This window comes from Mercenaria mercenaria, chromosome 7 (assembly GCF_021730395.1).
Source record: "Mercenaria mercenaria strain notata chromosome 7, MADL_Memer_1, whole genome shotgun sequence".
Classification (NCBI taxonomy): domain Eukaryota; kingdom Metazoa; phylum Mollusca; class Bivalvia; order Venerida; family Veneridae; genus Mercenaria; species Mercenaria mercenaria.
Genome location: NC_069367.1, coordinates 13,364,670 through 13,491,646, shown reverse-complemented (window position 1 = coordinate 13,491,646; position 126,977 = coordinate 13,364,670). Strand labels below are relative to the sequence as shown.

General features: G+C 36.1%; 6 protein-coding genes across 11 annotated transcripts; 2 read left to right on the top strand and 4 right to left on the bottom strand.

Annotated features, from left to right (window-relative positions):
- The first annotated feature begins 29,511 nt into the window (after positions 1-29,511).
- Positions 29,512-34,065, top strand: LOC128558436 (uncharacterized). Its single transcript, XM_053547597.1, has 2 exons — positions 29,512-29,565; positions 29,863-34,065. Exon 2 carries the CDS (start codon positions 29,945-29,947, stop codon positions 30,671-30,673), a length of 729 nt encoding a protein of 242 aa, XP_053403572.1. The 5' UTR covers positions 29,512-29,565; positions 29,863-29,944; the 3' UTR covers positions 30,674-34,065.
- Positions 34,066-34,187: 122 nt separating this feature from the next.
- Positions 34,188-43,557, bottom strand: LOC123555613 (uncharacterized). The gene is made up of 5 exons (XM_053547596.1): positions 43,260-43,557; positions 42,298-42,666; positions 40,613-40,732; positions 39,463-39,584; positions 34,188-34,912 (listed from the first exon to the last, which is right to left on the bottom strand). Exons 1-5 carry the CDS (start codon positions 43,303-43,305, stop codon positions 34,613-34,615), a joined length of 957 nt encoding a protein of 318 aa, XP_053403571.1. The 5' UTR covers positions 43,306-43,557; the 3' UTR covers positions 34,188-34,612.
- A 12,881-nt stretch (positions 43,558-56,438) lies between these two features.
- Positions 56,439-65,832, bottom strand: LOC123554884 (eukaryotic translation initiation factor 4E type 2-like). Its single transcript, XM_045345289.2, has 6 exons — positions 65,686-65,832; positions 62,277-62,361; positions 61,508-61,735; positions 60,084-60,236; positions 59,299-59,435; positions 56,439-57,533 (listed from the first exon to the last, which is right to left on the bottom strand). The coding sequence occupies exons 1-6, from the start codon at positions 65,703-65,705 to the stop codon at positions 57,491-57,493; spliced, it is 666 nt and encodes a 221-aa protein (XP_045201224.1). The 5' UTR covers positions 65,706-65,832; the 3' UTR covers positions 56,439-57,490.
- Positions 65,833-65,841: 9 nt separating this feature from the next.
- On the top strand, positions 65,842-78,182 carry LOC123554883 (mediator of RNA polymerase II transcription subunit 4-like). The gene is made up of 6 exons (XM_045345287.2): positions 65,842-65,976; positions 72,516-72,637; positions 73,404-73,519; positions 73,982-74,126; positions 75,344-75,493; positions 76,045-78,182. Exons 1-6 carry the CDS (start codon positions 65,903-65,905, stop codon positions 76,227-76,229), a joined length of 792 nt encoding a protein of 263 aa, XP_045201222.1. The 5' UTR covers positions 65,842-65,902; the 3' UTR covers positions 76,230-78,182.
- Positions 78,183-84,619: 6,437 nt separating this feature from the next.
- On the bottom strand, positions 84,620-95,653 carry LOC123554885 (divergent protein kinase domain 2A-like). 5 transcript variants are annotated; one of them, XM_045345293.2, is made up of 6 exons: positions 95,541-95,653; positions 93,316-93,382; positions 90,412-91,294; positions 89,767-89,889; positions 89,211-89,388; positions 84,620-88,640 (listed from the first exon to the last, which is right to left on the bottom strand). In XM_045345293.2, the coding sequence occupies exons 3-6, from the start codon at positions 91,039-91,041 to the stop codon at positions 88,294-88,296; spliced, it is 1,278 nt and encodes a 425-aa protein (XP_045201228.2). In that variant the 5' UTR covers positions 91,042-91,294; positions 93,316-93,382; positions 95,541-95,653; the 3' UTR covers positions 84,620-88,293. The 5 variants fall into 5 exon arrangements, with proteins under 5 accessions (XP_045201228.2, XP_053403570.1, XP_045201226.2 ...); XM_053547595.1 differs by having other exon boundaries at positions 93,316-93,365; positions 95,541-95,617; XM_045345291.2 differs by lacking the exon at positions 95,541-95,653 and adding an exon at positions 95,395-95,534.
- A 3,109-nt stretch (positions 95,654-98,762) lies between these two features.
- On the bottom strand, positions 98,763-120,178 carry LOC123554887 (patched domain-containing protein 3-like). 2 transcript variants are annotated; one of them, XM_045345300.2, is made up of 9 exons: positions 120,070-120,178; positions 105,717-105,907; positions 105,143-105,369; positions 104,535-104,694; positions 103,751-103,872; positions 102,671-102,849; positions 101,918-102,066; positions 100,967-101,167; positions 98,763-100,608 (listed from the first exon to the last, which is right to left on the bottom strand). In XM_045345300.2, the coding sequence occupies exons 2-9, from the start codon at positions 105,904-105,906 to the stop codon at positions 99,176-99,178; spliced, it is 2,661 nt and encodes an 886-aa protein (XP_045201235.2). In that variant the 5' UTR covers position 105,907; positions 120,070-120,178; the 3' UTR covers positions 98,763-99,175. The 2 variants fall into 2 exon arrangements, with proteins under 2 accessions (XP_045201235.2, XP_053403568.1); XM_053547593.1 differs by lacking the exon at positions 120,070-120,178 and adding an exon at positions 108,877-109,013.
- Between the last annotated feature and the right edge of the window lie 6,799 nt (positions 120,179-126,977).

Here is a 126,977-nt window from a genome sequence, read left to right as displayed (position 1 = left end):
AGTTCAGCAAGAGTAGCCAGAGTTCATCCAGTATCCAGAACCAGAGTAGGCAGAGTTCTAGATTTTTAACATGTTCTGGCTACTCTGGTCAGCCAAAGTAGCCACAGTAGCCCGAGTCACAAGGATATCATTTGCTCTGGTTACTCTGGCAGTAGTATAGGGGTCGGTTTGGCATCAAGACTGCGCATGCGTGAATGTTTTTAGATTTTTCCATTACGGATGTAAAATACTTTGGAAATAACAAAATTTATACGGGATAACTTATTTTGGATACAATATGAATATGCGATAAATACCTTTTTGCTCCTTGGCGTTCAGTGAATAAATGACTCCAATGAAAGTATACTAGTTCTAAATGCGCATGCGTCAATCTATTTTAGACTGAGATCATTGTCTATTTTTAGTTACAATAAAATGCGCACCCGTCAATCTATGTTTTAGAATACAATCATCTTTGTTTTTAGTTACAACGATAATTTATCTAGTTACAGTATTCTATTTTTCATATTAGTACATCTAAATGAAAAGAGTTATATACTTACAAAATATAGATTATTAAAAACGAGTCTTCTTTAAATAAAATGCAGGAATAAAATAAACTAGGAACTTGCTTTTCATATATGTTCACTCCTCAAACTGCCGTAACTAAATGACTCTAGTGGTAAATATATCAGTTCAAAATGCGCATGCTCAACTCTATAAACATCACGCGTGCGTCACTCATGATCATCTATTCTTTAATTCCATCTTCGCCTGCACCATTAATATCCATCAAAAAGTCTTTGTCCCATTCAAACTGAATATTCCCTTAACCCTAGATGAAAAGATTCTTTGTCTATTCAAAACTATTGACAATAAAGTACAAGCGCCGCTCTGTCTAGGTAAACAATACCTAGCGGAACTATTTTCAACAAAAGTCCTTTGTGCTCGTTACTAAATATAGTTTTAATAATTGATGCTCATTACTCCAAGTCACGCACAGCTGTGGTTTACAAAAGATGAAAAGAATTCTTTTTCTCATTGAAATTTAATTACCCTTTTGTGCCGTGACCGAGAACTGAACTTTTTCTGACAAAAGATGAAAAGAATCCTTTGTCCATTGAAAGTTAATGACCCTTTTGTGCCGTGACCGAGAGATGAACTTTGTAGGACAAAAGATGAAAAGATACCTTTGTCCCATTGAAATTTAATGACCCTTTTGTGCTGTGACCGAGAGATGAACTTTTTTCCGACAACAGATGAAAAGAATCTTTTGTCCCATTGAAATTGAAAGGCCTTTTGTATTGTGACCGGGAGCTGAACTTTATCGGACAAAAGATGAAAAGACGTTTTTTTGTACCATTGAAATTCAATGGTCTGTTTTTAACGGGTTTAAGAGATATTTGTGAATCGAGTTAATGTTTCTATATATTTTTGTCATTGTTTTTCACTGTTGTGTTTAATGCTTGAAATCTAGCTTATTTTGGTCTTTTATACATATAATTAAAAGAGAAATAAGACACTTTTTAGATATACAAGTTGTAACAGCTTATGTCATATAAAATTAACCTTTCATTAAATAATGTGAAATATGTTTCCTAATATTAGTAATTTGTTTCTTTAATAGCAGAACATCCCATTTAATTTAAATTAATGAGACATATATTACTTTATCCATTTTAGAATTTTGCTAACTTTAGATGTGTGCTTTTGATATAAAATTAGTCCATAAAAGTTCAACATTTGATTAAATAAATGTGAAATATGTTTCCTAATATAAGTAATTTGTCTCTTTAATAGCAGAACAACCCATTTAATTTAAATTAATGAGACATATATTACTTTATCCATTTTAGAATTTTGCTTACTTCAGATGTGTGTTTTTGATATAAAATTAATCCATAAAAAATTCCTCATTTCATTAAATGAGTTACAAATATGTTTCCTAAAATGAGTAATTTGTCTCTTTAATAGCAGAACAACCCATTTTATTTAAATTAATTAGACATATATTACTTTATCCATTTTAGAATTTTGCTTACTTTAGATGTGTGTTTTTGATATAAAATTAGTCCATAAAAGTTCAGCATTTCATTAAATAAATGTGAAATATGTTTCCTAATATTAGTAATTTGTCCCTTTAATAGCAGAACAATCCATTTTATTCAGATTGGTGAGAAATGTATTACTTTACTCTTTTTAGAATTTCGCCTACTTTAGAGTTGATTTTATATATCTCAATCCGTAAAAGTTTGCATTTCATTAAATAAATAAGAAATATGCTTCCTTATTTTTGTAGTTTGTCTCTTAAATATCAGAACAACTCCTTTTGTTAGAATAATTTATATGCCGTTTTTTGAAATAAAAACAAAAGTCATTTAGCGTATGTTAGCTTAAGAGCGGATGCGTAAACAATAGCCTATTCAACTGTCAAAGTTAATCCCCCTTTAAAGTCGCCCTAATGTCTGCCTTATGCTACTTTGAAGCCGGACGTAGTATAATGGATATTGATTTTATCAATAAAGGTATTAACATAAAGATTTAATTCTTTAACAAAGGTACCTTTTCAACTTGTCTTTGCTTTGACGATTCAGGTTTTACTAGTTTAAACCAGTATTGGTATTTTTAATTGACCAATCAGAATTGAGATAAATGACGTTCTTACTAAAAATACAAGCCTCTTTTTAAAATCGAGGCTTTGTTGAGAGTATATAAGAACGCGCTCAAGTCAGTTAAATCATTATAACTTTAGAATTCATACCAGCAACATGGAAAACTTTGATTCTATCGTTAATACTTCCACCAACGCAGATGAATTGATGAATTATGCGGCTACATGGGGGATACAGGATTCCCCTTGGGTGCGGTTCCGTTTGTTTCAATTAAGGAACCCACAATACGGTAATGACTTTGTTGACGAAGAGTTGAATAACATACTTCAACATTTTGGATAGCCAACTGACCAGAACACAAACGATTTGGAGTTGGCCCTGGAATACGTAAGAGAACAAGAAGAGATAGAGCAGTGTGTGAAAGTTTTACTTTTTGACGAAGAAATGAACGAGATAGCCAACACGTGTATGAACGATGGAGAGTGGAACCCTACATCACCAGGGGTACAGATAGGGGGTGGAGAGCCCAAGCCGGGTCCATCACATCAGCCTGATGCGCCACGGGGGCTCCAGTATACCATACGAAAGAAAAAGGAGAGAAAGTATGTGAAAAGTGCTGCAGTCGATCGTACGTATCAAGTCAAAGTCAATGAACATTATAGAGGAGAAAGACTAGAAGATGTGAGGCAAGGTCTCCATCAAATGTTTGACGACGTGTTAGAGGAAGCCCGGGGCGATTTGGCGGGGAACGATTTAGGGCGTGTTGTTATTTATCATCAAGGATTACACGATTCGATTGTCGTTCCCCTACAGCCGTGGGACGAACTGAATGCTGATAAAGTGATGGGGACTATCGAGAAAGTACTCAACAGTAATAAAGACCTCTGTATTGATGAAAGTTTTGACATTTCAGTAGGATCTATTGATTTACCTAAAGGAAGTGGTGGACCGAGACGAAGAATCACTAAACTCAAAGGGAAAAACAATTCGCTACAGATGAAAAAATCTATAGTTACCATAGAAAATGACGACCAGATGTGTATGGCCAGAGCGATTGGAGCCAGCTGGGCCAAATTAAAAAGATGTACGCAAGATGAAGAAAGAAATATCCAAAAACAGACAAAAGAAGAGTAATTTACAACTCTTACTAGAAAATCAGAAAGTACCAGAACGTTATTATAAACAATTAAGGGCAAAGAAAAGAGACGAACAACGACAGTTGGCGGCTGCGATCAGTCAGTTAGCCCAAGTACCCATGGATAGACCAGCGAGTTTAGAAGATATCACGGCGTTTGAAGAAGTCCTGGGAGTATGCGTAATAATAGTAAGTGCAAAACTGGGCAACAAATTCATTACAACCCCCAGTTCCGACGAGCGTCCATGCATCTACATTTACTTAGTGGACGACAATCACTTCCATGCCATCACCAGTATAACGGGCTTCTTCAGCGCCATGTATTTTTGCGAAAAATGTCTTAAACATTACAACAACAAAGAAAGACACCAGTGCGAAACACACTGTATCATCTGTAAAAGAGACCAATGCCCTAAAACTGAAAATGAAGTAACTTGCGGAGAGTGTAATATGGACTTTAGATCAGAAGAGTGCTATCAAAAACATAAACAAATACCAGTACATAAGAAAGGAAAAAATAAAGGAAAACCCAGGGGAACCTCACAGTGCGACAAATGGTGGAAGTGCCCCTTATGCTATAAAATTTTAAGATTAGATCAACGCAAGAAAGAAGAACACCAGTGCGGAGAGTATATGTGTAGTTCATGTAATGAATATGTATTGGAGGGACATCTGTGTTATTTAAGAGCCACCCCGGCGAAAGAAGATCACATTCCAAAGTTTATATTTTTTGATTTCGAGTGTAGTCAGGATGAAACATCAGTGTGTGCAAATGGATATGTACCTAATAGGAAAAAAGATTGTAAAGACTGCCAATCGCAACAGGTATGTAAATCTTGCTCCAAATGTCAAAATTGTAAAACGTCAGGGTGCGGTAAAATCACGCATCGTCCCAAATTTGTAGTGGCCCATACGGTGTGTCCAGAATGCATTAATAAAGAATTAACGCCCGAGTCTATATGTAAAAAATGCGGTACCCGTTGTGACGAATGTGACAACTCTGAGTTGCCTGCTAACAAAGATGAAGGGCCATGCCCCGGAACTTGTGGGTTTAGAGAAGTCACGTTTGAAGGAATGGATACCGCGGAAAAATTTGGCGAATGGTTGTTTTCTGATCAACATAAATACTTTAAAGTTGTTGCCCACAATATGAAAGGCTACGACGGTTATTTCCTTTTAGAATACCTTAAAGACCAATCCCTTAGACCCGACAAAATCATTTATAGCGGATCCAAAATTATGTATATGACGTTGGAGCAAGATTTGCATATTAAAGTGATTGATAGTCTCAATTTTTTACCTATGAAATTATCTACGTTTCCGAAAGCCTTTGGATTAGATGAATTGAAAAAGGGATGGTTCCCTCATTATTTTAATACAAAAGAAAACTGAAATTATAAAGGACCCTATCCTGAGGCTAAATTTTACGAACATGATTTTATGAGTAAGAAAGAGAGATCTGATTTGTTAGCATGGTTGAGTGAGAAAAAGAATGATGTGTTTGATTTTAGAAAAGAAATGTTAGAATATTGTAGAAGTGATGTTGATATTTTGAGACAAGCGTGTTTAAAATTTAGAGAATTATTGATGAATGCTACGGGTGAAAGAGAGTTTGAAATAGATGAGAAAGGGCAGGAAGAAGAAAAGTTAGTACGGGCCGTAGATCCATTCGATTCCGTGACTATAGCTTCTGTCTGCATGAATGTTTTTAGGACCAAATTTTTAGAAGAAGAATGGAAGGTAAAATTAGAGAGTGAAAATGATTGGGTACCCGCAAAATTAGTAGATGGAAAGCTGTATGTATTACACGAAAATGAATGGATCCACGAAACCGAACTGACCGGAAAGGAAGTGAGAGAGAAAAAATTTGTACGTACAATGATAGAAAAAAATCCTCCTGGTGGTTACAATGATCAATATAGTAAGGTCTCTATAGAATGGTTAGAATGGTTGGCACATACTAAAAATATCAAAATTCAACACGCATTAAATACTGGCGAAAAATCTTTACCAGGTACGCGATATAAATTAGATGGGTATTGTGAAGAAACAAACACAGCGTATGAGTATATGGGGTGCATCTTCCATGGATGCCGAGATTGTTTCACTGATAATCGCGAAAATACGTGTCATCCACTCACCAATCAATCTTTAGACGAACTATTTGCGTTAACATTAAAAAAGAAAGCTTACATAAAACAATTAGGAATGAAATACGTTTGTATTTGGGATCACGAATTCAGAAAACAAAAGAATCAAAATTCTGAGATGAAGCGTTTCATTGACAATTTATATTTAACAGACAGATTAGATCCTAGGGAAAGTTTCTTCGGGGGACGCACCAATGCCAGTACACTCTACTACAAAGTTGATGAAAGTGAGCAAATCAAATATGTTGATTTCACTAGTTTGTATCCTTGGGTTAACAAGTATTGCCAGTATCCTGTAGGTCACCCCGTCATAATAACGAAAGATTTCAGTGACATAAAGGAGTACTTTGGCATTACCAAAGTAAAAATAGTACCACCAAGAGGTCTATATCATCCTGTCCTTCCTTATAGGTCAAATGGCAAGCTAAAATTCCCTTTATGTAGGACCTGCGCAGATACTGAAAACCAAAACCCTTGTGATTGCCCGGATGATGATAGAGCGTTAACTGGCACATGGTGTACTCCAGAGATTCAGACCGCTTTAAGATTAGACTATACCATTAAGAAAATATACGAAGTATACCACTGGAAGGAAACTACTCAATATGATCCTAAAACCAGTGAAGGGGGACTGTTTGCCAATTACATAAACACACTTTTAAAGTTTAAGCAAGAGGCAAGCGGCTCCCCTGACTGGATACAAAATGAACAAGACATGAAGAATTACATAACTCAATATATGGAGAAAGAGGGTGTTTCATTGGATCGGTAAAATATTAGGAAGAATCCGGGTTTGAGAGCGCTGGCTAAACTATGTCTCAATAGCTTTTGGGGTAAGTTTGGTCAACGTCTCAATATGCGTCAGACAGAGTTCTTTCACGAAACACAGGCAAACCTTTTCTTCCAACTGTTCCGACCCTACGAAACAACCACTCAATTTTCATATCCTTTCCAATGACATGCTACAAGTAGAATGGCAATTTAAACAAGAGCCATGTTAGACATGGCCAATCCCCCCCGCCGGGCATATTATAATTGAAGGCTAAAGTTCCTGGCAAGTTAGTGTCTGAAAGTATTCATTTTGGGAGAAGCTTTGAAAAACCGTTTAGTTGTGGTCCACATCCGGGGTTTTAAAGATACGGAAGAAAGAATTATTCAGTGGTGAGGTGGTTTACTGCTAAATTTTATTAATTTTCATGAACAGTATAGCTATGATGTTTTTCTATTTGGCTACTGTAAAAAGAAGGAATGGAAGCTAACAGGGAACAAGAGTGCCAGAATGTCACAATATATGCCTGTCACAGCAAATTTCTTTACTCTAGCAGCTGTATTTGCTTTTTAATTTTGTGGTTGTTTAGTAATCATTGTAAGTCTTTTGTTTTTCTAAGTCCACAAAAAACTCCTTACCAGGTAGAGATGTCTTAAAATACACCTAAAATTGGAAAGTAATATCCAGGTTGTACCACAGAAAAGTGGTCGTTTTTTCCCTGTGGTCAATTATAAAAATGTTACAACATAAGTTATTTATAGTAACAACTAATGGAAGTTAATCTTTAAAAAAAGAAAGAAAAAAAATTGTAAGACCACACAAAAATCTTTACTAGGTAGAGATTGGTCAAAATACACCTCAAAATTGGATGCAGCATGCATGTTGTTCTACTGAAAAGTGGTCTCTTGCACAGGACACTCCAACTTGTGGTGGTGAACATTTTTGCCAAGATATATCAAAACCCTCCATGCATGAAAAAGATATGCTGCGGACAAATTTTTTTAAGAAAATATGATAAAGGGGAATAACTCAAAAAGTAGGTAAGGTAGAGTTATTGTTCTTGCACACTGCACTTTCTCCCAATGTGTTCTATCAGTGTATGAAGTTTGAAGAAAATCCCTCCAATACTTTTGGAGTTATGCTCCGGACAAATTTTTAAAGAAAATATGATAAAGGGGAATAACTCAAAAAATAGGCTGGGTAGAGTTATTGCTCTTGCACAATGCACTTCCTCCCAATGTGTCCTATCAGTATATGAAGTTCGAAGAAAATCCCTCCAGTACTTTTGGAGTTATGCTCCGGACAAATTTTTTTAAGAAAATATGATAAAGGGGAATAACTCAAAAAATAGGCAAGGTAGAGTTATTGTTCTTGCACACTGCACTTCCTCCCAATGTGTTCTATCAGTGTATGAAGTTCGAAGAAAATCCCTCCAGTACTTTTCGAGTTATGCTCCGGACAAAGATCGTTGCGGATGCACGGACGGACGGACGGACGCACGCACGAACGGACGGAGAGCATTTCTAATATCCCCTTCGCCTTTGGCGGGGGATAAACAAGACTGTCAACCTGGAGATAATAAAATAAATATCTATTTAGCTACTTTTACAACTTGCTGGGCCAGACTTAAACTTTACAGTGTGCTCGATAAGCTCAATAAGAGGGTGCTGTATTATGATACAGACAGTGTGATATATGTAACTCGCCCGGGACAGTATGCTCCTCCATTAGGTGATTACTTGGGGAAACTTGCAGATGAGCTTGACGGTGGGGAGTACATTGTAGAGTTTGTGTCTGGTGGCCCTAAAAATTACGCTTACAAAACCAGTAAAAACAAAGAGACGTGTAAGGTAAGGGGTTTTACTTTGAATTATAGAAATAGTCAGTTGATCAATTTTGAAAGTGTAAAACATATTGTTACTGATCCAAAAGGTTGTCCAAGCACTACAGTAACTAATCCGCATAAAATTTGTAGAAATAAGAGAAAAAGAAAAATAGTCAATCGAGAAGAAAACAAAAAATATCAAGAGGTATATACAAAACGTAGAAAAATTTCAGATTTTGACACTGAACCATACGGATATTAAGATAGATACAATGTATTGATGTTAATATGTTTAAAAGTTAAATTTCTGTCATCTGCGTTACAGTTTCTGTCATCTGCGTAACAGTTTCTGTCATCTGCATTTCAGTTTCTGTTCTCTGCGTTTCAATTTTTGCACTTTGACATGTAATTTGCCATGGTGTCTGTTTCAGTTTTTGTCTTCTGCGTTACAAATTTTGTAATCTGCGGTAGAGTTTCTGTCATCTGTGTTACAGTTTTCGTCATCTGTGCTTTAAGATTTGTCTACAATGTTTCAATTTTTGTCTATGATGATTCAAAGAATTGTATAACTTTGTTATTTCATGAATAAGAAAAACTTGTAAGAACAAGCTGTCTTCTCGATTGTATTATTCCCGTAAGAATATGAATGCTCCCGAGTCTCACGAGCCTGAAAGGGAAACCTTTATACGTTTCCCTGATTCCAATGAAGAGGAAAACAGGTCCGATGGTGATCGTTGGCATTTATTAGGAACTCGTGTTCCACAAGCAGAAATCGTCTACTTTTGCCAAATGATCATTGTGTATGTAATAATCATCACCTCAATTGTCAACCTATCCCTTCAAAACGGCACTAGCGAATTGTGGATAAGTTTACTCAGCAGTTGTATCGGGTACGCATTGCCAAGTCCTAAACTAAAGAAATAATGAAATCGTCTCTACATTTCGAACCTTGTTCAAGTATATGTATAAGTGGTCAAACTGGAAGTGGTAAAAGGCAATGGGTGTATAACTTTTTAAAACATTTAAAAGACATGTATTCGAGAGATCCACCTTCGCACGTATTATACTGTTACGTTATACATCAAGACTTGTTTGACGACATGGAAAGGTCTATTCCAAACTTTTATAGTAAACAAGGGCTGCCAACAGGTGAAGAAGTGGATGACTTTACCCGTGACAAGAGGCACAAGTTGATTATTATTGATGATCTCATGCACGAAGTAATGCAAAACAAAGACATGGAGTTGCTTTTCACGCAAGGTTGTCACCATAGGAGAGTATCTGTCATACTGATTACCCAGAACCTATACCCCGGAGGTAAACACGCCAGAACGATTGCTTTGAATACATGGTATATGCTGCTTATGAAAAATTTGAGAGATATATCACAGGTGGGCATTCTAGGACGTCAACTCTACCCTGGTAAAACAAAGGGATTCATGAAAGCCTATCAAGATGCGTTAACCACAAAACACGGTTATTTTTTGGTGGACATGAGCCCCCATGCCGAGGATAAATATTGTCTGAGAACCCATATTTTTCCGGGAGAAGACCCTATCGTTTAAAAATTAACGTAAGAAGGAAGACGAAATCAGCGTAAGAGTAACCATGGTTGAACTAATCAAACAGCAACTTCATTTCTTAAACTTACTTGTGTACACTACAGCGTCACAAAGGAAAGCACTGTTGAGTACAATTACTAGAAACCAACTGAAAGCACTCACTCAGATTGCCTACAATATTCTCAGGTTTAAAATACGTCTGACATCTTCTGAAAAAGCTCGTCTTAAACGTCAAAGACGGTTCATTCATCTTTTGGGAAACAGAAAAATTAGATTCAGACAAAAGAAAGAAGCCATTCAACATAAGGTACGAACGGTCAATATTTTGGTGAAAATTGCTTTTGTCTGTTTGGAACCTGCGCTACAATAATGGAGAAGTTTATTTTGGTTCCTTATGAAAAATATCAGCGTATGCAGCAGTTCAAGTATACATGATCTGGAGAAACAAAGGATGATGAGCCCATATCTCCTAAAGTGACCAGAACCTCATTAACTTCACCAGGGGAACGTGTAATCAAGAAAAAGAAACAAGAGAGCCATGATGGCCCTATATCGCTCACCTGAGTAGAGTTGCTTACTTGAACAAGATCTAGGCCTTCTGGTTTATTTTTAGCAAATTTATGAAGATTTCCCTATATACAATCAAGTAACCCTGGGGCTGGGTCAATTTGACCCCGGGGGGGGGGGGGTCAAGATATGAACAATTTTTGTAGAGGTTCACTAGGCAATGCTACATGTTAAAAATATCTAAGCTCTAGGCCTTCTGTATTTTTTTAGAAAATTTTAAAGATTTTTCTATGTACAATCAAGTAACCCCATGGGGCGGAGCCAATTTAACCCCAGGGGTCATGATTAGAAAATTTTTGTAGAAGTCTACTAGGCAATGCTACATGTCAAATATCTAAGATCTAGGCCTTCTGGTTTATTTTTAGAAAATTTTTGAAGACTTTCATATGTAAAATCAAGTGACCCCTGGGGCGGGGTCAATTTTGACCAAGGGGGTCATTATTTGAACAAATGTTGTAGAGGTCCACTAGGCCATGCTACATGTGAAATATCTAGGCTCTAGGCCATCTGGTTTTTTTTTAGAAATTCTTTGAAGATTTTCATATGTAAAATCAAGTGACCCCTAGGGCGGGGTCAATTTTGACCCCGGGGTCATGATTTGAACAAATTTAGTAGAGGTCCACTAGGCAATGCTACGCGTCAAATATCTAAGCTCTATGCATTCTGGTTTATTTTTAGTATTTTTTTGAAGATTTTCCTATGTAAAATCAAGTGACCCTTGGGGCGGGGTCAATTTTGACCCCCGGGTCATGATTTGAACAACTTGAGTAGAGGTCCACTAGGCAATGCCACATGTCAAATATCAAAGCTCCAGGGCTTATGCTTTTTTAGAAGAAGATTTTTTAAGATTTTCCTATGTACAATCAAGTAACCCCTGGGGCGGGGTCAATTTTGACCCCGGGGTCATTTTTGGACAAACTTGGTAGAAGTCCATTAGGCAATACTTCATACCATATATCTAAGCTCTAGGGCTTTTGGTTTTTGAGAAGAAAATTATTTAAGATTTTCCTATGTAAAATCAAGTGACCCCTGGGGCGGGGTCAATTTTGACCCTTGGGGTCATGATTTAAACAAATTTTGTAGAGGTCCACTAGGCAATGCTACATGTCAAATATCTAAGCTCTAGGCCTTCTAGTTTATTTTTAGAATTTTTTTGAAGATTTTCATATGTAAAATCAAGTGACCCCTGGGGCGGGGTCAATTTTGAACCGGAGGTCATGATTTGAATAACTTTAGTAGAGGTCCACTAGGCAATGCTACATGTCAAATATCTAAGCTCTAGGGCTTCTGGTTTTTGAGAAGAAGATTTTTTAAGATTTTCCTATGTAAAATCAAGTGACCCCTGGGGTGGGGTCAATTTTGAACCCGGGGTTCATGATTTGAACAAACTTGGTAGAGGTCCATTAGGCAATGCTTCACATCAAATGTCTAAGCTCTAGGGCTTCTGGTTTTTGAGAAGAAGATTTTTAAAAAATTTCCTTTCGGTTGCCATGGCAACCAGAGTTCAGTATGGAATTCAATTCTCTGAACACTTTTAAAGGGGACTATCCAAGGAACATCCCTGTGAAGTTTCATTAAAATTGACCAGGTGGTTTAGGTTGAGATGTTGTTTAAAGGAAAGTGTGGACGGACGCCGGACGGACGGACGGACGCCGGACGGTGAGCGATCACAATAGCTCACCCTGAGCACTTTGTGCTCAGGTGAGCTAAAAAACTAGCAAGACTCATAAAACAAATATAGACTGGATCTCGTTTTAAAACAAAGACAATATTTTGTTTTTGATTTCTATTTTATTGCTATATTCATACAAAATAAACGAATATAAATAGTTTCTATAGTTTGTTTTTGTTTATAATTCTGTCAATGTAGATATCATTCCATTTTCTATCATACACATTAAAAGGTTTGACAATGTCTTTTAAAGTCATTCCTGTACATCTAGTCATGACGTAATACACGCAATAAAGTCCACAGGTGTCCGATTTAGAGTCTTGAATAGGATCACGAATCATCCAGTACTCGTTTATTAATATGGTTTCAAAGCCGGCATCGTAGTCGTTTGGCATTTTTCCTAGAGAATCAAAGAATTCATAAGGTCCTTGTATCGGAAAATAAAAAGTGACCCAGTGCTTTCCATGTCCATCACTCGTATCCGTGTTAGAAATAACAAACTGTTCTTTCTGAACTTAAATTTGATCAGAGGCGCATACAGTACTGGATATCCTATGAGTAAACGTTCAAGTTCTATATTATTCATTTGAAATAGACTTTCCTGGCACTGTTGATATGGAGTACTTCCGGGAACGTGGCGTACATAATCAGTGTGGCACTCTCTGGTAATGCCTCAGCAAATTTGATTTCTAGTCGACAATGCCCCTTCCTTTTAGTTCTAAATGAGCAGTAAGGATCTACATCAATAGCGTACAGACAATATCCCTTCTTATAATCTCGGCTGAAATGTCGTTCCTAAACAGAGCCAATGTTCTGTAACACTCCATGTATTGACCCGCCCAATAATTTGGTTGCATCGGCTGTGAAGGCACGGATTGTCCATCGACGTATAGGCCGATGGAACTACAGTTATAATGCTTGAAGTTGAATGGGTTGTGTGCATAATCGCCATTAAATGCCGCACTAGGATCGAGGCCTGCTATCAATTTACATGGTACAAGTCCTTGAAATATATCGTGTGCGCTGAAACTAAATTGATCCGAAGCAATGGACGTTGTCTTGATCTCTGTACGTAAGTAAGGGTAAATGGCTGACATGTCCTGAATGAGATTGTCGTGCTTTACTAATACGTCACTTTTCAGCCGCTGAATACAGAGTTTGAAATAAGCGTCCGCTTTTTTCACGCATTAGTCAGGAGAAGGGCTGTCAGTGATTAATGTGAAGGCGTCACGGTTAAGATGTAGTTTAATGCCTACAGCGACTCCATTGATGAGTAACTTGGGTTGTTGAAACAAATCAATATGTAATGGTCCTTCCATTTCCACAATTTTACTACCTTTAAATAGCGCACATCTGTAAGCCAAACCGTAATTATTTCCTGTTTTACCATCATTGGTGCCAACGTTTCCGGTATCTTTTTGATAAAGTTGACTTGTTAACAGATTTTCCTGTATGTCTCGGTTTGACTTTAAAATCGTGTCTATGTAAGCTTTGTAGGGATAATTGATTCCTGTATGCGACAAAGGGGTCTGCTGTAAAGATACATCAACCTGACTGAAAACGGTGTGAAATGGTAGATTGATTGGACCAACTATTTCGTCGGCGCTAACAGTGGCGCCATCGCCTTTCACAATTTGCAGTTTAAGGTTCCACACGCTTCTTTTCAGATCCAAATACGCTGAAGACTGACCGGGTATGTTAAATTCGAGTGCCGATAAGGTGGTGACTTGATTTACTGGACGGTAAGTGATCCACTCTCTCGATTGTACTGACGTGGCTGCTGGGGGCGAAATGAACAAAGACAACTCTTCTTTATGAAAATCTTCCATGTTTCTTTAGAGCTGAAAGTCAGGATTGATAAAGTTTGGTCTCTTTGGTTTAGTATACGCTATTGGCGACGTATTCTTACGTTTTTTCGTGTTCCTACTACCCTTCTTACGTGTTTCACCCTCTTCTTCCTTCTTACGTTTTACTTCTGACTTTGCGATTTCAGTCGCTTGTGCTACGGGAGATAGCAGTTTTACTGTTGGCTGCTGTTTCATTTCGGCCATTTTCCTAAGATGAGCACCGCTACCCACGATGTAACGGCCCATATGGTCAGGCCGTACGTATCCGTCCCTGAGGTCTTTGAAATGTTGTATCCATTTTTCCGGGTCCGGTTTATCTGGTACCAATTTTTCTTGTTTATAATCGTACACTTCTATGGAGCCCATACCTTCTTAAAATGCAATACGCAGTGAAGATCGTTTGCTTTAAATTCCACAGGTTGTAAGTCTTCGTCTTTCAAATACAATCTCACCGAATTAAAGTAATTCACAGTCACAGGCAGGTGCACAGGACGACTATATTCTATAGATTTAAGCTTCTTGTATCTGGTTTCTATCTCTCTATGTTTCTTAGTACGGGCAATAAAGTGTCTCTAACGTAAGACTCTTGTACAATATCGCAGCATAAATACAGTCTTTTACTTCTCGGTGTAAAATCGCAGGTAAGTGAAATTTCAGTCACAGCGCATGTCCAACGATCCTCTAAAGTGTATGACTTGGGAAACTGAATGTAAAAATCTGAGGGTTGGTTGTTCTTACGTATGTTCTGAGAGTCCCTACTGCTAAGATAAAGGTAAAAGTTGGTCATGTTTTCATTTGTATTCGTTTGATATTTGGCTTCTTACGCTTCTCTGTTCGTCCTGACTTCGTCCAGAATAGTGTCAAAAAGATGGGGAGCTCTCAACAATACGGGTATAAGTGAGTGATGGCGTCTTAACAATGTTTTCTTTCTAGTTAATGATACGTTTCCAGAAGCCAGAGACCGTAGCAAAAGTCTTTTCCTTTCAAGTAACTGTACATATCTTCTTGCTGGATTAATCGTTCCATTGATCACTCTTTTGGCCACTTGAGCTATAGCCTGCATTTGACTCGTCGTCATATTGATGATCATGTTTTTTCTAACTGTTACAGTAGCATCTTTCAGTTGGAGAAGATAGTTGAGTTTAAGGTACACTTGAGACTGATTCATGTTTGTTTATTGGTTTTGTTACTCTCATTCCTTCTTACGAGTGTCGAGTTCCAGTTCAGTTAAGACTGGGTAGACCACATCATCTAGTTGAGTGTGATCTTTGATTCAAGTAATGACCACTTTACCACTGTGAAAACAACAAAAATTGACTCCATCATTTTTTAAATTCACCGCTGAAAATAGTTCAGGTTCATACACGGTCTGTCTTTCTTTTACCAACTGATTTAAGTCTAGGGCGGTACTTAAGGTGTGACTGGCTGACACTGTTAGACATTTGATTTCTTTTAGACACACTGTGTACCCTAATCACCGTATACGTCTGGCATAACGTCGTAGTCTTTGACGCCCCTCCTGAATACTGGTCGCTTTTCCATTACAGTTGATAACGCCGTTGGAGAAGACTAAGCAATTTCCTCCAATGGTCTTGTGTTGCAAGATCAGTCCTGGAAATGTTCTAGGATCGTTTGATATACGATAACACAAGCGCCTCAAGTCAATAGCACAGTCCAAATGGGCACTGAACACAACGTTGGTGATAATCATAGTGTTGACTTTCCAATAGCTCGGCTATAAATGAAGATAAATGAAACTTATCTGTCATATAAATACAAGTCAGATCACGTGGTCTAGGAGTACTGCGTCACGTCTTTTTCGGGAATCCAACTATCGTATTTCGTTGGCCAGTGTAACCACCTTACAAGGACTTGTCTTTGTTTGTTTCGAACTCTTTTCTTTAGTATTTTTTCAACATGGTACTCTGTGGTTTCGTCAACGTTGACTGCTTGTATTTCCTGTTCATAAAATGTCCCGTCTACCTGATCGTCATTATCCCAGTCAGCCAGAGTATACACAGGTATGCCTTCTCTTTTGAAACGCGTTTTAATCTTAAATATTTCACCCGTCCACTTTTGTGAGTATTCCCTTATCGAACACACTTTTCACGTGAGATACGCGCACCATTTGACCTATTTTGAACTTGTACTTTTTTTTGATTAGTTTTGTTTTACTCCCTTTGGTCCTAATTAAATATTGCTGAAGTCTACTTTCTCCTTCGATCTCCTTAGTTATATCTACGGGTCTCTTTCCGAGGCTCCTGTGAATTGTGCGGTTATATCCTTTTAATGTTTTTGGAGGACATTAATATAGCGCTGTGTTCTGTTATGTAACATGTACCTGAATAGCCTGTGCTTTAGATTTTTGATTAATATTTCCGCGTAGTTAGCCTTTGTCTCAGTGTTTAGGGCGTAGAAATGATGAATTCCTTCATGTTGAAGATACTTATTAACCTCCTTGCTTCTAAATTCCATACCCCTGTCGGTTCTTACCGTATTAGGTTTTCTTGGACCTGATAGTATTCGCTCTAGCGCGTTCACTATTTCCGTACCTTTTTTACTTTTGATGGGTTGACAAAATGCGAAACGAGAGAAAATATCTATAGCCACCAATACGTATTTGTAGCCTTCATTTTTTTGGCTAAGTCAACCATGTCCATTAGATCCATATCACATTGGCTGTCTATCCCTTGGACAATTACACGTGATCGAGGAAATTTACGTCTGGCTCCTCGGGTCAAAGAAAAAGACTGTTGACTTTGAAGCCATTTCCTTATTCTATGTCTTCCGATTTTATATTTACCCTCAGATTTGATATCTTGGTAGACTTTTTCAACACCTGAAAAACTAGCGGAGTGTTTGGGGTCAAAATACAGAGAAGATAAATACTGCTTCCAGTTAGACATCTTTTATTATTGATAACATATAACAAGTTTATTCATACAAAGTTACAACAAATGTATAGCATATTCTTACAAAGTTGTTATTAATATATTATAATACAGTAGAATACAGAGTAGGTGTTGTTCTAGAGTTTTCTAAATACTGTTCCAAAATATCGAGTAAATGTTCTGTAACTTCGCGATATTCTTGTCTAAAATGATACTGCCTAATCCAGTCATTTATCATTGTCACAGTCATATATACAAATGCAAACATATCTGCTTTTATAAGTTTGTTGCGTTATTTGTACTGCATCTATTATTGACAAATAAATTTGCCCCTGTAGTAGTTGAACTGAATGCTCCAAACCCAACAGATGGTCTCGTTGCTGTTATTGTTCCAAAGCCATTATACTGTATTTGTTGAGGGGTTCCCACTATTCTTATATATTCGCAGTTTGGAGACCATTTAAAGTGTTCCCTCAATGCACAGTCCGCTCTTTCCCAAGCGCTCAACTTCACGTGACATCGAAAACATTCACACATGTCCGATTTCCCGCTGTAAAACAGTCCGGCACTTGCCAGTTCATACTTATTTGGAAGCATTTGTTTCGGGTATGTTTCGAACGTCTTCAGTCTGTTTTCATAATATTCCATATTTTTGTTGAGGCGTGTGCAGTCGATGGCGTTCATTTTGTTAATGATACAAGGTTGTAATACATACGTTTATATACATACAAACCGATTTCTGATTGGTATTTATTTTTAGAACTTTTGTCCCATTGGTTGCTATTTTTAGGTATCATACATCATTGTTATTTTAGAATATGTCCTCAGTAGTTCCCACAATCATTTGGATTACATTCTGTGCACTGAAGCGCCCCCAACTGATTCATGTGATCACTTTGTAAGTAACAGGGTACCATTGCGTTTAATTTAGGGAGCGTCCTTCCTATCTGTGACACAACTTCTTTCAAACAGACATACTCTTTTGGTCGTAAACATATACCTTTCTTTGTCGGTACCACTTCATTTTCGGGCTTCCAATACTGCCTTATGTCCACGCATTCACTGTTTTCTGTAATGTTACAATAAACATTAGGTGACTCCAATAGGACCGCTTATCTTGTAACGCCTTATCCGCATAGGTTAGTTGATCTACAAAATTCTTCAATCGCATTAACGTTAAACTGATACCTTTCTTCGTTGGTTTGTCACCTTGCCACTCCCTAATGTCAACTCTCATTTCTCCTTTCCACTCATTTACCTGCACATAACGATCATTTCCCAAAGCTAAATAACATCTGGAAGTTGCCATGTTTCTTGGCTGAATATCAAAACTTATAGCTAGAACGGTTGTTACCCGTTCTTATATACATCCAAGTCCGTTCTGATTGGTCCATAAATACGAATATCGGATTGGTTGTCTTTATATTATTTTCGATTTTGGACTGTCTGCTATTTTTAGGATAACTGTCATAAACTATTTATAAAATGACAAGTTCAAACATGTCCTGGCAATAAAATCAGGCAATGGGGTAGGCCGTAATGACAAGAAGTACCTTCTTTGTTTTAGTGTACACAATTTTTATCTTGTGACTTGGCTCATCCGTGTATCCTTGAATTCTAATATCATAATTAAATCGTTTTGTTAGTTCAAAACGATTACCACACTGTGTCACTTCATCAGGTTTATCCAAACATTTCTGAATGGCGTTTAACATAATGCGCTTGTTAAAAAAGATAGACGCACTAAGATTATACATGTACAGGTGTTTTTCTTCTACGTGGGAAGAAAGCACAGTTTTCATCTTGAAGAGCAAAACAAAACTGTGTGATGCTCCACATACCCATAGTGATATTTAAGTAGGTTGATTAACCAACCAGAACTTTACATTCATGTTAAAATTTTATAAACCAATCAGAAGGATTGTCAGATATTAGGTGGCATTGACAGGTGCATTGGTCATATGCGTTACAAATGGACCATTGACTTTCAATGGGTTTATCTTTTGTCCGAAAAAGTTCAGCTCTCGGTCAAAATACAAAAGGCCATTCAATTTCAATGGGACAAAGAAGTCTTTTCATCTTTTGTTCAAAAAGGTTCATCTCTCGGTCACAGCACAAAAGGGTCATTAAATTTCAATGGGACAAAGGTATTTTTTCATCTTTTGTCCTACAAAGTTCATCTCTCGGTCACGGCAAAAAAGGTTCCTTAACTTTCAATGGACAATGGATTCTTTTCATCTTTTGTCAGAAAAAGTTCAGTTCTCGGTCACGGCACAAAAGGGTCATTAAATTTCAATGGGAAAAAAAATTCTTTTCATCTTTTGTAAACCACAGCTGTGCGTGACTTTGTGTAATGAGCATCAATAAATAAAACTATACTTAGTAACGAGCACAAAGGACTTTTGTTGAAAATAGTTCCGCTAGGTATTGTTTACCTAGACAGAGCGGCGCTTGTACTTTATTGTCAATAGTTTTGAATAGACAAAGAATCTTTTCATCTAGGGTTAAGGGAATATTCAGTTTGAATGGGACAAAGACTTTTTGATGGATATTAATGGTGCAGGTGAATAGTGGAATTAAAGAATAGATGATCATGAGTGACGCACGCGTGATGTTTATAGAGTTGAGCATGCGCATTTTGAACTAATATATTTACCACTAGAGTCATTTAGTTACGGCAGTTTGAGGAGTGAACATATATGAAATGCAAGTTCCTAGTTTATTTTATTCCTGCATTTTATTTAAAGAAGACTCGTTTTTATTAATCTATATTTTGTAAGTATATAACTCTTTTCATTTAGATGTACTAATATAAAGAAATAGAATACTGTAACTAGATAAATTATCGTTGTAACTAAAAACAGAAAAAAAGATGATTGTATTCTAAAACATAGATTGACGGGTGCGCATTTTATTGTTACTAAAAATAGACAATGATCTCAGTCTAAAATAGATTGACGCATTTAGAACTAGTATACTTTCATTGGAGTCATTTATTCACTGAACGCCAAGGAGCAAACAGGTATTTATCGCTTATTCATATTGTATCCAAAATAAGTTATCCCGTATAAATTTTGTTATTTCCAAAGTATTTTATATCCGTAATGGAACAATCTATGTAATCTTTTATTAATAATATAGCATTTAATCTGATTCTACTGTATATTTTTCTTTCACTTCACGTTATCTCCCCGTCTAGGGCTGAGTAACTGACCCTCAATGTGCGCGATCACGCCCTAGATAGGTATATAAGTCAGCTCTATATACTTCTGGGAGATATAAACAGCAGAGTGAGGTCATTCTTAAAATAGGAAGATGATGTCATTCTAAAAATAAAATTCAAAATGGCCGCTGCGCATGACGTCATTCACGCATGCGCAGTCTTGATGCCAAACAGCCCCGTATACTACTTATGGCTGTTTCTAACAGAGTAGCCAGAGTTCAGCCAGTTTCTAGGATTTTAACATGTTCTGGCTACTCTGGTCAGCCAGAGTAGCCAGAGTAGCCAGAGTAACCAGGTCCCGTGTTCGCAAAAATATGTTCAAACTTAGCTGAGTTTGCTTATGAAACTTAATATGTCATTTCTATGTAAATAGCATATTTAAAACTGCATTTCAAGTTAATAACTATTTTCAAGCGGTTAATTAAAGTAGCTCTGGTTACTCTGGCTGGCCAGAATAGCCAGAGTTTCTAGGGTTTTAACATGTTCTGGCTACTCTGGTCAGCCAGCCAGAGTAACTAGGTCCCGTGTTCGCAAAACATTTTCAGTCTTAGCTGAATTCGATCTTGAAACTTAATATGTTATTTCCTTCTAAATAGCATGTTTAAAACTTAATTTCAAGTTAATAACTATTTTCAATTGGCTAATTATAGTAGCCATGGTAGCCAGAACTCTTGTTACTCTGGCTGGCCAGAGTAGGCAGAGTTCAGCCAGAGTAGCAAGAACTCTGGTTACTCAGGCTGGCCAGAGTAGGCAGAGTTCAGTCAGAGTAACAAGACTTTATTAGGAGTTTAACATGTTCTGGCTACTCATACCAAAGCAGCGTAACATCAATGCTTGAAACTTAAATGGCAGACACAAGAACAAAGAAGAATACATGCATCCCGATTAATGTTGTACAAATAACCATTAATCAAATAATTCAGTTTCAGTTTTAATATTGCATATGCCATGTTTTTGTGATTTTCCTACATATCTGCGATATGTCACATGTTTAATTGTTAAGCGTCCTTGTATTGAACGTATATTTTATATTAAATGGGCGCTCAACAAATCTGGATTAATAATAACAATAATAATAATAATAATAATAATAATAATAATAATATTCTAATTATAGGCGAACGTAAGTTTTTAGGCAGTTTCTTTAATATTATTGTTATTACATTGTACATATATTTTTTATAAATCTGAGTGTGTTACTAGCTTTTGAAGATGTTATTTCAATATGTGTTTCCAAGTTAAGACATCACTAATGGTAATCCCAAGATATTTAGCATTTCCTATAGTTTTTAGTTCTTGATTAAGTAATTTATATGGTAAGATGATATTTGTTTCTTTTTTTTTTTTTGAGATTCCTATTACTCCACATTTATCAGGATTGAATTCCATAGACCAGTTACGTTCCCATTCTTCTAATTTTGTCAAATCATCTTGAACTTTGTAAGAGTCTATTAACGAGTCTATGTTGAGGTATATGATAGTGTCATCAGCAGATAAGCGTATTCTACCTTTAACAGAGTCAGGAAGGTAACTGATAAAACAAAGGAAGAGACAAGGACCCAACACTGAACCTTGAGGACCCCCCTGATAGAACTGGTAAAGAGTGTGAGCCTTCAGCTACTACAGATTGAGAACGGTTACTAAGGAAAGATTGAATCCAGGATAGAGAGCTTCTGTAGACAGAAAGTTTCACGATTTTATAGAGAAGGAGTTGATGATCGATCTTGTCGAAAGCTTTCGAGAAATCCATTAAAATGAGACCTGTTTGTTTCCAGATTGGAGATTGTCAAAAGTTTCTTGTGTAAAGGAAAATAGTTGTGCCTCACAGCTATGTTTAAAACGGAAGCTATATTGGAAAGATGTGAAAAGATTGTTGACTATTTTGGTTCTCTCAAGGTTGATTTTTTTGTGTTTTATGTATCAAGTGATTCATAAAACGGACTTCTGCCAGAGTAGACAGAGTTTCTAGGGCTTTAACATGTTGCGAAAGGACCCTTTTTTGTACCCTCATGTTTTTTTTAAGTGTTTCATGTATCAAGTGATTTATCAAACGGACTTCAAAAAAATTGTCTTATTTATCAGTTAGCAGTCCTATAACTGCTAAATCCAAACACAGTCAATATCGTTTCATACACGTACACAAGTAATACCGAGTTAATACAACATAGAATGTTGATTGTCTGATGGCATAAGGTGACCACAATCAATTGTTGAATGGCAGTTTGCGTTTTGATTGGCATGTCACAGGTACCTACCTTTTTCCAAGGGTTTAGATGAAATACCGTTATTAAGCCGCTTTAAGTGTATGTGTTCACATGTCAACATTTCGTCAACTTCCACAACTTAAAATGCAAGTTTCAGGAATTGGTTGCTGGTAACAAGTATGAAAAATTTATTCTCCAACTGCTTTATATTATGTCTTCAAGTTAATTTATTTGGTACAAATTCAAGGCAAACACTGAAGTTAAATAAACACAAAACCAGAAGCCTTCAAATAAATATTCTTTATTTTTACACTCAAAGTTATATGGAATTCACTGCAATTGTTTATGATATCAGTATAAACAAGAGGACCCATATGATCCTGAATAAGGTCCTGAATCGCTTACCTGGACCTTGTGGGTTATGACAGTCATAGTAAAAATTCACAATTTGTAATTGTTAACTCTAAATTCTGGGCATTCTGGAAATTTTAAACTTATATTGAATAAAGTTAGAAGTATATTGATAATCCACACAGAGAGAGACTAATATTGTCCTGGGGGTGGTGATTCAATCAAGTTTGAAAGAACTCCATTATAAATTTTGCTAATTTACATGCAAAATATTTCAGCTTTTACCCTTGTGGCTCTGAAAAAGATTTTTGCTATGTAAGTATATCATGTTTTTTTTTCTGTATAAAACTTAAGAAGGAACCATTTTGACTCTTGGGTATTGATTTGAACATGTAAAATATCTTAACTCTTGTCATTGCAATTGTTTTGAGAAGATTTTAAAAGATTTTCCTGTAAGACTTTGCAAGCTCATTAGCACTAGCGGGGGCAATTTTGACATCAGGGGACATGCGTTGCTCAATTTTAAGAGAGACATTGACTAGGCCATGCTACATACAAAATATATATTATATAGTCTGGGCCTAAAGGAAAATAAGAATATTTGTATAGGATTTAATATATTACTCAATGTGAAACTTAAAGCCCCAAGGCAGATCCAATATGACCCCGGAGTCCATGAAAGAGATGTACTTGCCAATGCTTCTTGCTAAATATCTAAGCTCTGGGTCTTGTGATACTTGAGAAGATTTTTAAGGTTTTACAATTTAAAATGGAATAAATACTGAGTTCAGTCAAAGATCCTGACTCAATCTGATAGACAAGACAAACGTTGATCACTAAACCTCACCTTGTCACACAGTGACACGACCTAAATATATTTAAGTATAGTGTATGAGGGTCATTCAATATATAATGGTAACTATTAAATGTCATTTAATCTGACTTAGTCTTACCTATCAGTCGAATTCTTCATGTGAGGAAGCCATCCAGCTGGCTTACGGAAGGTCGGTGGTTCTACCCAGGTGCCCGCTCGTGATGAAATAATGCACGGAGGGGCACCTGGGGTCTTCCTCCACCATCAAAGCTGGAATGTCGCCATATGACCTAAATTGTGTCGGTGCGACATTAAACCCAACAAAATAAATAAATAAATAAATCTTACCTATCAATTTTGTTCAGTAATGTAAATTGACTTTTCACCATTTTCACACTGTTATGTACGGCGTTCCGTTTGGACAATCGGGACTTTTTATTTAATACTAAACCGCGATGCACGATGGTACGATGATACACTTGATACATATAAACCACTAAAAAATCAAACCTGAGAGTACCAAAAGGGTCATTTCGCAATAGGTATTACAGTATTTTCTCTGGCTATTCTGGCTAGTCAGGGTAGCTAGAACCAATGGATATCTCGGAAATTCTGGCTGTTCTGGCTAGCAAAAGTAGCCAGAGCAGTTGACATCCTGGTTACTCGGCTACTCTGGCTGAACTCTGGCTATTCTGGCCAGCCAGAGTAATCAGAACTCTGGCTACTCTGGCTAAACTCTGGCTGAACTCTTGCTACTCTGGCCAGCCATAGTGACCAGAGTTCTGGCTACTCTGGCTACTCTTAATAGCCACTTGAAAATAGTTATTAACTTGAAATTCAGTTTTAAACATGCTATTTAGATAGAAATGACATATGAGTCGCGCCATGAGAAAACCAACATAATGGGTTTGAGACCAGAATGGATCCAGACCAGCATGCGCATCCGCGCAGGCAGGTCAGGATCAATGCTGTTCGCTAACAGTTTCTCCAGGTTCCAATACGCTTTAAAAGTGAATAGCATGGATCCTGACCAGCCTGCGCGAATGCTGGATCCATGCTGGTCGCAAAGCCACTATGTTTGTTTTCTCATGGCACGGCTCAATTATTAGATTTTACAATCAAATTCAGCTAAGACTGAAAAACTTTTGTGAACATGGGACCTGGATACTCTGGCTACTCTGGCTGACCAGAGTAGCAAAAACATGTAAAAATCCTAGAAACTCTGGCTACTCTGGCCAGCCAAAGTAACCAGAGCAAATGAAATCCTGGTGACTCGGGCTACTCCGAATAATCTGGCTGACCAGAGTAGTCAGAACAGGTTAAAATCCTAGAAACTCTTGCTGCTATGGCTGAACTCTGGCTACTCTTGCTGAACTCTGTCTACTCTGGCTGAACTCTGGCTACTCTGGCCAGCCAGACTAACAAGAGTTCTGGCTACTCTGGCTACTCTAAATAGCCACTTGAAAATAGTTATTAACCTGAAATTCAGTTTAAACATGCTATTTAGATAGAAATGACATATTAAGTTTCATAATCAAACTCAGCTAAGACGGAAAATGTTTGGTGAACCAGGTTACTCTGGCTACTCTTAAAATCCTAGAAACACTCTGGCTACTCTGGCCAGACAAACTAACCAAAGCAAATAAAATCCAGGTGACTCGGGCTATTCTGGATACTATGGCTGACCAGAGTAGCCAGAACATTTTAACATCCTAGAAACTCTGGCTTTTCTTGCTGAACTCTGGCTACTCTGGCTAAACTCTGGCTAAACTCTGGCTACTCTGGCTGAACTCTCTGGCTACTCTGGCTAAACTCTGGCTGAACTCCGGCTTAACTCTGGCTACTCTGGCTGCTCTGGCTAATTTAACGCACATCACTATTGCAGGTTTTTCTGCCAGCCAGAGTAAACAGAGTTATGACTTCTCTGGCTGAACTCTGGCTACTCTGGCTGAACTCTGGCTACTCTGGCTAAACTCTGGCTGAACTCTGGCTAATTTCACGCACATCACTATTGCAGGTTATTCTGTAAAATCACCGGTTTTTCTGTGTGATTTTACCTGTCACTTTCTACTACTGTATTAATTCACAATAAAATACATTGTGAGACATTGTGAGACATTTACGCGTGTTCTCTTTTAACCCTTTATCAATCTCAGAACTGATTAATGTGGAACAGAATAAGGGCAAAAACTGCATTGTGCTTTCTTACATCCAATCTTGTGATTTACGTGTCTCATGTTCGCATGCTTCCTTCTGACATCCCATTTAGCATTGATACATGGCAATTTGTCCATCTTATGTTGTTTTTTTTTTATATTCATACATGCTTAATTCTGAGAAATGATCTGTGCTTGTTTCATTTTTCTAAAAATTTCGTGTTGCTTTCGAACATGCTGTAATCTGATATACTACATTCATTATTCATCTTATTTACTAGTGGTTTCTTGTATTGTGCTTTCTTGGGAGCGTCAATGGTGTATACTAATTGAACTTAGACGAATAATTACAGCAGTGGTTTGATGAAGATTCATGAAGCGGTTCATAAGAAGAGGTCATTAAACGTGTTTATATTTTTAGCTAAATTGGTCCCTATCCCCATTTGTAACAAAATAGCAGGAGACCTTACGATATTGTTACACATCGAGTTTGATAAAAATCCATTACATTTTAGTGGTTAATGCGAAGAAAGGCATATCTGCTTTTAGCTATAGTGGTCCCTAATAGGGCCCAAGTTCCTATATAAATAAATTTTGAAGAGGACCTTATAATGATGCTCCAGACCAAGTATGACAAAGATCCACCAAGCTGTTCATGAGACGCTTTATAAAGGCATTTCTAGTTTTAGCTCTAGCAGCCCCTAAAAGGGGTTAAATGTCCCAGCTGAACAAAGTTGGCTGCGGGCCTAATAAAGTTGCTACAAATCAAGTTTGATTAGAATACATGAGAAAAAATCAATTAAAGGATTTTTTTATTTATTATTTTTATTTATTTCTAAAATAGGCCAACTGATCCCGCTTTAACAAATGCATATTCGCTTTTCGTGAATCTTTGGACAATGACGTCACACAGGTAGGTCTATAAAAAGTGAAGGTCAAGTAAAACATACAATTGTAATTATTTCAATATTTCTGTTTCATAAGCAAAGTTTGACCGTAGTCATATCACATATATAAACTGTATGCAGCGTACCTTCATTCCAGTGTAATGAGATTCAGTCATTATATAGCATATATATAATAAAACAGATTTCAACTGAGTTCAATATTTGCATACTATACTAAAGAAAAATATTCATATATAATAAATCAGTTAAATAATTTATAACAAATATATCAAAGCAAACAAGTACTCATTTTAATATGCAATCTGAATAAGTCAAAAAAGCAAGAAACCTTTTCATACAGACGAAAATTGTACATAATTAGGAAAATCTTTTAAAAAGCACTTCTCTACATAAAAGACTCTTATCACACCTTATTCATGTGATATGCAGACCGTATTCAGCTATTTCTTTAATTTGATATATGTTGGTATTTGAACAGGTTTTTATCATATATATTAAACTTACTTATCATTTTGAGATATATCAATATTCTTGCTAAATATACTGAGCCTAAGTTAGCTTTAAAACTGTGAACAGCATCGTTTAGGATAAACGCTTTGTCTACATTCCACTCAGCGTAGCACAATCAACAGAGTGAAAGAAATTGACACTCTCGTCCAATCAGGCAGAGTGTTGCATAAATCTTTCATTTTGATAAATTATCTATAATGCGTTATCAAGTAGTTTGATTTGCAAACTGAAGTCACGTGGCATAGGTAACGAAAACAAATTTAGACGGCGTCACCGAAAAACACCCTCTGGTATCATAATGAGAGATGCCCATTATGCTTAGTGCTAAGCTGCATTCACCATAGTGACAATTGAGATTGTGTGCGGCTTAAACTTTGTTAGCTGTTCATGCGTACGAGTAAGAGCATTCAACCCGTCCAGGAGCCACTTCTGTCCATATCATCAACATATAGACAGCATAAACACATGTGGCAGGTGTGTCTAGGTTAATCGCAGGGCTAATACACCAAGTGATGCATGATAATGTCATAGACCAATGAAGAAGCAATAATGGTGTTAAAGTGAAACAATTAAGCATGTAAGAATGTCAGAAAGATGCACAAATGGTCATGTAACAATGCAAAATGGGATATCCGAAGGAAGCATGTGAACATGAGAATCACGAATGCATTTATGTAAATCGCAAATTTGGATGTACGAAAGCACAATGTAGATTTTTCCCTAATTCTGTTCCATATTAATTAAGCGCTTAATGGTAAATGTCAATCCGTCGGTCATACGTGAAAGAATATCGTGAGCCTGCAAAATGTTATTAAAAATGCATCCATTCTATGGACTTTCGACCCTCACTAGGCTTGGCCGCCGGAAGTAGCTTCTTAAATGATACCGATTTTCAAAAGGTCTGTACAAAAACATTCCGGTTCTTGTTGAAATCTCTCTTGGTGGTCCAACACTATGATGGTGACTATGAAAGTCGAGATCAGATGTTCCCACAGGCAATATTCTAGTGCTGACGGTTTTGTCTCCAACTGAATGAGTGTAAGTCGCCAACGAATCCGGGGAACCCTTTGGTCTGTCCGTATGTAAATGCTGACGTGAGTCTGATCGAACTTGTTTAACAACAAACGACTGAAAAGGGAATGTGAATGGTTTATATACTTTGTATACTAAATCGAATTTATTCTATCACTACCATGATACTAGTTGGTCAGTGAAACGTTTTCCAGATAGTTTGAGCCCCGAAGAGATCATTTCAAAGGATGATATTAGCCCGTTTAGCCGCGAGCTCCGACTGAAGCAATCCCTTGCACTGCAATCCACAGGCACTTGAAGCTCCGTCAATAAATATATATTCGTTATCATATCTCACTCACTGACTGAAATAGTACTGGATATCTTCCAGAGACTTACGATCTCTTCAAGAGATCTTACTTGCATATATATCTTATTGATTGAGATTCAAAGACTGGTGGTAGTGTTGGTAGTGCTACTATACATAATCAGTGATAATGCATGTTGGTAACCGGAAGTATAAAATGTGTTTAAATCCGGGTTTTATAATTTTTATTGTCAAACCATGCCCAAAGGTGAAACGCCAATCGGAATACGACCGACAGGCGACAAATAATATGGCAAGTATGAAGTCATTTTTATTATTGAAATACGTTTTGACCCCTCAATTTAACCAGTCGATTTTCTTATGTAGGCTCAGTTGAGCTCGGTATTGACTCAATCTGTTTCACGTGGCAATCACAATTTATCTCAATATATATTGTGTCTAATATTGCATTGTTGAATAATAGTAAATATTATTCATGTATGCGCAACATCAATTCTCAAATACTTAAAATTGATGCTGTTTTACAATAACTGTCGTCTAAGTATATCATGACTAAGACTCATGCAAGATTTCATGAATCTATATCAAATGCTTTTTGAGCTAGGCGTGTCACAAGGTGAAAATGTGCATTTTTTTCTGACTATTTCAGGGACAATCACTCTGAAAATAGGGGGTGAAGCCAGACGAAACATAGGGGGTGCGCAAGGTCATATCATGATAAAGACTCGTGCAAGTTTTCATCAATTTATTGCAAATGCTTTTTGAGGTAGGCGCGTCACGAACTTCGGACGGGTGGATGCAGACACGGATGCATGGATAAGACCAAATCTATATGCCCCAACCACCCGGGGGTGAGGGGTGCGTTGGGGGAGCAGAATTAGTAAATAACTGTCAAGGGACAAAATGTCAGCATAAACACAACCTATATTCAAATTAGATTACCTCTCTTGACAACCTTTAAAAAACTAGAGGGGAAGTACCTACAAAAATCAATTTTGTAAAACAGAAAGTACCTTAACTTGAGCTGACTTTAATAATTTGATCCATTCATGTAAGTAAAATGTATGTTATTTAAAAATCATTTTCGCTAATATTATTATAATATATAATATATAATATAATTATAATATAATAATACAATAGACAATTGTCAGGTTTTTGAATCACTTATTTTAAATTTTATGTAAAATAACAAAAACTTCACATTCTTAGTCAGCTGTAGTGCATTGCAAATTTTGTTTTTTAACTTGTATGAAAAAAAACTTTATAAATTAAAATATGAAAGAAAGGAATTATTTTTTCTACACTACTTTGGCTGGAATACTGTATAAGTGTGTCTATATTACAGAATGTTTCGTGTCCCTGACTACCAATAGAACCTGTCCTTGAAACTGTCTGAGGTCCTTGATGATGCTGGCGTTAGTGAGACAATGGTGCTCAAGCGGAGATGGGCAGCGCGGCTAAAGGAAACTATGCTGACAATTTCACTCAGGCCTAGAAACAAGTCCGTTTACATTTTTGGCAGCACTTCTGAGGGAACAACAACAGAAAGACTTAATTCAGATTTAGACTATTTAACCTGTGATCATAATTATAATGTGATACAAGACTATGCAGAATGGAAATATGGCTTCATTAATCTACTGATGATTCAAGATAACACTACGTCACCTGGTTACTGTCTTCTTCGACTGATTAGAGCTGATGTACCTCTTCCTGCTACACATGCCCTACATGAGGACTATGTTAGAGATGCAAGTTGGAGGGTGTTGATCAAGAATAACTTACGTAGAGACCTTATGCCTGCAAATGCTGTACAACATGGTCCATCATGGGTTACGCAGGGAGGACCTGGATTATTCGACAGTGACACTGTTCCTGCCTTCCATTGTAATTCATGGCCCTATGAAGCTAGACCCTGGTTAGATAGACAAGGAATAGGAAGATGGCCTACTGTAGACATGAAGAGATTTGCAGAAAATAATGGATGTTTTGTTGTTGCTGTTGGAAGTAAAGTTAACCAAAATCTTAACCTTGAATGGAGAATTTCTACTTCACAAGCAGAGAGATGTGTAATGTTTAGTTTAAACATTACACAAATACGTTGCTATGTATTGATGAAAATGATTCTTGAAACATTTCTTCATCATGCTGGTTAAGATCAAATTACAGGTTTTATGTGTAAAACAGTTTTATTACATTGTGTTGAAAACACACATACAAATGCATGGCAGGAAAATAGTTTATTTACATGTTTATCATGTTGTTTACTTGTACTATACAAGTGTTTACAACGAAAAAGCTCCCCACATTTCATCATACCTGAAAACAACCTGATGGCAGGACAGTTTTCACCTGAAGTTAAGAAAGAATGTTTCACGTAATACAAAGTGATGGACAAGCATTGCTCGGTGTTCAGATTGAAGACCTTGGCCAAAGACTGCAGATCAAACTGAACATGTTACATTATCAGATAGCAGAAAATATTCCTTCTAAGCAGGATAACTGTCTCACCATTTCAGGATCATTATTAGTAAGCAGAGCTAGGCAAACCACTGAGTGTATTTGTGTAAAATTATCAGAACCTTCATAACAGTCCTGTAACAACTGCACGGAACATGCTCAATTTAATAACAAAATATGAGAAGATGTATAGAGAAGGAAGTAAGTTAGAACAGAGAGCATGCAGTCTTCTAGCACCACTTGTCTGTTCAACATTGGGAACTGTAATAGCATCATTTAACATTCAGATAAACAACATTGTACCTCCAGTAGCACTAGACTGGTTATCTGCAGGTCTGAATTCTGATGTTGCCTCTAGTAGACTAAAACTTGCATCTGTTTTCTACAGTGTTAGGAATTTTGAAAACACAGAATTCGTTTTAAGAATTACAGAGGGACATTATGACTTTAATACCGTTGAGCCTATATGAAGCTGCTATAGCTTTAGCATAAACTCAGTACGGGGAATGTTTGCAGAAGTGGCATATCATCAAAATGAAGAAGCTGTAAGAAATGTATGTTCATTTTGCGTCAGTTTCATCCCTGCTGAGATTCATTGTGTTCCAAAGGAACTGCAGTATGAAATGTACAGATCAACTCAAGATGACTTGCTGTATAGAGAACGTAAGAAATACTGGATGAATTGGGCAGTTGTAGATTCTTTGCCTTACCTCTATTTTCTACAATACAAGACCTACAGACACCTTCAGAGATTTGATAATCAGTATCAAGCACTTGCTAATCTTGTAAGAACAATCGAAATAGAGGACCGCCTTGGTCACAGAGAAACAGCCCTGAATCTATTAGGGCAGTGCATGGAACAAGAGAACCAACCTAACGCAGCTTTACACTGCTACATTAGAGGTCATTGAAGGTTAGAGAAAGAAATAATGCAGCAAGATTCCACATCTGCAGACTTTTAGCAAGATTACTGAGTAATTAATAAGGAAATTATACTACAGTAATAATGTATTCATGCAACCTGAAATGCAGCTCACAGTTCGAATAGGGAAGTGCCGAACAGATTGGCCACTCAACTCGATTCCCAAACTATCGCGCTTGAATTAACTGCATTCTAACCAGACTTCTTACCATTGATAAATAATAGATACAAAATCGGCGAAGACCTTCCGTCCTGCCTTATACCAGAACCTGAATAACGCTGAACCATTCAGACAACTACATCGGCATTTGACAAAGCTTTTTAAAATTTTGGTACATACTCACAAAAGACATGAAACAGTGCCATCTACGTTCAAAAATATGTCTCGTATGTAGAAAACATACGTATCTAAAGTATCACTGAAAAACTCTTTACTTTATAATCAACTTCAACAATTTTGAATCAGTAGGGAGAGCGTTTGTCTACGGATCGCGAGGTCGCGAGTTCGATCCCCGGGCGGGGCGTATGTTCTCCGCGACGATTTGATAAAAGACATTGTGTATGAAATCATTCGTCCTCCACCTTTGATAATTAATGTGGGGAAGTTGGCAGTTACAGAATCCAGGAACACTGGTTAGGTTAACTGCCCGCCGTTACACGACTGAAATACTGTTGAAAAACGGCGTTAAACCCAAAACAAACAAACAAATCAACTATTTTGAAATACAAGTAACTATATAAGAGCTGTCAGGATTATCCTTTGTTGTCTCCATTATATGCGTCTAATTCTGAAAGTCAGTTACAAAAGGAATCCTGAAACATTATAGTAATCTAGTAAGAAACAATAGCTCCGCAAAGAGTGTTTTAACAGCAGTCATTGATTAGTAAGATATTTTTAAATGACAAACAACTCATTGTGGCGTGCGTTATAATTTGATAGTCAATTACCGTCATAATATTATTTGTACGAAGATTTGTTCGGGTAAAGAAAATTGAACGAGATAATATTTAGGAAAATAGCAGATTGAAACGAATAGGAAGAGTTTCTGTGAATGGTTTTGGACTGGTGATAACAGTAATAAGCTTAAACTAAATACGGTGCCTCAGAAATTACCGAGACCTGCAGATAGAAGAGATTTTATACGTCGAGAGAAAAAAATGCAATGCCGTATATATATGGAGTTCCACTTAAACATTTGAACGTTCGGGACGTCGACAGAACTATTATGGGTGAATGGAGATTCGCTAAAATTGGACTGACTCGAGTGTCGGCGGCCGAACGGAATCAAAATAGAATGGAACGTGTTGAAATAGATATTGAGAGGATATACCAAGGTGAAGATGTTGCAGAAACCTTATTTTGCCTTTCCATCGACACAATGGATTCAGGAGTACACACTGCTGTTTAAAATGAAGCTTTGGAATTTGTGTTGATAGACATCTTGCACAAACGATTTCTTACAGAATTTATATAGGTATATAATAAAAAAAATTATTATATACCTATACAAATTCTGTAAAAATTCAACTTGTATTTCACAATTAAATATGAACATACAGACAAAATTTCCGTATCGTACCTTTAAAATTCCGTATTGTACCTTCCGTATTGTATGCTGCCGGACTATTTTCATAAATATGCATGGCGTGACACATTTCTATAAATAGTGCACATAAAAACTTCACTTAGTTCCATTTAATATCGATAAACTTTAAGATTTCGTTCAAGAACGAAACAAGAATTAAAATGGTAAAGATATATAATAAAAGGGTCATTATAACAGTAGCTAGATCTGGGACTTTGTATTCGGCTAGAGTGGATTTTGCAAGGTCGGATCACACTCGGTGCTTGCGCGCCTCGTGAGATCCGATCTGGCAAAATCCACCCTAGCCGAATACTGCATCCCAGATCAAGCTACTGTTATAATAACCCTATTATATTTATAGACAGCTAAAGCCTTTAGTTTTATACAACATATATTTTTGATTTTCTCTTATCGTCTTAAAAAATTACCATAGTTTCTAAAGTTATTCTGTACTGAAGAGATGAGCAATTGCATTACTACGTTCTGCTGAAACTATATTACAAAACAGCATTATGTGACAATGAATTGACTGATTTTATACAATGTTGTAACACATGATCAATTTGCCTTATAGAAATAAATGTATTTGTATTTTAATAGTTATAGTGTATCAATCAATCGATCGATCGTTCGGTCGGTGTGCCAATGTATTTGACACTGGCAGGTTATTATAGACTTAGACGAAAGTTCGATAAGTCACTGATTTTGTTTTTCTTTATTCAATCAGTTTTAAACAATATTGATTATGATGTTGTTACAATAACCCTTGAGAATAAATATTTTCCTGACAAAACACCGAAAAGATGAACTTATTATTTTAGTAGTTTAACCATTTCGAGTTAAACTTTGACTTGAAATGTTGAAAAGTAAATGACGTGAATCTTTCACTATCAATAGGTTTGTCTATATGTGATTTACCTGTCACTTTCTTCAAATACATCAATTCACAATAATATACATATTGAGACATTTTATACGTGCTCTCTTTTCAACCCTTTATCAATCTCAGAACTGATATTTAAAGCGCTTGATCCTTGATATGATAGGTCAATGTAACCTCGTCGGTCATACGTACAACAATACCGTGAGCCTGCAAAATGTTATATTATAAAAGAAATGCATCCATTCTATGGACTTTCAACTCTCACAAGGCTTGGCCGCCGGAAGTAGCTTCTTAAATGATACCGATTTTCAAAAGGTCTATACAAAAACATCCCAGTTCTTGTGGAAATCTCACTTGGTGGTCCAACACTATGGCGGTGACTATAAAAATCGAGATCAGATGTCCCTACAGACAATATTCTTGTGTTTACGGTTTTGCCTCCAACTGAATGAGTGTAAGTCGGCAGCGAATCCGGGGAACCTTTTGGTCTGTCCGTATGTAAGTGCTGACGCGACTCTGATCGAACTTGTGTAACATCAAATGACTGAAAAGGGAAATGTGAAAGGTTTACTAATCGAGATGATTCTATCACTACTATGATACTGGTTGGTCAGTGAAACGTTTTCCAGATACCCGAAGCCCCGAAGAGATCATTTCAAAGAATGATTCCAGCCCGTTTAGCCGCGAGCTCAGACTGAAGCAACCCCTTGCTCTGCAATCCACAGGCACTTGAAGCTCCGTCAATAAATATATATTCGTTATCATATCCCACTCACTGACTGAAATAGTACTGGATCTCTTCCAGAGATTTACGATCCCTTCTAGAGATCTTACTTGCATATATATCTTATTGATTGAGATTCAAAGACTTGTGGTAGTAGTGATAATGCATGTTGGTAACCGGAAGTATAAAATATGTTTAAATCCGGGTTTTATATTTTTTATTATCAAATCATGTCCAAAGGTGAAACGCCAATCTGAATATGACCCACTGGCGACAAATAATATGGCAAATATGAAGTCGTTATTATTATTGAAATACGTTTTGACCCCTCAATTTAACCAGTCGATTTTCTCATGTAGGCACAAGTTGAGCTCGGTATTGACTCAATCTGTTTCACATGGTAATCACAATTTATCTTAATATATATTGTGTCTAATATTACATTGTTGAATAATTGTAAATATGTAAAAATTCATGTATGCGCAACATCAATTTTCAAATACTTAACATTGATGCTGTTTTACAATTACTGTACATCTAAGTATATCAGGACTTCTCACAGGAATCAGTAAAAAAACATAAGTGTGTGAAGTTGGCGAAAAGTTCGACATTCGACATTGAACATTCGATCTATGAACGACATTGGACATTTGAAGCGTGAAGTTGGCAATAAGTTAAACTTTCGACATTGAACATTCGATCTCAGAACGACATTCGACATTCGATACCAGAACGACATTGGACATTCAATTTTAGAACGACATTAGACATTCGAATCCAGAACGACATTGGACATTCAATTTTAGAACGACATTAGACATTCAAATCCAGAACGACATTGGACATTCGAATCCAGAACGACATTGGACATTCGATACTAGAACGACATTGGACATTCGATTTCAGAACGACAATGGACATTCGATTTCAGAACGACATTGGACATTTGGTACTAGATCATCATTGACAATTCAATTTCAGAACGACATTCGTCATTCGATACCAGAACAACATTGGACATTCGATACCAGAACGACATTGGACATTCGATTTCAGAACGACATTGAACATTGAAATCCAGAACGACATTGGACATTCGATACCAGAACGACTTTGGACATTCGCATCTAGAACGACATTGAACATTCGATTTCAGAACGACATTCGACATTCGATACCTGATCGACATTGGACATTCGATTTCAGAACGACATTCGACATTCGATACCAGAACGACATTGGACATTCGATTTCAGAACGACATTGGACATTCGATACCAGAACGACATTGGACATTCGATTTCAGAACGACATTGAACATTTGATACCAGAACGACATTGGGCATTCGATTTCAGAACGACATTGGACATTCGATACCAGAACGACATTGGACATTCGATTTCAGAACGACATTGGACATTCGATTTCAGAACGACATTGGACATTCGATACCAGAACGACATTGTACATTCGGTTTCAGAACGACATTCAACATTCGATTTCTGAACGACATTCGACATTCGCATCTAGAACGACATTCGACATTCGATTTCAGAACGGCATTGGACATTCGATTTAAGAACGACATTCGACATTTGATACCAGATTGACATTGGACATTCGATTTCAGAACGACATTCGACATTCTCATCCAGAACGACATTGAACATTCGAATTCAGAACGACATTGGACATTCGATACCAGAAAGACATTCGACATTCGATTTCAGAACGACATTGGACATTCAATTTCAGAACGACATTCGACATTCGACATCAGAACGACATTGGACATTCGCATCTAGAACGACATTGAACATTCGATTTCAGAACGGCATTCGACATTCGATACCAGATCGGCTTTGGACATTCGATTTCAGAACGACATTCGACATTCTATACCAGAACGACATTGGACATTCGATTTCAGAACGACATTGGACATTAGATTTCAGAACGACATTGGACATTTGAATCCAAATACGACAGTGGAGATTAAATACCGTAACTATATTAGATTTTCGAACTGAAAACGACATTTAGATTTTTATTTATAAGTTATCAGATTTGGCTGATAGAATGTAATAAATTAGAATATGCACTACGTATCGTATGTACGTTTTTTCATTCAATAACAACCCCAGTGCGGAGGCTTGCTGTAGTAGCTGTATTTTTAGTTCTTTCTTTGTTCTTTATCTTTTTTGTCTTAATAGTATAGTTTATTTCAAATATTTCAATAATGTGACAATATGCATGCCAATATCTCCCAGGTGGGATACTAAACAGTATACGTTTCTAAGTCTTCTCCCTCGGGCACATTTATAAGACCATTTATGAGTTAAATGGACAACATGCTGGGACAGATTTTCAAGTCGATTTGATTTGACAACAGAAGTGGGGTTTTCATTTAGTGTACCAAATGAGCAGCAATACAATAAGTTTGGCGGTGCAACAATTATCAGCCGGCTGATGATTTACGTAAGAAATAGGTATGTAATGTAAGAAATGAACCGGTTTGCGATCAAAGACTGTTCAGCGTATTGGTAAGTGCGATTGCCCCTGATACATGGCATGCAAACAACCTGTGGGTTCGAACCCCAACAGAATTTCTTTTTATTGTATTATGAATCAGAATTCAAAAAGTACGTAACATATTTTATTGCCTGGACTTCAATATTTACTGCTTTGAATTATTTTGCTTCATTTTTCCCATTCGTGCCCACCCGCTTTGCGCAGTAGGGAGAGCGTTTGTCTATGGATCGCGGGGTCGGTGGATGTTCTCCGTGACGATTTTATGAAAGACATTTTGTCTGAAATCATTCGTCCTCCACCTCTGATAATTCATGTGGGGAAGTTGGCAGTTACTTGCAAAGAACAGGTTTTTACTGGTATAGAATCCTGGAATACTGGCTAGGTTAACTGCCCGCCGTTACATGACTAAAATACTGCTGAAAAACGGCGTTAAATCCAAAACAAACAAATCAGTTTTCCCATTCGTTTTCTGTTACTTTTTTCTCTCTAAAAATTCATTTCATATCAGAAAAAAGTATTATTTCAATTCACAAATAAACAAGGTTAAGATAGAAATTGTTCATATCACGGCCCCGGTGCAGTCAATCCGGTGGCCATTTGTCCAGCTTCAGGGCACCTGTGTTTATAAACAAAATCTTTGCTCAGCTTAGATGAGATAAATGCCCATAAACCATAAATAACTCATTACCAGAAGTGTCATTCCTGTGTTAATTTTCCATCATGTTTATACATTAAAAACAAACAACGCAATAAGAATGAAAATAAAAAAAGATATGTGTCTATAGCTCGTTTTAAACTCGTAATTAATAAATACAAAAAAAAAATACAGATACGCAAACAACAGATATATAACATGATTAACAATTTAAAGGCCGCCTTTCAAGGACGAAGACCTACTAACTTAAGATGCTACTTTTAGCCAATTTTCGTTTTTGATTCGAATGTCCAATGTCGTTTTGGATTCGAATGTACAATGTCGTTCTGAAATCGAATGTCCAATGTCGTTCTGAAATTGAATGTCCAATGTCGTTCTGGTATCGAATGTCGAATGTCGTTCTGAAATCGAATGTCGAATGTCGTTCTGAAATCGAATGTCTAATGTCATTCTGAAATCGAATGTCCAATGTCGTTCTGAAATCGAATGTCCAATGTCGTTCTGAAATGAATGTCGAATGTCGTTCTGGTATCGAATGTCCAATGTCGCTCTGGTATGTCGTTGTCCAATGTCGTTCTGAAATCCAATGTCCAATGTCGTTCTGAAATCGAATGTCCATTGTCGTTCTGGTATCGAATGTCCAATGTCGTTCTGGATTCGAATGTCCAATGTCGTTCTGGATTCGAATGTCTAATGTCGTTCTAAAATTGAATGTCCAATGTCGTTCTGGTTTCGAATGTCTAATGTCGTTCTAAAATTGAATGTCCAATGTCGTTCTGGTATCGAATGTGCAATGTCGTTCTGAGATCGAATGTTCAATGTCGAAAGTTTAACTTATTGCCAACTTCACGCTTCAAATGTCCAATGTCGTTCTGATATCTAATGTTCAATGTCGAATGTCGAACTTCTCGCCAACTTCACACACTTAAAAAACATACATTGCTATTCAATCATTATACAAATATTATATGGTTATTATAATAATAGCTCGATCTGGGATGCTGCATTCGGTTCGACTAGATTTTACCAGATCGGATCTCACGTACGAGGTGCGCTAGCGGTGTGATCCGTCCTTGCAAAATCCATTCGAGTCAAATACAAAATACCAGATCTAGCTACTGTTGTAATGACCCTCAACCTTTTTGCTTGCTGTATTGTTATAGAATAAAATCTTAAATTTACCTTAGATTTTCCCCACTTGTAGCAGATGGCACAACATATCAGACATGTTAACAGTATAAACAGGAACAAAGCTGCAAGCACGATTGCAGATAACGTCACTGAGAGACCAAACAACCATGTCTCTGAAAATAAAAGCACATCAGTAGTTTCCGCTCAGCACATCAGTAGAACCAGATTCCGCAGACGTCTTTTCAAATCTAAATTCTGTTACGCCAAGTTACATGAACAACAGGGATAATTAACTAGTACATTGAACTTCATGGAAAGTTGCAAGGACATTTGGCGTCTCCAGTGTAAATTCCACGGGTGCTCCCCGATCGCCGACTGTATACCAACAGAATTGAAGAAAAAATATTTTTGACCAGGATGGATATAACAACGACGGTAATTAAATGTAAATTGTTGAATTATTTCTCTTTGTGCTAAGAATAATAGTAATTTTAAAATATTACTTTGAGCTGTTAAATGTAAAAATGCCAATCGACCGACCCTTTTATGCTTTGCCATGCCTTCAAAAACCATCAAATTTTGGCATAACCCCTTATTTGGCAAATGTATTCAGTCAAATAATTTAAACAAGTATGTTGGGTTGCTTGGAAATGACATTTTTTTCACATATAGAAAAGACGTTGAGCGGATGGGTATATGTTGTTTGTGCTTCTTAACTGAGTACCAAACACCACAAAGGTCATACGCCTCGCTCCGGATTAGATCCAACATTCTCCTGGTGTGGTCTAAAGCAATACCTATAGCGCTAAACCGCTGGACGCATTATTTTAAACTTTAAACTGCATCGTTGAATTATAATTACTTCGTGATATGGAATTATATTATCTAATGTATAGGAACTGAAATAGACTAGAAAATCATCGACCAAATGATACCAAATTCTTTTTCATGGCTTGCATATTTGATGCGTCTATATAAACACATGCCCTTTATATGTATGTTTATAACTTAGCGTAAAAATAGTTGCAGATAAAAATGAGAACGGCTTACATTGAAATTACGTGTTAGGTTTGCTGGCTTGTCACTAAGGATTTACAATAAAGCCCTTGTAAAACTCTTTCATGCGCCAATTAAATCCAACACTTAATTATACTATTGTGGACTTTGCAAAAAAAAGCTATTTGCGGTCCTATTTTCGTACCTTCCGTTGCACTGTTACTGGATGCGTCGCCGCTTCCGGCGTTGGCTGACGTTGCGGTGGCTGTCTCGTCCGGGCACTGTGTTACGGAACTACACGAAGTTGTCATGCCGCCGTTTGAAACTACAATTTCAGAAAGATGCTGAATGATATATTAAACTATTACGAAACAAATAATTATGATTAAAGCATAATTGTCAGAATAGGAGTCTTTTGTTTGTGAGTACGCGTGTGCACGCATGTGGTTCATTTGAATGTAAAAGTAAAAAGTGAATGCGCATGTGTGGGTAGAAGGGCGCCACTCGGGCAAGCATCATAAAGAGTAGATGTAGATTTAGGCATTTATATTGGACTTTATTAAGGATTCCACGACTGAGTAATCTTTGTATAAAGAATGTTTGACTTGAACTGAAATATTCTTAGCTCTATAGACATTCATGGGTCTAATGAATGTCATTGAGAGAAGTTATACCATCCAATGTAGATTAAACTAAAAGTTGCAATTCTCTTCTAACTACATGAGTACCAGTGTGTAAACTCTAAGCCAGTCAATTGACGATCAACATACTTAATTCAAATCATTTCTGTCTAAAAATATAGTGCCCTAAAACTTCAACCTTAAAATGAAATTGCCATACGATAAAGTGCTATGTTCAATACATTGCTCTACTCTCCTCTGACATTTCTCACAATTGTATTTGTATGTTTTTTTCTTGCACTTGTATCAACGTGTTCTTGCCATATTTTCAAAATCACTATCCCTTGCCCCCTTAGGCCTAAAAAAATTCTTTGTTTCCGCTCATAAAAATTAGGGTAGGTAGGTCGGAAGTGTTTTTGGGGTGGATTTTTTTAATTATTGTGACTTTTCGGAAATGATTTTTGTGCTCAAAAATGAATACAAATAAGGGGGCTATGCCTTTAGAGCATCAGTAATTTGATTTCTAATATCACTGACCATGTTTAAGGCATAAAAATTGAAGTTTATCTCCAAGGCCATAAAAACATTTAGGGTCGGGCCAAAAATTTAGGGTAGGTCGGGATATCGGAAACAAACATTTTTTTTACGCCTTAACATTTCGGAGTCGATAAGCTAAAGATGTCAATGACGACGAATTCATGCTCGGTAAGACTGCTCACAGAATGACATCAATTCAGAAACCGACAATCATGCACACAATTTAGAATATATGAACCTATCTTCCTTCTTTTTGTTAAATTTAATAAATGCAAACTTCCAGATAAATTCATTATCAACCATTTGATAATGACGATAAAATGTTTGTTTTGTCAGAAAACATACTATATAAAGGGAATAGCTTAAATGACTATTATATCGCCAGTGTAACATATGATATCCCCGCCAAAGCTTACAAACAAATATAGCAATTTTCCACTGGTAAGGTGTAGCATATAGAAAATTGAAACACGTGCAATAAATTACTTTTGAACAGTTGAATGTACAAAAATGTTAGAAGGTGCTTTGTGAAAATCAAAAAATACTATCTTTAACCGTTTTGTGGTGGCAATGCAAGGGATATGATCTGTTCCTTGAACCAATTTTTATGACGTAATACCGTCAAATTGGGACTCGAACACCGAGACTCAGAAAACGTTTATAAATTGATAAAAGAAAAAAGTTTACTTATAAAATGACTGAATAATGTAAAAGCGGTTAATAACAATTTTACCAGTAGCTCTAAACCACGCCTTTCCATTACCAACTGCAGAGGCGTCAGACTTCAGGGTGACAGTCAAGGAACTCCCACTTGATGTTAAAAAGTTTTTGATTGTATAGTCGTTGTTTTCTGTACAGTTATAACTTGTAACTGTCAAACTGTCTGTTACAAAAACAGTTTGAAGACACGTTGCTGTCGCATCATACAGCTGAAGGTCTAGAATGTCAAGGTCAATAGTTGCAGACGCAGCGGATGCAGTAATAACGCATGCGCAGCAGTTGGAGTGCGAAATGCCTGACGGGTAGCCGTCGTTGTAAAAATATGATGGTGAGGTAGCAACTTGAGCACCGGAAGTATCGCAAAACTCCAATACATCAGAAGCTGTCAATAGAAGAATAAGTTCATCTGGGGTTAACTCGGTGTATGCTTACGTTAGGTGTGCCTAACTGTAACACTGCTTAGACGTGCTTTACCTCGTTCAGTCCTGAATCCGCCATTAAAATTTACTGCAAAACTTTTACCTTGCACTTAGCGTGAGTGTTACCGGTTTAGACGGTGTAAGAGAAGTACAGTAACTGCCGCATTTTTTAAGAGTGCTACTGAAAACTGTTAAATCTTAAACTGCTGTAAAGGTAAGAAATGAAATGTACTTACCTGAGCATCTTGTTTTACACTGTAACTGTGCATACTACTAGTGAGGAACACATACATTTTTGCAATATTCGGTAAGACGCATTGACCAAGTATCGGCTAGGCACACCTTGTGATTATATGGAGTTACCCACACATCTAGAACTCGACATACTAATTAGGGCGAAGTCAAGGATTTGAGTCTTTGACAAATTGTGCTCATTAACAAGAATTTTATTCAACTTACACTAAAGAAATCATAGAACAGTCGCGGCTGAATTAAATATATTGCACATAGATGGAAAATGGCCGCAAGAATTACATAAAAGAACTACATATCTTACTTGGAAAACAATAGTAATTCATGCACATGTAGTTAGTTTGAGTCATATGATTCACGGTACAGTCCGCAGACGTCCCCTGCCACGTGACCTGTTTAGAGCATGTGGCGGCCCCTGAGCAGTCCGAGTAGACGGTCGGAATATCAGCTGATGTGAGGTTAATTCGACAGTCATTACTATTGTCATACGTACAGCAGTTGGCTTCGTCTCTTGTGCCAGCTGTAGAGGGTAGAAAGTAAGACGCATATAAGGACACATGCTAAAATAAATTAGGGTAGGTAGGTCGGAATTTTATTATTATGATTTTTATTAAGTGAGACTTTTCGGAAATTGTTTTTGTGTCAAAACATGAATACAAATAAGGGGGTTATGCCTTTAGAGCATCAGTAAGTTCATTTCTAACATCACTAACCATGTTTAAAGCATAAAAAGTGCAATTTTGCAACTTTTTGCTAAAAAGTTGAAAAAAACATTTTTTATTACGCCTTATATGGCAACTTGGTGTAAAATGATTATAATGTGATCTAGACTGAAATAAAGAGATTACTCAATGGTTGATATTAATATGCTACAGCGTCGTAAGATATGTGCATATATATGATATAACAAATGCTTACCAGAAGCTGGGTTTGGGCATCCGGTACTCTGAAGTTTCGCTGCTCTGTACACAGAATCTATGGCGATAATACCAGCAGAAGATGTACAGTTTGGCATTATTGAATCAATCGTGGCGTCATTTCCGTAGCACGCGCAATCCGTCTGCTGTCCAATCACTGCATTAAATGTATCTAAAATATTACCAAACAATAGGCATCAACACATTAGTCCGTGACGAAGGCATGAATCTATATTTTTGCTCAATAAATAAAAAATCGAAAATGAGAAAAAAATGTAATAAAATTTTAGCATACTGTCAAATTTCTACAATGTCGTTCCTGCGTTTGGAAGTGTTTGAGGGGCGACAGTACAGTATACCAGAACAACAAAGAAGTGTGTCGATATTACAAAAAGGTATTTGTAAGTCAGTTGGGGCACCAGTACGATAACCCTGAATTTGGTTCAAAGTTTAACGTGTTGCCGGGCGTACTTAGTATGTTGGCGCACTTATAAATTTAGCGTTCTTGAGTTTTTCACTCTTTAAACGTACCGACACGGCAGGAAATGGCAGAAATCAGCCACCATACGGTAGAGGTGTACCCAACAGAATAAAAGGATTCTTATATCTGGAAATAGGTCCATTTATGAAATATATCCAAAAAAAGTTCTCTTATGATGCCCCAGTGGCTGGGGAGGGACATTCATCCCATACCCTCCCGTTATTCACAACAACCACCTCAAAATATTAACGACGGGGCTTCCTTGGCTGAGTGATTAAGGCTGTTGGCTACGAATCATTTGCCCCTCATCGCTATGTTCGAAACTTCGCTTTAGCCTGTGAGGAAACCATCTAGCCGGCTTAAGGAAGGCCGGCGGTTCCGCCCAGGTGCCCCGCCCGTGATGGATAAATTCCTGGAGAGACATCTGGTGTCTTCCTACATCAGAAACCAGGTTGTCACCATACTGATTATGATCTGTTATTGTGGTGTATCATTATGGGGTATTCCGAATCACCTTTTCCTATTCTTTTCTTAACAATTAGTTATTTATTTTTAACTTCACCGTCACTCAAATATTTATCTATGCTACCACATATTTTTGAAAACATCTTGAACTCATGATAAAAGTTAGTCCGACTCAGCAATTTTCGTGTCAGTCTTAATTCAAATGAAAAATACTTAGCTTTGCTGTTGAAATTATAACAAAATATCACAACGTTCTTTATTACGCCCTTTTTAAATTTAAAGCTCATTATTTGGTGTGATTTCAAACGTTTAAAACATTGACATGGCACTCCGAAGCCCATATGTTATAGCATTATTACTGTCAACCAGCATGGAGCTAAATCATAAAATTCACACTGTCCAGCTAAAAAGACTCTGGGCATAAGTTAAACATATTTAGATATTAAAACCCTGAATAAAATGTAAAAATACTTACACAATAATAGGGTAGAAATGAAATACAACAATGTATGAAAGAATAATTATATCTTTTGAAAGGAACCATAGGTGAATTTCTTTCTATCCGACAGCTATTCTAAAGGTCTTTTTTAAAACAATTTTTTAAAGCCGAAAACTACCCCGTTTCGTCCGTACGCTCGGTTTTTCAGGCTATGATAAATAGGAGAAATGATAAACTTAAAAAAAAAAACTATGTAAAACGTGAACGTTTCATACCAATACTTACTCCATTTAACAAGGTTTTCGTTTTAATACTATTTATCATCATCATCATCATCATCCATCCATCCATTATCATGATCATCATCATCATGTCGACCATCATCACCATAATCATCATCATCAGACTGTATATCATATAATTCTAACCGATAATAACATATTTAATCCTAAGTACTTAGTAAAATTTAAAACATTTAAAAGATTTAGAAGGAAACTGCCACCTTTAGAAACAAACATCAAAATGTATACATGTTTCGGCACCAGTTTTTTTGTTTCAAAATAATTTTACCTTTAATAATGAGACAAAATAATCCTAAAAGTAGTGTAATATGTAGTTCCATACTAGAATTCAAGCGAACAAAAAATGGACACTGAATATGTCTCGATTTTGGTTCTTTTTCTTAATTGTTAAATATTGAATTACGTATAAGCATTCAGTATACCTTTAAATTATTCCAATTAAAGTTAACTTCACAAAAAAATACTTACATACAGTAGATCAAATAAGGTTTTGTAATTATCATTTTTCTTCAAAATTGACATTTAAATAGATGAAAGTTAGTTCTTTCATACTTGTAACAATTCCTTGAACGGAGAAAAAAAACATTATCGACAAATGTTTGAAAGATAATATCAGATAAAATATCAATTCGAAACACACGCACATTCGCCCTTGTTATAATACATTTTGAAAAACGTGGCCTATAAAACTGACATACAATGAGATCTGACTAGGGTAAGGTACAGTATAACACGGGTCAAATCATTTGGACGTTAAATCAGCAATTAGTAATATTTTCCTTTTCAAAATGAAAAGGTATCTAATAAAAATTCGATCCAGCTATTAGATAGATAGAAAGATAAAATGGATTTTGACAGATTTGACAGACTTAGTCCTTTATACAGATATAATTTATACCTCTCATTTATTCTGTTAATTAGTTATGAATTATAGGACAGATAATGTTTCGTTTTCTTTTCATTACAACATTTTTAGTTGGTGATTGTCTGAAATATCGAGTACGATTTTAACAAGACAGCAATAATGACACAAACTCGATTACCTAAGCACATAAACAAGAAAAACTTCACGGAGCACAAAGTTGAAATTGTGAATTCTAGTGGTTTCACGATTTGAACGTGTTACCTAGTTTTTAAACCAGTGTGATCAGCAAGATTTTATGAATACATGATCCAGTTTTATCTTTGCCTTTATTTTTAAGATATAAAAACAAACATGCTTACTAGGTTTTATGTAGATCAGGTAGATATTGGGGCTTTTCAAGTTTTAACAAGGTTTTCCTGCGGTTTGACCTAGTTACCTTATAGTTGCCACAAGCCCAGCCTGAATGACTATATCGGCCCGATATAGGTATAATGTCGGAATGTCGGCAAAATGTGCTGATGTAGGGCCGACGTCGGGCCGTTGTGAGTGAGTGAGTTAGGTTTTACGGCGAATCGACACAAAATGATCATATATCGCCGAGATCGGACAGTTGAACTGCCGCAAAATATTGAAATCGGTAGATCGACATTAATCAGCGTAACTATTTCGTAAGTCGGATTGACATCGGGCCAATATTGGATTCTCTAATATAGCTATATTTTTCAAAATATTATTGATAAACGTGAAAAAGTAATCTAATTGTTTATGTGTGCTAATTTATTAAGCAAATATTATGTATGCCAGAATTAATCAAACTATGTTCCAAACAAAATTTGTAGACGGTATTTATCAAAATTTTATATGTAATAAAGTGAGGTTATAATTAAGATGCATTTTTGTTTTATGTAGAATGCCGTCGTAGAAATATTTATATTTACCGTAAAAAAAAATGAAAATATAAATATGTTTAAAATTCTAATTGAACAATTTTGATAGTGTTAAGAATATACAGAAAACTTACGTAACTGTTGTATAAAACATGTAGTATATAGTTGTGAAAAATATTATATCAATAAAATCAAATAACCATCATACACATGATGCGAGACACATCTTTTGTAAAGTGTATATTTGAAGAAAACTTTGATGAAGCACTGCGTGTCACACTATTTTGCGACAACGATATGATCTGCCAATATCGGGCCGATATCATTTTGATGTTGGCTAAGTATCGTTTGCCAATGTCGGACCGATGTCATGATGTTGGCCCGATATCGTCTGCCGACGTCGGGCCGACATCATTCCTATTTGCAGCCGATATTGAAGCCGATATCGGGCCGTTATAGACAACGACGTCGGTTTGATATCGGGCCGATATAGAATGCTGGCTGGGAGAAGACCTAATTTCGATCTTGACCTAGAATTGATACAAATCAACATTCTGGTCAGTTATTTTCTATTAGGAAGAAAAAGTGGTCTCAATATAGTGTTCACAGGGTTGTTGTATGATTTGACTTAGTGACTTAGATGACCCTATTTCAAACGTGATTTCAAAAGGACAAACATTTATATAATTCTGAAAAAGTGACAAAACCGTAGTCTTTTACCAATGATAATTCAGTTTCTTTTGACCTAAAGGTTTCATATTGATTAGGTAAAAATTGTAGCCTTTGGTCTGTAAAAGTTTTTATATGATCTGACAAAGTGACCTAGTTTCAATCATATATGACCTAGTTTTAAAATCTGCTAACATTTTATAAAGACAGTTTCATTAAGACCCGGTATAAATTCGGCATCTAGACTGTTTACAAGGGTTTTCTATGATTTGACCTAATGACAAAGTTCTTTTATCTAAGATGGCTCAGACTGGATTTTATAAAAGCAACAATCTGACAAGGTGTCATCTATACCTAGTTCACTTGTGATCTTGTCGAGGCAAATATCTTTACTAATGTCTTGAAGACTGGCCAACACTGTTACCTTTCACTGTATTAACAGTAACAAAACGGACTAGATGCCGGACCATTAACCTGAACTAATACATCTCGAAGCTCCATTTACTCAAAAGTTCGGTTAAAAACACATCCCAATTCAAATGACTTTAATCTATGAGTGTTGGATATAAATGTGCGGAAACAAAATTTCAAGTAATCAGTGTTTTACGTCCATCCGGTATTGATACATGTACCTTTCACAAAGTATGGTAATTAAATAATTAAAGCAATTTTCCAAATTATAATTATGAATTCCGCCACGGCAGCTGGTTATGTAACAATACAGATGAAAACCATTCAGGTAACTCTGTGCGTGATGTTTTTGAGCCTAACAAGATTCCTAATCGGTCAGTTTATATTGTATTATTATTTTTCTAATAATGCACGTATTCACATAAAATTTCAAATACCGATATCTGAACAGGTAATGCAGCGAATTATTACATACTCGTTTCTATTCCACGTTAAGTTACACTGGTACCGGAAACGTCAATATTTTTCCATACACTTCAGTGTGTGTTGTTGCACTATTTTTTCTATTAGTTCAGTATTGTCAATCCTATTCAGGCTATTGAACATAATTATGATATTTACATAATATTTATACGTGTAGATGCGTATGTAATAAAAAGGTTATTATCTTTGCATCGGGAAATATATTTCCGCTGAAGAACTCGTGCATATTTCCCGATACAAAGCTAATAACCTTTTTAGCCGGTGTAATGAAGTATTTCGACCCCCACAGAATAACGACCCCCGGTCATTATTCTATAGAAAATGTGACTCCTTTCCCGTAAAATATTGACTCCCCTTAAAAAACTGACTCCCTTTGAAAACTCTATAGAATAACGACCCCCGGTCATTATTCTATAGAAAAAATGACCCCTCCAAGTAAAATACAATGTACTGACTCCCTAAAGATGACTCTCTTCGAATTTCATAGAATAACGACCCCGGTTATTATTCTATAGAAAAGGTGACTCCTTCCATGTAAAATATTCACTGCCGAAATTACTACATTCGAACTCTCATACAATATCGATTCCCGGACATAATTCTATTTAAAAAAGTTACTCTTTCCGTGTAAAACACCGGCTCCATAAAAAGTGATCTCCACCAAACCTAATGGACAATTTTACTAGATCTACAACTCTAATACCCTTCATTGCCAATAGTTAACATTTTGATTGTACTACTACTAATGGTGCCGCTACTTCTATTGCTATTACTGCATGTACTTCTTCTTCATCTACTACTACTACTACTACTTCTACTACTACTACTACAACTGCTACTACTGATACTACTATACCTGCTTCCACTAATACGTCTTGTACATCTACCTCTTCTTCTCCTGCTGCTGTTGTTGCTGTCACTTATTCCTCTGATGCTGCTGCTGCTGCTGCCACTTCCACTGCCACTGCCACTGCCACTATATACCACTACCACTACTACTACTACTACTACTACTACTACTACTACTACTTTCTATTGTTGCCGCTACCGTACTTTACTGCCACTGCTAAGTATTGCAACTTCTATTAATACTAAGTTCTATGCTAGCAGTTTCTTGTGCAGTTTTCTTCTGAAGAATTACTTCATACCGAAGTTTGCAGGGATTATTGACACTGGTGTGTTTTGTGAACGTATTGTGAATTGTTATTTTCCTGAAAAAAAATGTATACACCAAGATACAGCGCCTAGAAATAGAATCCCTTTTCCCGTTGCGGAATGCTCTGATTTCTGTGTAAAGTGATGGTATCTGGGGCTAGTGGTCAAACGGAAGGACGGACGGACAAGGGCAAGTCTATATGCTCCCCTCCCTCGAGTGGGGGCATAAAATGCAGCAATTAGGCCTTAGATACATGAGTTATCACTAAATTTGACCAAATGACCGGGGTCGTTTTTTTTTATGGGAGTCGATACTCTTCGTGAGGTTCAGTTTACTTCACGTGGGGGAGTCATAGTACTATGATCTAGAGGTCATAATACTATGACCGGGGGTCACTTTTTCTATAGAATAATGACCGGTGGTCATTATTCTTTGGGGGTCGAAATACTTCATTACACCGGCTCGCAGTGAAAGTAATCGTATTAGGCATGTTGACCATTATAGCACGTTTTGCACGTGCGAGGCATGGACACCTATTTGCACGTGTTCGTGCACACTTTTGTCATTGCTGATGAAAATCCTTATTGCCAAACACAAAACATGATGAGAATGACTGAAGAACGCGGCCGAGGTGGGTTTTATTTTTTTGAAATTTCATAAGAATATTGACATTATTTGTTTGTAGCTATTATATTGGTGGTTATTTCCGTTCTCAACAACTTATTTCAGGTGGCAAGAACCTTCAGTCGACGGCTATCCACCATACAAGCTCTTTGGGCGAAATTCAACCAAACCGGAAATTAGGCTGATCGACCCCGACGATTCAAACAGAGCGTCACAACACCACAGCAGGACAGATACATGATCATATCACATCTCCGTGATCGATTTCTACCAGCTACAACATCTAGGCATACCAGGGGGACACATGGGCGTCATGTATCAGCTCAAGCCGTACGAAACCGGTTACGTGACGTCGGACTTTGATGCTGTCGACCCCAGAAAGGTCCTATCTTAACGAGAAGACACCGCGAAGCTCGCTTAGCTTGGGCTAGGCAACATTTACGGTTCACCAGGGCCGACTGGGCAAATGTTCTTTTCGTCGACGTGACAAGGATAACACTGCGGTGTGCCGACGTTCGCACGCGCATTTATCGCCGACGTGGTGAGTGAATCAGCGCCAATTGTGTTCTTGAGGCGGACCAGTTCGGGGGAAGATCCATTATGATATAGGCGGGCATTTCGATGCACACCAAAACACCGACTGTGTCCATACAAGGCAACATGAATGCACGACGATATCAGACGGGTATCATTCAACTGTGCTTTTACCGCACATTGCTGCAAACAGTGGCATGCAACTAGTCCAAGACAACGCTCCGTGCTACGTCGCCAGAGCAACATTAGCTATGTTACAGGTCATTAACATACGAGTCATCCCTTTTCCTCCTAAAAGTCCAGACCGTAACCCAATCGAGCATGTCTGGGACTTTACGGGCCCGTCCTCAGCAGCTGAATCTACAGGAACTGGAGCGTGACGTCAACCGAGTTTAGACAAATATCCATCAGCAGTATCTTCACACATGTTTCAATGAGGAGTAGTTGTCAAGCTGTGCTTGCTGCCGGTGGCGGGCACACACGTTATTGACAAATAACAGTCGTAAACTAATATGCCTTTGTGACTTGAATTATCGGTACGTCTTCTTTTATTCCAGCAGAATATGTGGACTCTATCGAAACTGTGTATGTTGATTTGTAATTAATTCCATTTTCTTATGCTTTCAGTAAATTCATGAAATTGTATTTATTGTTTTTGTAAGAACAGATTATTGAAATGACCCTTTAGGAATTTTGTTGAGTGTACAACATTCAGTAAGCCAGTCACCGTTTAGGAATTTTGTTGAGTGTACAAATATAACATTCAGTAGGCCAGTCACTGGACAATCTGGTAGTGACGGGAGGACACAATGCTTCAGTCTGTGGTGGAAGACAGATTGGTCCTGTGACGGAAGATAGAATAGTTCTGTAATGGAAGACAGACTGGTCCTGTGATGGAAGACAGACTGGTATTGTATTGTTACTTATCTTGCCGACTCAAAATAAAATTTATCTTATTTTATCTTACTGGTTCTGCGATGGACGACACAATAGTCGGAAGACAGACTGGTCTGTTGTGGAAGACTGTCTGGACAGACTTGGCCTGTGGTGGAAGACAGACTGGTCGGTAGACAGACGTCCTGTGATGAAAGGCAATCTGGTCCTGTGTTGGAAGACTGATTGGTCCTGGAAGACAGATTGGTCCTGTGATGGAAGGAAGTCCTGTCTTGTGATGGAAGGTAGTCTAGTCCTGTGATGGAAGACAGATTGGTCTTGTGTTGGAAGGCGGTCTAGTCCTGTGATGGAAGACATATTGGTCCTGTGATTGAAAGCAGTCTAGTCCTGTTGTAAGACCGATTGTTTCTGTGATGGAAGACAGATTGGTCCTGTGATTGCAGGCAGTCTGGTCTTGTGATTGAAGGTAGTCTAGTCCTGTGATGGAAGACAGACTGGTCTTGTGTTGGAAGGCAGTCTAGTCATGTGATGAAGACATACTGGTCCTGTGATTGAAAGCAGTCTGGTCCTGTTGAAAGACCATTGTTTCTGTTTGTTTTGGGTTTAACGCCGTTTTTCAACAGTATTTCAGTCATGTAACGGCGGGCAGTTAACCTAACCAGTGGTCCTGGATTCTGTACCAGTACAAACCTGTTCTCCGCAAGTAACTGCCAACTTCCCCACATGAATCAGAGGTGGAAGACTGATGATTTTAGACACAATGTCGTTTATCAAATAGTCACGGAGAACATACGCCCCGCCCGAGGATCGAACTCACGACCCCGCGATCCGTAGACCAACGCTCTTACCTACTGAGCTAAGCGGGCGGTGCCCATTGTTTCTGTGATGGAAGACAGATTGGTCCTGTGATTGAAGGCAGTCTGGTTATGTGATTGAAGGTAGTCTAGTCCTGTGGTGGAAGACAGACTGGTCCTGTGGTGGAAGGAAGTCTTGTGATGGAAGATAGACTGATCCTGTGATGAAAGGCAGACTGGTTATGTGGTGTAAGACAGGAATATTCAGTGACGGAAAAACTGGCTATGGCCTAAAATACCAAAGCCCTTTGCAGAAAAGGGTATCTTTGCTAGGACTGACTGAACTTGGTCTCCAATTTGTTTTGACAGCAAACCATATTTGTATTGTAAAGAGGACACATGTTTTTATGTAAAATCTGCAAAGTACTGAGGATTGGCTGATACGTTCGCCCTAGGGCACCAACCTACTTAGTATCCGCAGGAATTCTGCAGTTGCTATAGTACAAAACAGATGTACTTTAACCCTTTTCTAGCAATAAACGTAGCTAAATTCAATGAATAGTTGGTCTAGCATTCATTTTCTATCTCAAATATACAGTTGCTGAATATCTCAAACAACAGTTCTTGAATATCTCATAGACAAAATTGTTGAATATCCTAAATTAACAGCTGTCAATATCCCAAACATACAACTGCATACAGGGGCCTCCGTGGCGGAGTGGTTAAGGTCGCAGACTTCAAATCACTTGCCCCTCATCGATGTGGGTTCGAGCCTCACTCGGGGCGTTGAATTTCATGTGAGGAAGCTATCCAGCTGGCTTACGGAATGTCGGTGGTTCTACCCAGGTGCCAGCTCATGATGAAATAATGCATGGAGGGGCACATGGGGTCTTCCTCCATCATTAAAGCTGGAAAGTCGCCATATGACCTATCATGTGACGGTGCGATGTTAAATCCAACAACAAAAAAAAAACAACAATTGCATACAATTGTTGAATATTTCAAACTTACAGTTGTTGAATATTTCTACAGTTGTTGAATATTTCTAGACTTACTAGTACATTTCATCAGAAACCAGTAAAATAGCAATATAAATTTATTTTCAATGGTCTTCAATGGTTCCTAATATTTTCATGTTTATAACTTTCTATGCTTGACACTTGTCTCATTAAACTTACTTATAAACACTTTAAATAATTTTGATAACTGGCAAAGAAAATCTCCTATATAAGTGACTCCCCCCAAATACCAGACTTTTTAATCCCCAATATACAAGATCCTGTCTGGTCCAGTCTGATAAGGGTCCATAAAACCCCTGTAGACTTGACATGTAGCCTAATTATAGTCAGAGAATCATAAATTTTATTGCCTACAGGTAAATTGGTTATTTCCTGTGTTTTGCATTTTATTAATTGAAATGCTGTTGTTTTTTTTAGTCTTTTTTTCAGCATGTACACAAAATTATTTTAATTGATAAGATACTAATTTTGATTGCTCAGTCATGTTGAGTAATGTCCTGGCCAATTAAATTATAACTCTTATAGCAAAGCATTTCTCACTATAAAATAATTATTCAAAACTTAATAAGAGAAATTACAAGTTTGTTTATTCAATGATTATGATCTTTTTATCAAAAGTAACAAAATAAAAACGAAAAAAAAAAGAAGATAATTGCTGGATTTTACTAGAAGTTAAAGAAGCGTTCAGTTGCATTTTTAATAGATAAAGAAGGTATATAGACAGAAGGATGTTATATATTAAAAATGCTTAATTCCTCTTGTGTTGTTTAAATAATGTTAACTTTCTTTTATGCATAATAAAATCCAGCAATAAAGATATATCATTGTTCAAAATACACAATAATTAATTACTTCTAAAAGCTATGTGCCTGAATGCATTTTTTATATTTTTGATAAAAAAACAGCAATAATGAGATGTAATTATTAAAAAACTTACCTTATTAAAAATATGACAAAAAACTGTTGTATCTTATCACTTTGTTTAATTAGCCCTAATTCAATCAAACTTTCTAAACTCGTTATAAAGGTGAGAACTGATTTGCTATAAAGGTGAGAAATATAACCTGCAATTTATTTACTGCACAGTAGCTATACAGTAGCTTATTATGATAAACAGAAGCAAGTCTACCAATGGTCCTGACTTGTGTATTGGCCCTTATCGCCAATACGCAGACCTTATCATCTCCATAGGCCACATACCAGGCATACCAGAATCAGTGTCTTTAACCAACAGATAGTGCTAGTTTTGTTACTCTTTTATCAGTTTGCAATTTGTGAACAAGGTGAATATATTTATTCAAATAATTTAAAACATATGTCATGATGATACATAATACGAAAATGATTTGACAATATTTTCTAGATATTTTGAAATCGCAATGCTTCCTTTTTCTAGAACAAACTAATGGAAGGCTCAACAATACTTTGTTTTGTGTATTGGGTTAGAGGTCGGTCATATGATAATTTTTCAAGCTTTTGATTGTGAGCAAAGAACAAGCAGATGTGCGCCCCCACCCCCACCCCACCGCTGGTCGTGTTTCAGGATTGGGTGGGCACCCAAGCAGAACCAACTTCCACCTGTAAGCCAGCTGAATGGCTTCTCACATGAAAAATTCTACACCCGCAGCAAGGTTTGGAACCCACAACTGTGACAGTCCAGTGACTTGAAGCCAGCGACCTTAAAGATTCTGCCATGGAGGACCCACTCAACAGAAAGGAATTATTGGTAATGCACTATGCTATACTATAGATGAATCTGAAGACTGTTCATGTTTTTATACAGGTAATATAGCTCTTCAAATTTAATACAATCAAACTTAGTTACTGCACAATATGTACCATACAAATTCACCCGTCAAGTTGACCATACAAGTCCTGTCAGAGTTTTACATGTTCAAGGAGTTATTTATTTTATCGGCATGGTCTTATTGACTAGGTTATCAATTAAGTAGAAACATTTACTGAAACCGAATCAACTAACATTTACATTTCAGTGCCCCAGCTAGAAACAAATAGCAGGGCGTGCCACCCATTCCTTCTTCCTTTTCATCCTGTTTGCCCTTTTAGCCAACCTGCCCTTTATTCTCAGTAAAGTATAACCGCAGGCTACAATTAACAGCTATATTGCCCCTCTTATTTCCTTTTGAGATGTCAAATGATTTGACAGATTTAACACAAAAGAAGGCTATGATGGACCTATCCACTGCACACTGGGGTGCATTAGCCTTCAATGACAAGGTCAAGGTTACTGAGATTTAAATTCAGAATGTCGCACTCAAGCAAAGAGCTATAAAATTTGTATTTTATACTTCTTTGACACAAGTAAGCAATGCTTTTCATTTAACTTCTTTGTTTGTGAATGCATATTTAGCAGTTTAAGTGCATAGAACGCAACAATAAAAAGTCTGACCTTGCCAATGCTCACATAAATATATATCTATGGAAAAAGACATCTGAAGTCTACATAAGGCGAGGAAAGTAAGTAGTTCGCTAAAAAAGTGAAATACACTATTTTACATATATCCAAAATGACCATACAGGAATCAATAGCACACCCAATTTATTTTGGTCCGCAATGTAACTTGACTGAGACTTTAGTGGTATAAACAATCAATCAAATTGAAGGTTCTAGAGTGCTGAAGTAACAAAACATGGCATTTTTGAAAAAGCAAGGGCATATAACTCTAGACCTCCTATTAATCAAACTCGACCAATATCTTACAGGTTTATACATTTTGTGTAAATTCAACTGATTTGTAAAGGAAAGAAGGTTATAGAGTGCCAACATACATGTAGTAAAATATTGCTCTTTTCGATACGTCAGTAGCAAATAACAGCCACCTAGCCCATAACCAAATTTGACATAGATCTGAGTGTAATACATATCAAGAGCAACTATTCAGCTTCAGGTCTAATTTGGCCCAAAAAAGATTTTAACCAATATCTTATTGCCATATACAATATGTCCAAGTTTGATTAAAATTTGCTTCAGAAATTTTGCTGCTGTACATACATAAAACAATTTTAGAAAAATGGACAAATGAGCTGCATCATGAGAAAACCAACATAGTGCATTTGCGACCAGCACGGATCCAGACCAGCCTTTGCATCGGCGCAGTCTGGTCAGGATCCATGCTGTTCGCTAACAGTTTCTCTAATTGTAATAGGCTTTGAAAGCAAACAGTATGGATCCTGACCAGACTGCGTGGATGCGCAGTTAAGACATTTTAATGCAAACTTTTCTCCGACTTGAGAAATAAGTATTTTAAAGTTATGATTAAGAACATGGGGAGATAATTTATGCCATGAAAAAAAAGCATTTATTAATAAAATTTTCAAGTACAGTTAACATAACATAATCTGCTGTTAACATTTTCTTCCTATTTCTTGGAAGTCACTGTTACCCCTCTAAACACACCTTTTGCTTATAGAATTAAAACTGAATGTTAAAATTATATATATTGCCATTTTCTGTCTGTTTCTGTCTCTCTGACTATAAACAGTCTGTCTCCATAAAAATGCCACAAATGATGACTATTGTCCAGATGACTGTAAATGTTTGTATTTTGTTTCTAAAACGAGAAATCTGTTGCTGCTATCTCATAAAGACGTCTGTATTTCTGAAACTAGAATTGTCCCTGAAAGAAAAGAAAAATGGATATTAGTGATGAAAATGTACAGAAATCTTGCTTATTTCAATCAAAGGGACACAACTCTAGATTAATGTCATAAAAGTATAGTTTTCAGGACTTACACAGTTACCATTTTACCCACTGACTTTCTTGTAGCAGACATTTATGACATATATACTAACCAAGTGTTTGTACATCTATTTGGCTGATCTGTTTTCCTAATTCAGCAGCAGTGTATCTTCATTCTGCTTCATTTATAAACTACCGTATTTAAAACCGATGAGCCAGTGAGCATTCTTGTATATTTACAGTGGAAATGTATTTTCTTACATAAAGCTATAAACAGCTTATGCATACTTCAATGAATGTTGTGACCCAAAAGGCAGAGCATTCCAGAGGCCACAATGCTTAACTGGCCGAGATTAAAAACATACATCTTATCCTCAGGAGAAAAACTTTCCCCAAAACTGCTCTTGGAAAGTGGGCTTTATGAGGTGGCATTAGAACATTAAATTTGCAATTCAAACAGCCACAATTAATTGAAGATTTTATCATTTCACAGATCTGTTTTCATCAATGTATCAAATAAATGTACGTGAGACAGAGAGAAAAACAAGAGCACCGCCTTGTGGGTGCAGATGCTCATCTGATTTTTTTTGTCTCTGTATAATAGAAATATTGACCTACCCATGATTTTCTAAGTCCAAAAGGGGCCATAATTCTTGCAAAAAGCAATGCAGAGTTGTGGTACTTGCTGTGCAGTGTCAGCTTTTAATGACGACAAAATGCTCTATGTTTTAAAGCAAAAGCTTGGGACCATAAAGGAGGAAAGTTGACCTAAACGCAAAACTTAACCAAGAAATCTGATATTTTCTAAGTCCTAAAGGGGCCTTAATTCTTGTAAAAAGCAGGATGGAGTTACGTTTCTTGCTGTGCAGAGTCAGCTTTTGATGGTGAACAAGTGTTGCAAGTTTTAAAGCAATAGCTTTGATAGTTTAGGATTAAAGCTGATCTAAACATAAAACTTAACCAAGAAATCTGATTTTCTAAGTCCAAAAGGGGCAATAATTCTTGCAAAAAGCAGGATGGAGTTATGTTTCTTGCTGTGCAGAGTCAGCTGATGATGGTGAGCAATTGTTGCAAGTTTGAAAGCAATAGCTTTGATAGTTTAGGAGAAAAGCTGACCTAAACATAAAACTTAACCAGGCAACGCCGATGCCGATCACGTGATGACAATCTCATCTTTTTTTCTTCAAAAAATCAGATGAGCTAAAAATGGCTCGGGGGCTGAGCGCGACACTATTATACTATACATAAATAAAGATTAAGATATAATAGTTTCGTGCTCAGCCCTTGAAATGTAAATACAGGGAATACATTGTGGCAATAAATTAGTCAGATATAAAATACACTGGATTGATTATCATAGGCATGAAAGTCTTTAGCCATCACACGATATAAACAACCCAGTTTATTTTACACTCAGATGGTAACTACATAACCATTTATTATTCTTTAACCCTTACCCTGCTAAATTTCTTGGACTTGTCAATCTTTCAATTTGGACAGTACCATTAACTGTTAAAAGGGGTGCTTACCAATAAGATAATGACTGAATGGTAAACAGTGCAGATCTTGATCAGACACTGCCACAGAGGCCCCGATCATGATATTAGACCGACCATGATCTACACTGGTCGCAAAGGCAGAATCAATCAAGTCCAGCATAATAAGGGTTAAGTAAGTGACTGAATTAGAAACAACTGCTTACTTCATGCTGTCATTATGTGTCTTGTATTCCATTATTGTGTTAGGTGGCAAGTTTAGGACTCTCTTTAATGTGTCTCGTATTCTTGATGTGGTGGTATGGTCATTGGCTGTCCTGTTCCACAGTGACAAAATGTCCTCCTGGAAGTAAAGGGAAGCCTTGTTTAATTTAAACATTGAATATAATTAACAGACAACATTACCTACAAAGCATGTGTCTGATAAACTAGATATTTACCTGGGCCTATTTTACCTCCTAGTCCTAGTGGAACCCTTTAAATACTGTATGATACAACCGGGGACCAAACCCCTAACCTATTGCCCTCAAAGTGGACACTTTACCACTGAGCTATTGAGGCTCGAGAAAAACATACACAAATCAAGTAGCATAATACCTTAAATATAAGTTTCTTTGCGGATACCTTTTTTAAATCTTGCTCCGAACATGACTAAAAGAGGTTTTGCAGGAAAACAGTCAAAAAACATCCTTGCCAATAAACATATAACATAAAACTAGCAGTTTGCACCCTTGTAAAAGAAAATGTTTTTATCAAATTATTCTATTAGAAGAAGTTGAAATGCAAGGTGGGCTTGATCAGTACACCTGAGTGTATCTTGATGTTTCGATTGGGCTATTGGGCGAGTCCTCCATGTGTAACCGAGTGATGCTCGCTATCAGTGTAATAGGTGAAATCGGGGTACCCATTATCTTACACTGTACTTACAGTCTACCATATTGACATAACTGCGCCACAGATCTCCTCCATCACTAGCTTATAAGGTACTTACAGCATATCTGATTGATATCACAGCTCCGCATATCTCCTCCCCTACCATAAACTGTTCTCCAAGCATTGCTAAGATCAAATTTTCCCAACATCTTGATGCAAGACCTTTCTTTAAACGAATGATCCATTTGCCACCATTTTTATTTGCACTGTCCTGGAAAAAACACAACATTCCGCATTTGAGCTGGGCCATGTGAAAACCAACATAGTGGCTTTGAGACCAGCATGGATCCAGACCAGAATGCGCATCTGCGCAGTCTAGTCAGGATCCATGCTGTTCGCTAACAGTTTCTCTAATTTCAATAGGCTTTGAAAGCGAACAGTATGGATCTTGACCAGACTGAGCGGATGCGCAGGCTGGTCTGGATCCATGCTGGTTGCAAAGCCACTATGTTGGTTTTCTCATGGCACGGCTTATTTAAAGAAAAACTTTTCAACATGCATTGTATCAAAAGAGTGGAAAACTGAAACTTCACAGAAAATTCCTAAACAAATTTGGACAACTAATTTGATGCTAGAGGAGTAAAAAGAAGAAAGAAGATAAAGAGCAAGAAACTACTTTTGAAAAGTGCATTCCTCCCATACTGCTTCATTTGAATGGAAGTGGTAACTGATATATGTAGGTAAATGTTTGAAAAAACTCATCCATGAACGACAAAGTTACAGACTGACAGATTGGAAACAAAACTGGAATGGAAATTCAATAAAGGCAGATTACTCAAAATGTAAGCCGGGCAGATTACAGTCCACGTATAGTGCATTCCTCTAAATGCAATCCTCTATCATTGTGTACAGTTTGTATATATTCCCAACACTTGTTTTTGAGTTATGCCCTAAAAAGACCAGTAAAGGAAGATAACTCAAAAGGGAAGAAGGGTAGAGTTATTCTTCTTGCAAAAGACTATCACCATGTCAATCACTGGTGTTTCTTTTTAAATCCATGAATGACAAAGTTATAGAATGGACAGGAAATATGGATGGACATTCAATAAAAGCAGATTATTCTAGAAGTATGAAGAAATGATTTAATGTTCTAAAATCCATCTTCGAACAACACTGTTACAGACTAGACACAAAATCGGGATAGACATTCAAAAAAGGGAGATAACTGAAAAAGTAAGATGAGCAGACATAGTTTTTGCATATTATTCATCGTCCTGTTATACTGATCATTTGTGCCAAGTCTTTTTGAAATCCATCCACAACTCGCAGAGTTACAGACCCAACATGAAATTGTTACAAAAGAACAACTAAAGGATGCTGCAATAACCCCATGGGAGTGAGGGTGCAAAAAAGAAGGCAGAAGGAGATAAATAAAGGTAGTATATGTGGGGCAGAAAAGAGTGGAAAAAACAAAGAAGATATCATTTATTAGAAATGAAGGAAGAAAGAGAATTAAAAGCAGTAATTGGAGAAATGTGTTACCTCCCACATTGGCCTGATGCCTTCTTTAAATAGATGATAATCAGTATGTCCTGTGAGATCACTGGGTCTTGCAATGTGGCAGTAATGTCGCCAGAACTGCTCCACTGATGCAAATGTTCCTATCAGCTTTAAATTCTGGTCATAGCTTGCTGTTTTGTGTCCCTGAGATTTCCTAGAGTACCAGAACCCATAGTTATATTGCAGAGGGTGTTCTCCTGGACCCGGCTTCTAGAATGTGAAAATATGTATTTCCTAAACACAATTAGATTTACAAAAACACACGGCACTTCCATTATCTTACTAATGCATGTAACATACAATAATTGCAGTATAAAATCTGGACAAGAAATTGGAATATGAAATAAACAGAATCTTTAAAATTCCCATCTACTCGTAACTAACCGATCTGTCAAAAAACATAATAATAAATGCGGATGTACCATTTTAAGAAATCTGTATAAATAACTTACATGAAGAAAACTGAGTTAAATTTTTGCTTAAATACTTAATAAATATCATATATTCAATTCTAGTTTAAGGGCCAGCATGAATAACAGAAAAAAATACTTACCTGTATTAAAGAGTTGGACAAGGTTTTGATGATCTTGCTTTTATAATAGCATTTTAATGTTGAATAGATCATGTTTAACAGTGTTATTACATTTAACCATTATGATAATAAATTTATCTATGTAGTCCTCGTCCCAAATCTAGTCCATTAGGCTAGCACATTAAAGGAAATTTAATTGAAATGCTATTGAAATTTTACCGGAGGCGGCCTGGGTGGAGATTCTGGTTCTTGTTTGTTCTCATTTTCCTCTTCACCAGAACCACTGCTGTCCTCTGCCTTCAAACTGTAAACAAAAAACATATTTATAAACTTTTGAACACAATCGATAACAGAAAATAAATTAATTAGATTTAATTTGTTTCTATACAAATATCATATTCACAATTTCTACCAATACAGCTGCTATTATTCGATTAATTTTGTTGTCTAAAGATCAGTTGTGTTAACCCTAACCCTGCGAATTTCTATAATGAACTTGTCCATCTTTCTATTTGGACAGTACCATAACTGTTAAAAGGGGTGCTTACCAAAAAGATACTAACTGAATAGCGAACAGTGCTGATCTTGATCAGACTGCAGGGATGTGCAAGCTGATCATGATCTACACTGTGACTGATTGCAAAGGCAGAATCAATCGTGTCCTGCATGCTAAGGGTTGAAGTATTCAAAACTGAATCATACAATCAATGTTAAAGATATAACAAAATTGTAAACTGACAGGATTAATTATTTATTTTATTTTGTTAGGTTTAACGTCGCACCGACACAATTATAGGTCATATGGTGACTTTCCAGCTTTGATGGTGGAGGAAGACCCCAGGTGCCCCTCCGTGCATTATTTCATCACGAGCGGGCACCTGTGTAGAACCACCGACCTTCCGTAAGCCAGCTGGATGGCTTCCTCACATGAAGAATTCAACTCCCAGAGTGAGGCTCGAACCTACATCAGTGAGGGGCAAGTGATTTGAAGTCAGCGACCTTAACCATCCGGCCACGGATGCCCCTAGGATTAATTATGGTTATGAAGGAAACACCTAGATAAATTTTCAAGAAAGCTTAAGGCCTTTGGTCTACAAACATTTCAAACAGCCTGATGTATTATATCTAGATGGTCACTATATAATCACAAGTTATTCCTTACCTACAACAGAGTCTGGTACTAGGACTTATGAAAATTGTTTGAAGGTAAGGTATATCTGGGGTATAGTGATTACGGTGAGTCTTATATTCAGTTGGCTCTATCGATAATAAAATGATTCTTTGGAAGGATAAGTTTCACTCTATTTCATTGACTTATATCTTAGCTTTAGATGTTTTGTGAATATTCATCAAAACAAAGCGTTAAAGTTCCACTTTTGTCCTACAGAGAATGGCAGTGGAGAATTCTAGCATTTTCTGGCAAATACCTATAGTATTACCATGAATTTCAACATTTAATCAAAACCGGTCCTTTAATTGGTCTCAGACAGTCAGAAAGCAGTTGTATTTAACATCAGATGTAACCACATATGAATTAGACTTAGAAGAAATAAGCTAAACTGAAAATTAGAAGAGAAAGATTGTAAAGATTAACCAGAATGACTAACCACTTTCAAATTATTCAATTCTTAGATTTTGATGATTATAGTAAAATAAAAAGAAAGACATGCAATAATGATGAATTAGTTTTTATAAAAAAAAAAAACTAAGCGCAATGACTATAGACAATAATATACTGTTTGGTGAGATAACCTCAAAACTAAATTACAGTATTTTGGCAATATTTTACTCATCTGTGTTAATATTCAATAGTTCTGCACATAAAAAAAATAGCTCAGTATCTGGGCAAACGGGAATAAAAAACCTGATGTAAAGTCATTTTTTTTGGAAATCTGCATGATTTAAAAGAAATTTTCTGAGAGGAAGTGGCCTATTAATGGCCCTAATTATAGAATGAAAAAAAAAAACACCTGACATCAAGCCAATGAGGTTTAAATAAAAATAAACCAGTCAATATACACACACCTCTTCATGACTGAGGTAGAAATTCAATGGTGTAAGCAAAAAACATGCTACGAAGTTTAAAAATGTTTTGCCTACTAACGAAAGTTCTCTCATTAATTAGGTCATATAATGACTGTATTTAGAATAAGCTTTCCAGACATGTAATTTTTAATGTGAAATAAGCCTCCAGTGCTGGTTATATACACGTACAAGGAAAATTTTCTGCACTGTATTGAATGGTAAGTGGGTTGTGCATGGAGGGTATTATATGTGTCTGTATCTGTATGGATTACGGTGTAGGGTTATAGTCTGTATATAATATCAAAGAGCCCTTTGCGCACAATTAGTTAGGCTAGGTCCATTTCTGAGGTTGAGGGTGGTATATCAAATGGTAGTGGTTAGAGAACCGGAATCAGTTCCCTTGACAGTAAACTTATTTGTCAGGAACCGGTTCTTTAACCAAAATACCGTCCATAGGTTAGGGAACTGGAATTTTATTTCTATGCATAATGCTGCCAAAATCCACTTTGTTTCTTGGTCAGTGTCATGCATATTATTTAATAAATTAATGTTATTAAATAAATTTATTTTACCATGCCCTTGCATTTATCTGCGTTTACTGTCTCCAAAAGTGTACTTGTTGCATACCGTGTCCACCATATTGGAATGATATAAACTAGTACGAACGAATGTGTGAAAACTACTTTGCCGTTTTTAAATGTTACTTGCTTTAAACATGTGCTATGTTTAAATTATTTAAATATAAAAATAATATTGAGTTGTATTTGCATCATTACATGTTTATAAATGTACAAACTAATATAATTGCCATTAAAAACTTCATACAGATTCTTTGATCACTTAAAATACTGGTTTGTAACACCTCGGCATTTCACGGTCAAAGATGTATGATCAATACGAATTAACAGAAATTACTTAATTTGTTTTAATTGTTTCTTTTATGTATAGTACCTTTTAAGTTTAAATTTCAAGTTTATTTCGGCTTTCTCCAGTGCCGACGATGTCCGCATTCATTCGTAATAGTTTATTTTATAGTTCCAATATGGCAGACAGTATGAGTACACTTTTAGAGACACAGTAACACAAATAAATTAAAGGACATGGCTTGCTGAAATGGTAAAATTAATTAAGATAATAACATGCATGATACTTACCAAAAGAAACATGGTGGATTTGGACAGCTTTATACATGGAAATAAAATTCCGGTTCCCTAGCCTATGCAAGGTACTTTGGCTAGAGAACCGGTTCCGGACGAATAAGTTTGCTGTCCAGGGAACCGATTCCGGTTCTCTAGCCACTGCCATATCAAATACTGTATCAAAACAATTGAATGGGATAATTTCTGTAACATCGGATGGCTTCATCCGAAAGTCAAGTGAATTTTCAACAAAATTACACCTAAATACTGTTTATGAAATTGTTAATCTGTTATTGGGAATAAAACAAGGCCCTTGACTTGCCTAGAGACATGAGAAAACTGCATTCACGACGCATTATTCTTTACTGTTCTTCTTTACTGACGTCTCCAATATGAGAGAAACTGACAGCTCATAGGAAATATGTACAACATAATGATTAAATAGTTACGAAAAAACGTCTTACGCTTCGAATTTGTTGTTCATATTTAAAGAAATCTGTTATAAAATGTGATAATTTGGCAGTAGGTCCTCTCTGTCCTTGAACGCTTTACATGACTTAAACAAAGCGTCGCAGTAATTCAGACTGCTCCATGTTGTAAGATTGCTTTTCATTGGTCAATATTAAAAAGGATTAATGTATCGGAACTTTTGATTGGGCTACTTAATTATGTTCATGCAAGATGGCAGCCTCCACAACATCAAGCACAAAACAGAAACTATTATCCCTGATTGAAGATGTAGAAATTGTTTCCAGGTACGTAAAATGAGTCCAAGGAAGGAGAAAGTCATCACTTCTTAAAATAAATTCTTTTTTATCCTGACATTTACCTAGGGCCACTCTTTGAGCTGTTTTATTTGGCTCTAACCTGGTCTTGTAGCCTTTTGTTTCAAAAATTCCCTATTTTTCGCACAAAACAAAATACGTTAGTCAAATAAAATAAAAATCAATTACCTAAAATCCGGACACAGTATAGAACATTGACAAGGTGAATGACTTGAGCATTACAGTACGCTATTCATAACTTGATCGTGACATCAGGAGTTTTAACTGACCAATTGGACTCATTCAGAGCGCTGCATTTTCAGGTACCTGCCAGTTTCTGCTGCGTCCTTTGTTTTCACAGCAAAGTTCAAAGACATCAGCCGACATGCGTGACGTCTCCTGTAAATATAGCACATGATATAAGGAAATTCCGTTTTTTCCATTGTTTTTTTTTTTTAGGAAGTGGCTATTCCTACGGTCCCGTAAGAATAGCCTCACAGGCTATTCCTACGGCTCTCCTGTAAGAGTAGTGAAATAGCCCGCAGGTGGCTATTCCTACGGCTCTAAAGACAGTTTTGTATGTCCATCTTAAACTGCATTGTACGGAATTAATTTAAATGGTATATTTTCAAACAAATATTTTACCTTTTAGTATCACATCCAGAGAGAACTTTTCATGTCAATTTTCAAGAAAAAATAGTTATATATAAGGTGGTTTTGAAACAAAAAAATGTATACGGGTGTTGATTTCGCCAGATTCTACTGTATACGCAGAAATTTTAAATGACAGGCAAAATCAAGATATAAAATTTAAAGTGATGATTTTTTAAAGAATCATTTTAAGGCCTAGAGCAAATAAAGTGTGACATTTTGTCAAAAAAAATATTGTCTTTGAATTAACTTTTTTTAGTTTCATTAGACAGCATAACCATCAAAGTTGATAAAAATGTTAGGTTTTAGAAAAGTAATTGACCGTTTTTGAAAAACACTGCAAGGATGTTGTCAAATTAATACAAAAATTAAAGAAAAATTGCTAAAGTTACATTGAAAAAGTCACAAAGTAAATGATGATTGACAATAGATAAACTTATTCTAGGGTGCACATGATTTGAACAAATGGATTTCTGTGCTTTACATGGGCCATATTTGCTTTTCAGTATTTTTTTTTCAGAATAATTCAGAAAATGAATAGAAGAAAGTCAATAATGACAAATAGAAATTTTATTTTGAGTAATTATGAACATGTAGAATAAAAACTAACAGCTTAACACATAAAACAATGCAACATCTATGTATGTGTCGAGTTTCATTATTCTAATATGAACCACCCATAAGATATTAGTTTCTGATATTAGCCAGTAGTTTTAATTTGACTGTTAGGGTTGGGACATGTTATATGCATGTGAATTTATGAAATGACTAGTGTTATTAATAATTATATTTCTTCAGAACTGAAAGTATTCACATAATACAGGGAAACTTAGGTCAACAAACATAAAAGAATATTACAGTCTGAACCTGATTTCGATTTATTTTTGCTACATGTATTTATCAAGAAAATATCAAATGTTTTAAGTTTACTAATAACAAAAGGCTTAAAACACTGTTGTTCACATTTTAGTGTCTCTAACATAACCTTGGGGGAACAATTAATAATACAACAATAAAAATATATTCTCCCCTTTACCTTTCTAAGAAAAAATCACAAAATGAGGGAATCTTCAAAAAATGTTAGGGTTGGGACATTTTTCAGTAACATAAAAATGCTGCTTTTAAGTGGTTAGATTTATTTAAAACATTCCTTGTACAGTAATATTGTTTCACAACTTACTGTTAAATGTTCCTTAATAATCTTATTTAAAGTAAATTGCTAAGTATAATTTTTCTTGTCAAGAATCTTACACTACAAGGAAGTTTTAAAATGAAACTTTTTCATTAGCTTAAAAAATTGTCACAAGAATGAACAAAAATATCAACATAACTAGTTAATAACATAACAAAGCAACATTTAAAAATACTTTAATATAGTTAATAGTACCCCCATTATTTATTTTTAACACTTTTTTATGAAGATAATTGTCTTTGTAGCGTTAGGGTTGGGACATAGTGCTGTATGTTCAACAAATATGAGAACTAAAAACTTGCAAACTGTAGCAATGACTGGTATAATTCACTGATCTCAAAGGTATTGTCAATTCCACAATGTAAACAATGTTCTAATACTAAGCACTCTTAGATTTTACAGTAAATACAGGTTATAACAGCTTTGGATATAACTAACATATTTGTTTGGCCTGGTCCTAAATTTTTTTTATTTAATGTACATATAAACGGTTGAAACATATCTTTAGGTAAAGTGAACAATATATTAGTATTCCTGTCGGAAAAGGAAGACTGGACAATACTGTACATGTATTCATAAAGATCTACATATTCTTTAGTATCAGTATTTTAAAAGATATGTTGTTTTTGGATTTTTCTTTTGTCATCTGCATCATATTTTTCCCTGCCAGACTTGCATAAATGAATATCTAAGCCTGCATTAATATCTTTATGGCAAATAAAATACATCGAAAATACATGTAATTTTCTACAGTATTTGTGTGATTTAAATTTGATTCTTAATAAAAGTGAGCATTTATATGATGTATGTAGATAAACTTGCTTTTCAACTGACTTACCATGATTGTAACCAGAAAACAGATTGATTGTAGAGGTAAAATGGTCTTTGAGTTTATAATATGGTTCTTCCAGCTAAGATATGTAAGATAAAATCAACTTTCTTGAATTAATATCATTAAGACTGTCACTGTGTTCAGTTACTTGCTCATAAATAAAACATAGATATGGAGGGGAAATATAAAACTACAACAGTAGAAAATAAATGTGAAATTGATGGTCATCACTTTTATCATATCTGAGTTTGTTGTATTCCTTTTCTTCAGTTTACATATATCATACATTTATAAGTAAATCATTTTATATAAATGTGGATATAACTAAAGTAACTCGGGATGTAAGGAGCACATAATTATGAAAGGTCCCCAAGGAGTTCGTAATAAGCAGAGTTTACTGTTCACATTTTCGGCTCATTTCAATTTCATTGTCTTTAAATTTTACGTATGCCACAGCCTTTGATTTGCTTTTACTTTTACTTTCTTTGCTTAATGATTTCTTTTTTTATGTTAACTTTGTTGTTAATTTCAATTTTAATTTTTAATACAGTCATGTACTCCTTTCCTGCATTTGAAAACACATAATTAATTCAGCAACTGTCATTAAAGCCAAAAAAGTGTCCCAACCCTAACGGTACTGACTAGAAGGCTTAAAGTGACTTACTAAAAGCTATATGTTAAATTAATGAATTGAAATGCACTGTTTTAACAAGTTACAGTTAGGATTAACTATATTTAGTTTAATTTCAGATACACTTTCCTTATTTTTGTCATTCCAGGTACTTGACTTTTCGTTTCCTGAAATTTTCAGCTTATATGATGCGAAAAAGTAGAAGGACTTGTACAAGAACATTGGAGTGAAATTTTATATGAAAAAGCTTGAATATGTTGTTGTAAATAATGTCTCTAAAACATTTTACCATTAATCCTGTTACAGTAAACAAGTTAAAAAAAGCATGTTAGGGTTGGGACAAAAAAGCGTTAGGGTTGGGACAAAATTAAGGATGCCCTGATGCTGGGTTGAGTAGAAATACAGCAATATCTGAAATATTAGTGCAAACAATAAGTCTTAAGGAATATAATGAGACAATATAGGTATGCAAAACTCATTAAAACAACATTCTGCAAGCAAAGGAACAAGCTGACTGTTAAACCGTTAGGGTTGGGACAAAAAACAAGCATAAAAGGATACTTAATGTGCAATGACATGTAAATGTATGCAAAAACTGAAATGTTTGTATTAAAGTATATTGTATTATCTATCCAAAAGAACATTTTACTTTCTAATATGTTAACATATTTTCTTTTAACACATAAATATATGAGAAAGGTATAAATTAAGGTGTTTGGCTTCATTTGGGTACTTTTCAAAATATGTTCAAAAATTTTTTGGAAACTAAATCTGAATATTTCAGTAGTTTACATTCATAGGTTTATGGTCAGCACATTGTATAAACATGGTAAATGTGTAAAACAGTTGATACAGAATATTTTCTAAATAAAATATTAAAACAAAAAAAGATTATGTCACACGAAAATAGCTATTTTTTGAGAAATTCTGTAACTTCAAATGTTAATTAATTTTCAACCGATCATCCGATTTGGCTGAAATTTGAAACATAAATGGTTTCAGGCTGCCTTATCACAAAAGTCAACTGTTAATCTATATTTGTGCAAAGATTGTTCTTTCTTACTAACTTTATTTTTTGCTTCACTAAAATGTACCCTTATTTGCTTTAGGCCTTAAGCTTTTATTCACGAAAAACGTTTGAGGGTGTTGATTTGGACAGAATTTATATGCGAAGAAATCTCAAGTAAAAGGCAAAATCAAAACATAAAATCTAAAGTGTTGAATACTTTTTAAAATCCTTTTAAGCTTTTATTAAGTTTTTTTTTGTGTGTTTTTTTTTAAAAAGTGGTTGTTAAAACCTCAAAAACAACTATAAAACTGCAGGACACAGCTAAAATTGACTCGTTGTCAAAAGATTGTTAAGAGAATTAGCTTAATTGGTCAAATTATTAGGAGGGGGCGCCCTGGGTGTGAAACTGAAAATATACCAGTTGAATTTATTCAGTACAATGCAATACAAGGTGGACATACAAACTGTCTTTAGAGCCGTAGGAATAGCCTGGAGGCTATTCTTACGGGACCGTAGGAATAGCCACTTCCTTTTTTTTTATTTTTATTCGCGCACTGACTGGAAATTGCTAGCTGAAATAGCTAGGGATACCCAAAACATTTTATCTGTAGAGACTTGTACTATAAATTTCAAAGCAATTTATGAGGTCAGTCTTTTATTGAGGGAAGCCTAAATGCATTAATTTTAATTAGTCTGTAGGGGTACTAGAGCTAGCCTCAAAATCTTCTAGGCTCAGAATAAGGGACTACCTTTAGTTTCAAACCCTGTATATATGTACCTATACATAGCATTGGTTCACCTACTTAGCTCAATAGGGAGAGCACAGTTCTACAGATTGCAAGGTCGTGAGTTTGATCCCAGGGTAAGCATATGTTCTCCGTGACAGTTAGCAAAAGATGTTGTGTTTGAAATCCATACGTGTGATACATCCCGGATTGTCCGGGATTGTCCCAGAAATTACATACTCGTCCCGGTGTCCTGGACAGGGTTGAAAAGTCCCGGAAAAATAAAAATATAGGAACAAATAAAAATAATCCCAAAAAAACTTGTTTTTTTTTTGTCTATAAATTGTTCAGTTTTACACAGTAAACAGTCCGCAGTGTCACATTGTTTATTTCTAATCAGTTTCATGCATTCGAGCGGGACACGTGTTGATTAAGCCTGCTTTGATCACACGACGATCTTTTGATGACACTAATTAAGTTACAGTCAGTTATTATGATGACCCTGATTAAGAACTGACAGGATTATGCAATCAATTATAACTGCTTTATGATACTTGAATTAGGAAGAAAAGTCGTAATTTAAAATCTCTTTGTTTTTAGCACGTTAGCGGTAAAGCTACATGTAGCCTTTATGGAAGAGATTATTAAAAACGGTCAATTAAACAATAATTATTTTAAAAGGTTGTAATCATTTAAGATCTAGATCGATTGTCACACATATTCTAAATTAAAATGTTGAATGCCTTTGCCGACCGACCGATAAAAATTGACCCGACTCCATATATTTTATATTGTCGATTTTTATCTACAAACTTTATTTTATTCCTTTAAGGATTCAATTTAATTATTAGATAAATAGATAAATATTTAAGCTTTAGAATAATACCAAATTAGCTAGAATCTAAATCACGATGACCTGGTTGATTCTATGTATATAGTAAGTCTCTTAATTCTGTTCACCTCGGGAACGCAATAAATTCACGTGCCAAACTATAGATGTGTATTACCTGTACATGTATTTACCTCCCTTAGAAAGCTAGACGAAATTTGCAGCAGATAAATACAAGCGAGTGAACATTGTTTATCTCAGGAAACTACATTGTAATAGTATGATATTTTTGCATGAAACATACGAATACTAATGTCACGGTGTATGTCCCAGACAAAAGGTAAAAATCCCGGAAATTTTAACTCAGAATCCCGGAAACGTGGCATGTATGTTGAAATCATTCATCCTCAGATTCCTCTATCTCTGATTCTTGTAGGGAGCTAGACAGTTACTTGCAGAGAACAGTTTAGTGCTGGCTCAGAATCTAGTAGATCCAGTTCAGTTAACTGCCCACCATTACATACCTGAAATATTGTTGAAAACAATGCTAGACTCAAAGATAACAGGCTGTATGAGTAGCATACAGTGGTTTTGGAACAAGCCCAAGCCAGTCCTTCATTTACTGTTGTCTTAGTACTTATACTTTTTGTATCATTTTCAGGGAGCTATTTGAGATTATGAGTACACCAAAAAGTCAGCAAAGGCAAGGAGCACCAGAGCCATCAGAATTAATACAACTTCTTGTGGATAAAGATAAAGAAATTAAAGACTCTATCAAAACAGGTATTTGCATGATTGTGGTAATGTTTTGAAGGCTTTACATACAGTCTCTCCTGACAAAATGATGGAAAAATTAAAATTCTTCCTTGCTTATATATGGAAGCTATTTGATGTCAATATCATTTTCAGCTTTGAGGTAAATTCTTTTGAAGAGTTATAAAATATTTTAAATACAGCTTGAATTAGATCACTGAATTCTGCCAACCAAGAGATCAATTTTTTTTCAGATAATCTATGGTGTAAACGACATTGTGTGCTTTCTATGATGAAACTAGTACTGATTTTATAAAAAATTACTTCAGTTACTATGAATAAACTTAAGGTTCGTAAATCCCATAAAAGAAACATTGCTAAACTGACTGACGTGTGTACTTTTCAAAATGTTAAAAAAAATACCTACGATTTATCATATGTTGCCAATAGAAAACATGCCTTATAACACATTATATTGTTTTCTATAAATTCAACAACTGATGTAAGTGTATGTTCTAGAGATTTTAACTGTATAATGCAGCACTGGTTTAATTAAAACAAGGTAAATATGGAAGGAAATTTAAAAAAAGCTGAAAAAATGAAATGAATTGCAGTTTGATTGATTAGTTAATTGAACTGAAATACTATTAATTCAGTTACTTGATATCCAAGTGTAAACTACAAGCTACAATTTGTGTACTGAAATATGTACATTTTAAGGGTAAAGTCACAGTTTTATCGACTGATTGAACTTTATAAGTTCTTAAACTTGTAAATGAAATTTGTCATATTTCAGCTGGAAAGCAAGGTGAGGTTCAGAAGACAATAGATGAATTGAAGCATGAAGTAGATAAGAGAGATTTGGATATCAAAATACTTCAGAAAAACCTCAAAGAGGCTGAAAATGTTTTGGTATTTATAGTTTCATTATTTTTATGTCAAATATAAAATGTGCTATAATAAAAAAAAAAGTATGAGGTACTTGGTAAAGGTGTGTATATATGCCAATGTTTTATACGGAAGATTGCCTTTACAAAGTAAAGGCATTTAACATTTGAGAAGACTTCATACTGCAAAATCTTTAATATCCATTGGAGACTGATTTTCTAGATTACATCTGTTCACAAAATGTAATCTCAAGGAACAAATTAATTCCCATTTATTTTATCAACAATATTGTAAAATCCATGAAAGCACATCCCTGAGAAGTAGCTGCTTTTCAAACACCGTGGAATTTTATGCCAGCATAGTTACATGATTTTCCAGTAGTTGCCTTTTAAATTGGGAATGAGTCACTATTAAACTATTTTTAAAACTAGATCATTTGCTGTCAATTTCAGAACAGTAGTGTTTTTATCTGAATGCTTTTTTCAGTCAACAGCTATTTTTCAAGCAAAGCAAAAGTTGGACTCTATAAGCCAGGCCAATGAGAAGAGAATCTCATCAGAGGAATTGATCAAGTTTGCACATAGGATCAGTGCTAGTAATGCAGTTGAAGCGCCACCTACCTGGCAACCTGGTAAGGAGAATATCAAGTGGAACTTCCTAGTTTCTTCAGTTGAGGCAGTACATCAGTACTAATTATGGTCATTACTTTTGTTCCCAGACAATGCGAATGGTCTCTTTGGTAGTGGTATGGAAATAAAGTAATGCAAAGAAGCAAAATAGTAAGAGACATGATTTGATAGAGTTTGTTCATCACAGATATTGAAATATTGAACATGCGTCATAACCCATACCACTGGCTAAACGGAACTCATACTTCACATGAATAATGGATAGATTGCATGATCTGAAAAATGTAACAACACAAAATGGTATTGGGAATTTTTTACTGCCTCCGTACTGTATTTAAAGACATGGTGAAAGTTATTAAACTCTTAAAGAATATCCATTGCTAGTATAAATTGTGCAATCCAGCAAAATAATGACAGATTTGGTTTATTGAGTCTGTCCCAGAGATGTAATAAAATGTGCAACACTTCTTATGCCTATGATATATACAGTGTTGTTCATCCTGCACATCAGATTACGTTTGGGATGTGTTATTCACTTTTGATATTTATATAGGAAATATCAGTTTATTTTATTTCTGAACCCATTCCCATTTTCAGTAAGGCATGTGACCAAGATTTTGACCTTTAATGTCCGAATTCCGTGCACAGCACTAGTTGTAGTTATGTTATCAGATATGTATGCTCTAAAATGTCATTAGCAGTTTTCATTAAGAGGCATACAAATGTACTTTTATGTAGGCCCATCCAGTAAATTGGTGTTTGCCAAACTTTGCTACTGTCATGAAGCTGTTTACCCAGCATAGGGTATGAGATTTTGAACTGAGTTTGTACAATGTAAACCAGTCTTCTTAAAGCAGCATCTTATTGGGTTATTCTTAACTTGATTTTGAAATTGACCAATAGGAAGGGTGCTTTGTGGGGCTGGTACTCTGAACCACATAAGAGGCTGGTTTCGTATATATAAAAATCTTGAATTAACCATTTGTTGAACTTTTAATTAAAGTTTTAAAAGTTTCTGTCATATCAAAGATAACTGAAATCAAATTAAAAGCGGTCATTTTTAAAAAGGGTCTCTTAATTTCTAAGATTAATTTTTTTGCAGTTTCATAGTTATAAGAGTTCTCAAATACAATATTGACTCAATAGATTAGAATTAGTTAATCTAAAATTGAAATTTATCTTCATCCCAATGTATTTCTATGGTTCATTTTACATGTAGGTGACCCAAGACGTCCATATCCTACAGATTATGAGATGAGGAGTGGGTGGTTAGCAAAAATGAGTGACATTCCAGCCAGCACACCAGCATTACAAGCCCAGGGCTCATATGGGGAACCCATGGCATCAAACAGGAATCAGCTTCCTGGAGGTATATTGACAATTCATAAGTACAGTACTACTGTTTGGAGAATGCCTTTAGGGAATTTCAAAAATGGGATAGTAAGGCTGAAAAGTCAATATAAGGAGCAATTTAGACAACCTTTTACAATTTAAGAAAGTTGTGAACACTGTTTTCGTTTGTTATATAGAATTTTTTTCACATACAGACTTTAAAGGCTCTTACTATCGTTGTTTATAATGTGGCAGGCACATCTTTTATTATGAACATAAAATATGTCTGTTTCTTGTTAAATCCTATTATCAATGATTGTTTTCTCATATATTTGACAAAGCTCCAAATATTTATTAATTAAGTAGAAAAACATTATTGAATCTACCTCTTTTTATGGCCTAACTATGTAAGTTTGTGTGTAATATTGAAGGAAGTGATTTTCTATCTGGTATAACAAATAATTTAAAGCCTCATGGAAATTTAATGAATAGACTTATTTGCCCTTTAGCTTATTGAAGGTACTTAGCCTAATCAAAGTTATGGTAGTTTGTAATGAAAATATTTAAATGTTGTACTGTACCTTTCAGACATGGCAGTTCCAGCACCACCACAGCAACAAACGGTCACATGGCAGACTCCCTCAGACATGACCTCCTCCATATCTTCACACCCTCACACGGGTCTCGTAGACTTCAAGGGACATAATAAAGAAAATGAAGAAGTTGAACTTATGTCTAGTGACTCCTCAAGCAGTTCAAGTAGTGATGAATGAGTCTGTACAATACAGTGTCAGTGTAGTTCAAGAGGAGAGGAATGTCAGTGTACATGTATATCAAGTGGTGATGAAAGAGCTTGTACATTAAAATGTCAGTGTAATTATAGTGATGACGAGTTAGCTAGTTTGACACACATTGTGACACAAAGACATTGTGCCTTGAAAAGTAACCTTTCCAGCCAATAGTGTTTAGCGAGCTGGTCCATCATTCAGAGAGGAAAGGTCCATTTATGGATAACTGGTGCAGTATGGGGTTTAACCTGTCTTAAACATGGGACAAGATTCTTTATAAAGAATCTCAAGGTTACAGGATGTTTACACATAGGCCTTTGTTGAAAAGAATTTCATCTTTACTGACAGAGGGATCAATTGTAGCCCGAAGTTCCAAAATATATACAAATACTGTGGCTCACCTCAAGTGAAGGTTTGAATTGATTTGATTCTGTCGACAGAGATGCAATGTGAAAAAAATGTATTGCGGAAGGAATTATCAGTTAGAGAGCCAGTCTGGTTAGCTCACTAAGTAGAGTGAAATGTTCTTGATTTAGAGCTGGTAAAGTGTAATCTTTGGTGAGACAAATGTTCTATGTGACAGTTTGACAGAAGACAATTATTATCCAATGTCATTTAACTTTTACCTCTGAGGCAGGGTTTCATTAAGGGAAGGGGAACGTGGATTCCCCTACTATAGCTGTTGGAATCTCTGGTTACTTTTCCTGTAACAAATAAAGTTCTGAGTGGGAGAACCCCAAACCATACCCTTCTCTGCAGTTTCCACATTCATCTTTAGTAATGAAGGCCCTGCACTCTGATTCATGTTGGGGTGGTCTTTGTAGACGATAGATATTTGTCAATACTGACATATTATCCAGAAATAAAGGATAGGTTAACTGCCTGACACAGCAGAACTTCAGCTGGAAAATGGCTTTAAGCAAACAGTAGAGTTTCTGTTCTATTTGTAATTTTGTAATTTATTGTTTATGACTGAATGCTGTAAAGGAGGGTCAAAATAGGAATTTTTTAAATTTTTCTACTGTTGATTGGGTATTATTTGTGATGGTTTGTTTTCAGTAATGTTCACAATTAATGCCACTTGCAAAATGAAAATATTCATGAATAAAAATCTACACTATGTCCTAAAATACAAACACTCGTGTCTCCCAAATTCTTCAAACCACAAAGAAGCTGCTAAATGTGAACTTTTAAATAAAGTCTACACATTTTTGGTAAATGTATGTTGACTGACTGCTCAAAAGCAAGAGATCTCAACGAATTGATCTAATAAGTAATTTTTAGTTAATAAACAGATCTTTTGATCAAAGTTGGGAATTTGATAGAGAGGTGCATAATTTGAAAGAGATAATGTTTGCTTTTAATTGGTATGGACCAGTTGTTTGTAATGTAATAGATTGTATAAAGTGGCAAAGCAGTTTTGGAAATTCTGACGGAAATTTTTACTCTAATCTGCTTGTCAGCATTAAAAGCTCATAATGCCTTTACTTTAAAATGTGGCTGCCACATTTTCCGCTATGAACATAAAATATTTTAATTTCTTGTTAAATCCTATTTCCGATATTAAATTATTTTCTCTAATATTTGTCAGTTTTGAATATTGATGAACATACTGCAGTATTTTATTGTATCTATTGTTTTTGATTACCTCCCTTTATGACTAACTGTGAAAGTTCATGTACCTTATGAAAAGAAGCACTCATAAAGCCAAGTCATTATGCATAACATCTATTTGGAAAGCTATTCATCTGTTTAATACATAAAAATTAAAGCTTTGTGAAACTTCAAGAACATTGCAAACATGCTGGAATGGAAAATGTGCGAAGAAGAAAGATGTCCATAATTTAAGAAAATAGAAATGTTACAAATTGCAATGCCATCTATATAGTTCATATGCATTGAAAGACATTTGAACTGAATAAAAAAATAAAATTTTAAGATATTGTTTAGTAATTATGAAATGTCCAAAACTGCATGTTTCAAGAGGAATGGAAGAATGCCCTGCTTTTATGTATATTCCAGTACAGGTACTAAATAAGTCTTTAATAGCATTTTATTAACTGATTACTTGATGCAAATATTTACGTGTTGGTTTTTTCCCTGTTAAAGTAAACAATTTGATTTTTGATTATGTCTCCAAATAATTTGAGGGGAGACATTGGTTGTTGTACAGTTGGTCATGTGCTTGTCAGTCTATCACACAGTCATGACCCCTCCATATCTTTTTACCCCCTGGAAGGATTTTGAAATAACTGGAGACAAATGTTTTCCACAATGAGATGACATGCAGAAGATTGCTGTCAGTCATGTGGATTAAAAGTAAATATCTTAAAATCAAAGGTCAAAAAGGCAGCTTTTGTGTGTGCTCTGTATTTTTTTAACCCTTTTGAAGGACTTTTGAATGTTTGCCATACTGTGACAATTTGGAGAAAGTAATTTATAACCATGTCAGTTTAAGGCCGAGGACATGTGGTGAGACAAAAGGTCAGATATTCAGGATTTCACTCCATATCATTTAAAATCTTAAACTAAGTGACTTGACTTTTTAGGGGATTTCTCTCTCAAAAAAGCTCTTTAAAAAGAGTAAAAGAAATCAGTAGTACAAACTTATTGACATATGAATTTTGCAAGAAGTTAGACAAACACACATGCACATGAAATGGCACATAATAGCAATTATATATGTTTTAATTATAGCCTGGTTATAAAATTAATTAGTATCGAGCAACAATGCTTTTACATTTTTGCAATAGTATGGCCTATTCTTGAAAAGTCAATGTCATGTAAATTGAAATTCTGAAATTCTTTGAAGGGTGACTGATTTTATGTACAAATTTTACATGTGTCACATTTCTTATAATATACATTGTATATCTGCATTTACTAAATTCAGACAGGATGATTTGTGATTATATGGTTCTAAAATACTGAAAGAGTTTGCCTTGGTAATTCTACTGCCCTTATTTCAAGTGTCTGTGACGTAAATGGTGATTTTTATAGCTTTTCTTCTTTAATCCATGTGTGCCTGAATATTGCAAAGTTATAAAGCTTCAAGACTTTTAAATGATTGCATGTCAGTCCATCACAGTGAACATAAGTCATCATTCTTGATAAAATATAGATCATTTTAATCTTAATACAAAAAAAAATTGACAGTTTATTAATAATATGATTCATAAGTTATATGATAAAACGGGTATTATTTTAACGTATAAATAAATAAATAAATCGAAGAATAAGTCAGATTATTGCACATTTATGGGTATATAAGTTCATGATTTACCACATTTATTACACAGTTGGGTAATTATCTAAATCCCCCTGCCAAAACAGATAGCAGGGCAATGATGAGTGTTTTGATGTTTAAGTGTTATGCAGGTATATATCATTCTGGTATATATTAGATGTGCTTAAATATTAGGACTGTTATATTCTGGCATTCATAGGGCATTATATGATATTACACTGTTAGTGTGTATGTGTGCACCGATATATGTTGAGAAAAGGGTGCTTGGCCCACAACTTTTTTTCATGCATTATCAGATTTCAAAGTAACTTTGCACAAATGACCATCGTAAGAAGACAAATTGAATTGCATGCTGTAATACCTGCAGTCTGTAACATTCTTAGCTTGACTATACAAAGTATAAGGAGAGCTATCCTACTACACCCGGCTTTGGCGTCTTTCCGTGTCCCCACCTTGGTTAAAGTTTTTTTTACACTTTCTCTTTTTTTCTACTTACCTCTGTAATTACTTGATGGATTTGATTCAAACTTAAATAGTTACTACTCATCATCACCCACATTATCTGACCTAAGGGCCATAACTCTGCTTCCAGTATTTCATGATTTATTCCCCCTTTTCACTTAGATTTTAAGGTTAAAGTTTTGATGCTCTTTCACTCTATCGCTGTTATTACTGAATGGATTTGAAAAAAAAAAGAAAAAAAAGATTAATCCTGATTAAGGCGTAAGGGCCGAAACGTTGATAAAAGATAAATATTCACATGTTGTTGCTGAATTTTACCATTGAATGGATTTGATTCAAACATAAAATAGTTGTTCAAAACATCACCCTCATCACATGAAGCAAGGTGCATAACTAACTCTGGCACAATTTTTTTCATGAATTATTCCCCCATTTGTCTTAGAATTTCATGTAAATGTTTTGATGCAATTTCATGTTAAAAGTTTGATGCACTTTCACTCTATTTCTGTTATTACTGAATTGATTTGATTCAAACTTAAAAAATTTGTTCCACATCATCACCCACATCATATGACACAAGTTGCATAACTCTGGCACAAATTTTTCATGAATTGTTCCCCCTTTTTACTTTGAATTTCAGGTTAAAGTTTTGATGCACTGTCTCTCTATCCCTGTATTTACTTAATGGATCTAATTCAAACTTAAAATAATTGTTCAACATCATCACCCACATCATATGACACAAGGTGCATAACTCTGGCACATTTTTTTCTTGAATTGAGCCCCTTTTTACTTAGAATTTCAGGTTAAAGTTTTGATGCATTTTCACTATCTATCAGTTATAATGAAACACATGTATTCAATTCAGACTTGAAGTAGTTGTGCCACATTGTCACCCACATCATATGACACAAGGTACATAACGTTTGCACCAATATTTAATGAATTATGCCCCCTTATTGCTTGGAATATATTTATATAGTGTTTTGATACACTTTATCTTTACCTCTCTTATTACTTAATATTTTTGACTCAGGCTATTGTGCAATATCTTCATCCACCATTGGAGTCACTCCAGTGACAGCTCCAGTTTCCTCAGATGTGCCCAGTTTCACTATCCAGCAATGAAATAGTCGAGCACGCTGTCTCCTGTGAAAGCTCTTGTTATTCATTGGTGGAAACCGGTATTCAAATAATTTGGCACAATCATTCACCATATTTTCATGTGTCATATGCATGAACCGTACCCTTTGCTCAAATGTCAAGGTCACAATTTTATACCCCGCCCCCGCCACGGTGTCAAAGACCAGGATGCATACATAGCTTGAACTGTTTATCATTTATGTTTTCTTTTGTAATCAACTCTTACAGATTCAAGGAAACTTCGTATACGCCATCAACATGTAGCCAACCCGCCCGCTTAGCTCAGAAGGTAGAGCGTTGGTCTACGGATCGCGGGGTCGTGAGTTCGATCCTCGGGCTGGGCGTATGTTCTCCGTGACTATTTGATAAATGACATTGTGTCTGAAATCATTAGTCCTCCATTTCTGATTCATGTGGGGAAGTTGGCAGTTACTTGCGGAGAACAGGTTTGTACTGGTACAGAATCCAGAAACACTGGTTAGGTTAACTGCCCACCGTTACATGACTGAAATACTGTTGAAAAAACAGCGTTAAACCCAAAACAAACAAGCTAACAAAATCAACATGTAGCCAACATGCGTATATTAACGGTATTTTGGGCCCTTTTGCCTTGGACCAGAACTTTAAAAGGGTAAAAAAAATTCTGGCCATAAAATTGACATTTTCAATGATATATGTAATTTCAAAAACCTATGGATACCTTTAAAATGGTGTGTAACAACTTGCATTTTAACAAAGTTGCAGTGCTTAAAAACATCTTGGTGGATCTCACGGAAGCATGCTTCATTATCTATTTAACAAGCTTTTTAATTGATTCGCCCTTACCATATTCAAATTATAAAGTTAATGTTCCTCTTTGTTCATGCCATAGAAATTACCTACCATACAAAAATATTATTGTCCTGTTAGGTTTATTTTGAACTGTACAAACTTTAGTTATAAGATTTATAGGAAGATCGAAGCGCAACGCAACCAAGAAAAATAGTAGAAGACTCAGTTCGATTGAGTCTGTTCATGACCCCACGTGTGCTCTAGCACTGGTTTAAACGGAATTCTATTCTTATGAAACTGATTGGTCTCTACTTTTGCAAATGGTCAGAAATATTACTACACTGAGTCAGTCTACTGTTGTTATAGTTAATAATATCTATGCTAGGAAGATCCTTTGGAAGCACAGAACACAACCAAGGAAACTAATAGCAGACTCGGTTTAATTGAGTCTGTCTATGATAGAAATATGCAACAGTACTAACACCCCTTTGCAACGGTTAAAGAGAAACACTGTTATAGTGAAACTGAATAGACTGTATGACTCTCAAAGAACCAAATATACAAATACACAACAAAAAGGGGGACTGTACAGCCGCTACATGGCACTTAGCGATTGCTGTTGTGATAGTTAATAAAATCTAAAGAAGATCCTGAGAGCAAAATAATAGCAGACTCGGTTTCAGTGAGTCCCAAAAATGGTCAACACGAATTCCAAGTACAAAGAGATTTTACGGCCGCCGTGCGGCACAGTTATCAATGATTACATGTATATAGTGTGCATGACCTGTACGTTGCAAATTTTGAAAGCATTTAGACCACATGGACCTTCAAGGTTTAAATAACTGTCAGTCATGGTGAAATACAGATAAATTATAAATCCGATTATAAAGAAATTGACAGTTTGTTGATAATGATTCACAGGTTATATGATAAGACAGATGTTACGCAAATACGCAAAGAGATAAATCGAAGAATAAAGATTTTTGCACAATTTTGGGTACAGAAGTTCATGATTTACTTCATTTATTAAACAGTTTTTGTTATATTCTAAATTTCCCTGTCAATAAAGATTACGGCATGATGTCAGCTTATGAATGACTGGTGTTTAGATTTTTTAGTTTGACTTGTCTTTTTTGTTTGTAAGCATATTTAAAGTCGCCAACGGTTACCCGTATGGGCGAGACCTCCTGAAAGCTGTTAGTAATGTTATTGGAAGGATAGTGCAAAATACAAAAAGACGCTCCATTTCCAGAAGCTTCCCTGGTTCTTTTCCGTGTCAAGTGTAAAACCCCAATACCCGGGACGCTTATTTAAACGTTGGTTATTTTTACTAGAGGAGCAGGGGCTCGAATTCACGACCTTTGGTTAGGCAGTGTTGCCGGTGGACCACTGTATCCGTTTATAGCGTAACTTCGAGCAGGCATCAACATATACAGGAGTCTGGTTGGTCAAACCATGGCAAAAAACTTTAAATTGAAATTCAAAGAGACTTCATACCCATTGTAGCCATGAAGTATTCCATAGAAGCTCGATAAAATCTAATGCAAATGCGCATGACATATTTTTTAGTTCTGAAAGGAGATCCATTTGATGCATAGAATGTAACCAAGCAAAACATAGCAGATTTGGTTTGATTGAATCTGTTCATGAGGGTGATATAGAGTTGTTGGACTTGACAGATGTGAAAAGTTTACAGTGATCACATGTGATAAGTTCATAAATATTTACAAAGTCATAGTGAGATAGTAAGCAAAAATAAATCCATTTTTGTATGAAACTATCTGCCCTCGTTGGAAACAAGTAATATAGTTTTGCCTTATGTATTTTTAAACAAACGGAACATATTAATTGATTTAACTCTTATCATGCTGGTTACGACTGACTGATTCTGCCTTTGCGACCTGTGTAGATCATGATCAGCCTACACATCCGTGCAGTCTGATCATGATTTGCACTGTTCGTCATTCAGTTAGTATCTTTTGGTAAGCATCCCTCTTAACAGTTAATTTTACTGTCCAAATTGACAGATGGACAAGTTCATTATAGTAATTTAGCAGGGTAAGGGTTAGCGAAAGGATACTGATAATGGAACAGTTTATTGGCATCGATCAGCGTCTCTGAGATCTGCTAATTTTGATAACCAACAATTCACTACTGTAAAGACATTACGTTATTCTTGAGTGCTGACTTCATTATAAAGGAAATTCTATTCCAGTGTTTTCATTTGTATTACTGGTAATTATTCGTCTAAAATCTCCAGGTTTTCTGTTGCCATGACACACGAGTACAAACTAACTTAAAAACGCGCCACAGAGTAACTGTATTTTTTTTTGTATTTCCATTATGATAAATATACGTACGTGATTTGCATGAAAAAATTGAGACATACATGTATCTAGTTACAATCTGAAAGTGACATATATTAGGCCGCGACAATGTGTTTGATGTCTAAACATATTATTAAATAAATATAACAGAATGCACAGTACTTGGTTGAGTTTAGATTACATTTTGCAATATTTGTATTTATCCGATGAATGTTTTTAAATTTTACTGAAGTTTGACTTCTTAAGTATTATCAGAATGACTTTCACAAAGCTCATGTGAGAGGAAAAAGTAGGTCACTAGGTTGTGGCGGGTCTTTAACAAAACTTCTAATGCCCCCATTATATTTAGTAATGTTTTCATCTTTCTAGTGGAATAGATTTTTGTATTTATGATGTGTCTCACATTAAAAAAAACAAAATATGCATGAATGCTTTGTTTTATTATATGATCAAATATCAAAGTACGTGTAACATAACGTACTCTTGACTAATTATTATGCTTGCATAGAAACAGTTATTATCAGTTAATATTTTTTTGCCATAATACAAACAAAGATTGATCCAGTCGTCATGTACACACCGTTACCGTATCTTTGTCATTAATACAAACTTAGTTGATCTGGAAACAAATGAAAATGACTTTGTACAAAGGTTTATACGAGGCATTTTGCCAAGTTTCAACCGTTGATCAACAAGGATATACACGTTTGACAACGTATTTTGTTTGAAGTTGACATTTTTCTTCAGTTTCAGTGGGTTTTTTTTTTTTTTGTGCGTTTTTTTAACCTTTTTCGTGGATGGCTCGTATACGGTGTTCGTCTCTGACACAATTTTTCTTTACGCGTTACAACATACAAAATGTATTGCAAGCGCCAAGCTACATAATTTTCATACACTGTAAGACAATATCCCTGTATAAAAATTATAACAGAAATCCAGTCGCCATTGTTTTTTGCATTCAGTTATGACCAATTGCTGTTCTTTTGTTCAGAACTTGAGAAAATTTCTGTGGAGCTGTCTTGAAACTTAACAAAATTTGTTTGCATCTTTTTTATATAAAACATTATTAATTTTCAAATCTAGCTTCCACATTGTGCGTGGTCAAGCTGGGACTGTAAGTACAAGATGTGCAAACGTCAAACCTTTGATCACTTCGGTTTTTAAACACGTATAAAACTGATATGATTGCTCAAGACCATAACAGATAGAAAATGTATATAGCTAGGTACCTGGGTAACGACGTTAACACCAGAAAGTCTTTTCCAGTCTTGCTTTTACTATAATCAAAACTATGGTGTTCCGTTAGGGCATTCATTTTTCACCCCGTCGCCCTGTACAATGGTTTATGTGACAGTGCAATGATAATATGGGAAGACACATTGCAATGATGTGATAATACAATGGCAAGAAGCGCTTTATGATATCGCAATTTCACATCGTGTTTTCACAACTTGTCATCGCGCCAGAACATCATATCTTGCTATAGCGCTGTTGAATCGTATGATCACACTGTCGCCCTTACCAGTGCCTTATTATCACACTGTCGCCCTTACCAGTGCCGTATTATCACACTATCGCCCTTACCAGTGCCGTATTATCACTCTATCACCGTTACTAGTGCCGTATTATCACACTATCGCCCTTACCAGTGCCGTATTATCACACTATCGCCCTTACCAGTGCCGTATCATCACGCTATCGCCCTTACCAGCGCTGTATTATCACACTGTCGCCCTTAACAGCGCCGTATCATCACACTCTCGCCCTTACCAGTGCCGTATTATCACACTGTCGCCCTTACCAGCGCCGTATCATCACACTCTCGCCCTTACCAGTGCCGTATCATCACACTGCCGCCCTTACCATGCAGTGCCGTATCATCACACTATCGCCCTTACCAGTGCCGTATCATCACACTATCGCCCTTACCAGTGCCGTATCATCACACTATCGCCCTTACCAGTGCCGTATCATCACACTGCCGCCCTTACCAGTGCCGTATCATCACACTGCCGTCCTTACCAGTGCCGTATCATCACACTATCGCCCTTACCAGTGCCGTATCATCACACTGCCGTCCTTACCAGTGCCGTATCATTACACTATCGCCCTTACCAGTGCCGTATCATCACACTGTCGCCCTTACCAGTGCCGTATCATCACACTATCGCCCTTACCAGTGCCGTATCATCACACTATCGCCCTTACCAGCGTCGTATGATCACACTGCCGCCCTTACCAGTGCCGTATTATCACACTATCGCCCTTACAAGTGTCATATTATCACACTATCGCCCTTACCAGTGCCGTATTATCACACCATTGCCCTTACCAGTGTACAGTGCGAAAGAATGAACTTCGTATAAAACGAACAATATCATTGTCATCGAGTGAGTATTTTCACACACCCATTAGAACAAAGTGAATTCGGAAACAGTTTCTGATTTCCTCAGAAACAGTAACTGTTGTTAAAGTTATTATGTTTCCTGTCCTATTCATGTTAAGTCAAAAGTGACCCTATCGGTTCCTATGTAATACACAATTTGATGTTGTCTGTAAAATTAAAAATGTGCAAGTTTTTCTTCCGCACAATACAACCTAATCACAAACTGATTCATTTGATAACACGCCTATTTCTATACAATGACATTGGGCCTATTCAATGGCGTTGTATATTTAACACGACTATTTGTACGCACAAACTTTTAAGGTGTAAATAATTATGCAGAGCTTAACATCAATTCATGGTTTCCGTTTTCACATTATATTACACAAAACAAACATTTTATAAATCATTATCACTATCAAAGCATATTTATGTTATTTCACAATTTTATTTATATGTATAGATCTATAACATGTAAAATCTCATGAGAAGTTAATGTCATCTTGGAGCATAAATAACCTTTAACATAAGTGTACACATCAAGGGATTTCATGGAATGTCTACAAAAGCAACAATAATAAACCGAAATATTAATAATTATTACAAATAAGTGATCTGTAACTCTTCTGTACGACTTCTGGATTTACTTGAAATACGTAATCAAATATTTTTCTCCGCACAGGGTGCACGCCTCTAGCATACTGAGTGCGCTTGGACATTATGACAAAATAAACATTAGAAAGTATTTAAATTGAGCAAATGTGGGGCAAAATAAGGAATTTGACTGAAAGTTACAAGAATTTTAGAGATAATGTACATACATCAACTCTTATTACAGAAACATGGGCTTACGTGTATCATTTAGTTATTCAGTAAACATAAAATATTGCAAAACCGAGTACAAAACCCTGGTATCTATCAGTTTTTTTTTAAATAACGAATACTTAATGTCCGTTTATGGCTCTGATATCAAAAATGGTGTATTGTTACAAATGCGAATGGTTTCCACTTTCTGTCTTGCGTGTTGATCAAAATATTTGTCTATATGTCACACCTCTACTGACATACGCTGTAACAATAGCCACTGCACACCAAAACCAAGAGAATCTCACAAAGTTTATAACAGATCTGCAATTACATTAAAAATCTTAGAATTATCATCATATCACAGTATCTTGGAAACTTTGCAGCTTAGCCACATTAAACTGTGTTAATTTCTTGTCCATACCCAGAAGGCATGTATACCTGTACGTTGTTATATTCATGTACACCAACCGTGCACAAAGGTGAGTAAATTTTCATGTAATTTAGACAATGTAGCTATCAGATAAGTATCTGAAGTCCTCTTCACGTTATTCCAGTAACACATTACCGCTGCCTGTTGAATATGCGGAGTATTTCTGAATTACACTTAAACTACAATAATTCTTCTTTGATGCTGGTAGTGGGAGACGGCTGTTTCCCCTCCGTGCATTATAAGAACCACCGACTCGAGGGCTTTTTCACATACGATAAAAGGATCCTACACGAACAAGCGTTGTTTGGAGTCTACAGTGGTAAAAGGTAGTATGAGGTAAACGACGTAAACCATCTCGCCATACTTTGTAGGGTAACTGTCAGGCACTGAATAAAAGGTATCTTACTAGAAACGACCACGTATCTGGTTAAAAGTTACTCTTGTATAACCTGTGTATAATAATGGGTGTATTAAAATCACAATTTTCTAATGTGATCTAGTGCTTCTATAATCTTATGAACTACTTGTATCCTGCCTCGTTGTCTTTTCGGGGATACACACTCATTAAGCAAATATTCAAGGTCCCAGTCTTCATCAATATTTTTTGGAATATCGTGAAGCAGTCCGTCCGCTTGAGCGGGATCTTTCTTCAAGCTGCCATGATGAGGCGTGAGAATGTACCGACAGATAGCGTAGTAGTTATGGTCTGATGTCACGTGACTACATAAATGGACTTCTGAGAAGGAATGGCACGATTTGAAAGTTTTTCCTGGGCACTCGGCATACACGCTTTCGTGAACATCTTCCCAGCCTTTGGGCTTGGCTGAAATAGTATAGGTTATATCAATTTATTATATACTCACGTTTTTTTCTTTCTATAAAACAGCATGTAAACCCTGAATTCAAAGTCTATAACTGGATACGGGAAAATATTCTACCGGAAATGACGTCATAATGGCGTCTGGATGTTCCATGTTTCAAACAGTTAACATTTTCAAACACGTTTTAGGGCTTATTTACCTAAAAATATTATCAATGTTTGCTGATGTTACGCTAGAAAAAAGGATATATGTATGCCAAAAGGGTCACTATAACAGTGCCTTGATCTTCGATGATGTACTGCTATTTGGATGTCGTGGATTTTTCCACGCCGGGTCACACTCGGTGCAAGCCTCGTGAGATCCAGACCTAACAAATTGCAAATTCGGGTACAATATTATATCTATGTACGATAAATCTTGGACTTGGAAGTCGCAAGTCATATTTCATTGTCCTTTATTGGAGGCTACATGAAAATACACAATGTCATGATACAAAAAGGTGAGGTGGGAATTATAATTCGTTGTAAAGAGTGCAGCGAACACATTTTTAACCACAAAACACTAAAGTTTACCAGATTTTACGGCCAGCTTGTCAACTACTAGTACATCCTCGAGATCAATAACCGTCACGTTTCCATCAGCATCGACCGCAAAATTGTCGTCGATTACGTCTGTGAGATAGAGAGCAAAATCTGCTTTATTGTTCGTCAGCATTTCTGCAATTTTCATCAGCTGATATGCGATGTCAGCCTGAAGCGAAGCCGTAAAATATTTTAATTAAAACACGTAAAGCTTCATCTCATTTTTTATTCAGTGTGACATATGTGATCCTAATTAAAACCGTTGCAACTGTTTCAAATAATATGTTATAGAGAATGTTTTACTGGCAGGAGATGTTTAACGATGTATGAGTTATTATCGATTAAACACTTTATTGTTATGAAATGAAATAATGAAAATATTCAAGAAAATTTCCAGCTACAGTACTGGATATTCAACGGCGCTAGAATAAATGATATTTCATTAGAACCTTAGAATTCTGGCACTGAGACGATAATTTTCATCCACGCTTTCATTTACATGTATATATTTCGATAATTTTATCTTAATGCCATTTACGTCACTTACCCTCAATGACCAATTAGCATTGTAAAATGCAGACAATTGTTTTCCTCCGTTACCAACAGCAACGTACCGACCACAGGCCCCGACATACTCTGGGAATGGCCAACCATCAGCTGCCGGAAACATCTGAAAAGAATAACAACTATTATTTGATACAATAAAAATGCGTTTTATAAAATGTTAAAGAAAAATTAGATATAAACGAATTTGGGACAACCCGCATTTCGGACCAAGTCCTCCCGCTAGTGGGGGATATATGGTTTTCTTCTCAGATATGTTATTGTTTACATGTATATAAGTATTGCCTTTGAAAATAAACGTACGTTTCTGATCATGTTAATCGTATATATTATATGAACATAGTCGATCAGATAATAACTAAAAGTAATATGGTAATCAAGGACACCTGGCTCTGATTTTACCGCTCTCCTACATTGAAACAAGTGAGAACTTGCTATGTCTTATGGTGAGATTGTATTTTGCACCTTTATGTCTTGAAACGATGCAGTCGCGATAAATGCTATGAAATGAAAATACTAAACGGAAGTCGCAATAAATTAGATATAAAACTGAAAATCCTAGAAACATTAGGAATGGATTATTTATTTACGTTTACTTTCTGGAATATTGTAATCAGCATTTTCCTACCTGCAACAAAAGTGGCTCTTGGTTAATAATGGCAGTTGACCAGATCTTAACCCGATCTCGCAGCGTAACTTCATCAGTTGCAGACCTTTCTTTGTATTTGTTAAACAGTTCAGATACAAGTCGTGTTGAAGGACAGTAAAACATTTTGGACGATCCTTGTAGATATTTTGCAAACTTTGCATCTTGTCCACTTTGTTTTACAAATGAAAGTTTTGAAATGGCACTAGATACATCACAGTCGTCGGCCATTTTGGCTTTTGAGCAAATTAGAGCGTCTAAGTCACTGAGATCATGGTTTTTTCCAAGCTTCTTGAGCACGATTTCCGTGTTACCTCGATTAGGGCTATTTAAGGTCGCATGATACATCCTATCCGAATTAGATCCAAATATATCAAGAAATCTCACTTTTGCTAGATTTGAAAGCTTGATTTGATTTCTGAGCAGTGTCTGACACAGCGATTCGCCGTAGCATACGGGGCATTTATTAATTTCGACCAGTGCTGGTTCCCCTAGATAATTTTCGGTAAATATCCAGTATAAGCTTCCAGATATATATAAAAGCACAAATAAGAAGAATATAAACAAGCAGGACAGTTTAAAATGTATGAATTTCCCCAGAGAAATCTTCATTTCAAATATTACCGACGATAACAGACATGCTGACTAGTTTATAGTTTTCATAGTCGATGTTATTTCCAACTTTCCATTGCTATTTACGAGTCTGAAAAGACCAATTGACAAGGGATGGAATATGTTCTGAAACTTTTTAGCTAATTAAATGTTTTTTTTATAAACGTAGTAGTCAGTCAGGAATATCCATACAGAGGTGTGACACATCAGCTCTGATGTCAATTTAATATTCTGTGCCACTTGTTACGTTTATCTGCAAAAAAAAAAACAACGTCAAATGAATGTTACTGTTCAATAAATAAATTCTGTCGAATGAATGTAAATATCAAATCAATATATTTCGTCGAAAGAATGTGGCTGTTAAATCAATATATTCCGTCAAATAAATGTAACTGTTCAATAGATATATTTCGTCGAATGAATGTAACTATTAAATCAATATAGTCCGTCCAATAAATGTAACTGTTCAATAGATACAGTTCGTCAAATTAATGTAAATATTAAATCAATATATTCCGTCGCCGTCGAATAAATGTAATTGTTCAATAGATATAGTTTGTCGAATGAATGTAACGGTTAAATAAATATAGTTCGTCGAATGAACGTAACTGTTCAATTACTTAAAATTCCATAACTGTTCAATATCTGGGATCACGATCATGACTTCTCGTATGATACCTGTACTGGTTTTTCTAGGAAGCGCACTTGAGAGTGGTTTTGATAAGCTTGAAGCTTTCGTCACAATCGAGCTTAAACAATATAGTATAAACTAATAAATAAATTTCGTCGAATGAATGTAACTGTTTGATAAATAAATTTCATCGAATGAATGTAACTGTTCAATAAATGAGCCATGCCATGGGAAAACCAACATAGTGGCTTTGCGTCCAGCATGGATCCAAACCAGCCTGCGCAGCCTCCGCGCAGTCTGGTCAGGATCCATACTGTTTGCTAACGGTTTCTCTAATTGCTGTAGGCTTTGAAAGGGAACAGCATGAATCCTGACCAGACTGCGCGGAGGCTGCGCAGGCTGGTCTGGATTCATGCTGGTCGCAAAGCCACCATGTTGGTTTTTGATCATGGCGCGGCTCAAATATAGCTCGTCGAATGAACGTAACTGTTCAGTAAATGAATTCCATAACTGTTAGATAAATAAATTTCGTCGAATGAATGTAACTGTTATATAAAATATAAAGGTATTTCATTTGTACATTCTGAGTTAATATTAAATTATTTTAGCCTGAATTTTAAATGTTTAAAAAGCTCATTAGAATCCTTCTCGAGTCTAGTTCATGGAAAACTATAACTTGTTGCGGTCGTGACACAAGTCTGATTCGAACCCATTGGCTTTCGGGCTTCACGATTCCGTACAATAAAAGTCAGACTAAAGATTTATTTTTATCCTGTCATTTGCAGTATTTTCGACCCGATATCAGGGTGCCGTATATCTATCTGGATATACCGTCAGTTGATCATGTGACCAGTGATATACGGTCAGTTGATCATGTGACCTTATGATCGATATTGTTGTCATAAGAAATTTTGCAACGAAACCATCATCATTGTGTTGGAAATGTCCGAACTAAGAAAATGAGTGGTCAAATAATGAGTTTTTATTCAAAAACGAAGAAGTTATTGCGATTTTGCCGGTAATCACGTCATTATATAAGTGACGTCATTACGAGTATGACGTCATTAAAGCGGTTGCCGCACACTTATTTTTGTAAAATAAATTGCCAAATATCGGAAAATGAAGTAATGACAAGATAAATAGAATAATAGGTTAGTGCCTAAGGTGGAGAAAGTTTATCTGGCTCGGCTCCGGACGTTATCAGGTTCGCCTTCGGCTCACCCGATAACCTCCTCCACCTCGCCAGATAAACTTTCTCATCTACGGCACTAACCTATTATTCTCTATCTCAAAGTGATTTCACAGATAATGGCGTTTTTCTTTAGATAATTAATTATTATTGATTGAGCATCAGAGACTAGCGCATATGATTCATTCAATAGTTCTCAACAGACTTAATTTGACTCACTTGAGTAATCAGACAAAACTTATGAACTGTTCTCTAAAGGTACACTGAACTATTGTTTCACAAAGTGAAAACGTACCTGTCTATGTGAAAATGAGGAGCCCCCTCTTATATATTATTATTATAACACCCACTCGCATCGCGTGGCGGTTACATCATAGTTGTATCAGTTGCATCATTAATTAAGTTAGAGATCCATTCGTCAAAAATCATCAAAAAAGCAGAAATATTAACTTACATTAAATCATTATAATGTCCGTGTGTAAATCTCACAGTTCTTCACACAACCTGGCACAAAATAAATACTGCAAGTAAAACGTATATAGTTATACAGGTATGCATGCACTACACGTGCATACCAGACAGTGGATTTTTTGCTATAACATCTGGTGGAATAAAATCCTCGTAACATAAGCTATCACACTGACTACGTCGTTAATAAATGACATACAGCCAATATACATCATATCTCCGTATAGCTAATATTTCCCCTATTCCCAATAACTACAATTGATTATTGTTAACGTATAGACCTCAAGCGAATCCTAAATGACTGTCGCAAGATTTAAATGAAGTAAAGCACGAGATCTTGCCATGTCTAATACATATATGCTTATCTGCATGCAATTACGTAATGTCTGTGTCAAGGACGTGTGTTGATGTTTTTTTTTGTTGTTGTTGTTGTTTTTTTCACTATTGCCTGGATAAGTACCATTCCCAGGTATAGGTTGCATTAATTTTGTTTGTTACCTCTACATATTAGAAAATAGTGTTAAATGTTTTAAAGAAAGCTACAAGACATATCTAAATTAAATTGTAATATACAGAACCAGTGAGTGTTCCCTTTCTTAAATGATATATTTAATGAATTTGTGGCAAAATATATACATTTTTAATACGATGTTTATGTCAACATTTATATGAGCCGTGCCATGAGAAAACCAACATAATGGGTTTGCGACCAGCATGGATCCAGACCAGCCTGCGCATCCGCGCAGTCTGGTCAGGATCCATGCTGTTCGCTTTTAAAGCCTACTGCAATTAAAGAAACCGTTAGCGAACAGCATGGATCCTGACCAGACTGCGCGGATGCGCAGGCTGGTCTGAATCCATGCTGGTCGCAAACTCACTATGTTGATTTTCTCATGGCACGGCTCATATTATATTACTAAAGCGCTTGATAGCATAATGTATGATAATGATCTATCCCTCTACAGCTACATGAGAAATATACACCGAATGAGATATACTATCGAATTAAAAAATGTGGTCTCCCGTTACGTGCACAGAGGAAGAATGCGCTTTTTCCTTGTGCGTAGTAAGAGTCCACATAACTTGTCCGAACCGCAACGTCTTGCACATCAGTACAGATATGTGCAGTATTGTTTTTTTTTTTTTTTTGTTTTTTTTTTTCCAAAATCTACCTTTAAATTGATATTTCTAGACAAACTAATGGATTATAACGATTCCCGATTGAGGCATTTCCTTATTTCATATTATATTTAATTATTTCATATTTATCATCATCATCATCATCATCATCATCATCATCATAATACTTGTGATAACAGTAGTAATAACAACGATAAAAGTAATAATAATAATAGTTATAATGATAATAAACAAAACATACCAATTAAAGTAATCGTAAACTCTTGACATTTGGACCCAAGAAAATATCGTTAGTTGTTTACAAAACAAAATGAGCCATGCCATGGGAAAACCAACATAGTGGGTATGCGACCAGCATGGATCCAGACCAGCCTGCGCATCCGCGCAGTCTGGTCAGGATCCATGCTGTTCGCTAATAGTTTCTCCGATTCCAATAGGCTTTAAAAGCGAACAGCATGGAGCCTGACCAGACTGCGCGGATGCGCAGGCTGGTTTGGATCCATGCTGGTCGCATACCCACTATGTTGGTTATTTCATGGTGCGGCTCAAATACGTATTAGCCTTATATATAGTATGCATTATTTATATACATTTACAAACAACTACAAAAAAACAAATGCCATATTGTCACGAATACTCCTAGACGGTGTTTTTTTTTCTGCTTTTGTAATTTTACAAGGGTTTCGTCTTATCATTTTCTATATATAAATATTTCTCTATGCATTATTGTATATTTCTTGCGACAAAGTGTTAAAGTAAGCACGAATAATTGGCATATATATATATAATGCATGCGCATGTGTTAAGGCTTGTGTCGTAAACTTGTCCCATATTCATGCAGTTTACTACTGTTTGCAATTATGTGTTGTTAAGTGCAATGTAAGCTCAGTTATAAATAATCGTTTGAATAAAATTAGCGACATACCAAACTTTCGAGTGTATCCATTTGTCAACCAGATATTCACAGTAAACTTCCTGGTATATTTAGTCAATATAAGTTCTGACTTCTCTTAACCCATGCATTTGTAACACTATATGAAATATTCATAAAATGTAAAACGATCTACTTACAAATATCCGTTCAGTGTAGTTGATAATAGGACTGATAAACATCCAACCATAGCTTAGCGCTATACTCAATTCAAAAGACATTTATTTTGTTAATTCAGACCATATTTAAAAGATATTTGTTTGCTAAGTAGCGTTCTATGTGGCTGTCAGTTTGTAACTAGACACTTGTTATTTCTCATTTTCTTCATGCAAGGCATGTAAAATTACCATTCAGCTTATGTATCAAGAAACCCCGTTTTCCATTAATTTTCTTTTTTATGTATACAATAATTTTGTCCAATTGGATTTTCTAACCGGATATGTGGCATTCTATTAGATTTTTGCGATCCAAACGGACTTTTCATCGGTCCGGGTTCACAAACTGGAAAACTTAAAACTTTAGTAGGGCCAACTTTTATGCATTAGTATTCTAAATTTTGTGTGCGACTGTACTTTTTTTTTCTTTTCTTTTGAGACCAGTTAAAGGGTAAAGTCCGGTCAGACATTTTCTTCACGAATCCAAATAATTTGTTTTAATCTCAGAAGATTTCATTATATTTACGTTCTTATATATCCTTTTTTTTTATTACCCAAGCATTTTTACATAATTTAAAAAAGTCAACATTGAATCTACTCACCTGGAATTGTTTTCCATTTTGCCATTATCTATCTGTTTTAATACAAACTTTACATGTCTCATTTTCTTTAGTATTTCAAATTTATCCAGGCTTCTTATGAGAATTTATACACAAAGAAAAGCGTCTGTATGTCTGCATGCACGGTAGGTCTAGGTCTAGGGATCAAACTTGATAACATATCCCAATTTATTTTCTTAATAGAACTATTGATAACAATCTCCGGTTCACCTTTGCAGTGTTTTTCAGCCAGTCCTCAAGGCTTGAAAGCTGTTCACACGAGCCACGCGTTTTCATGTGATGAAGCTCCAATGCGCTCTTGCAGAAGGTCGGCGGTTCTAAGTGTCCAAGGGGAAACGGTGCTATCCTCTACCAAGGTGGAGGTAGCCATTTTATTTACCAAACTGATTCGATTTGAATTAAAAAATAAAACAAAACACGGCTTTGTGAGACTTTCTGTAAATGACAAATGATGATGCGCATGCGCATGCAGGTCCTATACAGTTCTTTGAATAGCGTAACAAGGACTCATAGTTCCATTGTTAGTCTTAAGTACACACCTTTATACAGTTATTCTGACGCATAAATTTCACAAAGTATAGTATTACATGTCTTATACCAAGGAGGCGCCATAGTTGCCGAGTGGTTAAGGTTGCTGACTTCAAATCACTCTTGCCCCTCATCGATGTGGGTTCGAGCCTCACTCGGGGCGCTGAATTTTTCATGTAAGGAAGCCATCCAGCTGGCTTATGGAAGGTCGGTGGTTCTACCCAGGTGCCCGCTCGTGATGAAATAATGCATGGAGGGGCACATGGGGTCTTCCTCCACCATCAAAGCTGGAAAGTCGCCATACAACCTATAACTATGTCGGTGCGACGTTAAACCCAACAAATAAATATTAAATAAACAGATATGTCAAGACAATAAAACCAATGTAACTAAGCTACAGAGTTTCCAAGATACCGTGTTGTGATCATGTTTGCAAAGTGTTTTAGTACTATTGTTATTTTGTTGATCAGTTTATCAATTATAACTTTCATGACATTACCTGCTTCTTATATCAGTACAAAATGTGATGTTCAAATGCAATGTGCTTGCTTCCTCTCGAATGTTTGAGCCGTTCCATGACAAGACCTTATTAGTGACATGATATGATTATTGCATATAAATGAATTGTTAAAAATACGGAAAATCATTTTCTTAAAATCACGCAGAAACTAGAAATTAGTACATCGTAATTCAGTAATCTAGTGCAAGATTCTGCCATATTTTACGATTAAATGTTAATCAAAATTCCCAGCCACCCTTGCACCATGAGCCTATAAAGGTGTATAGACAAAACGCCTATGATGATGAAACCAAAATTACACAGTCAAATTACTTATCAGTAAAATCATTATAAACTGTTTCTAAATATTTAAATGGATGATGTTTAATTGGTGATATGAGTAATTTGTTGAATAAATGACATGAAAAATACACTCCATGCACGACGGCGGCATACTGATTTCATGACGTTCATTACGTCATGTCTGTAAATGCTTGCGGTGACTTACTTAAGCAGGTTAAGTTTGACTATTTTTTATTTTTACCCTGAAGAAGGCTCTGTTAGAAGCCGAAACGTCGGTCTTTAATAAAAAATAGTCTTGAAATAGTGAAGATAATTTATTCATATTTTCAGATTTAAAGGTAAGAGAGCGCTTTTTGTGAATGTGTTGTCATCTCAACTTTGATTGTTCTCACTAATACAGATCTTGTCATGGAACGGCTATTTGAATTTATCTTCGATATACAGAAACAGTTCCCATTTCATAACAATATAACAGTAATATTCATTATCTGAAATGATCGTTAAATGTGCAAACTTTGTTCAACCTTTTTTGAAGAACAGAGTTCTCACATTCATAGCTAAATGTAATTCACATAAAATACTTTTTAGATGTTTTTTAGTATCAAATATCTCTTTCAGATGATGTATGTTTACGATGTGTTGATTACGTTTTTTAATCAATACTGTATTCATATTAATATTCTGGGTTAAATTCAAATTGCTTAAAAGAGCTATTACATAATCATCGTTTATTATATCAAAACTGTAAATAATCCATAAAATAACACGTTTCCATAGTAATGTGAAGAATTTGAAAAACATATCACTATTCTATTTTTTAAAAAATGATCTGTTAATTTTACTGCAGAATGAATTTTTAAATTATCCTGTCTGTATAGAAATTCCAGCTGAAATATTGTAAATTTTGCATGTTCGATTTTTTTTCTGTCAATTTAGAAAATTTATATTAGATTTTGGATTATTAGAACTGCTGATATTTTCTATGGAACGCCCATGTTGCCTTTTGGTGTTTATATTGCACGAAATATGCCGTACAGTACTTTATTAGTATATGAAGTGTCCCTGCTTATATGTGCAGTGCTATACATGTATATGGTGCGCTTAACAGTGTATTTCGGATGCTTTAATCAGTATGTGTGTTCTTTTTAACTTTTTATGAGGTCCTTTCAGGTGTATATATGATACTTTATTAGATTGTGCGGTAACTTTATATACGGTCTTACAATTAATCATAAAAAGTATGAGTAAAAGAGGGTATAAGCTTCACAAATATATTTAAAACAATAACAAAACAAAAATATGAACATTTAGAATAAAGACAATTGGCAAATGACAAGACATTTGAGCCGCGCCATGAGAAAACCAACATAGTGGGTTTGCGACCAGCATGGATCCAGACCAGCTTGCGCATCCGCGCAGTCTGGTCAGGATCCACGCTGTTCGCTAACAGTTTCTCTAATTCCATTAGGCTTTGAAAGCGAACAGCATGGATCCTGACCAGACTGCGCGTATGCGCAGGCTGGTCTGGATCCATGCTGGTCGCAAACCCACTATGTTGGTTTTGTCATGGCACGGCTCATTTAAAGTAATAAACCGTCTACATATTTTCTCAGAATACCCAGAATATTGTCAAATACATTGGATGTTTTAGCATCCGTCTTATCATAGGTTTAAGCCATTTTGTCAACTGCGTATTTACCGTTTGACATTTTCACAAGGTCTGTCCCATTCTGCGTATGTGTATTATCATCAATAATCTCACTGTCTTCTGATGCGTTTAACCTTCCAGGTCCAATCCACGATAATATTACCGGAAGGAGTAACAACGCATGCGCAATACCGAAAAGCAGAACAAACGACATGACAGCTGCGAATGTTCTAAAAATATATGACTTTGCACCTATCAAAACTATAATTCCTAGAATTGATGACACAGCACCATGGAAAATGGGAGCACCTGTTTTGTCAATGGCTTGTTTTACTCGCAAATCTCGAGTTTTTCCATCTGATATCATGTAACCGTGGCATATATGAGCCGTAAAGTCAATGGAGAAACCTATGCTCATTATCAAATGAATCATTGTGATAGAACTTAAAGCCACGTCGAGATAAATCAAGAATCCGAATACACCCGTCATAATCATTGTTACAGCAAGAGTCACAAAGATAATCAGAACCGGATGTGGCATAAATAGGCACGTGACCACAAATACAGCGGCAAGAGCTGTCCCGACAGTTCTTAGGGTTTGTCCCAAAATTGCTACATACTGTTCGTAAGGTACAAAATATGGAGAAAATGCAAAACATTCAATTTCTGCAGTGTTCGCAATTTCTCGCGATTTCAACATCATATCACCTTCCGCCTGACTGTCCGCCATGTCAGCGGAAATGACATACACACGTGACGTAACAATGACAGACTTAGTCGTGTCCATAATGACATCATTTTCGAACATGGCGTACTTTGTATCGTTAATAAAACTTAAGAATCCTGAAATAAATTCCTTTTCACTGCTGTCCTCATAGTATGGGGTAGCTTTGTAAGTTTTCAACCAATTAACCTCGAAGGTGTTATCGAAATAGTTATTGGATTGGGCGCTGATTATAAGATCTTCAATTAGCGCATGCGTATTCGGATCCGAGTATTTGTAAGTTTTGGTTATCACAAAAGAGACTGGCGTTTGACGAGTGAAGTACCGCTCATCCCAGTCGGAATACTTGTAATAATACGAATCATCTGCTACTAACTGCGTAAAAACAAGTCCCTGTTTCAAATTGATGCACCCGTATATCGACGCAGCAAGATAGGCCATAAACAACACAATAATTCCTATCTTAAACGGTGTCTTCAACACAATTTTTGGAATTAGCCACCGAGGAAGCTTGTCAATGAAGCTTTCCGCCTCGTCACGATTTGTTGGAGGTCTTCCCCCGCAGCACATGATGTATCTGTCTGATTTACCCTCTGCAGTCAATTCTTCTTTGGTTTTGATTCTTCTGCACGTGCCATAATGACGATTTTCTTGCACCCGTCTTTCATTTATTGCCATACATGCGGCAAAGAAAGTTATGTTGTTGATATAGCAGAAAATAACGGCAGCACCTATATGGGATGTAAATTTAGATTAAGAAAAACTGGATATAAACACACCAAAACAACGGACAGACGGAAATGTTTTAAGCTCTTTGCTTAAAACACCCATTCAAATTTATAAGCGTGTTTGATTGTAACTGCCAAATAGGTGGGCAGGGGCCGAGGTTAAGAGGTCCGTAGGGGAAGTCACGACTTATGCCCAGGATCTCAATCCAGAAATAAGCAAACTCGGACGATCCTAAATGAACCACGTACAAATAAAATAAATATTATAAGAAAAATGTAAATTTCATTATGAAAAAATGAGATACTATATTTACATGTAACACACTACCATTCAAATATCAAAGAACAAAGAAAAGAATACCAGTGTATATGCAAAAGTTTCTAACAGCAATAAAATTGGACCCGGCGCCAGCCATAAATGCAATAAGATCTGTAAGGGAGGTAATCGTGATTCCTACACCGGAAGCTCTCATTGTGGCCGCCATTTTGTCCTCAACTGTTTTGTGATTCTGGGCGCCTGATAATCCAGACAATAAGATAAACATATCATCTATCCCGATACCTAAAAAGCAGAAATAGGTCAAATAATATGAATTAAGGCACCGCCTAGTATGGGGATTTATCTTTTATATATCAACTTACAAAGAAATATTTAACACTCAAAAGCAAGCGAAACCTCGCTCTTTAGTTTACATTTAGTGTCATCATACCTCTCACAGAGAATATCATACTTTGCAAAATTTATGGGAAGCCGTGACGGTGACGTCATTCACCACATTCTCGCACTGGCTTTAGGAAATTTTCTTGTTTGTTTGCACTCCTCGAAGAAACTTGACGACCTTTACACTTCCTTGCTGTTTTAAAAGTGTTTTTCAGTTGCATGTACAGTTTTCATTACGAAAAAAGAAGTAAAAGAAGCATGTTGGCGTGGTTTACGAATTTCTGTGACTGATTCGGGGTGCTCGGATGTTCATGCAGACAACCAGTCTGCGGCGTGTACATAAACCGGAACCGGAAAACATCGAAAAAATTGCATCAGTATATGCAGACAACAAAGACGAACAACTAAATACGGACGTTACCGTCTCGGGGATTTTCATCCCCTATTATCGTCAGAAATCATATATTTGTACTGCCTTGTGAGATCCGATCTGGTAAAAATCCACTCGAGCCAAATACAGCATCCCAGATCGAGCTATTATTATTATAATCCTATTATATTAGCAAAAAGGCCCCAAAATTTCATATAAGAATGACGTAGGAGAATACTTGGTCTTTTCTATATCAACCATTCATGAAAAAGATGACTTACCCATGATCAAAAAGGGGATAACACCAACGATGCTGACAAAATGCACACCAACCGCTGCACACAAGCCAAAACTAGATACTATAGCGAGTCCAGCGGTGATTACACCAGCATAACCCAACCACATTCTCTGCCCAACCTGGTCTGTTATTCTGCGGACATAAACATAATATAAATATCACATATTTTAGGGGTATGAATATAGCAAGACGAAGCAAATTAGCAGTCTTAGGAATCGGTGGTTGTACCCAGGTGCACACAAATGTGTGAAGCAATGTTTGGAAAGGGCACCATGGGTTTTCTTCTATCATCAAAAAGCTGGAAAAGTCGCCATATGGCCTAAACCTGCATCATTTTGACCCAAAAATCAATAATAAAAACAACAATATAGCATGAAATAATGGCAAGTATATTCCGACAAAGCTGTTTACTTTATAAGTCTTAGACTAGACTCACTGCAGACTTGGAGCCCATGTATAATTTATAGACTCCGGTATATACCGGAATCAAGCAATTTGAATGAAAAGTATCTTTGATGTATATATCTTGTAACCATGGTAATGCTAACCCTATCCTTTATAGTCAGTATATTATACATATTATACACTAAATGCGTGCGGACATACAATAATTTGCGTATTTTTGTCGTGCACTCCAACTGATAATCACTTCCGGTCATGCGCAGAAGACCGTTCCAGTTCTGCAATGAGCAACATCGTAAGTTCATAAGCACACAAGGTATGTAAAAGAACGAACCTGGATGATGTTGTTGCGACGCATGCGTATGTGATCATTAATGTCATTGTTATAGAAAATAGCGTTATGTCTCCTTTAATATTTTTGTCAAGTTCTTCATCCATGGAATTAAAGTGAGAATAGGCAACCTCGAAATTCTTTGAATTGACGCTCTCCATGTAGGCCTTAAACTCGTCAACCTGTTTAAGAAACAAAACAAAATAGTGTATACATGAAACAACGAAAAGATGCTTTGACAAATAAAGTATCTTTAATCTAAACTGTAATAAAATGTTTGCTATTTGCACTAAATTATCTAATAAAATGTGTGAGATCCTTTGGATGTACAGAACGCAAACCAAATAACATAATAGCAGTTTCGGTTTGACTGACTCTGTTTATCAAACTAATGAGATGTGCAACACCCTTAACGCTCTCTAGTACCGGCTTAAGCGGAGATGTGCAACACCCTTAACGCTCTAAAGCACCGGCTTAAGCGGAGATGTGCAACACCCTTAACGCTCTCTAGCACCGGCTTAAGCGGAGATGTGCAAAACCCTTAACGCTCTCTAGCACCGGCTTAAGAGGAGATGTGCAACACGTTTAACGCTCTAAAGCACCGGCTTAAGCGGAGATGTGCAACACCCTTAACGCTCTCTAGCACCGGCTTAAGCGGAGATGTGCAACACCCTTAACGCTCTCTAGCACCGGCTTAAGCGGAGATGTGCAACACCCTTAACGCTCTAAAGCACTGACTTAAGCGGAATTCTATTACAGCAAAAAAATGAAGGTTCTCCACGATCTCAATAGACTAGAAAATAAAACAACACAGATTGAAAGTAAAAAAAGACTTTTTACCGCCGACACAAAGCCAATTTACAAACGAAAACTACACTTGGAACCACACGGCCATGTTCCGATCTTTAAGGTTTTTTCCTCATCATTGCACCTAGATTAAAAATTAAGCTAAGGAAAGTCCTTTGCAACACTTCAGAGTCTGCTATTATTTCGCTTGGTTGCGTTTTTGTCGCAGATTTTATAACTGTTTTCGTCGGAGATATATATTTTAGAACATAAAATAACGTGAAGAAAGGTATGTACCCATTTTCCTGCAAGTGTCTGGTATCTTCCACCTCGTCCGCCGTCCGTCCGTATGATATAGTCGAGGTTGATAAACTCGGCGCTAGACAGATAATTTTCCGTATCATCCGTAACAATGGTTCCTGTTATAAAATGAAAATAAGAACAAAAAAGCATTGAAAATTGATAGTTCAAATTCAGTATTGTCGAACTCCGATTACAACTAAAGTTCTTAAACTAATTTAATGCTTGTTATATTTCATCCGGCTTTCGTTTGCAAAAAAGTACATCAAACAAGCGTGATTTTTTTTTCTTTCTATGTGCTTCACTTTCGAACTACAATGGCAGTTACCAGCCACCATACTTATATTTACTGATCGCTTATGAGACATATATTTGCGGTTTGATTTTATAATTTTAATACTGTTCTGGATATAAATTAAGATAAATTATTCCTCACATGTGTATGAAATAAATTGCCCATATATGTTATAAATTTTCTCTGATTGCGTGTCGTTACATGCGGAAAAGACACTAGAAGCCAATATTATGCTGAGTCACACTATTTGACAAGTAAGAAGAGACTGAGGCCCGAAACACGGAAAGACATTTCGCATATGTCTCCGTATCTGTACGCATGCGCAAAAATGCAGAGCAATCGTAATCTGCGGTTAATATATGTTGTAAAGTACTTCTACACATTGGATTTAATCTGAATAAAATATAAATTTAAACTATATATATATATTTTCCTTACGAATTATTTTCTGAAACCGAAATAAAAGCGCGTATTATTACTACAAACCTCCAAGATCGGACGCGAAGTTAGTGGTCCCTGTCGCGGACGTTGTAAACCTGGGGTACGTCACCTGGTTCGAGTCCACTGCAGCAAGAAACTCAGGATCCCAAAACAGTTCCCCATCAACAGCACATCGGTTTTTAACCCTAGCACATATGTCGGAATACTGAAAAACCAATATCATATTCATGCGTGCGATAGTATGATTTATATAGTCTGTATCCAACTTCCTCACGGCGACTTTCCTGGTTCCTGATTCCTTAAGAAACAAGGAACAACTCTACTCGTTATTACTTTCTTTGAATGAACATTTGGTGTAACAATAATTTAGATTGTAGAATAGATCTACCTTAGAATCGACAAATACCTGAATTAAAAGTATACATTATCATGATAGTTCTTGAGATGGATGTGGCAAATATGGTTTGAGACATCAGTACGTCGATGTCAAAAATCCGCCTGCTGTTAATAAATTGAATTCAAAGGGTTTAAGCAGAAGCCACATGATAGCTGCATAGCTCAATCTATCAAACACACTGCTAAATGAATTAGAACAATACTGATCTTATACGATATTTACCGATGTCTTTTGTTGTTTTGAATCTTAAACTTACCCTTATAATTGAGCCATCATCAGCAACAGCTGTAATGTTCTGTATGGCTGCGTCCATGTCTCCTATCTCTTCCAGTACCGTCCTATTGAGGATATTTCCATATTTGGATTTGATGATAACCTTTGCCCACGCCCCGTCTTCTAACAGCTGGAGCAGGTTGAAGTTCGAGCCACTAAGGTCGGGGAACAAACCTTTCATTCTTTGCACGTCATGCCGAGCCTGAGTCCCTTTGAAATATAAACTTCAAAGGTAAACTTTACGACAAATATGCACTTTGTCTTTCCTTCAAAACTATATTCAAAATGTATGCAATGACGTGCTATGTACAGCACGGCATATTACTGGTGCTTACGGCTCGAATACAGTTTGCAGTGACGTACTACAATACGTCATATTTCTGTTTCTATTAAAATTCGTTTGTCAACTTGATAGACTGATAGTCGCTTGTAATATTTGCGCTGGTGTCTGTCTGTCTGAGTGTTCTAGGCCGCTGAACAAGCTGAATCTGTGCTATCTATGTGACGGCCATGTATAATTGATTTAGAGAATAAGAAATTCATAGTTTTATGCCTACCTTGAGGTAAATAGACATTTTCTGCTTCTATGTTAGACCGAAGCCTTATCATCCCGATTCCAAGCGCCCCATTGACAATGATGGTGACGATGATGATTTTCCACGCATGCCCGGCCACAAATCTCCCATACCTAGCAAAGGCGCCCCCTATCTTGCGCTCTACTAGCTCATACAATGCATTCAACCTCATTCTGAAAATATCAAGTAGATATATTCCGTGAATAGAGCGCGAAGTTTTATATATATTAGTTATTTTTCGGGGTCGGGGTCGGGATGGGGGTTACCCATTACTAAGGTTATAGGGTTATAAGTGTGCTTCTGACAATCATAGAATCTTTATTCCTAATCACATCAAAGAGATGTCCATGCGCTACACAAAATAATTTCATTCGTTAACCTGTTGCGGATGAATTATCAATGATCAAACACGTTCCTATTTTACCCAGTCCTTATTTAACCTGTCTCCATTCATATATAAGATCTATCTGAGATAACTTCAAGTTCAGGGTTACATCACTGCATTCCTACTGAGTACTCACAATTTAGATAATGTTAATTATTGATTCATGAGAGGTCATGTAGAGTACATCTTAGATTTAAGGCACATTTGTGTTTGTTTCCCATACATGTATCTTGATAGTTTGGCATTTGCTAAATGTTACAAATACAGTGCTACAAATACATCAGAAGTACAATGTATGAAATTAAAAGCGAATTTATAAGTGAGATATTTATAAAGTAAAGTTTGTGAATGTTTATATTTCACTTTTTTATTTGCATGCAACTGTTTGTTGTTGTCTTTGTTTTACAAAGTTACGTTTTGTACATGCCCATTTTAATAGACAAAATGTCCTTGCTGTTAACAAATGGTACTGATGTACACAAAAATGGCCATCAAACATAAAATAAATCTGCAAAAACCCGCCCCCACCAGACGTCTCAAGGCTTTGATTTTCTATTGCTATTACATTTTGCATCAAACGTTGTGGAACAAATTAAAGCTCTAAGTTGTTTAATAAATACATTTTGTTCAAATTATAAACCCCGTGTTGATGTCCAACAGGGATAAATAGTATACACTCATTTACACAGACATGCAAAGAAATGCGTCTACTCTTTTCAGGTTAGGATCTGCTACCAACATAGCGTTTGCTATTTGTTTTTCTCTCTGCATCGGTTTAAATGCAGTGTAACTGCTAGGTGCGGTGTGTTTAGTATTCTGAGAATATTATTTTTATAACTTTTATCTACTATTTTCTTTAGCGAAATAACTCCCCATCAAATGTACCACTTAATTACTAATATCTGGACCATGTGCATGTGCATATTTGCATGTATGTAATTGATGTATGTCTGTATAACTTTGATACACCAATATGACAGCGAAACAAGAGCAAATCACCTTAACGTGACATATTCGTAAAGTCTTATATAAGATTCACTAGTGTCGCATTAAAACTTCTGTCATTGCCTTGATATTTAGCAGACACGCTTGACAATTATTAATCAGTCTTCCTTTATATTAGAAACAATAAAAGGACTTATACGTGTAAAAAGATCCTTTGGAAGCATAGAATGCAACCAAGAAGAATAATAGCAGACCTCGGTTTGATCGAGTCTGTTTATGAGAGGTAGTGTAATGTGCAACACCTCTCACGCCCCCATAGCACCGGCTTAAGCGGAACTCTATTACACGTATATTGAATGAACTCCATGATCCCAAAATACCAGAAAATATAACAACACTGAATCCAAATACGGGGAGACTATAACTTAAGTCTATAAGGCTACAACATGCACATGTAAATATTTTAACATAATCGAAGATATGTGATTTTATAGTACGGTCGGGTCGGTCTGGGCAATGCATTCTACTATTAATATGTAATAGTTATAGTATGTGTGAGAGTGTGTTACCAGGATATATCAGAGCTAGGAGTACATCGAGGGTATTTTTCTCTGCACATATCGTCGAGGCCGGTAGGCCGAGACAGATATGTGAAGAGAAAAATAACGAGATGTACCCCTAGCTCTGATATATCCTGGTAACACACGAGCACTACATATTATAACTGTTTTATCGCATAGTTTATCATTAAAATTTATATATCATTTTCATTTAAATTTGTTTATTATTATTTTTACTATTTTGATTCCCTTTCTGCACCTTGCTGACTGAAACACTAAAACTTCTGTTTTAGAAAATGTGTTCCCCAGATAAAAGTACCCAACAAATTTCTGCATTGCATTTCATTGGCCAGACATATTGTAAAACTTGTTGTTTTGTTTGTAAAAAAAAATCAAAGAAAAAGAAACATTTGAGAAATCTCAGAATTTCATATATTTCATGTATTTCTGAATTTGGCAATAACTATCAAGTTTTAGAAATATTCTAGTTTATCTATTCTTTTACTTTATAAATGTAGGTGTTTGTGACAATTCTTTCTCTGTGAACTGTAAATTGGAGCTAAAATCATCTTTTCTTTGAAAGGAAAAAATTATACTCCCTTGATAGGGCCTCAATAGAGAAAAAGTGTTCCGATATATATCGGAACAGTTTTACTGTGCTGATATATATCGGAACACTTTTTTTCTTATGAAACTCCATAGAGATTTCCGTGTTGATATATAACGCAACAGTTTTGTAAGATATCAGCACAGTTTTGTAGTAATAATGTGTGTTACTATGTATAACATGCTGCAAAGATCAAAGGAAAATTGCCGCACTATGCGATAATTTACTTTAATTCTAAACAACTGAACTTCGGATAAAAATCCGACTTGCAAATGAACTTCGGATAAACTTTCATTAGGCAGCAAATTTAACTATGTTAACGTTATATAGAAAATAAGTACAAAGCACAAAGTTTGTCTATTTTTGTTGAAATTATCATGACTAATTGACCGATGCGAAGATTTTTCATTCTGACTAGAGTTAGTTATCAACAGAAATAGTTTGGCAGTGAAATAAGAATTTTATTTTGCTAACTTTTTAGTGGTATTTTATCGAGGTGAATGTAAACTTATTTCATTTAAATGCCGTAGTAATATGTATCGGTAAATAATGCAATGAGCGTACATTTTATATCAATGCGAAATACATTAAAAATAAAAGAGTCTAAACTCAGCATTGCTTTCCTAGTAATTGATCTTTACGTACGTAAAAAAATCCTTGTCTCCAGGTTTTACTTCCGCATATATAATACTCAAAAAACTCCTTGTTCAAATACTGGAAATATTACACAAATCTAAAATTTACTTTATATACTACGAATAATTTTCATTCAATACAAAACTTTAAACTGAAAGTTCTACACCGAAATCTTGGGACTGTTCAGAACCTAGCTTTTTTCCATAAATCACCTTACATGCAGACTAGTCACCTGACATACATCATGTGACAGTCGACTTGACACTTGAATGACAGGTTATGAGTTTAACAAACATAATGGCTTAATTAACTTATACTGAAGTACAACTGTCAACCAAAAATGACTTGTACTTTTATCTACATCCTTAAATTGCTTTCGTAGTAAATCGTTTGAAAAAAATAACTTATTTTTGTACAAGAATAACGCTTAATTACAAAAGTAATTATTAAACATTTCATTTCGGTAATTTTGCCGAAAAAAAAATTTTATATTTCCAGAAATTCAACAAAATGGTCCAACTGCAATAAGTTATCAATAAACCTTTATTTACTTGTTACTAAAGTATGTTGTTTTAACCCAGGTGCCCCTCCGTGCGTTGTGACGGGCATGGGCGGACACCTAAATAGGACCACAGACCTTCCGTAAGCGAGCAAGGTATAGCTCCCTCACATGAAGAATGTTACAACTCAAGTGAAGGTTTTGATTCGGCAATTGATTCTAAGTGAGCGACCTAAACCACTCAGTCGATGGGGTCCCTCAGGTTTACATTGTGGAACACACCTTTCATTATATTCTTCGAAAGCGGAAGAAAGCACAGCTGATTTGCATTAAGTACGATTATTCATTCCCGTCCATGCTTCTTTCATACATACGGTTTTGTTGTTGTTGTTTAAAATTTTATTTCGGTGAAAGAGATAAATTCGAAATCTAGTACTGAACAATGTGAGAAAGCGAACTATGAAAATATAACATGTGCTCTTCAAAAATCTCTCAGAAGATATCTTGTGACTTTTCAATGATAAAGTGTGACAGATGCCACACATACCGCATCATTAATGTCGTCTCATGTTTAATGCATGATGCATTTGGAACAAATTTATTTTATTGTTGTGGCTATGCATTTAGTATAAATAACATTGATGCAATAATAAGAGCGATCCTTCCCGTGAGATCCGAACAGTTTTCGGGCTAATGTTCCAAATTTTCTCCATTTTCATTGTTAGTTTGTGAAAAAGCCATATTTATATATTTGTCTGACCATTGTACCGAATTGGTGCCAGTCAAAAAAATTTTGTCCGTAATTATATGTTTGTATATGATACTTCCGAACTTCCTTCCGGGGATACAAATATATAATATATGAATTGTTACCGACTATCCGGAATGATCATTATAATGTTGACCTGCCATTATGCCATGTTGGCGTGCAGTGAAAATATTAGTATTTGCCTAATGTGGGCTTTGTCTGGCAATTGTACCGAATTGGTGCCAGTCAAAGTTTTTGTCCGTCTTTATATGTTTGTATATATATAATACTACCGAACTTCCTTCCGGGTATACAAATTATAATACATGTATATGAATTGTTACCGACTACCCGGAATGATCATTATAATGTTGACCTGCCATTATGCCTTGTTGGCGTGCAGTCAAAATATTTGTTTTTGCCTAATCATGGTGAGCATTGTCTGGCCATTGTACCAAATTGGTGCCAGTCAAAAAATTTTGTCCGAAATTATAATATTATGTTTCTCTATGATACTTCCTATGAATATGACTTTTTTTCCAATTTCCATTATGTCATGTCTGCGTTCTTTGTGCATTTTTCCAGTATGCTCTAAATTTCCGGGGACACAAGTAATGATCTTTACAATAATAATATATTCTGTTTTTCACTGCATTTATTTATTTTTGCAGGATACATGATACTTCCTATAATTTAGAAACTTTACAATTATCAGTAATGTTCATTTTAATGCTTTAATACTTATGTGTTTTTCCAAATTTCCGAGGATACAAATAACAAGTTTACAATGTGTACAGTATGTATGTAATAGTTTCCGACAATATTTCTATCATAGTATTACTACCGTCCGCTACCCAGACCCCTCCTCCAACAAGAAATTAGTATTTAAGTATATATATTTTTTTTTCTTTTCATGTTGACTTCAATCATGCCGCGAGTGAGACGTGGTCAAGGGAGAGCGCTAAGAAACCAAGTCCAGTATATGCGGCACAGGCCAGATGCTGGTGCGGACCATCAGAAAATAAAAACAGCGTCATTTAAGTTATGGTGGCCACAACTACAATTCATATAGCTCTAACCGGGGGTATCATAATTATAAAAACATATTTGGTACAAAGGCATTTGGCATTTGTTTATAAGATTTATTCATTTTGATTTTTATTAAATTTATTTATATATCTAGATAGATCTACCGTTTATGCAGTTTATTTTTATTTTCTTTTTTACAACAAGCAAAATGCGTCTAATTCTGATTTCTTTTATATAGGCCTATAATTACAGTACATGTATATAAATACAGGCAAACTGGCCCGGCAGTCAAAATCAAATAGCCTTTTGCTCATTAAGATTCATAAAGCTCCAAACGTAACGTAACCCACAGCGTTACACATAAAATGACGTTACGATATTTAAAACAAATAATCAAGGCCTTCGAGTGGTTTATCTTCTGATTTACCACGGTTCAGAGTTCAGATGCGTAAAAATAGCCCTCGTGGTTAAATACTGAAGCATCTGAACGATGAACCGTGGTAAATTAGACGATAAATCACAAGAAGGCCTTGATTGTTTTCATTCTGACATGCTCATTGATATATTTTAATAAATATTATGCTGGACTTCATTTTACCGAGTAGTAATTATCGGACGTCATGCGACAATTTGACGTCATAACTGACGTCATAATGCTCTCTTACCGGTCTGCGCGTCAACCGTTGTTTATCGCAGATTATACAGAGTTTGATTTCCTTCTTTGTTTAAATGGAAATCCAATCGAGTCATGTTAGAATAATTTTTTGACCACAGGCTCTTGAAGCTCTATCAATAAATATATATAGAGGATATTACGTGAGTGTCTTTTTATATTGAATTTATTATACGAGTTGAATAAAATAATAAAATGCGAGGCTCTGTCGAGTATTTTATCAATTTTATTCAACTCGTTTAATAAATTCAATGCGGAAAGTCAGTTAGTCACAAATGTAATATTCTTTTTATCACATGTTGGATTTTCCTGTCGAAACATAAAAAAAATCTACTTTCTTTTACTATATAAACAAGTTAATTTGACCAACGTCTAATATACCATAATTAAACGATGTCGACGTCAAAGCTTTATTACACTAGTTTTTATGTAATGGCTTTATTACACTCCCGCAACGTCAAATATGTGATAAATGCATTATCATATACCATCCACCTAATATATTATGAAATAGTACAGGTTGGCAAGTAAATCACATATTTTTTAGTCATTTTATAAGAGCTGATAACTCGAACAGCATCTCAATTATCAATGTAAACAAACTAATGGTTCTCAAGTTATGAATTGGAAACCGTTTTCTATGTTCAGCCCCTGTGACCTTGACCTTAGATTGAGTGATCCGAAAATCAGTAGGGATCATCTACTCTACATGTCCAATCACCCTATTAAGTTTCAACATTCTGGGTCAAGTGGTTCTCAAGTTACTGATTTGAAAGTGTTTTCGGTGTTCAGCCCCCTGTGACCTTGACCTTTCATGGAGTGACCCCCAAAATAATAGGGGATGAAAATCCCCGAGACGGTAACGTCCATGTATAGTTATTCGTCTTTGTTGTCTGCATATACTGAGGCAATTTTTTCGATGTTTTCCGGTTCCGGTTTATGTACACAACGCAGACTGGTTGTCTGCAAGAACATCCGAGCACCCCGAATCAGTCACAGAAATTCGTAAACCGCGCCAGCATGATTCATTTACTTCTTTTCGTAATGAAAACTGTACATGCAACTGAAAAACACTTTTAAAACAGAAAGGAAGTGTAAAGACCGTCAAGTTTCTGCGTGGAGTGCAAACAAACAAACAAAAATCCAAAAGCCATTGCGAGAACGCGGTGATAACGTCACCGTCACGGCTTCCCGTAAATTTGGCAAAGTATGATATTCCCTGTAAGAGGTATGATGACACTAAATGTAAACTAGTTAGAGCGAAGTTTCACTTTCTTTTGAGTGTTGAATATTTCTTTGTAATAGAATATAAAAGATAAATCCCCATGCTAGGCAATGCCTTAATTCATATTAGGATTCATCTTCTCTGTAAGTCCTATCACCCTATGAACAGGGATATATAAATTAACACTCAAACTCTATTAGCCATCTGGGCTCCTTACAGGCAAATTCTAGGGGCCCAGCCTAAAAGTTAGGGGCCCAGCTATTATTAGCAGAAAATATACTAACAGTGGTTTAGATCTACATACTTAATAATAAGTCTTGGAATTTGCTTCCTGCCAAAATAAATCAATTTCTTAAATACAGAACACTCATCAAACTTACACTGAAAGAGGAAAGTTGTAATCAACCAGTGCATGACATGTTCTAAACATAGGACACAGCCTCCCAAACACGGATGCATTTAATTTAAAGTTTGAATGAATTTTGCAGCATTAGAGGATTTGGGTTGTTTATGGGCATTTTTGAAAGAGGCTCCACGCTTACGGACATCTGAATTCTAGTATTTTATTATATTGGCCTTTAGGACTTTTCAAAATCTTGATAATATTTCCTTTTGTCGCCGTGACCGGCCATTCTAAGCTCTTTAACAGCCTTCAATAAACCTCTGCTTTCTAGTGCTGTATTTCTATGGGCGAAGCCATTGACTGATTGTTAGTGACGGAGTAAATAATCCGTATGGAATGATATTTAGGTAAATATTACACAATGCCTGCTGACTGTTACAATTTACTCACTGACACTCCCATTGTGCTTACTGGTATAGTAATCATGCATGCTGGCACCTTTAACACGCTTGTTGACAATGATACCACGCTTGTTGACAATGATACCATGCTTGCTGACAATGATACCACGCGTGCTTGAAGTTACAACTTCTTTGCTGCTTAGACCTTTGATGTCTATATCATAATTTCATTTGGCAAAATGACAGTGCCGTGTACCGTATTGGAATATTTCAACATGTTATGGTTATACTGGTTAATCTGTAATGCATCCAAGAACAAAATTCACGAAGTGATCAACCAGTAAGGAAAATGTAATCAGGCACTAGGCAAAATAGGAGTAAGCATAATGTCATTTCAAAAGTATATGTCACATTTTGATAACAGGGGGCGCTATGTTCAATTGGTCGTGTTTTTCCGTACTTTGAATAACAATAGTTACTTCCACTTTTTGCAAATCGCCATTTGTCTTTACTTTATTATCCCCCGCCGATGAAATCGGGAGGGGGTATTGAAATGGCGTTGTCCGTCCGTCCGTTAATCTGTCCGTGCGTGCGTGCGTGCGTCCGTCCGCAGCCATTTCTCAGTAACTAGCAGGTAGAATTTCATTAAACTTGAAATAAACATGAACCAACATACTGCGATGATGCCTGTCAAGGTTTTTTTTAGATTTGTCAATTTCCCTTAGAGTTATTGCCCTTGATTAATGAAAAATGCCCAAAAATGTCCGTCCGCAGCCATTTCTCAGTAACTATCAGATAGACTTTCATAAAACTTGACATAAACATACACCAGCATACTGCGATGATGCCAGTCAAATTTTTTTATCGGATTGGTCAATTTTCCTTAGAGTTATTGCCCTTGATTTAATGAAAAATCTACATCTGCAGCCATTTCTCAATAACAAGCTGGTAGAATTTCATGAAACTTGAAATAAATATGAACCAACATACTTCGATAATGCCGTTCAGTTTTTTTTCAATTGGTCAATTTTCCTTAGTGTTATTGCCCTTTAATTGCTTAAAAATCTACAGATTTGTACATAACAAACCAACCCATTGGTAGAATTTCATTAAACGTCTTTCATTCTTTTCCATGAACATTTAGTATAAACATGTGAAGTTTTGTACCCTTTGTACCCACACCCGGTCACCACCTTGCCTTGGACACACACCCTCACCCTCTCACCCCCCCCCCCCCACTCCCCCCCCCCCCCCACAAAAAAACATTCCTTTTTATTTTTTTTTCAACCTTCCATGAATATTTATTAGCATGCAGAGTTGTACCATTCCCCCACCTCACTTCACTTGGTCTTGCCCACCACCCCAATCATGCGTCCCCATCCTCCACCCAGTTTTTTTTTTTTTTTTGTTTTTTTTTCATTTTTTTTTCATTTTTAATTTTCCATCAATATTTATAATCAACAGGTGAAATTTTGCCCCCTCCCCCGGTCATCCCCGCTGCCCCCCCCCCCCCCCGTCCCCCTCTCCGCCTGCCCCCCGTCCAAAAAAGAAAGCATTCATTTTCTGTTAAAATGATTTTGACGAAATTATTTGCTTCTTAGTAACATCCTTAACTTTTTTCCAGAAATATTTTTTTGCCATTCCTCACCTCAAGCCGTTTCGGCGGGGGATACCAATTCATCGAATTTGCTTGTTTATTTTTAATGTTATGTTTATTTACAAGTGACGTGTTATATAAATGGAAGACTTACAGTTTGAAATTCCTGAGATTTCACAAATTAAACTGGCTGTTAAGGACAGAATTTTGCAGATTACTAATAATGTGTCAAACTGTCATTTTGAACATATAGAATATGAACTTGAGTCAGTGATGACTGTTTTGACACTTAGCCAAGAGCTAATTAAAATCCGGATATTCCCGATACCTTTCGTGAAAACTACAAACTTGCGCCCCCTGGTATCAACATATGACGTGCAATGTTGCATTTTGCATTATGCTTACTTTCAACTTGCTTAGTGGCTGATTGCATCTTTCATATTGTGTGGTCACATCGTGTATTTTCTTCTGTGACCATTGTAACTCTGCAATGTTGCTTATATACAGTCCCGGCATGTTGAAATATTCCAATACGGTACACGGCATTGTCATTTTGCCAAATGAAATTATGATATAGACATCAGGGTCTAAGCAGCAAAGAAGTTGTAACTTCAAGCACGCATGGTATCATTGTCAGCAAGCATTGTATCATTGTCAACAAGCGTGGTATCATTGTCAACAAACGTGTTAAAGGTGTCAGCATGCATGATTACTATACCAGTAAGCACAATGGGAGTGTCAGTGAGTAAATTGTAACAGTCAGCAGGCACTGTGTAATATTTACCTAAATATCATTCCATAAATCCGCGTATGCCGACTGGTCGTAGTATATATCGGTAATTTCAATTGGTCGATTTAAGGATGTACGAGCGTTTTCAGGATATCCGCCATTTTGAAAAATGTTTCTTCGAATATTGCTTTCTAACAAAAGTTTTGCCAAAAATTAATGCTAAATAATTAAAATATCGCTAATAATGTACCATTTAACCAAATAGATTCTACGTTTTGCGATATTTTTTTTTGCCTAAAATTGACGTAAGATTTACAATGGGGTAGGGGTAGGTAATTTCAAATATCTATTAATCTTGATCAGGTTTGGTTTTGATATTTTTCTGACTGATACATATAATAATAAGCTTTATTTTATGCTAACTAATGAAATACCGTATTCTATCAGTTAAATATTTTCATTTATTATATACCTATAAAATTCTGTAAAAAAATCGGCTTGTATTTTACAATTAAATATGAACAGACAGACAAAAATTCCGTATTGTACCTTTCAAGTTCCGTATTGTACCTTCCGTATTGTATGCTGCCGGACTATTTTCATTAATATGCATGACCCGGCACATTTGTGTAAATAGTGCACATAAAAACTTCACTAAGTTTCGTTTAATATCGATAAACATTGAAGATTTCGTTCAAGAACAAAACAAGGATCATAATGGTAAAGGTATATAATAAAAGGGTCATTATAACAGTAGCTGGATCTGGGACTTTGTATTCGGCTCTCGTGGATTTTGCAGGGTCGGATCACACTCGGCGCTTGCGCGCCTCGTGAGATCCGGTCTGGCAAAATCCACTCGAGCCGAATACTGTTTCCCAGATCAAGCTACTGTTATAATAACCCTATTATCTCATCGTTCACTGTAATCACACTGTGAAAATATGAAATCTATATTTTCACACTGTGAGAGATATGAGCTCCGCCCCCTCATACATTGTGTATGAATTTTAAATTATTTGCTTAAAACAGGATGAAAATTATAGTCGCACTTTGTTCTTTATAGTATATTTCTCGATTCAAATTATTTTACTTAAAGAGAATTTCGTACCGTTATGCAGCAAAATATAAAACAAAATGGAACTTTATGTTGCATGCGTCTTTATAACGTCACAGCACGTCTGACGTCATGTCTGTTTACGCGCGTCTGTTTCCCGCGCTGAGATTAAAACAGTTGCAAAATGCATTTCTCAACGTTACTGAGCATAAAATAAAAAGAAAATTTGTTTGTTTTTCGTGAATTTATGGAATATATCTCACCTCGAAGTGAGAAAATTTTCACATTTTCACTCGCGCTAAGCGCTCGTGAAAATATTTGAAATTTTCTCACTTCTCAGTGAGATATATTCCATATTCACTCAAAACAAACAAATACCCTCAATATAACTGAAATAAAAGTTTTCAAGATAACACTTTATATTATCTAGGAAATATAAATTAAAACAAAAAGAACACAAAATATCAAAATTCGCCAGTTTTTACTTAAGAAATCTCTTAGATGCACGGTGATCCCAACTTTTTTCCCTTCCATTTTGAAGCATTTTGGTGTGTCCTTTAAGCTGCAAAATATTTTGAAAATCTTAACGTCAGAATTTTTTTGTAGATCTAAATACATTTTTTTCATTGAAAATAAAGGGGGTGGGGTATTATGGCAACATATTAAAATGAAAAAATTTGTTAGGACATTTTTTGACAAATAAAATACTACATCACCTTGTATTCATATTAACCTGTAATACCTGAAATGCCTAAAACATTAAGTGGGATATTATATGTTTTATTAAGTACCACCATTTTTTCAATTTTACAAAATTTCAGAAATGCTTAGTGGGTGAAAAAAATGCCCTATAAAATTAAAACGAGTCCGGTGACCTGTGTTTTTTCTTCTCTTGGTTGTCTTGGAAACTAATGTTCTTTAAGCTCACACAGTATGAAAAAATTCTTAACGTTAGAAAAAATTCTTTCCTACATCCTTTAATATTTACATTCGCCCTATTCTTTTCCATTGAAAGTTATGACGTTCATTTCGTATCAACAGCAAAAGGAAAAGCGTGAAAGTTACGTCATCGCTGCTTAGTATAACCGACCGCTGTTTTGACGACGTCCGCGTATAGTCAGGGAGAACGTTCCCTAGATGACGTCGCAGTTGTTCCGTTTGGTGAACAGAATGGCCGGGAAGCTGATTTTAATTTAAATGCCACAAAATATGTGCAATTTGTAATATTATCTTGTTTACAATTGGAAAGGAAATATAATGTAAATATAAGAAATGAAACTATTTTTTTCGGTGTTCATGCGAAATGAACGACAGAATAGGATCGGCAAATTAAACATAAATCGCTAGCGCGATTCATGGATTTGCTGTCCTACTCTGTCGTTCATTTCGCATGAACACCGAAAAAAATAAATACATATTTTATGTGACGTTGTGCATATTAATAAGACAGTCTCGGAAAACCCAGAATATTGACATTGGGCGACTATCTCAGAAAAAAGGCTCGACCAGCTTTAAATCTGGTCGCACTGGGCGAGTGTTAATTTATATCCCTGTATGAAGTTTGAAGGTTTTAGATCAAATGGTTCTCAAGTTATTGAGCGGAAATGGATTTCCATGTTCTGTCCGCTACGATCTTGACCTTTCATAGAGTGATCCCAAAATCAATAGGGGTCATCTACTCTGCATGTCCAGTCATCCTATGAAGTTTCAACATCCTGGGTCAGGTGGTTCTCATTCAAGTTACTGACCATAAGTGGTTTTCCATGTTCGTGCCCCTGTGACCTTGACCTTTAAGACTGTGACTCAATGCAGACTTGGAGCGCCGGTATAAATTACAGACTCCGGTATATACCGGATTAACTAAATTTGAACGAAAAATATCTTAAATGTATATTTTTTTTGTAACCATGGTGATACTAACCCTAACCTTTAGTCAGTATATTATGCATATTATACACTAAATGCGTGCGGACAATCAAAAACATGCATATTTTTGCCGTGCGCTACAACTGATAATCATTTCGGGCATGCGCAGAAGACCGCTCCAACTCTGCAATGAGTTACATCGGACCTTTAATAGAGTGATCCCAAAATCAATAGGGGTCATCTGCTCTGCATGTCCAATCATCCTATGAAGTTTCAACATTCTGGGTCAAGCGGTTAACAAGTTGTTGATCGGAAATCGTTTTCCATGTTCAAGCCCCTGTGACCTTGACCTTTAACACAGCGGCCCCGAAATCAATAGGGGTCATTTTCTCTGCATGATCAATCATCCTATGAAGTCTCAACACTGTAAGTCAAGTAGTACTCAAGTTATTGATCGGAAATGGTTTTCCATGTTCAGGCCCCTGTGACCTTGACCTTTAACAAACTGACCCCAAAATCAATAGAAGTCATCTACTCTGCATAACCAATCATCCTATGAAGTTTAAACATCATAGGTAAAGTGGTTCTCAAGTTATTGATCGGAAATTGTTTTCCATGTTCGGGCCCCTGTGACCTTGACCTTTAACAGAGTGACCCCAAAATCAATAGGGATCGTCTACTCTGCATATCCAATCATCCTATTAAGTTTCAACATTCTGTGTCAAGTGGCTCTCAAGTTATTGATCGGTAATTGTTTACCATGTTCAGGCTCCTGTGGCCTTGACCTTTGATGGAGTGACCCCAAAATCAATAGGGGTCGTCTACTCCATAAGCCCTGCCATCCTATGAGGTTTGAAGGTTCTAGGTCAAATGGTTCTCCAGTAATTGATCGGAAATTTAGCGTGACGTACGGACGGACGGTCAGGGCAAAAACAGTATGTCTCCCCCGGGAGACATAATTTATCATTACGAATTTTTACCCAAAAAAAACCCCCAAAAACAAACAAACAAAGGTGATTGAACAATTGAAAGACTACCTGCAAATATGGATCCCGAAAGAAACTTTTGTTTACTTAAAACCCAACGGTTTCAAGAATTGTGACGTATTATTCGTGACGTCATTACAGCTTGAAGATGATGTTGCCCCTGGTTTATTATACACAGTGATTGATCGTTCTGATTTTTTTACGATTTTCTCGGCACGCTCATTTTGATGATTTTTGGGTACAGGGTTGTCAATAATTTTTTGTTGAACAAGTTAAAATAGAAAAGTAGCCGACCAGCTATGGGGTGGATGGGTGTGTGTGTGTGTGGGGGGGGGGGGGGGGGGGGGGGGGGGCCGGGGGACATCACCCCCCCACACACACCCCCACCCCCCTGGAAAATTTTGAAAATCAGCGCTTCGTTTCCTGCATTCTAGGGCATTTTAGGAGCATTTAAGAAAACTTCTACTGCAATTTTATATACAATATACCCCTTATTTTCACTTTTTTTAGCGCACCCGTTAAATTTGGGGGGAATAATAAAATTAAGTTTTCTTTAAGGTAAAACTCCTTGTTTCTTTTGGCAAGTTCACATCGGAGCTCTAGAGAAGAGTAGGCTGTTGTGTAAATAATACTTGCTCCCACCAGTAAAGTAACCGACCAATCAAAACTTGGGCCCTGGAAATATGTAAAACTGTTTTTCCCCTGCACATTGAGCGCTGTGATGAAAAGCAAGGAACCAATAAACCCTAACTCGCCGTGGAGTTTGCAGAGTTCAGCTCTTCAACAGGGAAGGTACGATTGGTGTACTAATTTATACCGTTCAAATGGGTTATCGAGTATAGAGTCGGTCTCTACTCTAACCTAGAGCTCTAACTTGTTCCGCGCATGAAGATCTTTATCAAAATCTGTCAAGGGACAGCTTAATATCATTACTTACAGCGCTATTTCAGTTACATGTAGTTTTTGGTGATTTTTTTAATCAATGAAGAATATCTTTCACGATACTGGTTGTTCGTTTCAGATATTGTTTTCCTACGATAGTGTTACTAGATCACACAGCTGAATAAATACGCTTACACATAAGTGATGCGTATGACACGGTATGACCCGTAAGATTTGTGTCATACCTTCGTTATTAATATATCGCAATATTGCTATTTGTGCCACCGGAATCTTTTTAACGGCATGATAGAAAAGCTGCTAATCTCACGCTTTACGGCTTGAAGAGTACCCACGGTTTACTCAAATGCTGTTTGTTGTCGCAAACAAACATAAGCATTTATTTTGGCGGGAAACGTGCACGTGCGTTTCATGGCGTATCAAAGTTACGGTGTTTTATTAAATAAAGAAGATAATACATACTTCTTCTATATATGCATAAATCAAAGTGGCAAGGCTTATAATTTTACTTATAATAAACGCATTTAGACTTATTAACTGGGGAAAAATCTGAATTGTGATCGTCCCCTACGCTTTCTGTTTGTATCATGGTCCGCCAATTCGGCTACTAATTTTGATTGACAAAGTTACATTCCATTTTAAGCGTTGGTACTATCACGTGACAAGCGTACTCTATCTGAAACAGAGAACGGTTTCACAAAGTTCAAAATTTCCCTACAGTATTCTATATGTAGGCGGGACCTAAGACATGTTCTATAACTTTTAAGTTAGAGTACGGCTTATAGCCACGCCTCTTCCTCAGTTGAAGAATATTACAGATATAAGTTAAGGTTTAGGAGTATATCACCAAAACACAGAAATATTCTGTAAACGAACAACATCATTACCAATCTTTTAACTGACCATTACATGTTCTGCCGCACTGTCCCGTACTTAAAATATTCTGAAAAAGTTGTCCCCATTGAAAATGAATGTCATTTGTAAAAATATAAAAATAAACAATTGCTGAAAACTGTGTTCCACCTAGTTATGTGAAATTTCAACACTCGCACCTATTTCAAATGCATCAAAACGAACATGTGTAACAGTTCCTTGAAAATGGTGAGTTTTTAAAGGCGTTTGACTGTCCGGAAGTGGAGCCCTTTCAGGCAGTCATTTTCCGGAATTCAATGTTTAAATCAGTATACTGACACTTGTTTTGTAGAGTAATATATACGCTATCATTACAAAAACTACAAAACATGTGTCAGTATACTGATATAAACATTGAATTCCGGAAAAGGACTGCCTAAGTTAATAGGACTACACCAGAGGATGGGAGCAAAATTTAAAGAACTTGACTGTTGAAGCCAAAAGGACAGGAACAACAAAAAGAAGAAATTACAAAAAAAAATTCTTACCAGGTAAAGTTATGTCAAAATACATCTAAAAATTGGATGTACCATCCATGATGTTCTACAGAAAAGTGGTCTCGGTTTTTCCCTACGGCCAAAAATAAAAAAAAGTTTCAAAATAAGCTATTTATAGTAACAAAAAAGGGAAGTAATACAAAAAATATTGTAAGAGAACAAAAAAGGGATCTGCCAAAAAAAAAAAAAAAACAAACAAGAGTACTGCAATGCAGAGAAAAATACACAAAGCAAATTCAATAATGACTTTGACCCTAAGCGTTACCTGACCTTGAAGCGAGTCATCAAAAACATGCGCTCTGCATGTCGGCTCAGTGTGGTGAACATTTGTGCCAAGTTTCTTTGAAATCCTTCAAGCAGTTCAAGAGTTACAGAGCGGACACAGCAAAGTCATTTATGACCTTTCACTCCTAAGTGTGACCTTGACCTTGAAGCTAGTCATCCGATAAAAAGCGCTCTGCACGTCGTCTCAGTGTGGTGAACATTTGTGCCAAGTTTCTTTGAAATCCTTCAAGCAGTTCAAGAGTTACAGAGCGGACACGAAACATACTCATATGACCTTTGACCCCTAAGTGTGACCTTGACCTTGAAGCTAGTTATCCGAATCAAGCGCTCTGCACGTCGTCTCCGTGTGGTGAACATTTGTGTCAAGTTTCATTGAAATCCTTCAAAGGGGTTCAAGAGTTACAGAGCGGACACGAAATTGTTAACGGACGGACGGACAGACGGACACCGGCGTCATAACATAATACGTCCCTTCGGGCGTATAAAAATACTTAGAATAATATAAAAACGTAAAAAAAAATAATACATGTGTACTTAACTTAAAAAAAATATTTTACTCGTCTTTGGAGTACTTCATCCTGGACTTCCGCGGCACATATAAGTAATAGTAGTATATGTGCACAGGATTAGGGATGAGGTAAATATAAAAATCTCTAATATTAGAGATACACTAAAAGTGAATACAAAGAAAAGTGTCTTACCGACACGTTACCACAGAAAAATGTATTTACTTTTTACATAGGACTAATAATAAACAAGAGCTGTCACTAATGGTGACAAATGCCCCCGCAGCGCCTTGACCTTTGACCTGGTGACCCAAAAGTCAATAGGGGTCGTGTACTCAATAAGTACTATCAGCATGTGAAGTTTGAAGGTCCCGGGTGCAGTGGTTCGCGAGTAAAGTGCCTTCATGCAAAAAGTTAACGTTGTGACGAACGAACGAACTAACGAACGGACGGACAGTTGAAAACTAATATGCCTCCCTTCGGGGGCATAAAAAAGTTAAAAAATACCTAAAACATTTAAAATCTAAAACTAAAATTTCTAAAAATAGACTAATTCTTGGAATTTACGGGGAAGTAACTCAGTACAAAAGTTAAAAAAAGGTTACTTCCCTTTGGCTCTAAGCCAGTCGGAATGATATATAATGAAAATGCATCAAAATCAACCTTAAATTCTAAGTAAAAGGGGCATAATTCATGAAAAATTGGTGTCAGAGTTATGCACCATGTGTCACATGATGTGGGTGATGAAGTGGAACATTTATTTTAAGTTTGAATCAAATTCATTTAGTAATAACTGAGATATAGTGAAAATACATCAAAATTAACCTTAAATTCTAAGTAATAGGGGACATAATTCATCAAAAATTGGTGTCAGAGTTATGCATCTTGTGTCACATGATGTGGGTGATAAGGTGGAACATCTATTTTAAGTTTGAATCAAATCCATTTAGTAATAACTGAGATATAGTGAAAATACATCAAAATTAACCTTAAATTCTAAGTAAAAGGGGACATAATTCATAAAAAATTTGGTGTCAGAGTTATTCATCTTGTGTCACATGATGTGGGTGATAAGGTGGAACATCTATTATAAGTTTGAATCAAATCCATTTAGTAATAACTGAGATATAGTGAAAATACATCAAAATTAACCTTAAATTCTAAGTAAAAAGGGACATAATTCATGAAAAAATGGTGTCAGAGTAAAGCACCTTGTGTCACATGATGCAGGTAATAAGGTGGAACATCTGTTTTAAGTTTGAATCAAATCCATTTAGTTATAACTGAGATACTAGATATCGGGACGAGACGCGACGGGACAAAACTGACTCCTTTATAGCGCCCCCCCCCCCCCCGCCGCAAACATGTTTGGTGGGGGTATAATGACACTCACGCCCGCCCCCCCCCCCCTCCCCCCCCCCCCTCCCCCACGCGCAAACATGTTTGACACTGCAGGTAAACCATGATACAATACATACAGTTATCTACAAAAACACTCAGTAAACACTTGGACGGGCCTCTGTTTTTTCTTTTTCTGTTTGTTTTTTCTTATTTCTGACGTAAGTTATAGCAAATGACGCCACTTAATACTTGAAAAAGTCAGTGGTTGCATTGTTTACACATCCACAGACACTTGGGGTTCGGACCTCCACACACCCCATTCTCCTACGCCCCTGGTTAAGTTTAGCCAATATATTTTAGCATTTTACCATGTATTGAGCATAGGTGACGATCATAAAAAGCATTTTGTAACATTTCAGCGTGTTTTTAAAAAATGCATTTTTACCATCAATGCTCTCAATACTAGAAGATATGCAACTTCTCACGAACAATGGGAACACTTGCTTGCGCTGGACCCTCGCTTTGTGTAGTGCATGTCATAAACCGGGAACCAAAATTGTTACTCTTACGGCTATGTTAAACCAGATCATCACTTCTTTATGTAAACAAACCTCGTGTAACACGTGGTGAAGCGATAATCCGGTTATAATGCAGTCGAAGCTGTATCAATTTTCACCCCCTGGTACCGGCGCCCCCAAGTACAGGTGGCACTCACACATACAGCGATCGATAAGCAATTTTGGAGGAGCGGTGGTGTAAGTATTTCTTAATTCAAAACTTTTTGTAAAATGAAAGATATCTGAGCCCTGGTGAATAATTGATGACTATGTTCCGTGAGTGTCACAGCATTTCATCTTGAAATAAACAAAATACGGCGAGTTAAACGTGAACGTTTGACTTGAAAATGTCAAATGTAAAAAAAATCACGTAAAATACTCAGTAAATACTCCAGATGTATTCATTTTTGATACAGCTTCGTATAGTCATATCTTCCTACAATAACCAGTTCAAATTCCAAGACTTAATTTGTTATATTTAAAGAATGACTCGTGTTTAAAGAAGGTAAGTGGTTTCAAAACGGCACTCACATTGCACAGTTGTGCATTTTTTTTGACGCTCACCAAGTACAGCTAGAGAAAGGTCTTCAGAAATGTGTAGAAATCGTCAGCTCTAAGGCAACTACAACGGAAAAGAGATGAATCGGACTGGTTAGTTATGTGTGGTAGAGATTACACCACCAAGAACAGTTTGATGTTGGATTAAACAGTAGTTAATGGAACTAGTCATTACGTCTCATGTCTGCTATTAAATCGGAATGACTCGCATCGATTCCTGAGAGAGCCAAACAAGAACTCATTAATTGATAAATTCCTTGAATTAATAAGATATTAAAATATGAGCGTCTTTTGTTCCGAACAGACATTTTAACAAATTCTTTGGTGGCTGATATATGCCATTCCGTCTTTCCGCTAATTTTAGGCGCCGATTTATAACGTAAATATCTACTTTTCGCTCAGCGCCCCACTAATTATCATGTTTTCAATCCATGCTCTCGCCCTTTCTTATTCCTAGTATTTTCTGTATGGAGAATCGCAGACAAAAAATTTAGATTTAATATGTAAATCGTCGGGGGGAGTCGAGCGAAAACTGGCTGATCAGCGGGCTCCGAGCAAGAAGCTGAGGTTTGAAAGGCATAACATTGGTGGGCACCCGGGCACCCAGCCGCTTTACATCTTGAATCTCACTCAACGAAAGCACCCCCTCACCCCCCCCCCCCCCCCCCGATCCCCATAATCGTGTTTTCGCTCCGCGTCGCCTCATGTTATCGAATTTTTGCTCGCTAACCACTCCGCGTTTTACTTTTTAAATTCTCGTGTTTTCGCTCGACGGGGTCGCATGGCGAATTGATGAAACGGTATAAATCATCCACCGTAAAAACCTTCTAATTTTCTGTTATGAGTGTTTACTGAATCTTAAATCTAATGAAACAAGTAAAATATTTTCGTTCAACATTTATTATACATTCAATGTAGGCGTATGGTAAGTTGTTAAAATTAAAGAAAAGTATAGAAAACTTGTCAGTCCGTTATAAATGAGTTTTACTAACTCTAATTAACTATAATTAAACATTTATTCCACACCCCAACGAAAAAAGTATCGACCTGGCTCTATATATATCATACGGATGCTCACTGCATTATACTAGTATTCAAAAACGTTGAGATTGACCTGAAATATTGTTTAGTAACGGCGTTTAACCAAACGCATACGCACGCACAAACGCACGCAAGCACACACATATCTTCTTGCAAACCTTACCGTCCACTGATCCCACTGAGTCATATGAATGTTTTGAAGCACGTTTTTCATTTTTCAACGAAATCCTAGGACATATCAAAATTTAGCATCAATCAGTTTTCAAGAAGCTTTTTAATAAAAAATAATGTTAAAATATTGTCGCCGTAAGTTTTAACATAGAAAGGTCGACTTCTACAGTCAGTTTTTTAACGATATAAAG

Excerpts from the sequence above, each read along its gene's own strand:
- LOC123554884 (XM_045345289.2), bottom strand. The coding sequence starts at position 65,705 with ATGAACAACAAATTCGAAGC. Across the intron at positions 60,237-61,507 it reads GCATCAGGCCAATGTGGGAG|GACAGTGCAAATAAAAATGG; the intron begins GTAACACATTTC and ends TGTTTTTTCCAG. Across the intron at positions 59,436-60,083 it reads TGATATCAATCAGATATGCT|GAGGACATTTTGTCACTGTG; the intron begins GTAAGTACCTTA and ends CTTTACTTCCAG.
- LOC123554887 (XM_045345300.2), bottom strand. The coding sequence starts at position 105,906 with ATGAGGTTGAATGCATTGTATGAGCTAGTAGAGCGCAAGATAGGGGGC. Across the intron at positions 104,695-105,142 it reads ATGATGGCTCAATTATAAGG|TATTCCGACATATGTGCTAG; the intron begins GTAAGTTTAAGA and ends TTGGTTTTTCAG. Across the intron at positions 102,067-102,670 it reads GTCGCAACAACATCATCCAG|AATAACAGACCAGGTTGGGC; the intron begins GTTCGTTCTTTT and ends TTATGTCCGCAG.
- LOC128558436 (XM_053547597.1), top strand. The coding sequence starts at position 29,945 with ATGGTGCTCAAGCGGAGATGGGCAGCGCGGCTAAAGGAAACTATGCTG.
- LOC123554883 (XM_045345287.2), top strand. The coding sequence starts at position 65,903 with ATGGCAGCCTCCACAACATCAAGCACAAAACAGAAACTATTATCCCTG. Across the intron at positions 73,520-73,981 it reads AAGAGGCTGAAAATGTTTTG|TCAACAGCTATTTTTCAAGC; the intron begins GTATTTATAGTT and ends TGCTTTTTTCAG. Across the intron at positions 74,127-75,343 it reads GCCACCTACCTGGCAACCTG|GTGACCCAAGACGTCCATAT; the intron begins GTAAGGAGAATA and ends TTTTACATGTAG.
- LOC123554885 (XM_045345293.2), bottom strand. The coding sequence starts at position 91,041 with ATGAAGATTTCTCTGGGGAAATTCATACATTTTAAACTGTCCTGCTTG. Across the intron at positions 89,389-89,766 it reads ATGCTAATTGGTCATTGAGG|GCTGACATCGCATATCAGCT; the intron begins GTAAGTGACGTA and ends GCTTCGCTTCAG. Across the intron at positions 88,641-89,210 it reads CAAGCTGGCCGTAAAATCTG|CCAAGCCCAAAGGCTGGGAA; the intron begins GTAAACTTTAGT and ends ATACTATTTCAG.
- LOC123555613 (XM_053547596.1), bottom strand. The coding sequence starts at position 43,305 with ATGACTCAAACTAACTACATGTGCATGAATTACTATTGTTTTCCAA. Across the intron at positions 42,667-43,259 it reads GAATTACTATTGTTTTCCAA|CTTCTGATGTATTGGAGTTT; the intron begins GTAAGATATGTA and ends TTCTATTGACAG. Across the intron at positions 40,733-42,297 it reads GGCGTGGTTTAGAGCTACTG|TTTCAAACGGCGGCATGACA; the intron begins GTAAAATTGTTA and ends CTGAAATTGTAG.